We start from the raw sequence: 137,116 nt of genomic DNA, 5'->3' as shown, positions 1-137,116 counted from the left end.
TGGGCCCGGAGGGCAGCGACTGGCTCAGCGCGGCGATGGCCTCGGGCAGAGCCCCGGCCGCCCCGTCCACCCTGCGCCGCCGCCTCCCCATGCAGCCGGCAGCTTCGGATCTCCCGCCACGGCTGCCCCGGCTCAGCCACCGATCGCGGAGCTCCTGGCCAATGAGCGGCGGCCCGGATCTTCCGCGCGGCCTCTCCTGCTGGGCGCGGGGCGCTTCCGGCTCCGTGGCACCGCCGGCTCCTTCCAGCGGACGCTGGAGGCCCAATCGTCTCCCGCCCCGCCCGGATCCCGCCAATCAGCGCCTCACTCCCCGCCGCTTAGCAACCCTAGGGGAACGCCGCGACGTACGGCGGCGGAGCGTCAAGCCGGGGGCGCGCACGCACGGGGCGGAGCGCCAGGCCGGGGGCGCGCACGCACAGCGGCGGAGCGCCACGCCCGGGGAGCGCACGCACAGGGGCGGAGCGCCACGCCGGGAGCGCGCACGCACAGGGGCGGAGCGCCACGTCCGGGGAGCGCACGCACAGGGGCGGAGCGCCAGGCCAGGGGCGCGCACGCACGGCGGTGGAGCGCCACGCCCGGGCGCGCGCGCCCGTCGGCAGAGCGCCTCGCGCGGTGGGGAGGGTGGAGGGCGCAGGCAGGGGCGGAGCCTCTGGCGCCTGGTGCTTTCCGCGAAGCCTTCCAGGCCAGGCCACCAGGAGGCGCCGAGCCTGGCCGCGTCATCTTCCTGGTGGGGTCCCGGGGGGCTCTGCGGGCTCTGCCGCTCCTGAAGGTGAGCTTTTCGGAGCGGAGGCCCGGCCACTCCGCCCCGCTCCCGGCCGCGCGTCCAGGCCCGGGTCTCAGCCGCCTGCCTGCAGGAGACTTGAGGAAGCAGTGTCGGGGTGAAGCCGGGCGCCGGGCCCTCGCCGCAGGCCGCCTGGCACGGGCAGGGAGAGCGGACCGAGCCCGCTGCGGCGCGGGTCCGGCCGGGATCCACCCCCGGGGCGCATGGCCACCCCCGGGCGCACGCCCACCCCCGGGCTCATGGCCACCCCCGGGTTCACGCCCACCCCCAGGACGCACGGCCACCCCCGGGCTCACGCCCACCCCCGGGCTCACGGCCACCCCCAGGACGCACGGTCACCCCCAGGACGCACGCCCACCCCCGGGCTCACGGCCGCCCCCGGGCGCACCCCTCACTCCCCGCCGGGCGCACCGCGCCTGCCTGGGGCGGAAGGACAGGTGCAGCATGCCGGAGAGGGGAGGACGCGTTCCGAGCGAGGCGGGCGCGCTTCCTTCCCCTGCCAGGCCCACAGACACCCGGAACCAGGGCCCAGCCTTCGGCCATTTTTTCTTGGTGCTGGCTCTGGGTGTTGAACTCGGGGCCGGCTTCAAACCTCGACCCTCAGAGCTCAGCCAGAATGACAGGCAGGGCCCAGGCCTGGCTTGCCCTCCTTTTGCCCTCGCCTGCCCAGCCCTTCCTTCTGCCTGCCATCCGCCTCATCACCAGTGCCCTTCTGCCGCAGGCACGCTTCCTTCATGGCGCCCCTGCAGGGACTTCCCCGCGCCTCGCCCACAGCCTGCCGTGGCCTCCTCATACTCCAGGGCCAGGCCCAGCCTCCCTCCACTCCACTCCCCCCTCCTGTGCCGCCCGGCAGCGTGCCCTGGCCTGGCTCCCTTCCCTGCAGGACCAGGCCACCCTCACCCCACCCCACCCTAGTGCCTCGCCAGCTTCCTTGAGCCCTGGACACAGAGCGTGAATTCCCGACCAGTGTCCCAGGGCTCCCCCTAACCTCTCGGTGACTTTGCCTGGGAGCCTAGCTGACGCCTGCCCTTTCTGCAAATCTTAGCTTGCTGAGAGTTCACCCCAAGTCAGAGTCCCATCTTGGCTGTGAGCTGAGGGCACGTAGGAGTGGAGACGGGAAGGGGGGCTGTTGGAGAGACACGATCCTCTGGGACAAGGGCAAAGCAGGAGAGGAGCTGCAGGAAGGAAGCTACTGTTCCCCCCTGTGCACGCTTCACCACACCCTGCCTTGCCTGCCCAGTGCTGCAGAGCCTTAAAGCCTTGTGCGTTCTGGCTCAGCCCAGCAGCCCTCCCCAGGCAGCGCTCAAGCAGACCACCAGAAACCCAGCTCCGCATCCTCCACTCCCTGTGCTGCATCCAAGATAGCTAAAAGCCCTGTGGCCCCAACTCTACCTCTGGGAATTCCAGAATCGCCCATTCACAGACACTGCCCTAAAAACCACCTCAAGGATTTCCCCACAGCCTTCTGGCTGTCTGCAATCCAACCGCCCACTAAAGCCTTAAGGCAGACCTGGCTGGGAAAGGCCAGGACTGCGGGGTCTCTTTAGGCCTCTTAGAAGGCCTTATCCCTGGGGGTGTGAAGCTGCCAATGGCCCAGTGGAATGTCCTCCAGGGCTGACAGCCAGACCTCAAGTCCCAGAAGAGCAGCCCCTGGGTGGGCCTGGGCAGAGAACAGAAGTAGAGATACTGCCTGCGTGCTGCTGTAAGGTCCCCTGCAGAAATCTGAGGCGTGGGGACAGGGCGGGGTGACAGGCAGGAAAACCAGACCACACCACTCCCCTAAAGATTCTCAGAAAGGGAAGCTGCAACCAACCCCAGCAGACTCACTCTCTGACCCAGCCTCACCCACTCCCTGGCCTGTTCTGGCTGACCCCTTGGCCACGGCCTGTGCCAGGCCAGAACCACTGAGGAGGACTAGGGTACCTCTGTGGGCCTGGGAGTTGGAGAGGCGGCCTGGGCTCCCTTTGTGGCTTCACCTACAGGAAGACAGTGGCCAGCGGCATGTGGTGGCTGTGGCAGGAAAGGCTGAGCCCAGGGCCTCTGCTGCTGGGAACCCTCCCCCAGAGCAGGCTGGCATGAGTACACCAGCAGGTGCTCACCAGCACCTCTCTCTCTCTCTCTCTCTCTCTCTCTCTCTCTCTCTCTCTCTCTCTCTCTCTCACACACACACACACACACACACACACACACACACACACGAGGGTTTCAAGAGCACTCTGGCTTTATTGAGGGCACGGAAGGCTACCAGGAGCCTGGGTGTCCAGGGGTAAGGTCTGGCATCTGCCTTGGACAGGCTGTGGTCCAGTGGATGGCTGGGGACAGGATCTCCACAGCCTGCACAGAAAGAGACAAATGTGAGTGCCCTCCATAGCCCTGTGCTCCCAGTGTGGAGACCTAAGGAGCATCTTGGGGTGGTGGGGCTCTACCTGGAGCTACTTGAACGTGTGACTCTCGGCTCCACCCCGACCAAAGCCTGCAGAGGAGAGAGGAGGTGGCGGGCTGGGGCCTGGGGTCGGGCTGGGGCCTGGGGTGGGGCGGGCAGCACCTTCACCCCGGCACCTACCTTTAGGCCCAAACATGGCAGCGTAGCAGGGGTGGTTGCAGTAGGGCTTGCCTTCGTGCTGCAGAAAGAGGGGCGGTGAGGGGGGGTCGGGCCACCCGAGCCGCCCGCTGCCCCCGGGCGCCCCCTACCTCGGCGTGGCTGCCGGAGGTCAGCGTCTTCCCGCACTTCTCACACTTGAGGCAGGGCCGGTGCCAGTCCTTGCCCAACGAGGTGACCCGCTCAGCTGCGGAAGCCCAGCAAGGCCGGGGGGCTGCGGTCAGCCCCGGCCCACCTGCTCCCTCCGCCCGGGCCGGGGTGCGGCCAGGTACCACCCTGCTCCAGGGTCTGCTCCGGGGGGCCGGGACCCCCCACCCCTCCGGGAGCCCGGGACCCCCCTCCCCTCCGGGAGCCCGGGACGGCGCCCGGGGCGTCGGTCTCCGCGCTGCGGAAGCGTCAGCTTCCACTCGGCCGCCGAGAGAGGGCGGCCCCTCGGGTGCGGGCGCCCAGGGCGGCGGGCGGAGGCCGGCGGGGAGGCCGGCGGGGAGGCCGGCGGCGGCGCTCACCGAAGTACACCTCCTTGTCGCACTTGGGGCACTTGGGCATGGCGGCGGCGGCTGGAGCGGCTCCGCGGGACTGGGCGGCGCCCGTCGGGCCCGCGCCTTTCAGGGCCCGGGGGCCACGCCCGCCGCGGCCACGCCCCGACCGCGAGGGGCGCCCCGAGGGCGGGCCACGACCCCGGCCGGCCCGGCGGCGACGGGGCGGGGACGGGGAGAAGGGGGACGGGCCCGGCCTGGATGGCCACGGGGACGGAGACAAGGGACAGGGACAAGGGAGGGCGGCCGGGGCGGCGACAGGGACTGGGACGGGGGGTGGGGGGGTGGAGGGGACGGGGACGGGGGCGGTGCTGCAGGAAGGCCGGGAGGACGCCCTCCAGACTCCAGATGAAGCCCTCCAGACGACGCCCTCCAGACTCCAGATGAAGCCCTCCAGACGACAGCCCTCCAGACTCCAGATGAAGCCCTCCAGACGACAGCCCTCCAGACTCCAGATGAAGCCCTCCAGACGACGCCCTCCAGACTCCAGATGAAGCCCTCCAGACGACGCCCTCCAGACTCCAGATGAAGCCCTCCAGACGACAGCCCTCCAGACGACAGCCCTCCAGACGACAGCCCTCCAGACTCCAGATGAAGCCCTCCAGATGACGGCCTCCAGACTCCAGATGAAGCCCTCCAGACGACGGCCTCCAGACAAGGCCTCCAGAGGACAGTCCTCTAGATGGCTTGCCCCACGCCCTCCGACTCTGCCCCACCCAGGGCTGGACGGCCCCGGCCCCAGCTGCCCGCGAACCTTCATCCTCAGCTCCCCTGGACACCACACCAGCACCTGACACCACGACACCATGGGGCCTGTGCAGGCCCTGGGCCAGTGGGGAGGATACATGTTACACAGGCACACACACACACACAGGCATGCATGCATGTGCACACATGTACATATGAACATACATACATGTACGCATATGCACGCACACATGAACACACACATATGCGCACATGTGCACACATATACATATATGTACACATGTACACATATATGCATACACACGTATGCATGTATACATATATACATGCATGCACACATACACACATGCATGTACACACATATATGCATGTACACACATACTCACATAAACATACACATACACACACTCGGGAAGGCGGGACTCCAGGGCTTCGCCTGAAGCCCACCTGTCGTGGGCCCCTAGGCCTGGCACAGAGAGAGGGCTGGCAGGGCAGTCAGGGTTCGTGTCTTCAGATGCCCTGGCATCTGTGTGTCTGTACTGCCCCTCCTGGTTTTCTCTGTGTCTGGGCATTGTCCCTGAGCTCTTTAGCTCAAGGCTGGGCCCCAGCTGGGATTGTGGGGTACGTCGGGTACGAAGCCATGGGCTCAGGAATTCCACAGGTGCTACCCATGGTAGAATCCCCCCCCCCCACCCATGCCATCCATCCTGGGCCTTCCCCCAGGCCACAGCTCTGTTCTTCACAGGGCTCTGCAAGTGCTCGAGTCCATGGGTTTTCTGAAGCCTCTCACAGGCCCTTTCCATAGAGGGTGCACACAGGCCCTGCAAAGGTGAGCCCCTCAGCCTCCAGCCTCACCCTGAGGTCGGAGCCTGCCTGCTCTGCCTGCAAGGGCAGCCCCTGGGGACCCCCACCCATCCCTCAGGGTCTCCTGAGTCCTGACGGACCGGACCCACCTCCTACGCCCACAGTCTGGAGGCCAGTGGGACACGGCCTGGGTGAGGACAGCCTGTGAGTAGAGCTACAGAAGGGGGAAGCTCACAGCAAGGTCCCTAACAACATAGGGGAGGGAGTCAGGACCGTCTTGGGGTGCTGGGGTCTCTGCCAGTGCAGATCCCTGGAGCCTGGGCCACAGGCTGCATGCCACCTGGCCGTTCTTGCAAAAGGCCTGGAGCCTGCCTGGGTGTGCCCTGGGTGGGGGCAGGAGGCGCCTGCCAGGCTGTCCAGGTTCCCTCAGGATCACGTGCTGGGGTGCAGGGACGGGCTGTCTGGGCACAGGTGCGCTGAGCCTGCAGGCGTATCTGTGTGTGGGTGTGTATGTGGGTGTGCCCTGCAGTCTCGTGTGTGGTCTCGGTGCACACTGCTGGGCACGTTTTTCCCCCGTGCCACACCACCCTCGGGATACCGGTCAGAGCCTTCACAGCTCCGTTCTAAGGAACATTGTCCCAGGCCGCCAGGAGCAGGGACCCGGTGCGCGTCTCCCCTCTCCTACTACCCGACCAGAGATGACCCATCTCCCACACCTGACTCAGCGAGCCCTCCTGGAGACCTAGAAGAATGAGTCCTTCCGCCTTCCCTACCGCTGTTTCCTGTGGCCGTGCTGGTGGGGGAGGGGATCTGCAGTTCAACTCAGACTCAGCACAGTGACGATACACAGACACACACAAGCCCAGTGTCCACGTGCACACCTGCTGCCATAGGGGCAACGCAGGAAGATCATGAGTTCAAGGCCAGGCCCCATCTCAGAAAAGAGCAGGGGAGCCAGGTGCAGTGGCTCACGCTTAGAAACGTAGCTACTCAGAAGCCTGAGATCTGAGGATCACAGTTCAAAGCCAACCAGGCATGAAAGTCCACGAGACTCTTATTTCCAATTAACCACCAGAAAACTGAAAGTGGCTCTGTGGCTCCAGGGATAGGGAGGTAGCCTTGAGCTGAAGAGCTCAGGGACAGCGCCCAGGCCCAGAGTTCCAGGGATAGGGAGGTAGCCTTGAGCTGAAGAGCTCAGGGACAGTGCCCAGGCCCAGAGTTCCAGGGATAAGGAGGTAGCCTTGAGCTGAAGAGCTCAGGGACAGCGCCCAGGCCCAGAGTTCCAGCACCATGGCTGACAAAAAAAAAAAAAAAAAAAAAAAGACCGAGAGTGAGGGGGGGCATGGTACAGAAACACAGAATGACACATAGACACCACACACACATACACACACACACACACACACACACACACACACACAGAGGCACACGAACACGCCCATTACTGGAACCTTCCTCAAACCTCAGAAATAGGCTCATATGGTCAGACCCCAGCCTGGGGGAGGAGGGTACCCTCATCCTTTAGGGTGCCCCCTCAGACCATGTCTGGACATCACTGGCCTCATCCCCAGGCCTGGCAGAGGCTTAACCTGTGCCAGCGGCTGCCTCCCTCCTAGGGCTCCCGGTCCACCCAGGTCCAAGGGCCCACCTGGGAATGGACCACTGGCCAGATCAGCGGGGCCGACAGGACAGACATTGGGCCGGCTGGAGGCCCCACCAGCTGCACCCCACAGAGCAGGTGCCCAAGGAATGTGTGGCACAAGGCAGAGCAGTGAGCAGGGCTGTGCCCACAGCGACCCAGTGGAGGGGGCTGCTTCCGTGCCTTCCTTCTGGAACTCGCCACCCTGTCTGGGTCCTCCTCTGCCCACCCGGTCTTCTTTCTGCAGGCACCCCGTGCCCTCAGCCGGCCAGGGTACCGCCCCCGAGGCCAGCCAGAGAATGCAGCATGGCCCCGCAGGGCCCGCTGACCTCTGTGGAATCTCCACGCCCTCCCACCTCCACCAGGAAGGTTAGTTACTTCATAAAGAGCCTCCTCCCTCCTCAGCGTTTGGCAGGAGCTGTCCTCGGCCAGCCCCTCGCCTGGAGCCCCACCGCAGCTATGTACGAGTGACCTGCCCCCACAAAAATGGAGGGCCTGCTTCATACTGTCAGGCCTGCACTCGGGGCCATGAGTTTCCAGCACAAACGGCAGGAAAACAAGCTGGGCCCCGCCCGACAGCTCAGGCCTCCCCAGAGTCCATGGCTTTCCCAGCCCGGTGTTGGACACACAAGTTCCCAGGGTCTATTTTCAGCATCTGGTCTCCTGGGACCCCAGTCTGGCCTGGGCTCTGGGCTGGGTGGGCCTGCCTAGAGGCTCCAGGGGTGAGGAGGGGCTGGATACCGAGGCCTTGGGCCCTTCAGGCCCACGCACACTGCTGCTCTTTCTTCTCGATTCCTTAGCCATTGCTGGGATGGTATGGGAGCGTGGGGACCCCTCAGGCTGGCCCTTTAGATGTGGTTGGACCCCTTGTCTTGGGCTGTATCTGGCCATCCCTGTCCTCCCCCTTTCTTGAGGCCAGGCATGGTGCCCAGTCTCCGTTTCTTGGAGCCAAAACCCAGGCAGAACTGCCTGGAATTCCAGCCTCCCAACCCAGGGGCGTTGAGGCTTGTTGACGCCCCTGAGCCCGCTTCCCTGAAGCCAGCCAGCCTGGCCCTGTGGCAGGGAAAGAGCGCCTAGGCCTGGTCCCTGGCCAGCGTTGACGGTGTTTGCCCACGGCCACGGCTGGGCTACTAGCACATGTGCTGGAGACAGAGCCGGGGAGTCACACCTCTAGTGAACTCTGGAGACGCAGGAAGCTGGCCAGGACGAATGAGGTCCAGAGGCACCAGGAGCGGGGAAGACCCGGGAGGGGGACCCAGGTCTGATCTTGGGTCACCGGTCTGGGGGAGCTGGGCTGAACATGGAGGGCCAATCCCGAGCCCTGGGGTTTGTGGGGTGAGCTGGCCTCCAGCTCCTGACACCAACTAAGAGAGCCACCGCTAGAGGCGGGCTGGGTGGGGTGAGGTGCCTGGGGAGCAGGACAGGGAGGGAGGCTGGAGCTGGACAGGCTCTGTGGATGCTGCACGCATCTCGTGGGGGTCGTGAAGCAGGCTGAAGTGGTCAGGGAACCCCTTTCCCCAACCTTTCCGCCTTGAGGTGTGGAGGGGAAGAAAGCACTGACCGTGCAGGCCAGGTAGCTCTCCTCCGCACCAGCCCCGAGCCTCAGAGGGCATTCTGGAGCCCCTCCGTGGCTAGGTGTGCTCAAGGGAGGGGAGGTGGGCAGCCCCCCTCCTGAGGATGGATGTCCTCCCCCCTCCAGCCGGAGGCTGGTGCCCTGCAGGGACCAGGCCGTGCGGTGGACACCGCCTGGCAACAAGGCCCAGACAAACAGCAGCAGCACCACCAACGCCCGGTTTCCAGGACAACCCTTTGCAAACAAACAAGGCAGCGTCATCTTCCTCGGCAGGAAAAGGGCAGGTTCCGCCCGCCCGCCCGCCAGGACAGCTCACTGCTCTGGAGCTGGGCCCTGCCCAGTCCCAGGGCTCCCGCTCACCCTCTGGGGTCACCTCTCTGGGGTCACTGTTGAACAGGGAGACCACTGCCCAGCCAGGGCAGATGAGCTCGGGGACCAGCGACTGAGCTCCCTACACTTGGCCTTGGGGGGGAGACGAGGCCCTCGTCATGCCTCCAGGACCAGCCTGGTTCTTAGCCCCCACAGACCTTCCCTTTCCTCGGGGTGGACAGAGGCCACTGGCCCTGAGCAGTGGCCACAGTCCAGGCAGGAACAGGGGCACTGCCAGACATCAGAGGGACCCCAGCCCTGACACGCAGCCTTGCCACGTGGGCTGGGAGTCACGCATCTGGCTGGGGGCCCCTCTGGGGTCCGAGGCTGGGCCTAAGCAGGTCCTGTGATGCCCCAGAGCAGATCCAAGTGCACGGGCGCCCTCTGCTGGCCCCAGGGCCGCAGGTGGAAAGTGAACGGAGCCCCGCCCCAGGCATCCTGGTCAGAAGGCAGGGCCTGGAGTACCAGGGGAAGCGGAGGCAACTGTTTTCATTCCAGTTCACAGAGGCCCTGGGCAGACAAGGACGGAAGTGCAACGCCATGGCCGGGGCTGGCCTCGCCTTGTGATTGAAACCTGCCCGTGCCCCATGGCTTCAGTCTATGCTGGCTTCCCATGGCAGGCAGAGCTCCCTCTTCCCAGCTGTCCCTGCTCCCTGAGGTCCGGTCCGCAGCCTGCTCCCAAAGCTGGTCCCTCCCACACCTCCTGGCTCCAGGGCCCTGGCTCAGCTCCCTTGGCTTGACACTGTGTGTTCCTGACAAGGGAATCACTGAACCCCACCGGCCCCTTACCTCACCCCTGCCCAGGACTTCTGGCCCTCCAGATGCTTGCTGTCCACTCAGCACATGACTGCCCCCACTGTCCAGGCCTGGCTTCCCCACCCCCCCTCCAGAGGCAGCATCTGGAGACAAAAGGATGTTGTCACCAACTCAGCCATTTACCAGCACACAGACCAGGTCCTACAATCCTCAAACCCTTTATTGACAGCCAAGTCAGACACTGAATGTGAGCGGTGTGGAGGGTGTGGAGGGAGGGCAGTGCAGGGCAGGGTCTAGGCAGTGTCCTACTAAGAGTACCTCCACCCGGGGTGCCGTGAGAGTGGGGCCACCACTGGCAAGCAGGGCGTAATACTGGTGGGCTGGTACGGGCAGCAGGGAAGGAACAGGACAGCTGCTTTGGAGAGCCACCAAGGACGTGGGGACACACGAGGACAGAGACAGAAAGGGTAGGCACAGGGGGCCCCTTGGGGCACGGAGGCATGAACAAGGAGGTCACGGGACATAAGACGCTACGAGGGGTAGCACACCATCAAACGGCTGGGCCCCTGGAGACTGCCCACAAGAACTCCTCCTCCTCCAGGGACGCGGGCCCCGGCTCTCGGCAGCACTGGACAGTGGAAGCTTCCTCCCTAGAGCCAAGCAGGGGACTTTGGGGCAGGTCCAGCAGGAGATGGGTCCTGCAGGCCACAGCCTAAGGCTGGACTGCGCCTTCAGGGTCTCTGTCGTAGATGTAGCTGCCCACAGCCCCGGTGTTCACACCTGTGGAGAGAGATGTCTGGGGTGGACACGGCACAAGCAGGTGTCTGGAGAAAGAGAGGACTTCCCCGCCCCCCAGCCACAGCCTCCGTCTACCCCCACTTACCCTTGGGTCCAAACAGAATCCCATAGCAGGGCTTGTGGCAGTAGGGCTGGCCGTCGTGCTGTGGACACAGGGGGAATGCTGGGCACACAGACCCCTGGCTGCCCTCCCGAGAGGCTTCCCTGATGCAGTCCCTCCCCGAGAACCCGGGCCCATTTACCCTGGCAGGGTGGGTCAGGTGAAGGGGTACCCTCTGCAGCATGGTGAGAGGGTGCACTCTGGCCATCGGGGGCCAGTCTTCAGCCTGGGCTGGCCTGTGGGACGGCTCCCTTCCTTCCCTCTGCAGCCTGGACCCCATCGGCCCTGAATCTTTATCTACTTCTCATACCTGTAGTTCCCTCCAGGGCAGTCTAACCCCACCAGCTCACTCATGAGCCTCACCTCTGCACGCCCTCCTGGGGTTAGAGGTTTGGGGCCTCACCTCTGCATGCCCTCCTGGAGTCAGGGTCTTTGAGCAGCGCTCACAGCGAAGGCAGGGCCGGTGCCAATCTTTGCCCAGAGATGTCACCTTTTCAGCTGAAGGGAGGAGCCAGTGATGCCCCCTCAGAAAAGGGGAGGAGGGCCCAGCAGAGGGATCTGGAGGACACCCCACCCAGCAAAGGGGAGGAGCTGGCCATGCCCTGCCCAGCAGAGGGGAGGAGCCCGTGACGCCCCGCCCAGCAGAGGAGAGGAGCCTGTGATGCCCCACCAAACAGAGGGGAGGAGCTAGGGACACCCCGCCCAGCAGAGGGGAGGAGCCCGTGACACCCTGCCCAGCACAGAGAGGAGGAGGAGCCTGTGACACCCAGCTGAGCAAGGGGAGGAGCCTGTGATGCCCCGCCCAGCACAGAGAGGAGGAGCCTGTGACACCCCGCCCAGCAGAGGGGAGGAGCCCGGGACGTCCCGTCCAGCAGAGGGGAGGAGCCCGGGATGCCCCGCCCAACAGAGGGGAGGAGTCTGTGACACCCCGCCCAACAGAGGGGAGGAGCCTGTGATGCCCCACCCAGCAGAGGGGAAGGGCCCGGGACACCCTGCCCAGCACAGAGAGGAGGAGGAGGAGCCTGTGACACCCAGCTGAGCAAGGGGAGGAGCCTGTGATGCCCCGCCCAGCAGAGGGGAGGAGCCTGTGACACCCTGCCGAGCAGAGGGGAGGAGCCTGTGACACCCCGCCCAGCAGAGGAGAGGAGCCTGGAACACCCCGCCCAGCACAGAGAGGCGGAGGAGCCCCGGACGCCCTGCCCAGCACAGAGAGGAGGAGGAGCCTGTGACACCCCGCCCAGCAGAGGAGAGGAGCCCGTGACACCCCGCCCAGCACAGAGAGGAGGAGTCGCCCGTGACACCCCGCCCAGCAGAGGGGAGGAGCCCGGGACGCCCCGCCCAGCACGGATTCCCACGGCCAGGCGTCACTCACCGAAGTAGACCCTCTTGTTGCATCTGGGGCACATGGTGGGCTCTCCAGTGAAGGTGGTAACACTAGAGGCTGGGGGGGGCGGCTAGGTCAGAAGGGACCTTGGCCGCCTACCCCCAGTCCCATTCAAAGCTGCACCTACCTCGGCTGGGTCCTTTGGGGGGACCGCTGGCCTTGCGCTCCTCAGGTCGGGCCACTGGGGCCTCGATGGGGCCGGTGGCCTGCGGGCCCTCAGCCAAGGGTTTCTCATAGATGTAGGAGCCAGCACCCCCGATGTTCACGCCTGCGAGTGGAGAAGCCATTAAGCTGGTGGCCGGCCGCCTCCCCCCCACCCCCCACCCCCCTCCCCGGCCCCCCAGGAGCTCGCAGGAAGCTCTGCCAAAGACCACCCTGCCCATCCCTCCAAGGCTTGCGGGGACAAAAGTGTCCCCAAAAGCAAGCTCACCTTTGGGTCCAAACAGTGTGGCATAGCAGGGCTTGTGGCAGAAGGGCTTCCCGTCATGCTAGGCAGAGGAACAGCGGTGAGGGAGGGGCCACCGGCCCTCCAGTCACCCCCCCCCCCTCCCCGCTGCTGCTCACCTCCGCATGCCCACCCGGAGTCAGCGTCTTGTTGCAGCGTTCGCACTTCAGGCAGAACTTATGCCAGTCCTTGCCTAGAGAGCTCACCTTCTCCGCTGCGGGCAGAGGGAGGCAGGGATTCTCACCTGGCCCTGATGTGCCCCCACCCTCCCAGGGCCTTCCACAGAGCAGGGGCTGTCCACTGAGCCTGCGTCTTACCTAGGAATAGCCTCAGGCCAGGGGCCCAGCTTTCCCTGCGGGCCTCCCTCATCTGCACACAGCCCAGGCTCAGGTACCCGTTAACCCCTCCAAGTCTGCTGAGAGGGCACCTGCTTCTCTCCCAAGTCTTGCACACACTCGCCTCTGCCCCACCTACCTCCTCTCACACACACCCCTGACCCACTTCTCCCCCACGATGCAGTGGGGCTAGCCAGCACCCACTGAGGGGCCTATGGCTCCTCCATGAGAAACCAGGCCTCTCCCCGTGGGACCCCTGGACCCAGGCCTCTTCCCGTGGGACCCCTGGACCCAGGCCTCTCCCCGTGAGATCCCTGGACCCAGGGTCTTATTGACTTTCTCATCCCAGCCCGAGATCTTCCTAGCTGCCACTTGGGGGTCAGATGTTCAAGACCAGTTGCTGGGGTGCCCTGCTGTTCCCATCCCCAGTGCTGGGCAGGAGAGTGTCCTCTCAATGGACGGAAGCCCGGGTCTCCCAGGAGAGGAGGGCAGGAAAAGGGTGGAGGGTGGGGCAGGAAGAAGGGCTGGAATGCCAAGGGGGAAGGGCCAGTCTGGAGTCTGGCTGCTCACTAAGATACAGCCGCCCTGTTCTTCAGATGACAAATATGGTAGCATCTGCTGACAACCAGTGGACCCTCCCTCTGGCACCAGACCTCCCCTACCCAGCCCTAGCAATTGGCAGGAAGCAGGGCAGCTGACCCTGAGAGGCCAGGGGCACTGCTCCAGGTCAGTGGCCGAGGCACGGAGTAGGGTGCTGGCTCTTCATAGCCCTGGCAGAACCAGCCTGGCCTGGCCAGACCTGAAAGGTCCCTGGGGAGCTCTACCTACTGCCACGCTGGGCTCTACCACTTAGCTCCCTCTGAGGTGCCCAGGATCCTGCTGTCCAAGACAAGGCAGGCAACAGCTGGCTGGCCTGGAGGCAAGCTTGGCAGCATGGCAGCCTGGCACCCTTCTAGCACTGTGATAAGGAGTTTGTCGGGTGGGCACCGGGGACTGGCAGCTGCATCTCAGGGCTGCCAAAACCATACTGCGCTGGCCAGCTCTGGGATGTGGCCATGTGGGGGCAGAGGGCTGGCCTCCAGACCGGCTGACTGGGTCGCTGGCCGCATTACAGCCCCCGTTGGGAACACAGAATCGATTGGGTCTCACAGCTGGGAGGGAAACAAGCTCCCCTACCAGGTCTGCCTGCTGGGGAGCCGGGAATCATGCCGTCCCAGGTACCTCCGACTGTCCTGCCTGGATCTACCCAGGGGTAGGCCACTAGGGTTCAGTCTGCCTGGTGCAGGAGCAGGCCGGTCCCCCCACACCCCGGTCCCTGCACACCAAACCTCCCTTCCCAAACACACACGCAGGTGTGGGCCCCACAGAACCAAGACAGTGGAACTGAGAACTGAGCCACCTTTGCTTTGCTGGGCCGGAGCTGGTGCCCTCGCAGGCAACCACTTCTCCGAGTGGTGCACTGGCCCAGGCCCCCAGGACAACCCTGAGCTGGCCTGGCCTGGCAAGTCATGGGCAGACTGACGGCGGGAGCGTCGGCACGTCGCCTGGACTTGCCAGACGAGCGCGATTTGGGACGGGGACCAAGGCTGGGCAGGCTTCTGAGGAGGCGGCAGCAGGAAGTCCCTGGCTGCAGGCCACCCAGAAGCCGAATCCGGTCCCTCCCCACTGGGGAGAGCAAACAAGAGTGGCCTCCCCTGTCCTGAGAAGGGGGTTAGCGCAGCGGCGCCCCGACCGCACTGACGCGGGACGCGCAGAGCGGCCGTCCTGCCTGCCCCGCTCCTCCGCCAAGGCTCGGGCTGGAGGGACCGGGGCGGCCAGGTGATTCGCGGCCGCGCCAGGAGGCCGAGGTGGGGGACCCAGGGCTCCTCCTGCCCTTCAAGAGTCGGGGGCTGGGGCGCCGAGCGCACAGCAAAGCTGGGGACCCGCGCGGTGCCCCGCCCCGCCCCGCTGGGAGTGAGGCCGGGAGCGGATGGGACGCGCGGGAGCCCAGGTCGCCCCGCTCGCACGGAGTCCCGACGGAGCCCAGACCCGCCGGGGCGGCCGGGCGGAGGGGCGGCGGGCGGAGGCGGGGCGCACGGCCACGCCCGACCCCGCCCGGGAGGAGCCCGGCGGCGCAGCGCCCACGGGACCCGTCTGCCGCCCCGGCCCGGCCGCACCCGCGGGCGGCGTGGCCGGGGGCTTCGGGCCGTGCATCCCGGGCGCCGGGCGCAGCTCCGCGGCCGAGGCGGGCGCGGGGCGCGGGGCGCGGGGCGCGGGCACTCACCGAAGTACACCGTCTTGTCGCACTTGGGACACTTGGAGGCCATGGCCGGTGCGCGCGGTCGGTCCGCGCCCGCTGGGTCCGCGCCCTCCGCCCGCGCTCTCAGCCTCGCCGGCCGGCGCGGCCCCGCCCGGCCTCCGCCCGCCCCCCGCCTCCCATTGGCCCCGCGGCAGGGGTGGGGCCTCGAGAGCCGGCGCGGGCGCCGCCGCCCGGGTACGCCGAGGGGCGCCGGGGGCCGGGCGCACCTGCCGGAGCGGCGGACGCCACCCCTCGCCCCCGGGCGCGAGCCGGGCGGCGGCCCCCGGGCGGGCCGAGGGTTTCCGGGGCAGCGCGGCGGGGGACGCGGGGGCAGCGCAGCGGGGAGGGGAGCGCGGGCGCGGGGCCGCCCCCCGTTCCCCCCTTGGTCCCCCTGCGGGGCCGCCCCGGAAACCCCCGTCCCCCCCTCCCCGTCCCCCCGTCCCCCCTCCCCGTCCCCTCCGCGGCGCCGCCCCCCGTCCTCCCTCCCCGTCCCCGTCCCCGTCCCCCCTCCCCGTCCCCGCCCGCTCCGCGGCGCCGCCTCCCTTTGTTGCCCGGTTTCCACGGAAACGGCGCAGCGCGGGCGGCCGGGGCGCGGGTCCTGGCGGCGGGGCCTCCCCCGCGGTGTCCGCCCCTCCAAGCCCAGCTCGGGACACCGCCGGGCGGGCGGGGACGGCGGCGCCCTTCCGGGGTCCTCGGCGCGGCCTTGCGCCCGCCTCGCGGCCCTCGAGCCTCCCCGAGCCCCGGGGAGCCGGGCGCGGCGTCCCGGCCTGAGCTGGCTTTCCGGAGGGGCCGCAGCCCACACTGCGCGCCCCCAGCCGGACCGGCCAGCCCGACCGGCTCCCCGGCGCCCGGGAGGCTTGCCAGGCCAGGTGGACTGGCGGGGCGCCCACCGCCCCGCGCACGGCTTTGGGAGGCCCGGCCGGCCATGGGAAGTGGCAGGGCAGCCCGGCTGGCTGGGCACAGGTGTCTCCTGGGAGGAGACATCCTCAAGGGTGCGCGCCCGCCTGGGGACCTGGGGTGGGGACGCCCCGGGGGTGGCAGCAGCGGAATGGCATTGGTGCTGGCCTGGTTCCCAGCGCGGGACGGGAAGGCCCGGAGGGTCAGCGGCTGCTCCCGCCCTGCCCGCCTCTGCTGCAGGCCCTGTGCCCGGGAAAGGCCCCTGCTACTGCAGGAACATTTGGGCTTGGCCAGGAGCACGAAGGAAGGAAGCCGGAGAACCTTGAGCTCCATCTCTGAAGCTGGAGCAGACAGGGAAGGATTGGCAAGCATGGAAACGCACATGTCCCGGGCTGGGTGGAGGCTGGCAGGCCTCCCTGCGACGTCAGGCAGGACTTGGTCTGCTGTGGGCAAGCCTGGGCACAGGGGCTTTGGGCTGCAGCCTTTCCCCGCAGGGTGTGGTACCTCACCCCCCAATGACTCCTTCCCCTCCCCAGGCTCCAGATTACTTTCGCGGTCAGGAGGGCTTTTGGGATGGCAGAGCACAAGCCCTCGTCCCCTGTCCTCACACCAGCCAGAGCCCACTCCTTTTTGTTTTTTTGGGGGGCCAGTCCTGGGTCTTGAGCCTGGGTGCTGTCCCTGGCCTTTTATTTTCTTTTTGTTGGTCATGGGGCTTGATCTCTAGGCTGGGGCGCTGTCCTTCAGCTCTTCAGCTCAAGGCTACTGCCCTGCCCCTGAACCACAGCCCCACTTCTGGTTTTCTAGTGGTTAACTGGAGATCAGAGTCTCACAGTCTTTTGTGGTCTTCTGGGCCCAGGCTGGCTTTGAACCTTGATCCTCAGATCTCAGCCTCCTGAGTAGCTAGGATGACTGGCCCAACTTCCCATTAACCCCAAGACCCCCAGGCAACTGGAGGTGGACATGCAGCCCAAATTCTGCCTGGCCTAGGCAGTCCCAGTGTGCCCCTGCAGTGAGGCTGGGTGGGCAGGGCCCTCAGGCGCTTGGCCTGCTTCCTGAGTCTTTTTGCTCTTGAGACAGTTTTAAGCCAGGCCGCCCCCTTGCCTGCCCTTAAGGACAGCTGGTGGTGGCTATGGGGGCCCTGGGCCCAAATAGCAGGCGTACGTCTGAAAGTAGGGTCTTCATCTAGTGGGCTGGTCTGCAGCCCCTCCCCCCCCTGGGCCCCCGTCATTCCTCCAGAAGTCCAGGGTGGGGAAAGAAGGCCCTGAGGGAGTACGCAGCCCTGGGACACGGGAGGGGGTAGGAGGGTGGCGGGGGAAGAGACCCAGCGCCCTTGGGGAAGGGCATCTGCAGCCACACTCCCGACACCCAGGCCTGTCTTCCCCCTGGGCCTCAAATCAGCCCTCAGAAAAGCCAGAACACCCCCTTATCTGTCCCTGGGATGGGAGCAGAAGTGGTTTCTATTTTAATTTTCAGGCTGAGATTTCCACACGTCACAGGCGCCTGGGTGGGGGCGCAGACGGCAGAGTCTGAGGGGCACGGCCAGGGCTGCCAGGGAGGGGTTGGCCGGCCCTGCTCCTGGCCAGCTGGGCCGACACAGCCTGAGGAGTGGTCCTCAGAGGACGGACGGGCTCCTCCCTTGGTGGCCCGTCAGTCCCGCACCTGTCCCTCTGTCTGCGAGGGTGGTGAAGGGGACAGGCTGAGATAGGATTTCTGAGCAGGGACTGAATACTGAATCTGAGGGAATTCTTACTGTGGAAAAGCGCAGTGCTGGGGGCGGGCGGCGCAGCTCTGGGCAGAACCAGCCTGAGGTAGCTGCAGCGGGCCCTGCAGACACAGGGGCTGGCCCGGGAGGCCTCTGGTGGCAGGGAGGGGGGGTCACCGACGTCCAAGGCCTGTGCCGTTCCACAGGGCAGAGCGCGGGCACGACGCCACGGCTCTGAAAGCGCAGGTCCCCGGGTGCCTGGGTGCAGAGGCCTAAGTGGCGGTGGGACTACACGTGCCGCGTTCCTGCGGACTGCTTCTCTGGGCCCGGCTGCTCCGGAGCGGAGCCGGGGGCCCGGGGCCCAGGGCCGGCCGGGTAGCCACTGCTCCTACCCCAAACCTAGCTCCACAGGGCAGGCAGTGCGGGGAGCCCGAGTCCCCAGGCCAGGAGAGGGACCGGAATAAAGCACACGGACATTCTGGCTGGGTTTTTTTTCTTTTTATGAGATTTTTTTTCTCTTTTGTTTAATATGAAAATTACTTGAAAAGACAAGGGGCCAACCCCGCCAGGCAGCTAGGCTGCCCTCGGCTGCACTGACCCTAACATTCCAGGTGTGAGTTACAGAGCTCAATCAAGTTCATCTACAAAAAAAGTAGTAAAAATAAAATTTAAAATGGCACCTTCAACAGAACACAACCAAAGCTCAGGGCCACCGGGAGAGCCCCTCCCAGGGCGGGCGGCTCCTCCTCTCTGCTCCAGCCAAAAGTAAACACAAAGCTAAAACGATGACTCCTCCTCCTCCTCCTTCTCCTCCACACTGTCGTCCGCTGTCGTCCGCCCGCCAAGGAGGAGGAGGAGGAGGAGGAGGAGGAGGAGCGCATGTCTCTGCAGGGGGCGGTGGGGCACTACAGACGCGGAGGGAGGGCGGAGGGCGGGCAGCAGGCGGCCACCACCGTCTAGTCCTCGATGATAATGGGCTCATCGTTGACCGGCGCAGGGGCAGGCGGCCTCGAGGGCAGGGCCTGGCTCTGGCGCAGGGCGATGGGCTTGTAGGGCCGGCGGGCAGCGCGCTTGGCCTCTGAGGACGAGAGCAGCTTTCGGATCTTCCTGTGCACGGGAAAGGCGGTGGCGGGTGAGCCCGGAGCCCGGGGGCAGCAGCCCCGCCCCGCCCTCTCCGGGGACCCACCTGGTCTCCTCGGTGGCCATGTAGAACACGTCGTCCGGGGCGTCGATCCAGTTCATCCGGCGCCTCTTCACGGGAGGCAGGGAGCCCCCCCGGATGAGGCGCACCTTGGTGGGGTACGACTTCCCGTTCAGGAGGAGGTTCCGGCTGGGTCCCTGTGGAGGAGAGGGTGTGTGGGGGACGCCTCCGCGTCTCCCCAGGCCCTGCTCGCCGCCCACCAGCACAGCTTTCATGGCCGCCAGGCCCGCCCAGGGCAGGCGGGAGGCTCCCAGGGCAGCCGTGCCCACAGCAGTGTGCGCCACACCAGTGGTCCTCTTACCATGTGCCTGGTCTGTCCGTGGTTTGCCAGACCTGATGAGGAAAGAGTGCAGAGTGAGGCAGGAGAAGCAGAGCTGCTTCAGGCGGCCCACCCCGGGCCCCTGCTCAGCAAGGCCCAGCTGGGAGCAGGAGACATCAGGACAGGGCGCCCCCTTCTTGACCCGGGACTTTGTGACCCCACAGCTCGTCTGGCTCTGAGGGCTACCTGCGTCCTGGTCTTGATCTGACAGCTAGCTCAATTCCCTCCCCGACAGACAGGCCACCCACCCACCCACCGACACTGGGCCAAGACCAGTGACCAGAAGGCAGGGCCCATATGACTCAATACTGCAGCAGGCCAAGCTCCCTGGGGCACAGGCAAGTCCCCCGCCCCAGCCCTGGTCTACAGCACAGCTGAGCCAGACACCCTGGCATAGGCTGGGCTTCCTTGCCAGAGCCCCAGCCACCTTCTGCTGCAGGCCTGCCGTGAGCGTCAGCCACGGGTGAGAGTGGGTCCCTGGCCTGGGCGGCCCTGACCCTGGGCCTTCCCTCTCCACTCCTGCCCAGCCTGGACCCCCATCTGCACCTGCTGCCTCCCTCCCAAGGAGGAGGAGCCTGGCCAGCCCTCCCCGTGCAGCCTGATTCCCACCCTGGGGCGTTCCCTGAGCCACGGGGCCTGGCAGGCCCAGATCCAGGCTTCCCCGCCAGCCCGCCAGCCCCTGGAGGGCGTACAAACACCAAGGCAAGTACAACCTACTCTTTCATTGCAGGATCCAAGCCCCACGCCCGGGACAGCCACCAACCCAGCACTACTTACCCAAGTAAGTGCCTGCCAGAAAGATGGGGTGGCAGAGGAGAGAAGACACAGGCTAGTTAGAGTAAGTGGCATGCAGCACGGCAGCCCGCGGGCAGGGCAGAGCAACAGGCCACACGGTGCACAGTAGACCACCAGAGAGTTAAGGATGCCCTGCCACGGCCAGCCCCGCACGCCTCGGCCTCCTACATGCCCAGGCTGTGGGCTCTGCCACTTTTGGAAAATCCAGTGGGAATCAATGTACTTTATTTCCTATTTGTTTTTGCGGGTCCTGGGGCCTGAAATCAGGGCCTGAGCACTGTCTCTAAGCCTCTTTGTGCTCAAGGCTAAGTAGCACTCTACCACTTGAGCCACAGTGCCACTTGTGGCTTTTTCTGAGTACTTTATTGGAGATAAGGAGTCTCAAAGACTTTCCTGCCTGTGCAGCTTTGAACAGCAATACTCAGGTCTCAGCCAGCACCTGGCCTCAACACATGAGCAAAGAGGCAAGGAACAGGGGTTTTACCTGTTTCTCTAGTGCTTCAGGAGACCATTCCTGGACACCTTTGCCCTGAGGCGCGCCAACAGCAGGGGGCGGGGCAGGCAAGAGGCCTCAGATCCAGACCCCCGGGGCACAAGAGGCCTCACACCCAGACCCCCAGGGCACAAGAGGCCTCACACCCAGACCCCCGGGGCACAAGAGGCCTCAGATCCAGACCCCCGGGGCACAAGAGGCCTCACAACCAGACCCCCAGGGCACAAGAGGCCTCAGATCCAGACTCCTGGCACAGGAGGCCTCACACCCAGACCCCCAGGGCACAAGAGGCCTCAGATCCAGACCCCCGGGCACAAGATGCCTCACACCCAGACCCCCAGGGCACAAGAGGCCTCACACCCAGACCCCCGGGGCACAAGAGGCCTCACACCCAGACCCCCGGGGCACAAGAGGCCTCAGATTCAGACCCTTGGCACAGGAGGCCTCAGATCCAGACCCCCGGGGCACAAGAGGCCTCAGATTCAGACCCTTGGCACAGGAGGCCTCACACCCAGACCCCCGGGGCACAAGAGGCCTCATACCCAGACCCCCAGGGCACAAGAGGCCTCACACCTAGACCCCCAGGGCACAAGAAGCCTCATACCCAGACCCCCAGGGCACAAGAGGCCTCACACCCAGACCCCCAGGGCACAAGAGGCCTCAGATCCAGACCCCCGGGCACAAGAGGCCTCAGATCCAGACCCCCAGGGCACAAGAGGCCTCAGATCCAAACCCCCGGGGCACAAGAGGCCTCATACCCAGACCCCCGGGGCACAAGAGGCCTCATACCCAGACCCCCAGGGCACAAGAGGCCTCACACCCAGACCCCCAGGGCACAAGAGGCCTCAGATCCAGACCCCCGGGCACAAGAGGCCTCAGATCCAGACCCCCAGGGCACAAGAGGCCTCAGATCCAGACCCCCGGGGCACAAGAGGCCTCAGATCCAGACCCCCGGGGCACAAGAGGCCTCATACCCAGACCCCCGGGGCACAGGAGGCCTCACACCCAGACCACCAGGGCACAAGAGGCCTCAGATCCAGACCCCTGGGCACAAGAGGCCTCAGATCCAGACCCCCAGGGCACAAGAGGCCTCAGATCCAGACTCCTGGCACAGGAGGCCTCACACCCAGGCCCCCGGGGCACAAGAGGCCTCAGATCCAGACCCCTGGGGCACAAGAGGCCTCACACCCAGACCCCCGGGGCACAAGAGGTGGCAGAGGTATTCCCAAAGTGGGTCATCTAGGGAACAGCAGGAGAGTCACTGCCCTGCCCTGCCACTGGGAGCCCAGGCCTGATCACCACACTGGCTGGGCGTGCTCAGGTTCCTGTCCTGTCCAGGTCACACATGCCCCAGCTGGTGATGTCTGAAGGGCCTCCACAGGCTGAGGCAGCCAGCCCTCCCCCCTGTGCCCACCCCCGCATCTCTGTGGATGCCCCCGCCCCTCTCCTGCTGCCCCGCAGGCAGGGTTCACGGAGCATTGCAGGCAGCAGGCGCAGCCCCACAAGCAAGGCTGGGGGCATGCAGGAAGTCACAGCGCGGAGGCAGCGGGGGCGCCAGGCCACGTGTGCAAGGACAGTCCACCAAAAGGCACAGGCCAAGGAGGGCCGGGGCCAGGGCACCCGGGGGCCGCCCCGAGGGACAGGGGAGGGTGGCGGGGTGGGGCCTGTGTGGACTGCCCTGGACGTGCCCTGAGCCGCCCACGGCAGGAGCAGACGGACACACAGCATCACGACAGGGCTTGGCACAGCACCCCGCGGCCACCCCAGGCCTTACCCCTACTAGGCATCAAGAGGCGCTTCTTCATGTTGCCTGGTAGCGCCCAGAGACGGGGGAGAGAGGGAGAGAGAGCAGTGTCAGCAGGGCTGTAGGGTGCAGCCCCGGGACCGGCAGCCGCTCCACGCTGGCTCCCAGACTCACCATCCACCCCGTTGTGCTGCTCGTAGCTCCTCTTGCCCAGGATGGTGGGGGAGCCGTTGTTGATGACGGGGGCTGATTTGGCGGGCGTCAGGCTGCTGAGCACACTGGATGTAGTTGTCTTCACCGGGTCGGGCTTGGGGGGCCGTGGGTGGGTCTCTGTGGGGGCAGAGGTGCCCCTACTCAGCAGGCAGCCTCCCAGGCCCAGGGCCCCCGCGGCGGGGCAGGGCCCCTGCCAGGCCTAGCAGGGACAGCCAGGTGCCAGCAGCTTACAGGATCCACACTGAGGCCTCCACAGACGGCCTCCATGTCCAGGCCACCAGGGCCGATGGCAGAAGGCTGGCTGCTGGCCAGACCCTGGACGGACTTCCCGACTGAGGGTACCCTGCAGAGGGCTGGTCCTGGCACCAGCTGCCTCCTCCTGCAGGAAAGGGTGAGGCTCGCCCTGGGGCCCCAGGACCTGGGCAGACGGGGAGCAGTGCCAAAACCACTTGTGCTGCGTGAGCACACTTAGCTCACGGTTCCGGAATGTCCTGTCCAGAAGCACGGCAACTAACTAACCTCCATGCCATGCCGGGAGAGCTGACTCATGAGCCCACTTGGCGTCTCACCCTTCTGCCTGGGCTTCTCCCAGGAGCCTGCCTGGGGCCCCTCGCCTGGGGGCTCGGAGCCTGGTGTGAGGCCATGCGGCCAAATATTCCCCACAGTCGTCCAGCCCCCCCCCACCGCCCTCATGGCACTGCCCAGCTTACCGAGGTACCGGAGCACGGCCTGCAGGGGCTTCCGCACCGCGTGCCTCAGCACCAGTGGGCTCTGGGAGGCTTCAGGCAGCCGGGCTGTGCCTGGAGGAGGACAGGCAGGTGAAGGCTGAGGCCTTGCCCACCACCACCCTGGGCGCCCTCTGCCCTCTTGGCCTCCCTCTCCCCCTCCCCCCGGGACTGAGGAGGACACAGGTGGGGGCAGGAAGGGGGCAGCTCACACTCGGCTTTGATGGCGGCACTGTTGATGGGCATGTAGGGGTGGCGTGCAGCGTGCCACGGGCGCAGAATCTCCCGGCACAGGCGCCGGGCAATTCTCGTCAGCTTGGTGGTGTGCAGGTAGAAGGCCTGCCTCGTCTTCATGGCGAACTTGGGGCTCCCGCTGCTCCGGGCGGGGATTCCATGGGGACTCTGCGGAAGGGGGCACGTGGCCCCGACACAGCCCATGACTGGGGGCCAGCAAGCCAGAGCTGGCAGCCAACCAGTGGTGGCCGTGCCCGCTTACCAAGTTGGTGCGGTTGGGTCCTGGCCTCTCTCCATCTAACCGGGTTGGCATTTTCAAGCCACCGTATTTCTTCCAGTAGGTCCAACAAGAGGCGCAGAGGCGACACTGCATGTTAGGGGGACCCCAAGAATACCACTGGTAAGACTGTGTAGCTACGGACAACAAAGTTGGAAATAGACGGATTCTTAAGCAGAACCAACGATGCAGAGAGCATTCATTCCAGTGTCCCTGCCCACCACGCCCCCCGCCGCCCGCCCAGGGCACCCCGCGCCCCCCCTTCCCAGCCGCCACCCCCGGCTGGCCAGGGGCTCCCCATGCGCCCGCTGCCCTGGGCTGGGCAGGGCACTTACTGTAACAGCTCTCGCAGGCCCGGCCAGCCCCAGGGCTCTGGCCTGGTGTCCCGGTGCCGTTCACGACGCTGGCCTTGACGCTGTTGACGCTGATCTGGTTTGGATTTGGCTTGTTACTGGGAGGGTGAGAGGGAGCAGACACCGCAGCCTGAGGCGCCATGCCACGCCAGGCCCCTGGCGGACCACAGCCCCGGGACCGCAGCGGCAGCGGCGTCACGGGCATCAGTCCTCAGCACTCCATGAGAGGCCCGTCGGGCCCACTCCTCCTGCCGCCCTGCTGGCCCTCCACTGGCCCCAGGACCCAGAGTGGACTTACTAGTTGGGAATATAAACTTGTTTCAACTTGCTCTCTGCTTCCGCGGCCTTCAAGCGTTTCTTAAATAAAACAGAGGGTCAAAGGTCATGGGCTGGCTGGGCCACCGCTGGGGACCAGGGGAGAGGGAGAGAGAGGGGGCGGGTGGGGTAAGCCCGCCTACCTGCTGGACGTATCTGTCTGTGGTCTTCCACATGTAGTAGTACTCGATGATGCTCGTGAGTGACTTCCACGGCAGCTGGAATGAGAGGAGGCAGCTGTGCAGGCAGCTTCGGAGCAGGCGGGGGTGGGGGTCACACAGCAGCCCAAGGCCCAGGGGAGCACGAGGCTTGACTGCCCCAACCCAGTCCAAACCCAGATGTCCCCGTGAGTGTGTCCCGGGCCTGAGGGCCCCAGAGGCTGAGCCCAGCCCCCAGGACCAGGATAAACAAAACCCCATTATAGACTCGGGCAGCTTCTCCAGGATCCCCTCCTGCACGCTCTCCATTCCCCCTACAATTGTTTGGGGCTCAGACGAATGCGGTCTCTGCAGGGCACAGCAGTCTCACACTGTCTCACAGGTCTGCTACACTCTCAGCCTCCTTTGCCAAGAGCCTTCTAAGACAGAAGCGCTGGGGCTGGCCCTGCCCGGCAGCTTTGGCGGAGCCAGGGCTCCACTTCTGGCTTCTTGTAGTTAACTGATGATGAGCCTCTGACTTTCCTGTCTGGGCTGGCTTTGAACCATAATCCTCAGACCTCAGCTTCCTTGTAGCCAGGGTTACTGGGGTGAGCCATTGGCACCCAGCTGCCACACTTCTTGTTGGACAGCCGTCACCGGGGTGGGGCGGGGCCATGCTTTAGCAGGCTGGCCAGGTACGTTCTAAGGGAGCCCCAGGGGAGAGGTCTGGAAGGACGCCCCGGGCAGCCCCTGCCCACTCCCAGCCACATGACGGGCCATGGCGGCTGCACACCCCACAGCGGCCATGCCAGGCTACCCAGGACGGGCCCAGGGGGCTCCCCAGCCTCCAGCACCCCACACTAGCACTTACGAAGTCTTGCTGGATGTCTGTGAAGTCTTTCCCGTATTTCTCCAAGGCCTCCTCGAAAAGGCCGGCCTCCGAGGCCGACCACTCCTCCATCTCGTCCCTGCAGAGCACGGGGCCGCCCTGCGGCACCAGGGCAGAGATGGCCTTGGAGATGTCGTAGACGCTCTTGTGCAGTGTGTCCATGGCGTGGAACTGCAGAAGGGCAAGGGCCACGGGGGAGGTGTGGGGGGCCTGGCTGCCAGCCCCGTGGATCCCTCCCACCCCTTCGGCACGCACTGCCGGGCTGGGCAGCCCACTCACCAGGGTGATGTCTCGGGAGGCGGCTGCAGCACTCATATGCAGGCTGGGCTGTCTCACAGAGCTGCTGCAGTCCAGGGCCCGGGCAAAGGTGCCCACAGACCTGGGGAAGAGACCACGCCAGGCAGTCGGCATCTTGGGCATGGACACGGCGGTCCAGGGGCAGAGAAGATACAGGATGCATCTCAGGGCTGCACACGGGAGAGGGAAGGGAGCCTTCCGGGTCCCTGTCAGGGCTCACCTGGCTGCAGCGGCTCTGGGCGTGGGGGTCCTTAAGTCTAGGGGCGCCAGCTGTACCTCCTCCTCCCTCCTGGGGGCCAGGTCCTAGTCCCCACAGCCCACCCCACCTTGGTGTGGATGGCCCGGAGGCACAGGGTGAGGAAGCAGGCCCAGCCCCCTACCATACCAGCCAGTGATGGGTGTGTGGGGGGGTGGCCCCCGCTCGGTGCTCTCTGGGAGCCACCAGAGGTCTCAGCTAGAGAAAGCCTGGCCAGAGTGGAGACAGTGCAGGAGACAGAGCACCAGCAGGTGTCAAGCCGAGCTGGCCTGCAGTCTCACCCCAGGGCCATACAACACTGGCTACAGCACTCACCGTGCCACCACCAGAAACTGGTCGATCTGCTTGTCCACGAGTGGGTTCTGGGCCTCCCAGACCTTGGTCTCCAGTTTGGACTGGTCACGCCCATCCTCCTCTCCTACAGGGAAGAAAGCTTCGGTGAGACGCGCAGGCTGCAGACGAGGCCATGCCAGTCAAGGCCCTGTCTGCCCCCAGGCCTCGCTCCACGCCACCCATTTCCACCCCTGGAGACGGAGCACACCAGGGCTGCTCATGGCAGCCAGGGTGGCCAGGGCCCCCTGCCTGGGGTGAGCTCCGAGCCAGCATCCCTCTGGCAGAAACAGCCTCCTGAGGGTGGCTGGCCACACAGGGCGCATGGGGATAGGGCTAAACGCACACTCAGCTCCCAGGACCCTTGGTGTCTGAAGTACCCTCTGCCACCTTTTTCATCCAGGGCCACTTAGTCCTTCCTGTTCCAAGAGTTTGGGCCCTCAGGAGGCCAGGCCTACATCTGGGAGGCCTGGGGAAATCCCACAATCCCCTGCCCAAGTGTCACATCTGTAATTTAGTGAGAGTATCAGGCGTCATGTTACACAAGCGTTGAATCAGCTCCCCTTTGAACTTTGGCAGTGATGCCCCCCGAGACAGAGGACAGCCTGATCTTGGGGTCCTGTGGATACTGGGTCCTAGGTCATGGCACAGGGAAAGCTCTCTGGACATCTCTTAGAAAATGCACCTGACCTACGAAGAGGAGATAGCTTCTCAGCCTCTCCAGGCAGCGTCTGGAGACACAGAGGCCTCATGACCAGTCTCTAAGAACCAGGTCCCAGAGGCGCTCTGCGAGGTTAGAGGGCTCCAACCTCCAGCTCATGCTTGGAGGTCCCTGGTGGGGCTCTAGGGCACCAGGCTGGGCAAAAATCAGTGCAGTGGGTTTTCCCAGCGCTGTGAAGGGGAGTCCGCCCTGGTGTGCTCTCTGCTCTGAAGTCTGCCATGCAGAGACTCCTGATAATCTGGGGTCTCAGGCCTGCAAATGCCTGGAGAGCAAGCTGAGGAGCGGCACTGCTCTCAGGATGCCCTCCCAGCCACCTTTCCCCTGGAAACTTCCCGTGCATGGAAGGTGGGCGTGTGACTTCACGGCACTCCAAAGGCAGGTGAACAGACCTCACAGGGCGCAGCTAGAGCGCCCACAGGACCCTTCTGAGCCCATGGAGCTGCAGCCCCGGTGCCCATGGGTGACTTTTCACCAGTGTCCTGCTGACCTCCACTCCTGGGGCTCTGCTGGCACCATTCTGTAGTGAGCAGGGGGGCTGCTCAGGGCTGGCTGCCACAGAGCTCTGCAGCTCCGACTCAGAGCTCATTTCAGAAGGCTGTCCACACAGGGAACAGCCTCGAGAGAAAGGACTACAGGGAGGGCTTGCTCAGGAAGCCAAAGCCCCCCTGAGAAGGCGCCTGGAAGATGGAGGAGGGAGACATCAGACCCAATAACAGAGAGCACTGCTGGGCCAAGAGGGCCCTGAGAGGCCTGATCCTGTGCCTACACCAGAGCCGGGACCCGTGAGGAGGAGGGGCGGGCAGGCTGGGTACGTCATCGCCACTCACCGGGAAGCTAACTAGCCACCCAGGACACCAATGGAACCCAATGGGCAGGGCGTGGAGGAGAGGGGCGTGGGAGGCGGGAGGAGTGGACAGTAGCCCGTGCTCAGAAGGGCGCAGAGAGCCAGCCCTGGGATGGCAGCAGGTGGGGAGGGCTGTTGGACTCAGACCCCACAGAGCCATCCAGCTTATTAGGTGACTGGGGAAGTCTCACCACTCCAAATCCACCTCCATGTTGGTCTGAAGGTCTGATTTCAGATCTAAGACCCCCAGCCTCTCCAAGCACCTGAGCCCACGACATTCACTAACAACTGTGTGCCAGCCTGCAAGCCGTGTTGACAGACACGCTCAGAACACCGGGGCTCAGAAGCTGCAACCCACGCAAGGTCCCTCCCAGAATCCCAAGTTTCAGTGGGGTGACTGCATGGGACGTGTAAGCCCACCCTGGGACAGTACACAACGGTGCGTTGAGCTCAGGAGCCGCTGGAACTCAGCGGACGCAGGCCAGGGTCCTGAGGACAAATGCACCAACCCTACCTGCCAGGACCTGTGGGCATCAGGGAGCAGCAGATCAGGCTGCAGAGGCTTCTGCACCCAGCAGAGCCACCACAGAACCACACAGACAAAATGACGAAGACCCCAGTACCCTTCCTTTTCTATTTGAAACAAGAGGGCTTTAAAGGGGTAAGGAGGCGAGGTGCTGACGGCTCAGGCCCACGCTCCGAGCACCTCGGGAGGCTGAGGCTTGAGAACCACGGTTTACAGCCAGCCAAGGCAGTGTCTCCAAAGAGCCAGAAGGGGCACTGGGGCTCAAGTGGCGGAGTGCTAACCTTGATCATAAAAGCTCAGGGGCAGCGGCAGCCCCAGAGCGCTCAAGGCCAGGACTGATCAGACCCCAGTGGCCATACCTGTAACTCTAGGTCTGAGGACGGCGGTGCAGAGTTAGCCCAGGCGGGAGAGTTCACAAGACTCTCACCTCCAATAAACTATTCAAAAAAGCCAAAAATGGCACTGCTGCTCAAGTGGCAGAGTGTTAGCCTTGACCACAAAGAGGCTCAGAGACCCAGGCACTGAGTTCAAGTCCCAGTACTGACCTAAAATGAGCTGGGTGCCAGCTACGCAAGAGGCCAAGAGCTAAGGACTGCAGTTCAAAGCTGGCCCGGGCATGATGAGTCAAGGTGACTTATCTCCAATTAATCACCAAAAAGCTGACCGAAGAGAGTCAGATCTTAGTGAATCATGCCTGTAATCCTTGCTCCTAAGGAAGCTGAGATCTGAGGATCATGGTTTGAAGCCAGCCCAGAAAGACTGTGAGATTCTTCTCTCCAGTAAATTACCAAAAAAAAAAGCCCTAACTGGAGCTATGTCAAGTGGTAGAGTGTTAGCCTCGAGCAAAACAAGTTCAGGGACAGAGCCTAGGCCCTAAGTTCAAGCCCCAGGACCAGCATTAAAAAAAAAAAGGGAAGTGGCACTGTGGCTCAAGGGGTAAAGTGCTAGCCTTGAGCTAAAGAACTCAGGGACAGTGCCCAGAATTCAAGCCCTATGATAGACAAAAAAAAAAAAAAAAAACAACAACAACAAAAAAAACAAAGAAAAGAGAAGACAGACAAGTGAAATGAACACATATATAAACCAAGCAGGTGGAATGAGAGGACTGTAGCTCAAGGTAAGCCTGGGGAAAAAGTAAATAAGACATTATTTCAACCAATAAACCAGGCACAGTAAAGCTACCCAGTGAAAGGAACACCATCTGACACTGACTCCAGGCAAAACCTGCAAGAGCAGGCGGAGTGTATAGCTCAAGCAGGGAAGCACCTGCCTATCAAGTTCAAAATCCACACAGCAGTGATCACACCTAGAATCCCCCGCTGAAGCAGGAGGATAAGGGACGACAGGGTGTGACACAATGTCAAAGAGCAAACACAGCATGATGCCATCAGGCACAAATACACCAAGGAGAATGTACTGAGCAACAGCAGAGCCGCTAATCCCACGAGGTCAAGGCCAGCCAGGGTTGCACAGTGAGACTGTCGAAAAACTCAGGGGCTAGGGAGGAGACTCACTCTGAGTAGTGGCTCTGTGTTCAACCTCCAACACCACACAGGCTCGGCATCACACACACCCCCACACACCATCCACATACCACCCACCCACACCATCCACACACCACACACTCACACCCACACCCACACACCATCCACACACCACCCACCCACACTACACACGCCCACACCATCCACACATCACCCACCCACACTACACACGCCCACACCATCCACACACCACCCACCCACACTACACACGCCCACACCATCCACACACCACCCACACAGACTACACACGCCCACACCACCCACACACCACCCACCCACACTACACACGCCCACACCATCCACACACCACCCACCCACACTACACACGCCCACACCACCCACACACCACCCACCCACACTACACACGCCCACACCATCCACACACCACCCACACACACTACACACGCCCACACCATCCACACACCACCCACACACACTACACACGCCCACACCATCCACACACCACCCACACAGACTACACACGCCCACACCATCCACACACCACCCACACACACTACACACGCCCACACCATCCACACACCACCCACCCACACTACACACGCCCACACCACCCACACACACTACACACGCCCACACCATCCACACACACTACACATGCCCACACCATCCACACACCACCCACACTACACACGCCCACACCATCCACATACCACCCACACACACTACACACGCCCACACCATCCACATACCACCCACACACACTACACACGCCCACACCATCCACATACCACCCACACACTACACATGCCCACACCATCCACACACCACCCACACTACACACGCCCACACCATCCACACACCACACACACTACACACGCCCACACCATCCACATACCACACACACACTACACACGCCCACACCATCCACATACCACACACACACTACACACGCCCACACCATCCACATACCACACACTCACACCCCCACACCATCCACATACCACACACACACACTACACCCCATCCACATACCACACACACACACACACCCCATCCACACACCACACATATACCACACACACACCACACACCCCATCCACACACACACACACACACACACACACGCACACACCCTGAGTTCCATGAGAACCACCAGAGGGAAGGGAAAGCACCACCCCAGGGTCTGGAGCCTGCTCAAGACTGGCCGAACCCCCTTGCCTTCACGAGCCGTGGGCCCCCATTAGCACACAGCCAGCACCGGCGCCCGGCCTGCGTGTCACCAGGCCCCACGGCAGCGTGACCCACACCCACCTTCTTTGAGCAAGTCGGTGATGTCAGCCTGGTACCGGTTTCCCACTCGAATCTCCCCTTTGTCAGCCAGAAGGGTCTTCTGCTGTGGGTCGTAGACTAGAGAATAGAAGAAGAAATCCTGAAAAACACCACACACAAGACAGAGCTGTCAGACAAGCTCTCCACACCTGTGGGCTGTTCCATGCCACGGGGACAGGAAGTAGGAATGAGCCTGCTATGCCCCCCACGCCAGGGCGGAAGCTTCCACAGCCCCGCAGCACTGAAATGCAGGGAGAACCAGGAGGGCCTGACCAGGAGGGTCACAGGTATCTCAGCATGCCAGAGGTACAGAATATTCCAGAATCAATGCAGAGTGGGCCACCACAGCAGTGGTTGAAGCTTTTCCTGGTCTATCTGCCTCAGACCTCAGCCCTGGTTTCCTCAGGGCTGGGCATGACGCAGGCTTTCCACGATTTCCAATCCTCCATGTCCTAATTGTTTTTTATTTTTTGTTTTTGGCCAGTCCTGGGCTTGAGCTCAGGGCCTGTGCACTGTCCTTGGGCTTTCTCAAGGGCAGAGCTCTGCCACTTGAGCCACAGCACCACTTCTGGCTTTTTCCTATGTATGTGGTCCCGAGGAATCAAACCCGGGTCATCACGCATGCTAGGCAAGCACTCTACCACTAGGCCGCACGCCTGGTGCCATCCAGCACTAACTGTCTGAGCAGCCCGCCGCAGCCTGGTTCTTTCGCCAGTCCTCTTCTCACAGCAGCTGCATCCAGATGCTAGCTAACACCCAAAGTTGTCTAGGACTGCAATGTAAGCTGAGCCACAGGGCTCTGCCCGGCTCCCATGCCTCAAGAAACGAAGTGGTGTGCTCTGTCGTGTCCCTGCAGCCGCGGCTCCTGCTTCTCTGTGACGAGCGTGACTGATTCCTACTTCTCCTTGGGCCTCACCTTAAGGACTGAAGTCTAAGCAAGGCCTGATGGCCAAAGCTGCTGACCCTGGCGCTCCTTGTGGACTTGCCTGGATCGTGGTGGAAGAGTCCAGCAGGACTCTCAGCATGCAGACACCTGGGCCCCACTACCACAGCTAGTCACCAGAATACGGCTTCGGCCACTCCGAGCCCCTACACTGCCAGGCCAGTCGTCCCGTGAACCCTTTCCAGGGCTGTACCTCCACGAGGACCAGCAGGCAGGACCTTGCTTTCCAGGGGAAACATTTTCAGAGGCCTTGTAAAACCGGCCATCCTCTGGACTGCCAGCACAGCCCACGGCACGTGCCCCCGTGGCTGGTCAGACAGCGGGCCCTGGGGGTCCCCTGAAGCTCTCACTGGGCCGGCCAACAGGCCTGTGCCCACAGCCCATCTGGTTCTGGGCTCCGTGTAGCAGGAATCAGCCTGTGGCCAAGAGCAGCCGAGAGAACACGCTGACCTCTCGGGGACTGGTGCCCACACCAGGGTGACCTCTGACCCACTCGGCCATCCTGGCTCCCCGGGGCAAGGCTAATGGCCTCTTGCTAGGAACATGTGGAGAGCAGGCTCCTTCCAGGGAGTCTGGGTAACACAGCCCTGAAGGCCAGGTCCCAGCTAGGAAGGACTTGTCCTCACCTGACCTCAGGCTTCCCCTCCACCACAACCTTCTCCTCTCCCCTCCCAGAAACTATCATGCAGTGTCCTGGCCTTCCTGGCCGCCAACCCTGACTGTCACATCAGTGTGTTCACGGCATCCTTGCCCTGGGGATATTTGGGTACGTGGGGGTGGCATCTGGCAAGTGGTGTCAAATGACAAGTGGTCCTAAGTAAGAAACACCTGCCTAAATGCCACAGGGCCAAGGCTGGGCCACCCCAGGGCAGAGGTCAAGGTGGCCTAAGTGAGCTCTGTACACTCCACGTGACAAGGACTATAGAGAGGCCCTGCAGTCACCCTGACTGCCAACCTTCCATGGCTTTCCAGGAGTCACTTCCAGGAAGTGGCTATTCAGATGCCACCCTGCTGCCCCCAAATGCCAGCTTCAGGACACTGTGAGTCAGTGAGGCTCAAAAGAGCAGGGCCAGCAGGGCCACCAAACAACAGGGGAAGCCAGGCCTCACCTCACGCTCCAGGTAGGACTTGAGGGACTCAGTCTCATTCAGCAGGGTGACACTGCACTTGCCCCTGGAAGAGAGGATGGGCAGGTGGAGGTGGGGCAGGCAAGTGGAGCAGGGGCGGGGCCGTGGGAGCTACCTAACGTGCCTGGAGGGGTCAGCGGGTCTATGTGACGTGTGGGGGGGGAGGGGTCAGCGGGTCTATGTGACGTGCGCGGGGGGTCAGCGGGTCTACCTGACGTGCGCGGGGGGGGGGGGGGTCAGCGGGTCTGACATGCGCGGGGGTCAGCGGGTCTACGTGACGTGCGTGGGGGGTCAGCGGGTCTATGTGACGTGCGTGGGGGGTCAGCGGGCCTCCCTGACGTGCGCGGGGGGTCAGCGGGCCTCCCTGACGTGTGTGTGGGGGGTCAGCGGGTCTACCTGACGTGCGCGGGGGGGTCAGCGGGTCTACCTGACGTGCGCGGGGGGGTCAGCGGGTCTACGTGACGTGCGTGGGGGGTCAGCGGGCCTCCCTGACGTGTGTGGGGGGGTCAGCGGGTCTATGTGACGTGCGTGGGGGGGGTCAGCGGGTCTACGTGACGTGCGCGGGGGGGGGGGGGGTCAGCGGGTCTACCTGACGTGCGCGGGGGGGGGGGGGGGGGGTCAGCGGGTCTACCTGACGTGCGTGGGGGGTCAGCGGGTCTACCTGACGTGCGTGGGGGGTCAGCGGGCCTACGTGACCGTGCGCGGAGGGGTCAGCGGGCCTCCCTGACGTGCGTGGGGGGTCAGCGGGCCTACGTGACGTGCGCTGGGGGGGAGGGGTCAGCGGGTCTACCTGACGTGCGTGGGGGGTCAGCGGGCCTACGTGACGTGCGCGGAGGGGTCAGCGGGCCTCCCTGACGTGCGTGGGGGGTCAGCGGGCCTACCTGACGTGCGCTGGGGGGGAGGGGTCAGCGGGTCTACCTGACGTGCGCGGGGGGTCAGCGGGCCTACGTGACGTGCGCGGAGGGGTCAGCGGGCCTCCCTGACGTGCGTGGGGGGTCAGCGGGCCTACCTGATGTGCGTGGCGGGCAGTGACTCCAGCTGCCGGGAGAGGAACAGCTCCCGGTGCCGCAGCTGGTGCTTCAGCTTCTCTGGCAGGTCGACCATCTCCGGATTCTCCACCTCCTCCTCCACTTCCCCTGAAGGGCACAGAGACCCTGTCAGCATGGCCCACCAAGGCCCAGCTGCCAGCCCTCACCCGAGACTGGTCCCCCACGTGCAGGGCGCTGGACACGGGATGGCCGCCTCCTGGCCTGGCATGTCCCTTGGCCATCCACAGCAGTCAGGACACGGCATCCAGGGCCTGCTTTGGAAGCAGCAGGCCAGAGAGAGGAAGGAAAAGAAGGGCAGCCACTATGCGTCCAGGGCGGGAGGAGCAGGGGCAAGTGCCCTCGGCCTGGGGCCCGTCTTCCATTCCCCTAGGCCTCACAGCCCCTCACAGCCTAACACAGACTTTCCTGCCTGGACACCCTCAGGGCTGGGCCACGCCAGGCCGAGGGGAGCCCTCCTCAGCTGGCGAGCAGGGGAGGCGGGAGCGGGCATGCAGGTGGCCTGTGTGGTCACAGCCGGGGCCGCAGACGCCAGGACGCCCCCCTGCAGAGGTGGGCTCTTACCTTCCTCGCCGGTGTCCGCCCCCGGTCCGGCTCTATAGCAGACTGACAGGGCTACATAACAGACAGACAGCGCCGGATGGCCGGTCAGCGCCAGCGCCGAATGGCCAGTCAGCGCCAGTGCCGGTTGCTTGCTCCCTGCCCAGGGCCTGGACTGAGGACACACAGGGGCCACAGGCCTCCCCACGGGGACAAAATCCACCCACTAACGATCACCTGGGCTTCGCATTCCACCCAGCTGACCCGGGCCCACTTGAGGCCCAAGCCCCCGTCTTCCCCGGCAGGCAGGTACACTCCCCGCCAGCCCCTCCCGAGCACAAGGACAGGACAGCAGGATGCGTGAGGGTAGGGGGTGACGACGACGACGACGACGACGAGCTAGTGGCTGGGGTTTCCTCTCAATGGTGCTGCGCACGAGGCCTGGCTGGACAGTGCCCAGGAGGATCACAAGAGGGGTGGCTGTCAACAGGTCCCGCCCCCCCCCCCCCAGCCTGCCAGTCCTCCTGGCTACCTACTGACCCCCTGTGGCGACGTGGGGAAGCCCAGGCTCTTTTGGGCCAGGAGCTCTAATCTAAGCCCTGCGTTTATACAGAGGCGGAGGCCGGGCCTCAAGAGCCCGAGGACAGCACGGCTGCAGACCAGCCTGCTCGCCTCCTGTCCACTGAGCAGTGCCTGACCTGACCCCACAGCCCCGTGCTGCAGGCAGCTTCTGCCCACATCCACCCCATGCTGGTCAGCGTGCCTGGGGTGCAGGCCGACTGCACAGCCAGATGGGCCCTAGGAGAAGCCCACGGTGGCTCCAAGATGCCCTGCCGACCAGTGCAAGGACAGTACAACGACCGGATCAGACATGCACAGCAGCTCCACCCCCGCCACCTGCCTCAGCTCCCCTGCGAGCTCCTCCAAGGGGCAGATCTTCAACCAACCCCCTCCCTCGAGCCCTGAGAATGCCAGCAGGGGGACGGGGCCTCCTCTACGCTTGCTGAGCCCCAATCTTGCCTTCTGGATGGCTCTGGCAGGTACTAGGCCAAGCCCAGAGTCCCACCTCCATGAAGGCCCCTGACCACACGCCCTCCTCCAGGGTCCCGCGCTGCCGAAGGGTCCCGGAGTGAGCAGCAGAGCCTCGTGCCGGCAGCGCTGAGGCCACACTGAGTGCCCCAGAACACACATGCACCCTTCACACCCCAGATGCTACCTGCAAGCCAGAGCACAGGCCTGGGGTCTGCAGGAGCAAACCAGAGCGCCCCACGGTGCCTAGGCACCCAGCTCCAGCTCTGGCTCCCTCTGGCCTCAGGCCCAGGAAGCCCCCCCCTTCCATAGGTGGGTGCAGTGAGGGGCCTGGCACCCTGCCTCATACACAGCCCTGCTGGGAGCACGCGCAGCAGATGCCCGGGGCCTGCCACATGACCAACAGCCACCACAGGAGGTGCAGAGCCACGGGGCCACGGTGGAGGAGGGGCCCAGGGATGGTGGGCCCTGAAGGTTGTGCTGGGTGGCCAGACTAGGTGCCCGGTCGTCTGCCATGTTCCTCACAGCCCCGCAGCCCCGGACTGGCCGAGTGGGCCAGACCCCAGGTCACTCGGCCATACGTCAGAGCTGACCCCAGTGCAGACAACCTTGCTGGTCTGTGGGTGTCCATTTCAGGATGGGAAGCCAGACCGTGAGGCTGAGGGGAGGCGGGGCTTTCAGGTGCAGCGGCAGAGGCCAATGAGCCCTCATCAGGGCAAGTTTTGCACTCTGCGGCAGGAGGGAGGGTCACCGTCTGAGCACGACTGTGATTGCCCCATGATGTGGCCTGCCACGGCCGATGGCAATCAGGATAGGAGAAGCGGCCATCTGCTCCGAGCCCCAGAGGAACCGGCCAGGGGCTCTCAGGTGCCTCACCCACACCCAGCTGCACCCTGAGAAGACGGGACGGGACGGCCAATGGTGGCCCCGGGGAGCAGGCAGCCGAGGAGGCCCCCGGGAGAAAGGCAGAGACTCACTCGCATGCTTGTCAGCCAGAGCAATGAGGGTGCTGGAGATATCCCTCCTCCGGTAGAAGCACACGACCTTGGCCTCCACATTCCCGTTGGCAGTCTGAAACAGCAAGGAAGAGCATCTGAGCAGCAGCCACCTGGGACCACAGGCCACACGAGAAGCCCTGCTGGACAGGGTTCAGGCCCATGAGCAGACACATGGGACCAAGCCCCCCCCGAGCCTGGGCCCTTCCTGGGAGGAAAGGACACCAGAGTTAGGTGGGAGCTCAGGACCCCACCTACTGAGGAGGCTGGGAGGGGAACACAGCAGCACCCAAGAGGCTCGCGGACAGCTCTTAAGTTCTGAGTTTAAGCCCGAGGATGACACCACCACCAACAAAAAAGTTGGCTCAGTACAGGTATGGGCTGCGTGGTGGCTGGGTGAGGGCCTGGAGTGGGGTGTGTGACGGTGGGGCAGACGTGGATACCGCTAGATTACTGGTTGTGTGTCCACTGGGGACTCGGGAATCATGGACACTGCTTAGGTCAAAGGAGTTCTAAGATGCCTAACTCCATCCTGGTGGGGACAGCTGGATGTCACCCGTGATAGGGTGGACATGACACCGGAGATGGCCCTGAGCCAGCCATGCCACTGAGTGGGTCCAGAGAACTACCAGGCACTTGTGAGGCTCAGCCCATGGCCAGACTGTGCACCCCGTGTAGCATCCAGAGTCTGAGAGATGGCGCCAGGGGAGGGAGGGAGGCGTGTGGTGCTGGGTTCCACGGGGGCTGCCCCTGCCCCACCCCTGCCCCGCTGAGGGTGGTGGCAGAGCCCAGGTCAGAAATGGAGGGGCACACGTGTGCACACGCGTGTGCCGTCCTCACGCCACCCGAGGGGGGCCTGCGGGGTTACCCGTGTGCACACACCTGTGGCATATGCCACAGCCCAGCACCCTCAACACAACGCAGGTGACCTGACCGGAGCCCCCAAGCAGCACGCTCCCTGCCCTCCCCCTCCTTGCTCTGTCCAGGCTGCAGGTGGCTCATGTCTCCCCAGCCCCCCTCCCAATCACCCCACTCCCACCAGGCACAGAGCGGACCACGCAAGTCAGGGCGTCCCCAGGGCACAACCCTGTCTCCAGACCTGACTCCCAGGCCTGGGGAGCCAGGAAGTGACCTGGGAGGCAGCTAGCAGGGTCCCCGCCGGTCTCCAGTCATCCAACCTGGGAGAAACTCAGGTAGGACCTCGTCCTGACCACCCAGCCCCCGCCCCACACCCCCAGCTCCAGGTAGAGCGCTACCTTGTTGAGCTCCTCGATTCTTCGGATCAGGTACGGATTGCTGGAGGAGTTCTCGAAGTAGACATAGTCTGCAACAGACAGGGCGAGTGTCACCGGTGTCACCCTCCCTCCGAGTCTCACACAGACCCTCTCCCAACTCAGCCCCCCTGGGAAACAGGTGGAAAACTCCCCCTCCAAGCAGGCACTGGGGACGCCCACCTCAGCCTAGCCACCCAGGAGGCTGAGTCCATGCCCCGTGGTACTGGAGGGCGGGCACCCCAGTCCTCTCTTCTGGTTTTCATAGCACAGGTGTATCTAGGTGTGGTGACACAGGAAAGCACAAACGATGGCCTACTGTCATGCAACTGCAGTGTGCCAGGCACTGACCCATCATATGGCAAAGCATTATGTCACACTGTCCCCTGCTGGCCTCTCAGGGCTTCTGGAACTGGAGGGATGGTTTAAGCCATGAAAAGAACAACCTGAACATCGGGGGCCAAGTTCAACACACACACACACACACACACACACACACACACACACACAAATCGCGGCGCCCTCTGGAGGGCAAAGGTTATCTTCTGGGTGTGTGGCCTCTGGACCCTGCAGGGGCCATGGGACAGGCTGGCCCTCACCGGCTCGGCTCCAGTAGTGGTGCTCAGCTCACAGGTTAGCTCTGCTTCTCAGCAGCCAGGAGGTGACAGCACAGCCACAGTGCCACCAAAGCCACTGGAAAAGGCCTTTACTTTTTGGCAGCCTGTGGACTGAACTCAGGACCTTGACTTGTGAGGCAGGAGCTCGTCCACGGGAGATTGGCCTCCACTCTTTTCTGTTTTCATTATTTTTTCATTTTCTTTTTTTCTCCCCCTCTCCCTCCAGTCCTGGTGCTTGAACCCAAGGCCTGGGCACTGTCCCTGAGCTTCTGTTTCTCACCCCACCCCGGGACCGCCGCACCACCGTTCCGCCACAGCACCACTTCTGGCTTTTTCTGTGTGTGTGTGTGGTTCTAAGGGATTGAACCCAGGGCTCCGTGCATGCTCGGCCACGCTCGCAGTGCTCTCATCTCTTTTCTGATAGTCCTGCATGTTGCTTAGGCTGAGCTGCACACCTGAGAAGACAAGTGCAGATACACTGCACCCAACTGGTTGAGACAGAGACTTGGTTCAGGCTGTCCTCAAACCAACAGCCTTCCCTCAGCAGCTAGGATCACAGACACGAGCACTACACACCAGAGTCCTTACAAGTCAGATGCTGTACCTGGCTGAGTCCCCTGGTAAACAGAGCACAGGGCATGGGGTGAGAAGCCAGCAACCTGCAGCTTAGAAGCAAGCATGGACATCTGCATGGCATTTAAACAACCATGTTCCGATAGAAATTTTTACGGGCCTGCGAGTGTGGCCTAGTGGTGGAGTGTTTGTCTAGCATGCATGAAGCCCTGGGTTGGATTCCTCGGTACCACATACATAGAAAAAGCCAGAAATGGTGCTGGGGCTCAACTGGTAGAGCTCTAGCCTTGAGAAAAAGAAGCTCAGGGACAGTACCCAGGCCCTGAGTCAAGCCCCAGGACAGCAGAGAGGACAGGGAGCCTTTGACTGGGGCATGTGTGAACATGTATGTGTACAGAAATGACAACGAAACTCCACTGCATCACTAATATATGCTCCTAATAAAACTGAAAAATCAAAATAAATACATTTGCAATCCAATCTGGGCACTGTGGCTCAGGCCTGTAATCCTAAGTACTCAAGAAGCAGGGATTTGGAGTGTTGAAGTTCTCTACCTTTCATTAACTAGCAAAAACCCTGCACAGGAAGGAAGCATAGCTTGAGTGACAGAACTCCAGACATAAGTGAAAAAGCTAAGCAGGAAGCTTGGGTTCAAGCCCTGGGGTGGTAGGGAGGGGACTCAAAGCTAACTGTAGATAGCTACTTAGGAGAGAAGACTCCCTATAGGTCTGTGGTACCACTTCTGTGGGAGGCTTAACTAGGAGGATAGTGGTCCAAGCTGCTCCACATGAAAACAGGAGAGTCAAATTTTATGTTTATTTGAAATAGGGAAGGGGGACCGGGAGTGTGGCCTCGTGGCAGAGTGCTTGCTTGCCTAGCATGCACTAAGATCCTCAGCACCACATACACAGAACAAGCCGGAAGTGGTGCTGAGGCTCAAGTGGTAGAGCTCTAGCCGTGAGAAAGTCCAAGGACAGTGCTCAGGCCCTGAGTTCAAGCCCAGGACTGGCAAAAAAAAAAAAAAAAAGAAATAGGGAAGGGAAGAGGGAAAACAAGGTAACAAGATGACTGGGAGCGAGAGGGGAACAGCTATCAAGGTTTGAGAAATAATGCACCCACTACCTGATGAATGTAACTGTAACCCCTCTGTATATTACCCCCAAAATAAAACACAATAAAACAAAAAACAACAAACAGAAGACAATATCTGAATAAAAATATAAGCAAAAATAGCTGAAGGAGTCAGCTACTCAGAGGGCTGAGGTTTGAGAAGCACCATTCAAAGCCAGTCCGGGCATGCAAGTTCATGAGACGGTTATCCACACTCAACCATCGTAAGGCTCGTTAAAAAGATGTGGTGGCTAGCTACTCAGGAGGCTGAGATCTGAGGATGGAGGTTCAAAGCCAGCCCAGGCACTGCAGGAGAGACCACCTCCAATTAACCACTAGAAAACCAGAAGTGGGGCTGTGGCTCCAGCCTTGAGCTGAAGAGCTCAGGGACAGCTCGCACGTACAGAGTTCAAGTCCCACGACCAACCAAAGGGGAAAAAAAAAAGTAGTAGCCTTGAGTAAAAAAGCTCAGGGACAGCACTCAAGCTCTGAGTTCAAGCCCTGTGACTGAAAAGAAAGAAACCAAAGGCACGGCTCAAGATGAGTGTCAGCCTGGCCAGCACGAGCCGAGTTCAAACTACAGTACTGAAACATGTTGGTTTTGTTTTGTTTTGGGGTGGTTTTTTTTTTGTTGGTTTTTTTTTTTTTTTGCCAGTCCTGGCTTGAGCTCAGGGCCTGGGTACTGTCCTTGAGCTTTCTCAAGGTTAGAGCTCTACTGCCTGAGCCACAACCAACCTCACTTCCTGTGTCTAGTAGTTACTTGGAGACAAGAGTCTCATGGGCTTTAGTGCCCGGGATGGCTTTGAACCACAATCCTCAGATGTCAGTCTCTGATTACAGGCATGAGCCACTGGGCCCGGCCACTTCCACCTTTTTCTTTTTAAAATTTATGTAATTTGTTTTACTTATTTTATTTTTGGTGGGTCATGGGGCTTGAACTCTGGGCCTGGGCACTGTCCCTGAGCTCTTCAGCTCAAGGCTATTGCCCTACCCTTGAGCCAAGTCCTACTTCCCATTTTCTAGAGGTTAATTGTTGATAAAAGTCTCAGGTCCTTTTGTGCCCCAGCTGGCTTTGAACCTTGATCCTCAGATCTCAGCCTCCTGAGTATCTGGGATTACAGGTGTGAGCCTCAGAGCCTCTGCGTGCATGCTAGGCAAACACTCTACCACTAGCCAAACTCCCGCCCCCTCCCCGGCTTATTTTTTATTGTTGGGGTAAAGAGAGGTTATAGTTACATTCACCAGGTAGTAGGTGCACTACTTCTCACACATTGATACCCCTTCTTATGTTTTGTCCTCATTTCCCTGTCCCCACCCCCTCCCCAATCACCTTGTTTTCCCCTCTTCCCTTTCCTATTTTAAACAAACAAATAAACGTATATATAATATACTAGGTAACAAAGTCAGATACAGTAACAACATGAGAGTAACCAAAGGGCAAAAAAAAAAAAAAAAAAAAAAAAGAGAAGAGCAATAACATAGTACATTAAGAACAACAATCACGCGGGGGGTGGGGGCGGGGGGAGGGTAAGGGTATCAATGTATGTGAATTAATGCACCTTCTATTTAGCAAATATCATGTAACCCTTTTATTAATTACAATAAAAAATTAAAAAAAAAGAACAAAAATCACACAAGATAAAAAGCTCTTGTTTCCATATCCTGGAGATCCTTTCATTTAGTCTCTCCTATATGACCTTACGTACCTAAGTTTTGCGCTATTGTAATCCTCTACTAGGAGAGTCCTAGATGTGTACTAGTTATTACAAATGCGAGAAACCATTGAGCCTACGTTCCTTTGGGTCTGGCTTACTTCACCTAATATGATTTTTTCCAAGTCTTTCCATTTCCTGACAAATGGGTTGACATTATTCTTGAACCTCTCCAAAACAAATCTTCAAAGAAACAACCATCCCATTAAAAGGTGGGCTAAAGACTTAAAGAGTTCTATGAAGAGGAAATAAAAATGGCCTAAAGACACATGAAGAAATGCTCAACATCGCTGGCTAAAAAAGAAATGCAAACCAGGGCACAAAGTCTGGCCTAGTGGTAGAGTGCTAGCCTCCCATGCACAAAGACCCGGGGGGTTCAATTCCTCGGTACCATATACATAGAAAAAAACCCAGAAGTGGTGCTGAGGCTCAAGTGGTAGAGCTCTAGCCTTGAGAAAGCCCAAGGACAGTGCTCAGGCCCTGACCTCAAGCCCAGGACTGGCAAAAAAAAAGAAAAAGAAAAAGAAATGCAAATCAAAAACACCTTTGAGATTACATCTTATTCCAGTTAGATTGCCCATTATCAAGAGATCTAATAACAGCTTTTTCTATGTATGTGGTACCAGGGAATCAAATTCGGGTCCTAGTGCATGCTAAGCAAGCACTCTACCACTTGGCCAAACTCCCAGCTCAAAAAAACTTTAAAAAAAAATTCTATAATAAAGGATGGTTTTGCCAGGTGCTAATAGCTCAACCCTGTAACCCTACCTATGGGGCGGGGCGGCAGGGGGGGTTTAGATCTAAGGTGGTGGACAGGGTTAGTTCAAAGTCAACCCTGTAACCCTAGCTACTTGGGGGGGGGGGGCTTAGATGTAAGGTGGGGGCGGGGTTAGTTCAAAGTCAGCCCGAGGAAAGTCCATGGAACTCTAATCTCCAATAAATTAGCAAAAAAGCTGGAGGTAGAGCTGTGGCTCAAAGTGGTAGCGCACTAGCCTTAAATAAAAAAGGTGCAGGAGCAGCACGCAAGCCCAACATTTGACAACCATACTTTTTTTTTAAAGGATAAAGATTTTTTTTTGGCTAGTCCCAGGGTTTGAGCTCAGGGCCTGAGCACTGTCCTTGGGCTTTCTCAAGGCTATCGCTCTACCACTTGAGCCACAGCACCACTTCTGGCTTCTTTCCGTGTATGTGGCACTGAGGAATGGAACCCGGGTCTTCATGCATGCTAGGCAAGCCCTCTACCACTAGGCCATGCTCCTGGCCAAGGATCAAGTCTTGTGACCCTGGGTTAGGTATGTGGGTAGGCAATGGGGCTGAACTCAGGACCTTGGTGTTGTACCGCAGTTCTTGCAGCTTTTGGTGGTTAACTGGAGATTAATGTCTCAAGGACTTTCCCGTCTGCACTGCTTTGAGCCGCAATCCTCAGATCTCAGCCTCGTAGCTAGTCAAGCTCGGGTCACGGCTATGATCCACCAGGTGTCCTGTCAAGGCAGATTTCTTAGGTACACAAAATACGTGTTTCCAGCTGGGCCACAGTGGCTCTGAGGATCGAGCTTCAAAGCCAGCCCGGGAAGTCTGTGAGACTCTAACCACCAGAAAACAAAGTGGCGCTGAGGTTTGATGTGGTAGAGCTCTAACCTTGAGCTGAAGAGCTCAGGGACAACACACAGGTCAAGTTCAAGCACCACGACAGACCAAAAAAAAAAAAGTATTTTCAGGAGGAAACAAGGGAAGGGGTGACCTTATCCCAAAAGAAAAGCGTGCTGTCAGCCAGGAGCGTGCCTGGTGGTGGAGGGCTTGCCGAGCACTCGCGAAGACCTGGCTTCCGTTCCTCAGTGCCACATACACAGAAACGTCACGCAGTGGACAGTGGCTCCAGCCTTGAGGAAGCCCAAGGACGGTGCTCAGGCCCTGAGCTCAAGCTTCGAGCTCCACGACTGGCAACACAAAACACCAAAAACCCGCCCTGCACTCAAAGTCTCTACTGATGTGACAGTGACCATGTCCCTCCACTCCCAGGGGACACAGGTGAGGTCCCCTCCAGCCTGGACACAGCGTTTGAAGTTAGGGGGCTGCACTCCCCGGCAGGGAGCACAGGCAGGCTTGCGCCCAGGTCGCTGGACAGCACAAGTGCCCAGGGCACGGCACTGGACGAGCTGAGCCAGGGCCCCAAGTGTCTTAGGGGTACACTTTCTGCAGCTTGTTAGCAGGGCCACAGGCTCTGAGAGTGTCTCGAAAGGCCTGTGTGCCCGCGTGTGTGAAATTCAGCCCCCACAGCAACACCTGCAGATCCCGCCAGCCCAGCCCCCACCCCCCAGGCCTGCTCACCCACTACCCAGCATGCACTGTGAGCAGAGGCAGGGGCACCATCCCCGCCCACACAATCCAGACGCAGGGCTCCTGCCCAGGGTCCTGGGCCGCCACAGCCATCCGGACATTCTCCAAGCCCTAAGCACCGTCCAACATCACAGGGTAAAGTCGCCTGCCTCTGCTTGGGCACCCCACCAGGTCCCAGCTGAGCCTCTACCCCAACACTGCGATGGCCTTGGAGGCAGCCAGCCCCAGGGGAGTCACCCCAGGGTCCCTGCAAGAGTCCAGGAAGGACAGAGAGGAGAAGCAACCGGCGTCTTCAGAACCCTGTGCTTGTGTTTGTGAACTCAGGGCCTGGGTGCCATACCTGAGATTCTCTTGTGGAGGCTCGCATCCCACGACTTCAGCCACAGCCCCACGTCCAGCTCTTTGGTGGTTAACTGAACCTTCCTGCAGGGCTTGGCTTTGAACCATGGTCCTGAGGTCTCAGACTCCAGAGTAGCTAGGATCACTGTGAGGGGCCACAGGCGCCCAGCTGAGGACCCTGAGCTCAGGCAGCACGGCCTCCTCTCCAGCATGGGCCCCACCCTGGAGCCTGGAGGCCCCCAGGGGACCCAAGAGGGGCTCCACCAGGGTCCTTGGCTGACAGTGTGGTCCTGGAGAGGAGCAGCAGAGACGCCCAGGCCCTGTGCTACTGAGCAGTGGAAGCCAACAAGGAGGGTAGAGCCAGCACATTGGATTTGACAATCAGATCTCAGATGGATCATCTCCCAGCCCACTGTGCCCACCCTGGGGGGGGAGCAGGGCACAAGACCAGGCCTGCCCACGGGCGAGATGCCAACAGGGCTCCCAGCCTGTGGGTCTAGGTACCCGGACACTCACTGACACGCAGAACACAGTTGGCCAGTGCAGGGAGCAGAGTGTGTCCTGCTGGAGGTGAGGGAGGAGAGTGTGTTGAGAGATGAGAGGGGGAGAGTGTGACCTGTTGGAGGTGAGGAAGGAGAGTGTGTCCTGTTGGAGGTGAGGAAGGAGAGTGTGTCCTGTTGGAGGTGAGAGGGGGGAGAGTGTGTCCTGTTGGAGGTGAGAGGGGGGAGAGTGTGTCCCGTTGGAGGTGAGAGGGGGAGAGTGTGTCCTGTTGGAGGTGAGGAAGGAGAGTGTGTCCTGTTGGAGGTGAGAGGGGGGAGAGTGTGTCCTGTTGGAGGTGAGAGGGGGAGAGTGTGTCCTGTTGGAGGTGAGAGGGGGGAAGAGTGTGTCCTGTTGGAGGTGAGAGGGGGAGAGTGTGTCCTGTTGGAGGTGAGGAAGGAGAGTGTGTCCTGTTGGAGGTGAGAGGGGGAGAGTGTATCCTGTTGGAGGTGAGAGGGGGAGAGTGTGTCCTGTTGGAGGTGAGGAAGGAGAGTGTGTCCTGTTGGAGGTGAGGAAGGAGAGTGTATCCTGTTGGAGGTGATGGGGAGAGTGTGTCCTGTTGGAGGTGAGAGGGGGAGAGTGTGTCCTGTTGGAGGTGAGGAAGGAGAGTGTGTCCTGTTGGAGGTGAGGAAGGAGAGTGTATCCTGTTGGAGGTGAGGGGGAGAGTGTGTCCTGTTGGAGGTGAGAGGGGGAGAGTGTGTCCTGTTGGAGGTGAGGAAGGAGAGTGTATCCTGTTGGAGGTGAGGGGGAGAGTGTGTCCTGTTGGAGGTGAGAAGGGGAGAGTGTGTCCTGTTGGAGGTGAGAGGGGGAAGAGTGTGTCCTGTTGGAGGTGAGGGGGAGAGGGTGTCCTGTTGGAGGTGAGGGGGAGAGTGTGTCCTGTTGGAGGTGAGAGGGGGGAAGAGTGTGTCCTGTTGGAGGTGAGAGGGGGAGAGTGTGTCCTGTTGGAGGTGAGGAAGGAGAGTGTGTCCTGTTGGAGGTGAGAGGGGGGAGAGTGTGTCCTGTTGGAGGTGAGAGGGGGAGAGTGTGTCCTGTTGGAGGTGAGGAAGGAGAGTGTATCCTGTTGGAGGTGAGGGGGAGTGTGTCCTGTTGGAGGTGAGAGGGGGAGAGTGTGTCCTGTTGGAGGTGAGAGGGGGAGAGTGTGTCCTGTTGGAGGTGAGGAAGGAGAGTGTGTCCTGTTGGAGGTGAGGAAGGAGAGTGTATACTGTTGGAGGTGAGGGGGAGAGTGTGTCCTGTTGGAGGTGAGGAAGGAGAGTGTGTCCTGTTGGAGGTGAGGAAGGAGAGTGTGTCCTGTTGGAGGTGAGAGGGGGAGAGTGTGTCCTGTTGGAGGTGAGAGGGGGAGAGTGTGTCCTGTTGGAGGTGAGGAAGGAGTGTGTGTCCCGTTGGAGGTGAGAGGGGGAGTGTGTCCTGTTGGAGGTGAGGAAGGAGAGTGTGTCCTGTTGGAGGTGAGAGGGGGGAGAGTGTGTCCTGTTGGAGGTGAGAGGGGGGAAGAGTGTGTCCTGTTGGAGGTGAGAGGGGGAGAGTGTGTCCTGTTGGAGGTGAGAGGGGGAGAGTGTGTCCTGTTGGAGGTGAGAGGGGGAGAGTGTGTCCTGTTGGAGGTGAGGAAGGAGAGTGTGTCCTGTTGGAGGTGAGAGGGGGGAGAGTGTGTCCTGTTGGAGGTGAGAGGGGGAGAGTGTGTCCTGTTGGAGGTGAGAGGGGGAGAGTGTGTCCTGTTGGAGGTGAGGAAGGAGAGTGTATCCTGTTGGAGGTGAGGGGGAGAGTGTGTCCTGTTGGAGGTGAGAGGGGGAGAGTGTGTCCTGTTGGAGGTGAGGAAGGAGAGTGTGTCCTGTTGGAGGTGAGGAAGGAGAGTGTATCCTGTTGGAGGTGAGGGGGAGAGTGTGTCCTGTTGGAGGTGAGAAGGGGAGAGTGTGTCCTGTTGGAGGTGAGAGGGGGAGAGTGTGTCCTGGAGGTGAGGGGGAGAGGGTGTCCTGTTGGAGGTGAGGGGGAGAGTGTGTCCTGTTGGAGGTGAGAGGGGGGAAGAGTGTGTCCTGTTGGAGGTGAGAGGGGGGAGAGTGTGTCCTGTTGGAGGTGAGAGGGGGAGTGTGTCCTGTTGGAGGTGAGGGGGAGAGGGTGTCCTGTTGGAGGTGAGAGGGGGAGAGTGTGTCCTGTTGGAGGTGAGAGGAAGAGGGTGTCCTGTTGGAGGTGAGGGGGAGAGTGTGTCCTGTTGGAGGTGAGAGGGAGGAAGAGTGTGTCCTGTTGGAGGTGAGAGGGGGAGAGTGTGTCCTGTTGGAGGTGAGGAAGGAGAGTGTGTCCTGTTGGAGGTGAGAGGGGGGAGAGTGTGTCCTGTTGGAGGTGAGAGGGGGAGAGTGTGTCCTGTTGGAGGTGAGAGGGGGAGAGTGTGTCCTGTTGGAGGTGAGGAAGGAGAGTGTGTCCTGTTGGAGGTGAGGAAGGAGAGTGTATCCTGTTGGAGGTGAGGGGGAGAGTGTGTCCTGTTGGAGGTGAGAAGGGGAGAGTGTGTCCTGTTGGAGGTGAGAGGGGGAGAGTGTGTCCTGGAGGTGAGGGGGAGAGGGTGTCCTGTTGGAGGTGAGGGGGAGAGTGTGTCCTGTTGGAGGTGAGAGGGGGGAAGAGTGTGTCCTGTTGGAGGTGAGAGGGGGGAGAGTGTGTCCTGTTGGAGGTGAGAGGGGGAGAGTGTGTCCTGTTGGAGGTGAGGGGGAGAGGGTGTCCTGTTGGAGGTGAGGGGGAGAGTGTGTCCTGTTGGAGGTGAGAGGGGGAGAGTGTGTCCTGTTGGAGGTGAGGGGGAGAGGGTGTCCTGTTGGAGGTGAGGGGGAGAGTGTGTCCTGTTGGAGGTGAGAGGGAGGAAGAGTGTGTCCTGTTGGAGGTGAGAGGGGGAGAGTGTATCCTGTTGGAGGTGAGGAAGGAGAGTGTGTCCTGTTGGAGGTGAGGGGGAGAGTGTGTCCTGTTGGAGGTGAGAGGGGGAGAGTGTATCCTGTTGGAGGTGAGGAAGGAGAGTGTGTCCTGTTGGAGGTGAGGGGGAGAGTGTGTCCTGTTGGAGGTGAGAGGGGGAGAGTGTGTCCTGTTGGAGGTGAGGGGGAGAGGGTGTCCTGTTGGAGGTGAGAGGGGGTCCTGTTGGAGGTGAGGGAGCAGAGTGTGTCCTGTTGGAGGTGAGGGGGAGAGGGTGTCCTGTTGCAGGTGGGGGTGAAGGGGAAGCATCTCCTCATGGAATGGTGGCCGTCCCAGCGCCGTCTGGCATGGGGCCCACAAAGGCCCCATCCACTGGCACCAAGTATGTGAGGCGTCAGACGTGGGCAGCAGGGCTCCCAGCGGGCCTGGGGCCCACAGAGCTCTAGACAGGGATGCTGGAGCCTCGAGGCTTTGAGAGGGAGCAAGGTTTCAGGTAGGGCTACGGCGGGTCCAGGCAGGAGCACCCCAAGTTCTGCTAGGCAGATCCCTGGACAGAGAGGGGGATCCACATCTGTCCTCAAGCAGGGCACACCCTGGCATGCCAATGTCTTCCTATGGTGACGCTAAGTGACACCACCTCACCAGGCAGCCTGGCCAGGCTGGACCACCGGGGTCATCACAGAGCAGTGACAAGGCCCCGGTGGGAGCCCTACACACCCCTTCTTTAGAAGTATCAGCCTGAAGGTTTAGGCGAATGTTTCTAAACAGTATGCAAAACTGAAAGCAGGCGTGAAACCTACAGAAATCACACCTGGGGATCCCGGAAGCTGGCAGAGGCACCAGGGACAGGCCTGCCCACAGTGTGCTGCTACAACGCCTGCTGCAGGCCTCATGCTCAGACAGGGGAGAAAACTGGGCAGAGCCTGGCAGGGGCCCCTGCAGCAGACAGAGCATGCAGGGTCTCGGACACCAAGACACTGCCCATGCCCACCGCAGGCTCATGGCAAGGGCACCAACTTTACAAGGCTGCAGTCTTCACAGGAAAGGCGTGGAGCAAGTTCCAAGTAAAACATAATTCTGGGGCTGAAGCTGTCGCTCAGTGGTAAAGCATTTGCCTACCTCATTTGAGATGGTGGATTCAATTCCCAGCACCACACATATAAAAATAATGCATTAAAAACAGTAGCAACAAAAGAAAAGAAGAATACAGGGTGTCAAGACTGGTGTCCAGGGTGGGGAGAGGAGACGCCGCCCGAGGCTGCAGGCGACCGGTTCTTTTTGTCATCTCCCACGAGTACATTAAAACTCAAGAACAAAAGCAAAGCAGAAGGACGGGGTTAACTTCTTGCAATGAGAGAGAGAAAAAAAAGAAGAGTCCAGAGCAAACGCGATGACCACCACAGACCCCACAGACCTGGGCAGCCCAGCCCAGAGGTGAGGCGGCTTCCTTGGGCTTTGAAATGCTCCTCACAGTTCACACCAGCGCGTCTGCTTGCGGCTCGGGCCCGCAGCTGTCCCCACCACGCGTGGGCTCTCAGGAGGAGCCGCCTCCAGGCTCTCCCCGCAGCCGCCCTCACAGAGGCGGACAGGCCTGTCCCCGCCAGCCCACTTCCCAGGGGAGAAGCAGGCCAGGTTCTCTCCTGGAATGCCCAGTCTGCTGGCACCCACCAGGGCCACAGCACCTTCACCCTGCCCAGCTCAGCCGCCAGGGAGGGCGCACAACACCCTGGCACGACAGGGCAACCAGCCCCTGCTCCGGACCTGCTGAGGCCAGGCCTGGCTGTCCAGACCTGACTGGGCACCCTATCCATTCGGCTGTGTCCCTCAACACGGAGGTCCAAGAGGCCCCCAGGCCCTCCCCCAGGCCAGGGCAGGCCACCCAGACCCCAACCCCAAACCTCAGCAGCCTGCTCAGAAGGAACAGAGCAGCTCCCTCTCCATCTTGTGGAGACTTGCGCATCCAGCACGCAGCAGGAGGCCAGGAGGGCCAGCCGCCAAGACCTGGACCACCAGGACCTCAAGGCCCTACTGGGACACACAAGATGGCGCCAACGAGCTCATGTCCAGAAGGCAGGGATGGGCTAGGTTTTTTCCTGTAAGGGTCATCAGTCCCCCACCACGTGCAGCAGCCAGGCTGTCCACTGGACAGGGACTAGGACCTGGCCCCGAGGCGGGCCAGACCCGCAGGCACCTCCACCGGGCAGGGCAGCTGGGGGCCGAGCCCTGCTTCCACGGAACCCCGGGTCCGGCCGCCTGGTCAGCAGGCCCCTGGGAAGCAGCATGGTACACAGGGGCACAGAGATAAATGCCCATCTATCCACACCACACCAGGGGAAACCGAGGCACCGAAAGGCCAGTACCAACTTCCCAGGGACGCAGTTCTGAAAGCCAAGAAGAATAGCTCATACAGCACAGAACTGAGCTGGATGTCCACCTGGGGGGTCCACAGTGGGTCCCACTGGAGCCCTGGCACAGGAGGCCTGGGCAGGAGCTCGGGGCGCCCAGGCCGCACGTCCCCCAGCGGCACTCACTCCAGAGAAGCCGCAGCCTCTGCTCCCACACCACTCAGTCATTCAACACGCGCGCCACACGGACAGAGGCCAACCTCCAGTGCAAGGCAGGTACGGGAGGTAAAAGGCCAGGACAATGGGGGCCCTTCACAGAGAAGGAGAACGTTCCAGAAGGAGGGCGCGAGCGGGAGGGCCTGGGGAAGAAGCCACTACTGGGTCAGCAGGCGCCAGGGGGCCACACGCGAGGCAGGAGGGGGGACGGAGCTGCAGAACAGGGCATGGGGCGCAGCGCCCGGGGAGGGGGCAGAGCGACGGGGAGGGGGCAGAGCGACCGGGGAGGGGGCGCAGGGCCCGGGGAGGGGGCAGAGCGATGGGGAGGGGGCGCAGGGAGCGCAGGGCCCGGGGAGGGGGCGCAGGGCCCGGGGAGTGGGCGCAGGGGCCCAGCGGCCCGTCCCAGCCGGCCGGGACCGGACGAGGCAGGGCTCCCCGAGCGCGGCGCCCAGGCCACGCCAGGTGGGACGGGCCGCGGAGCAGCCCGGCTCCCCTCCGGGCTCCCCTCCCCTCCCCGCCGGGCCGCCGGGCGCAGGCTCGGCCCGGATGCCGGCTCCCGAGGAGCCCGCCTGGCTGCGGCCGGGCCTCCGAGCCCCGCGGGTGGGGTGCCCGGCGGGAGAGGCCCCGGGCCCGGTCCGCGGGGCCCTCGGCCTGCCCCGGGCGGGCGGCGGCAGAAAGTTGGGGGGACCCGGGCCGGGCCGGCCGGGCGGCGGGGCCCGCGGAGCCACGTGCGCCGCCGCGCCGGGCCGGGCCGGGCCGGGCCGGGGCCTCGGGATGCCGCGGGCCCGGGGTGCCCCCCGCGCGGCCCCAACAGGTGGGAGAAGCGCCGGGGCGGCGCCCCCCGCGCACGCGGCGCCCGGCGGGTCCCCGGGGCCATTTTGGGTGAGCGGGGGAGGGGGCGGGCGGGGGCGGCCGCGGTGGGGGAGGGGCGGGCGGGCGCCGGGCGCGGGCGGCGCCGCGGGGCGCGGGGCGCGGGGGTCCCGGCGGGGGCGCGGGCGGGCGGCGCGGGCCCGCGGCGCATAAAGGCCGTGGCGGGGCCTTACCTCCGACCCTGTACATGTTGGCGGCCATGTCCAGGCCGGCGGCGGGGCCGCGGGCGGGCGGGCGGGCGGGCGCGGGCCGGGCCGGGCCGGGGGCGGGCGCGGGGGCGCCGGCGGACGGTTTAAAGGGGCCGCGCTGCTCCGCCGCCGCCGCCGCCGCCGCCTCCGAGGCCGCCGAGGCCGCGCAGGGACGGGAGGGCCGCGGCGCGGGCGGGAGAGGAAGAGGAGGAGCGGCCGCGGGCGGCGGGGAGGGGCCTCGGGCGCCGCCGCCCACCGCGCGGGCCGTTACCCGACCCCGCGCCGCCCGCCCGCCGCGCGCCCCTGCCCGCCGGCCCTCCGCCTCGCCGGGCGGCCCTGTCCGCGAGCCCCGCCGCGTGGGCCTGCCCGCCCGACCCCGCGCCTGCCGGGCCTGCCCGCCCCCGGGCCTCCCCGCCCCGACCCCGGACCCCGCGCCTGCCGGGCCTGTCCGCCCCCGGGCCTCCCCGCCCGACCCCGGACCCCGCGCCTGCCGGGCCTCCCCACCCCTGGATCCCCCCCACCCCGACCCCGCGCCTGCCGGGCCTGCCCGCCCCCGGGCCTCCCTGCCCCGGCCCCGGACCCCGCGCCTGCCGGGCCTGCCTGCCCACCCCGACCCCCCCCCCCGGGCCTCCCCGCCCCGGCCCCGGACCCCGCGCCTGCCGGGCCTGCCTGCCCACCCCTGGACCCCCCCACCCCGACCCCGCGCCTGCCGGGCCTGCCCATCCCCACCCTGTCCCCGCTCCCCTCACTTCCCGGACCCCTCATGTCCCGCATCCCTCGTCCCATGGGCCTTCTCATCTCCCAGGCCTTGTCCTCCCTCACCCTCACCTCCTGGGCCTTCTGTCCATCCCAGGGGGGTCCTCCCTGCTCACCTCTGTCCAGCTGGGCCTCCCAACAGGCCCTGGTAGATTCTCACAGGGGTCTGGCCTCCTCCGTGGCTTGGCCTTCCTACACGCCTTCCCACGTGGACGCCAGCCCCCGCCTGCCCTGAAGGGAGCCGAATCCAGGCCCCAGTGTCTCCCTTCCCCATCACCTTTCCACTCAGAGAGCCTTGTGGTCATCCCCAGACCTTCCCTGCCAGTGTGGACCAGGTCCCTGAGCTGGCACGGCCTCCTGGAGCCAGGCCTGGAGAGAAGACCAGAGACGGAGCATCCCCTCCCCAGGTCCTGAGGACCTCAGGCTGCGGAGCTGGGCAGGCAGGGCCCTGAAGAGGGACGGGTCTCCTGAGACATGTTTGCTTTTGTGCGCATTTGAAGTTTGCAGAGAGCCAGGCGCTGGTGGCTCCCACCTGTAATGCTTGCTCTTCTGGAGGCTGAGACCTGAGAAGTTCAAAGCCAGCACACAAAAAAGTCCATGAGAGGAAGTGGAGCTGTGGCTGCAGGGGCAGGGCGGTGGCCTTGAGCCGAACAGCCCAGGGACAGCGTCCAGGCCCAGAGCTCAAGCCCCATGACCAAGAGAGAGAGAAAAAGACATTTTGGACAGGGGGTGCTGTCATTGCAGAGCAGGCCAGGAAGTGCCACCCTGAAGGCACTTAATTCACCAAACATGGTGGGAGGGCAGGCCCAGGGCAGGGCAAGAACCGAGAAGAAAAGACATTGTGGGAAGGCGGCCCAGAGGGCTTATGCTACTTGGGAGGCTAGGGTCTGAGGTTAGAGGTTCAAAGTCAGTCCAGGCAGGAAAGCCCGCAAAAAAGCAGGAAGTGAAGCTGTAGCTCCAGTGGTGGAGTGCCCAGGACCGAGCCCCAGGGCCAGCCCTAAACACACACACAGCACCAGGGGAGGGTGAAGAGGTGTAGGAAGTCAGAGAGAGTCAGAGAGACTGCGGGGTTCCTGAGGGAAAAAGGCCATTTCTGGGGAGGCCTTCATGCCACAGACCACAGTGGATGGGCACATTTACCACGCGACAGGAGACGTGAGCAGAAGTGGTGTCATGAGGTGCTTCGTGCCTTCCAGAAGCGAGAGGAAGGGAGCCGCTGCCATGCTGAGGGGCCGGGGGAGGCAGAGGAGGCTCCACTCGGCTGCCCGGCGGCCAGTTGGCAGACCCCTATCCCTGGGCAGGACTCCTCGGGGCTGCGTGAGAAGAGGGACGAGGTGAGGGAGTAGGGCTCTGGGGCAGAGGATCACAGAGTTCTCAGACAGGCTGCAACAGTGTCTCCAGAATGCCACCCGAACACGCGTGGGAGAGGGCCACAGCTCGTTCTAGAAAACCAGGCGGCGTGAGCCGCACCGAGACCTCTGTGTGCTAGTTACTGAACTTCAAAGGTGACAAACCCTTCAAAGCTCCCCAAGCCCTTTCCCCAGCCCCACTCTCACACCAGTGTGAAGGGCCTCCCAACAGCACCCAGTGCAGGCTAGAGAATGGGATGACGGGATCCTAGCAGCCAGCTCGCCTCCCAGCACCCGACAATAGAGGAGTACCAACGCCAACGCGTGGCAAATACGGGAGGTTTGCCTCATCTTGCCACTCCAGAGCCAGAGCTCCATCCAAGGCCGCCACTGAAGAACTAGTGGCACCATCCCCTCAGGCTTGCAAGTTCTAAGAAGGGTCTTATAGCTGGGCGCGGTGGCTCACGCCCGTCATCCTACCTGCCCGGGAGGCTGAGATCTGAGGATCAAGGTTCAAGGGCAGCCTGAGCACCAAATGACCTTAGACCCTTATCTCCAATTAATCACCAGGAAAGGAGTTAGGGCTGTAGCCTTGAGCTGAAGAGCTCAGGGACAGCGCCCAGGCCCCTGAGTTCAAGCCCCATCACTCACACACACACACACACACACACACACACACACACACTGATCTTAGGAGAACCTGTTTTTTTTTTTTTTTGCCAGTCCTGGGCTTGAGCTCAGGGCCTGAGCACTGTCCTTGGACTTTCTCAAGGCTAGAGCTCTACCACTTGAGCCTCAGCACCACTTCCAGCTTTTTTCTATGTATGTGGTACCGAGGAATCGAACCCGGGTCTTCATGCATGCTAGGCAAGCACTTTAACCACTAGGCCAAACTCCCAGCCCTGGTTTTCTGTTTTGCCAGTCCTGGGGCTTGATGAACTCAGGACCTGGGCACTGTCCCTGAGCTGCTTTTGCTCAAAGCTCACATTCTACTACTGGAGCCAAGGTGCCACTTCTGGCTTTTTGTGTGTATGTGGTACTGAGAAATGGAAGCCAAGGCTTTGTGCATGCTAGGCAAGCACTCTACCCCTAGGCCACACTCCTGGCTCCAGAGAAAGAACATATTTTTAATTGTGAGCAAGTGTTGTAAATCCAGTTGGTTTCTGTAATGGGTAATGTCAGGAACTACATCTCCCAGGTGCCCCCGCAGTCCTGCACGGCAGGGGCTGTCACCAGCGAAGGTGAATGCTGTGGACCTGGGGAGGCCCAGCCCGGCCTGGTACGTGACTGGTCAGGACACTTCAGCCCTGGAGCAGATAGCCAGGGCACCCAGCTGCAGGTCTGCAAGTTCTGCCCTGCCCCTGACCCCATCCCCGGTCACTGACAGGCCTGGGAGGAGCCAAGACAGCCTAGAAACATGTGCCCAGGCCATGGCCACCCAGAGGCCAGGGCCTGCCCTAACCGCTGCCCACCTCAGCTAGGGCTCCCTCCCTCTGTGGGTTCTCTGGCCCTGGACTGGCTTCAAGCCTCCACAGACTGTCCTCTCTATTCCTGGGTCTCCCAAGGGCACTACAGAGAAGGGTTAGGGGGGCCGGGAGTCTGGCCTAGTGGTAGAGGGCTTGCCTAGCATGCATGAAGACCCAGGTTCGATTCCTTGGTACCACATACACGGAAAAGCTGGAAGTTCTAGATAGCTCAGGTGGGAGAGCTCCAGCCTTGACAAAGTCCAAGGACAGTGCTCAGGCCCAGACTGGAAAACAATAATTTTTAATAAAAATATATGAAAAAAAGTTTTGCTTTTTTTTGTGGGTGTGGGACTTGAACTCTCCGCCTGGGCATTGTCTCTGAGCTCTTCAGCTCAAGGCTACCACCCTACCCCTTGAGCCACAGGGCCACTTAATTGGAGATAAGAGTTTCACGGATTTTTAGAGCACAGGCTGGCCTTGAACCTCAGATCTCAGCCTCCTGAGTAACTAGGATTACAGGCGTGAGCCACTGCACCTGGCTAACTTTCTTTAGTTATTATCATTATTTTATTTTTTTTGCTGGCAATCGTGGGCATTGAGCTCAGGGCCTGAGCACTGTCCTTGGACTTTCTCAAAGCTAGAACTCTACAACTTGAGCCTCAGCACCACTTCTGGCATTTTTCTATGTATGTGGTACTGAGGAATCAAACCCAGGGCTTTGTGCATGTTAGGCAAGCACTCTACCACTAGGCCAAAAGAAGAGGGGCCAGGAGTCTGGTCGTTACCACATACATAGAAAAAAACCACAAATGGTGCTGAGGCTCAAGTGGTAAAGCTCTAGCCCTGAAAAAACCTAAGGACAGTGCTCAGGCCCTGAGTTCAAGGCCCAGGACTGCTCTCCCCCCAAAAAAAGCAGCAGCTCAAGGACAGTACCCACGCACTGAGTTGAAGTCCTAGGACTGGCAATACACACACACACACACACACACACACACACACACAGTAACTTGTGGCAATTTGTGATGTCAACAGCAGGACACTAACAGCTTGTACAACACCCTAGCGCAGTAATCGCAGTCTCTAGGCTCCTGCTATATCCCAGTAGGGACAGAGGTGAGCTTGTCCTTCTGCTGAGCACTAGCAGATGGACCAGGGTCAGCGCAGTCTCAGCTCCGGCCCCTCAAGGCCTTGGCTTGTACTGCCATGATGAGAGGTTCCCATGGGTGGCGTGGGAAGAGGCCAGGCTGGCCCTCCGTCTTCTACTCTGGCTGTGGCTATAGGAGACACCCAGCCCAAAGCAGACCCGGTCCAAGTCAATCTCCCCTCCAGCCAGATTGCTAAGGCCACTGAGAAGAAAGAACACGTGACATGTGCCACTTGTGGGTGACCAGGGACTTGACTTCCCACCTATGACGAGTGACACATGCCTAGGATGGTGCCTGGCCCTGAGGACCCTACCCCCAGGTCACTGTCAGGGGCCTGAGGGACTGGCCACGCCCTCTGCTATTCCTGCCCTCCTCCTAGGTGTCCTGACCAACATTCAGGGGCCTCCAGAAAGCACCAGGAGGAGTGCCCAACTAGGTGATGGAGGAAGGCCTCTGGGGAGAGACTGGCTCCGATTTGGGCAGTTAAGGCTGGCAGGGCAGTGTGTGCAGTGTGTACTCTGGTTGGGTCTGTCTGTCTGCAGCCGGAGCTGGAAAGCAAATCAGTTCTAATGGCCTGGTGGCCATTTCTCCAGCCAACTCTTCCAGATAGATACCCATCACCCTCTCTGTCCAGTGCCTTTTCAGCCTATGTCCACTAACACGTTCACTCTCCATAACTACCGGCTTTAGGTTTCCCTCTGTCGGGACCTGGTGGAGCCCTTTGTCCACAGCAGAACTTCTGGGCCTCCTACCTCTTGGAAACAGGCTGGCGCTCTACTCCATAGCCCAGCCCCCTGGGGCCTGCAGAGGAGCAGGTTACAAAGGAGGGTCTTGGGCCTGGGAGTCTGGCCTAGTGGTAGAGTGCTTGCCTAGCATGCACAAAGACCTGGGTTCATTCCTGAGTACCACATACACAGAAAAAAGCCGGAAGTGGTGCTGTGGCTCAAGTGGTAGAGCTCTAGCCTTGAGAAAACCCAAGGACAGTGCTCAGGCCCTGAGTTCAAGCCCCAGGACTGAGGAATCTCTGTGGGAATCTGGTCCTAAGGCATCCCCCACCGGCCTGTTACCAGGATGGCCTGCATGTTGTGGATGGGCGCGAGATCCAAGTGCGGGCTTTCCCGGGAATGGAAAAGCTAAACTCTGCCCGCCCCTCACCTCCGCCAAGGAACGGGGCAGTCGAGGAGCCCCTGGGGGCTGTCACACCCCCCCGGGGACAGGACATTGGGAGACGGTTGCAAGGTCCTGATTTCTCTTCTCTTGGTGGGTCAAGGTCTGTGGATGGGACACAGCGGGTGGAGGTGCCCACTCCCCCCAACACGGCGCTGGAGGTCAGCTCTCAAGACTGGGGCGACTTCGAGGCCTTGTCGTCCATCGCTGCATTCTGCCACAAGGGCGCGCTCTTCGACAGGAGGTTAGGGACGGTGCTGGTGGAAGAGGCGGACTTCAGCGAATGGGGGAGGAGCACGTCCTTGTCCACGTCCTCAGTCACCAGCTCGGCCACGATCTGCGTGATGTCCTGCAGGGGACCACAGCATGGGGGCCGCGCCAGGAGGGGGCGGGGCCGCGCGAGGTGGGCGTGTCCCGCCCGGTGGGCGGGGCCCGGGCGGGGCGGGCAGGCCTCCAGGAGCTGATGGGCGGGGCCGTGGGTGGTATGGGCGTGTCCAGAGCTGAGCCGGGTGGGCGGGGTCCCGAGTGACTGGGCGTGTCCAGAGAGGGCTGGGCGGGGCCCCAGGCGGGGAGGGCAGGCCTCCAGGAGCGAATGGGCGGGGCCGTGGGTGGCATGGGCGTGTCTAGAGCGGGCTGGGCGGGGCGGGCAGGCCTCCAGGAGCTTATGGGCGGGGCCGTGGGTGGCATGGGCGTGTCCAGAGCTGGGCCGGGTGGGCGGGGTTCCGAGTCACTGGGCGTGTCCAGAGCGGTCTGGGGCGGGGCCGGGAGGCGGCCCAGGCCCGGCCGCGCACCTTGGGCGGGGCTGGGGCCCCCTCGATGGGATGTCTGTCCTGGCTGCCCATCGAGGCCAGCCTCCGGCGCTCCTCGATGCTGACGCTCCAGTGGCGGCTCGAGCGGCTCTGCTGCGGCTCCTCGCTCACCTGCGGGGACAGAGGGCGGCGCGGGCAGTGCTGGGTCCGCCGCCCCGACCCCGCCCTGACGAGAGCCCCTCCACCCCCCAGAGGTGGCCGTGGGGCGCCGGCCGCGCCGGTCCTCCAGGCTCCTCGGGAGGCTGAGATGGGCGGATCGCGGTTCAGAGCCAGCCCGGGCACAGAGTCCCTGGGACTGTTCTCCACGGAGCCCCAGCGCTCGGGGACAGCGCCCAGGCCCAGCGTCCCCAGGGCGCGCCTGCCTCGCAGGGCATCAGGACGCGGTTCCAGTCCTCCACACGGCAGACCAAGGAAAAAAGCCGCAAGTGGTGCCGAGGCTCGGGCGGTAGAGCTCCACCTTGAGAAAGTCCGGGGACAGTGCTCAGGCCCCGAGCTCAAGCCCAGGACTGGGGAGGAGAAAAGAAGAGGTGACGATGCCCGAGCCAAAACACGAAGCAAAAAGCAGCTAGGTGACTCCGTGGCCGGCGAGTCCCCTTCTGGAGAGCAGCCGAGCCGGCGCACCGCGACGCGGCAGCACGGACGCGGCAGGCTGCTCCGCAGACCCGGCTCCAGCCGGCCGGGCGTCAGCGGGCCGGCCCAGCTCAGGGGCGGAGAGCTGGCCCGGAGCGGGGGCAGCTCAGGGGCAGCAGCGCCAGGCTCTTCAGACAGCCAGCAGACGATGGAGGAAGGCCAGCTCGAGGGGGCCCGGGAACAGCGCGGAGCAGCGGGGCAGGGCCCAGAACGGCCCCGAGCTGGGGACGGTGACCGGGCGGAGCAGCGGGGCAGGGCCCAGAACGGACCGGAGCTGGGGACGGTGACCGGGCGGAGCAGCGGGGCAGGGCCCAGAACGGACCGGAGCTGGGGGACGGTGACCGGGCGGAGCAGCGGGGCAGGGCCCAGAACGGACCGGAGCTGGGGACGGTGACCGGGCGGAGCAGCGGGGCAGGGCCCAGAACGGACCGGGAGCTGGGGACGGTGACCGGGCGGCCGTCTCGGGAAGGCCCAGAACGGCCCCGAGCTGGGGACGGTGACCGGGCGAGCAGCGGGGCAGGGCCCAGAACGGCCCCGAGCTGGGGAAGGTGACCGGGCGGCCGTCTCGGGAGGGCTCAGAACGGCCCCGAGCTGGGGACGGGGACCGGGCGGCCGTCTCGGGAGGGCTCAGAACGGCCCCAAGCTGGGGACGGGGACCGGGCGGCCGTCTCGGGAGGGCCGCGGTGAGGCTGCTCCCACGCTGCCTCCTCCCCGCGTCCACTGGAGGCATCGCCGGGCCACAGCACGACTCCCGGCCTGAGAGCACCAGCAGGCGGTCCAGTCCCGGTCGGCACGCGGAGCCGGTGCCCGGTGCGGCCCCTGCGCTCTTCTGCTCGCCTCTACCACCTCGAGCGCCTTCGGGCTCTGGAGGCTGGTGGAAGATCAGCTCTCCAGTAGCTGGGGTTACGGGCATGACACTGGTGTCGGTCCGTCCATCCGCCAGTCCTAGGGCTCGAATTCCCTTCTGGCTTTCTGTGTATGTGATACTGGGGAATCAAACCCAGAGTTTCATGCATGTTGTGCAAGCACTCTACCACTAGACCATGCTCATGGCCCTGGTAGACATATTTTCTTTCTTTTTCCAGTCCTGGGCTTGAGCTCAGGGCCTGAGCACTGTCCTTGGACTTTCTCAAGGCTAGAGCTCTACCACTTGAGCCTCAGCACCACTTCCGGCCTTTTTCTATGGATGTGGTACCGAGGAATCAAACCCGGGTCTTTGTGCATGCTAGGCAAGCACTTTAATCACTAGGCCAAACTCCCAGCCTCAGACTTATTCTTAAGTGAAAGAAGCAACTGGCAGAAGTATCTGCGCTGGGTAAGGGTGTGGTGGTTTGGCCTACAATCCTAGCTTCTCGGGAGGCTGAGCTCTGAGGATCAAGGGTCAAAGAAGTGACTCGTCTCTAATCACGGAAAAGAGGAAGTGGGGCTGTAGCTCTAGGGTTAGGGTGGTAGCCTTGGGCTTAAGAGCTCAGAGACAGCACCCAGGCCCCAGAGTTCAAGCCCTGTGACCCAGAGAGAGAGAGAGAGAGAGAGAGAGAGAGAGAGAGAGAGAGAGAGAGAGAGAGAGAGAGAGAGAGAGAGAGAGAGAGAGAGAGAGAGAGAGAGAGAGGAGAGAGGAGAGGAGGAGAGAGGAGAGAGAGAGAGGAGAGAGAGAGAGAGAGAGAGAGAGACAGAGAGACAGAGACAGAGACAGAGAGACAGAGAGAGAGACAGAGAGAGACAGAGAAAGAGGGAGAGAATATCTATGCTGTGCAGCTGTCTACTCTGAGTTGAAAAGAAACCATGAAAGTTTCAAAAAGCAAGGCCTTACCTGCTCTAAGCTCTAGCAACTGAAACTATGTGGCCCTGGGAGAGAAGTCCAGGACAAATGGTCTAGATAACTGACCTTTTCATAAACCTGGAAGGTCTGATTTTGTGCTTAGCATGGAGTCTCAGGACAGTGAGGAATTGTGAGAGGTAGAAGCCTAAATGGATACTCTTACCTCTTATAAATGAATACTCAAGCGATTAGTGCTTAACTGAACAGTGGTCAGTAGCCATGGCACCAGTGGCCCACCCCTGCCATCCTAGCTACTCAGGAAGCTCAGAACTGAAGATCAGGGTTCAAAGCCAGCCCTAACAGGAAAGTCACTGAGATTCTTATCTCCAATTAACCATCAGAAAACTGGAAGTGGCTCAAAGTGGTAGAGTGCTAGCCTTCAGCAAAAGAGCTCAGGGGCAAGAAAGTCGGGGAGACTTATTTATAATAAACCACTCAGAAAAAGCTGGAAGTGGCTCTGTGGCTCAAGTGGTAGAGCACTAGCCTTGAACAAAGGAAGCTCAAAGGCAGTGTCCAGGCCCTGGGTTCAAGCCCCAGGACTGTGTGTGCACGTGTATTGGTGGAGGGGGGATATAGATCCAGCCAGGTGCAGGTGCTGGTGGCTCATATCTGTAATTTTAGCTATGCAGGAGGCTGAGATCTGAGGACTGTGATTCAAAGCCAGCTTGAGCAGGAAAGTCTATGCAATTCCATTTTTTTTGTTGGTCATGGGACTTGAACTCAGGATCTGGGCAATATATCCCTGAATCTTTTCATTCAAAGCTAGCACTCTGCCACTTTGAGCCACAGCACCACTCCTGGTTTTCTGGTGGTTAATTGGAGATAAGAGTCTCATAGAAAATGTTGGTAGTATAGCAAATTACAATGAATACCTTTAACTGTATGTTTAAAGTCATATATTCATAAGCTTAAATTTGGATATCAGAATTTAAGCATTTATTGAAATGTATGACTGTCTCCTTAATATGCTGATTACAAAGTAAAAAAAAAAAGTCTGAGACCTTCCTGCCTAGGCTGGCTTTGAACTCTGATCCTCAGATCTCTGCTCCTGAGTAGCTAGGATGACGGATCGGAGCCACTGGCACACAGCCTCTGTCCCTGAGCTTCTTTCCCTCAAGGTTAGCACTCTACCACTGAAACCACAGGACCACTTTCAGTTTTTCCTGTGTATGTGGTACTAAACCTAGGGCTCCATGCATGTTTGGCAAGCACTCTACCATTGAACCACATTCTCAATTCTCTGTGCAACTCTTATCTCCAAGAAACTACTCCGAAAAAGCTAGAAGTGGCACTGGAGCTCAAGTGGCTAGCCTTAAGCAAAGGAAGCTCAGTGTCCAGGCCCTGAACTCCAGCCCTAAGATTGGGGACAAAAAAAAAGAAACTTAGACTAGAGGCACAGGCCTGGGAGTTTGGCCTAGAGGTAGAGTGTTTGCCTAGCATGCACAAAGACCGGGGTTTGATTCCTCGGTACCACATACATAGAAAAAAGCTGTAAGTGGTACTGAGGCTCAAGTGGTAGAGCTCTCGCCTTGAGAAAATCCAAGGACAGTGTTCAGGACCTGAGCTTAAGCCCAGAACTGAGGGGGTAGGGAAGGACTAGAGACAGGTCTCAAGTGATACGAGAGTACTTGGCTAGCAAGCAGGACTTTTAGATGGTCCTGATTTAAAACCTTAACACACACGTCTGCCAGGCATATATGTGTAGTGTTATCTGTCCATCCAAATCCCAAAGTCAAAGGAAGTTTGCTGAGCTTGACAAAAATTCAACATGAGCTGATAGGAAGCTGCTTCCAGATCACCCTTGAGTGGAATGTTCTAGAGATGCACCCCCTTATTCACACACACACATTGTTGGCTTTGGTTTTCAATTCACTCTAATGATGTCTTTCTTTTAACTGGAACACTTAGTCCATTTTTACTTGCCAAATTAGAAGGCCTAACAGCAGTTGTATGTCAATCTGTGCTATTTGTCTTGCTTTCTCCTTATGTAGACTTTTTTTTTTTTTTGGCTAGTCCTGGGCTTGAGCTCAGGGCCTGAGCACTGTCCTTGGACTTTCTCAAGGCTAGAGCTCTACCACTTGAGCCTCAGAACCACTTCCGGATTTTTTCTATGCATATGGTACCGAGGAATAGAACCCGGGTCTTTGTGCATGCTAGGCAAGCACTCTACCACTAGGCCAAACTCCCAGCCCCTTATGTAGACTTTTTAAGGTAGGCTATACTGCTATGAATAGTGCTAATTTCACTTTGTCTACCTATCTGTATATATAATATATTAAAAATTAACATGAGGATTTGTGTTCAGTGTTTTGAGCCATGTCTGAAAGCTGTTGCTGCATTGATTAATTTTTGTGTGTGTGATACTGGAAATTGAATTCAGTGTCTCAGGCTTGCAAGGTAAGTATTCCACCACTTGAACCACAACTCCAATCCCCTTTTTGCTTTGGTTATTTATTATTATTACTATATATATATATTTTTTTTGCTGGTCCTGGAGCTTGAACTCAGGTCCTGGGCACTGTCCCTGGGAGCTTCTTTTGCTCAAGGCTAGCACTCTACTACTTGAGCCACAGCTCCACTTCTGGCTCTCTTGGTAGTTTGTTGAAGAGTTTTGTAGACTTTCCTGCCTTGGCTGGCTTTTAACTACAATCCTGAGATATCAGCCGCCTGCAGAGCTAGTGCCCGATGCCTTTGTTTTCTTAACTATGGAGATCCAAACTTTGTGATATGAATTCATCTGTCCAAAGATGTCAGGCTCTTTTGCTCATTTTCCTTGTGAACTTTAGCCAATTTGTATGTTTAATTAAAAAAATGTTTTTTTGCCAGTCCCGGACTTGAACTCAGGGCCTGAGCACTGTCCTTGGACACTTTGCTCAAGGCTAGTTCTCTGCCAGTTGAGCTACAGCGCCACTTCTAGCTTTTTCTGTGTATGTGGTACCAAGGAATTGAACCTGGGTCTTCATGAGTGCTAAGTGAGCACTCTACCACCAGGTTATGCTCCCGGCCCCCAATTTATACATCTAAAAGACAAGTTGCTGGGTACAGGTGGGTCACACCTGTAACCATAGCAAGTAGCTGAGATCTGAGGATTATGGTTCACCGCCAGCCTGGACAGGAAAGTCTGTGAATTTTTTTTGGGGGGGGGGTCATCGGGCTTGAACTCTGGGCCTGGGCTCTTCTACTTCCTGTTTCCTAGTGGTTAGCTGGAGATAAGAACCTCATGGTTCTTTAGTGCTGGAGCTGGCTTTGAACAGCGATCCTTAGATCTCAGCCTCCTGAGAAGCCAGGATTACAGGTGTGAGCCACCAGGCATGGATAAGCCTGTGAGATCCATATCTCCAATTGATATCGAGAAAATGGGAAGTGGTGTTACAGCTCAAGTGGTAGAGTGCTAGCCTTGAACAGAAGAGCTCAAGGACAATGCCCAGGGTCCCGAGTTCAAGCCCCTCAACTGACAAAAAACAAGACAAACAAGCACAAAGATGTGCTATACTGACCTGGGAAATCCTCTTTGGAGAACCTCCCTTCCCCAAAGCACAGCACTCTCCCCATTACTTGGATTTCTAGCATTCCTTGGGGGTGATTTACAGTTCTCTTCAAACAGACTTCGCACATCCCTAGTGTGGCAGATTTTTTCTAAGTCTATTCCTGTTATTGGATGTACACCAGTCTCCTGTTAATCCCTTCCAGCCTGCTGCTGTGTCTCTTCAGGGCTAGTGACTGAACCCTCTCACTCTTGGTGGATTCTATGGACTCTTCGGGACTTAGGATGATAGGATGAGAACCATCTCAGCGCCAGGCTAGCTTTTGCTGACTCCCTAGGTGTGGCTCAACCTATAGACACCTATGGACACCTGCAGGCTTCTGGCCTCTGATTTTTCCCATCAAGATTTATTGTTGCTTTTTTAAATTTTTGCCAGTCCTGGGCTTGCGCTAAGGGCCTGAGCATTGTTCTTGGACTTTCTCAAGGTTAGAGCTCTACCACCTGAGCCTCAGCACCACTTCTGGCTTTTTTCTGTGTATGTGGTACCGAGGAATGGAACCCAGGTCTTCATGCATGCTAGGCAAACACTTTTAACCACTAGGCCAAACTCCCGGCCCCCAGGCCATGCTTTCTTTTCTGCTTACCCTCCCTGTCATGAGATGACTCATGAAGGCGGAAGGGCCTGCTGGGCTGCTCAAGGCAGAGGTCCCAGTGCCTGGCACTCTTGTAGCTCCAGACCCTAGAGGGCTGAGCGGCTTTGCTCTAGGAGCCCTCTTCATTTGCCTTTTGTTGTTGTTGGGTGACCAGGCTGGCCCAGTGCTCTTTGTTCACACCCATGTCCTCGGCAAGCACCCAATTCAGACCCAGAACCGCCCTCCCACACAAGCACCCAATTCAGACCCAGACCCCCCCCCACATACACACGGAGGCAGGCAGGGCTCAAGGCTCCTGGCATGGCCTGCCTGCCTCTTCTCCTCACAGACTGATGCCCTCTGCGGGCCACACCTCCTCGGCCAGGCCTGCCCGGTGCCCGTCCCTGGAGCTGCACTGAACCACACACACCACTGTCCAGCAGTAGACGGAGGGGGTCACGGCAGGGTTGCCATGGGCACTGCCCGGTGCTCGTCCCTCGAGCTGCACTGAACCACACACACCACTGTCCAGGAGCTGCAGACGGAGGGGGCCACGGCAGGGCTGCTGATGGCGCAGTCCCTCTAGTCAGGGGTGGGGAGGGGCGGGGCCCTGGGGGCCTCCAGGCTGGTCCCCTGCTCACCCAGTCCTGGGTCTGCAGTCCCTGCAGGCTGCTCTGCGCGTCCAGCAGGCCCCGGGCCGGCGGCCCGTCCGGCGGGGACGCCAGGCTGGTGGGGCGACGCTGGGCGGTCTTCTCCTGGTCCGGGAGCGACGGCCTGTGGTCCATCACGGCTTCGGGGCTGTGGTCCGCGCGGGGCCCGGCTCTGACTCCACCCCGGGGCCACTGCACGCACAGGACCCCCTGTGACCTCACCCCGCCCGTCTCCAGGAAGCAGGGCAGGGGGCGTGGCCGGACTCGACGGGGCGGGGCCCCAGGCTCCCGGCCCCGCCCCCAGGCCCCGGCCCCGCCCCGCCGGGCCCAGGGGACCCCAGGAATGACAGCAGAGGGAGGCGGAGTGCCCTCAGTTTATTAGTGTCGCGTCAGCACCTTAAAATCGTCCACATGGTACACGGGGCAGACCAGCGCCTGCTCCAAAGAAGCTATGTACACGAACCAACAGAAACAACGCAGCATGGCATCGCACACATCCTAGAGACCAGGCAGTCAGGACGCCCTGGCTGGGCGTCCCCCTGCAGGGAGAGGGGCCCGTGAACCCAGGGGTCAGCGCCGGCCTCAGCAGGCCAGGCTGGATGGGAGAGCAGGCGACTCTGGGCCAGGAGGGTCAGGGCCTGGCTCCTGGCGGAGGTGGTGACACTCTCATGAGGACGGAGGCTAGGGGTGGCCGGGTCTTCCGTCCTGGAGGACAGTGGACACGGGAGGTGCCTGGGAGCCACTTGGCCAGCATGTGGGTGCAGGTTCCGGCCCAGGGCCCTGTCCTGCAGTGTGGGGATGGAGCCTGGAGGGAAGCAGGGCCCCATTTGGCAAGGCTGTGATGGAGTGCTCACACCCCAGCCGGCAGGCCCGGTCCATCAGGGCTGGGCCATGCCTACGGCTGGGTGGGGCGCTGGTGGCTTGGCCTTTCAGACAGGCTGAGGCCTGAGGGGCACACACACACCTCACACACTGCCCACGGTCCCCAGCTACGCTGGCCAGCAGATGGCTTTGGCTTCCAGTTGTCCTTTTAAGGGACAAAGTGCTTTTCTATGAATCCTCAGAACAGCTCCATGAGGTAGGCAGGGGAAATGTGACCATCCCTCTTTACAAACTGGGAAAGCTGAGGCACAGAGGGGTGACTGTAGCCCAGGTGTCTGTTGGCACCACCCCCTGGCACAGGGCATGCTGTGACAGTGGGTGCATGATGCTCAATGGCTAGGCTGTGCAGGCAAGCCTGGGGGCCAGCTGCTGGACAGAGGCTCTGCCGTGCTGCCCAGGCCCTCCTCGTGGGTGGGGGCAGAGCCGTGGAGGAGGGAAAGGGGCTGCTGGTTGCCAGGAACTGAGCTCCCTGCTGTCTTGATTCTGGATAGCCATCCACTCCCTTTTACCAAGGCCCAGCTTTTACAGCGGCCCAATCAATCCAACACCCCTGCCCCGCCCCTGTAGCTCAGCAGTGACCTCTGCCTGGCGTTCTGTTCTGGCCACCCTCAGGCCTGTACCTAGGGATCTAGAGCCAACCCAAGGATCCAGCACTAGCCCCAGGGGCCTTGCTCTGGAAAAACGAGACAAGTTTTCCTGGCCCCGCCAGGGGAAGCAGCTACTAGTGCAGGTAGACCACCTCTTGGCTGGCCCTGCATTTGGCAGTCTGAGTTTTGCCTTGTGCCCCTCACAGCGTCCCCCAATGGGTACCCCTGAGGGGATAGAAGCCAGGGAGACTGCAGGGCATGGGACTTGCTGGAAACAGGGCGAGAGGACCCTCTCTGGTCTGGATGTAGGTCAACATGCCTCTCTCCGGCAGAGGGCAGAGCTGCCAGCTGGAGGAAACGCAGGGCTGACAGGTGGCTCCCAGAAACCTAGCCTGGAGGAGTCTCAGTTCCATGCGTGCCTGGCCTCTGCACAGGCCTGTCTGCTCTAGCTCTCCTGGCCACCTTGCTGCTGTAGGCACCATGGAGGTAGGCATCTGGCTCTCTGCACCCCAGGTCATCACGGGCCAGCTCTGGATGCTCCTGTGTCTAGCAGGTGGGGCTGGGGTGGGAGGGCACAGCAGATGGACCTAGATAGACCCAGGCTTCATCACCTGCTTTCCAGTCCAGACTCGAGGACATTTGCAGGGACCACACAGGGCTGTGCAGAGGAGCAAGACGGGGTGGGCTCTGCCCAGCCTCCAGGGGCTTCACGAGAGCCACACGTATCTGAGAGCATTAGGAAAATGGTTGGAGGGAGCCAGGGTGAGAGGGAGGTGTCATCCCACGTGCCAGAGGGGCAGAGCATGCCACGACCCCCAGCCTCTGGCCCCCGAGCTCCACCTGTGCCTATCAAGGGCTCCCCAAGGAAACAGTGTCCTGGCTTCTGCAAAGTACTCAAAGGGAAGAGCCCTACTTTTGCAGGCTCCAGGGGCTCCTGAGAAGAGCATGCACCCCCTCAGCTCTCCAGCCCCCAACTCAGCCAGACTTGCTGGTTAATAAGCAGAGCAGTTACTGGGCACCCGTCGCAGAGCTACTTGTCCCTTCGCTTCCAGGATCTGAGCACATTCATACTTAAGACTATTTCGCTGTGTTTAAGGGTCTGTCTCTGTAGTAAACAAGTGTTAACAGAAATAGAGCTGCCCCTCCAGCAACGGCCACCAAGGGCAGGACATTTTTCCTCGCTGTCCTCTGCTGGCCCCTGCAGGGGGGGCTAGAAGGTGGCCTTGGAGTGTCCGAAGATGCAGATGGGGAAGTGCTTCACGTGCGAGGACCACTGGGCGGCCAGCTGGAAGAACTTGACGTCGCTGCACTCCACGCCGTCGATGAGGACTGCAGGAGAGGGCTGCCTGACCGCCCGCCCGCCCGCTGCTCCCCAGGACCCACCCAGGCACAGGCCTTTCTCCTGCCTGCCCTCCCAAGACCCAGGACCAAGGCTGGCCTGTCTCCCGGGGATGTGTGGGCCTGGCCTATCCCTCCGTCAGGTGCTGCTGTCCACACTCCTTCCTCCTTAGCTGGGAGACCGGGCAAACCCCATTTAAAACGTCTGCCCCTGGATGCCCAATGCCGATGGCTCTCACCTATCACCCTAGCTACCCAGCAGGCTGAGATCTGAGCATCTTGATTCACAGCCACCTGAGTAGGTGCATCGGTGAGACTCACCAAAAAAAGCTGGAAGTGGAGCTGCAGCTCAAGTGGCAGAGCAAAAGAGCTTAGGACAATGCCCTGAGTTCAAGCCCTAGGACCAACACTAAAACAACAATGAAAAATAGCTTTCACTTAGCTAGATGCACTGGCTCACACCTATAATCCTAGCTACTAAGGAGGCAGAGATCTGAGGATCGCAGTTCAAAGCCAGTCTGGGCACTAAAGTCCGTGAGACTCTGATCTCCAATTAACCACCAGAAACCAGAAGTGGGGCTGTGGCTCAAGGGGTAGGGTGGTAGCCTTGAGCTGAAGAGCTCAGGGACAGTGCCCAGGCCGAGTTCAAGTCCCACGACTGACATTTGGAAATCACCACGGTCATCAGGTGACCAAATCCTGCACTTAGGGACCTGATCTTACAAAGATAAAACCCTGAGCTCTGTACTCTGCACATTCCTCACTGGACATTTTGAAATGTGCTTATTAATTTTAAAATTCAAAGTAGAGACGGGGAGTGAGGCCTAATGGTAAAGTGCTCGCCTGCCACACATGAAGCCCTGGGTTTGATTCCCTGGAACCACAAAACAGAAAAAGCTGGAAGTGGCCCTGTGGCTCAAGTGGCAGAGCACTAGCCTTGAGCAACAAGTGTCCAAGGACAGTGCCCAGGCCCTGAGTTCAAGCACCCCCAGGATTGGCAAAAAAACAAAAACCAAAACAAAACAAAACCCTCAAAGGAGGGGCTGGGAGTGTGCCTAGTGGTGGAGTGCTTACCTAGCAAGCACAAAGTCCTGGGTTTGATTCCTTGGAACCACATATACAGAAAAAGCCAGAAGTGGTGCTGTGGGTCGAGTGGTAGAGCTCCAGCCTTGAGAAAGCCCAAGGACAGTGCCAGTACCCAGGTTCTGACTTCAAGCCCCAGGACTGGCAAAAACAAAACGAAACAAAACAACCCCCCCAACAAACAAACAACCTCAGAGGAGACTGAAGTATGTCTCCAGTGATAGAGGACCAGCTGCCCAAACAAGTCAGGCAAGGATTCCAAACCCCAGCACCAGCCAAAAATAAACAGAATAAATAAAGTTAGGAGGGAAAAGTAACTTGAACTTGAATTTGCACACAATTGCCTAACACAGGTGTTCTGCGTGTGAACTGCAGAGGATGCCCTGCACAGCAAGCGGCACTGAGGACTCTTCTGCATTTGAAGAGCCACCTCGGTCTGTCCCACCCCTGGTCCAGCCAGGACCGGGAGGCTCTGGTCACGGGCCAGCTCCCCGGCGCCCGCCCTTCCGTCCGCGCCCGGCACTGCTCACCCCTCAACATGTTCTGCTGGTGCTTGGCTGTGCAGATCAGGCGGCTGATGCCCTCGATGCACTGGCTTTTGGACTCCACGTCCCTGTCCTTCGTTTTCTTCGGCAGAAACATCACTGGGAGGAGAAGCGTCCTGCTATGGACCTGCTGCACCTTCAGGGCCAGGCCAGCTGGGGCCCTGGGGCAGGCAGAGGGCTCAGCTGGCTGGGCCCTCAGGCTCAGTGGGTGGCTGCCCTCCAGGCCCATCTCAGCAGCCCCTTTTCGAGGTCGCTTGCTGGGGGTGTGGCTGCCCCTCCCAACGTCCAGCCCAGCTCAGCCCTCCCCCCACCTCACCCTTCTTGTTCTTCTCCTTGGTGACCACGGTCATGGACATGGTGGGCGTGGCTGCAGCCTCACCACTGCTGGGCAGCCTGCTGACCTGGAGGGACCGGAAAGTGCACTTGAGTGTGTTTTTGGTGGTGGGCAGGTCCTTCTTCTCAGTGTCTCTCTTCCTGTCTGTGGGCTGTGCTGCTGTCCAGTAGTCCACCTGCAGCCCCATGAGCTCAGCGCCGACACCCTGGCTGTGAAAGGCAGAGGGAGAGCTTGCAGCCATGTGTGACCAAGTGTCACGCCCATCCTAGACTGAAGTGTGGAAGGTCGCTGCTCCCCCAACCTGGGGCAGGCCAAGTACAAGGTGCTCTCTGCACCATCTCCTGTGTGTATCAGCCCTGGTACAAGGGCTGCTTTCCAGGTGGTGTGAGCTGCTGGCAGACACCCTGGAGGAGGAGAAGGCCATGCCTGGGCCTTGTGGCCTGTATGGGCACGAAGGACAAATACCATCTGTGCAAATTTGCTGCTTGAGGAGCTCCTAAGAGCTGGATGACCTGCGGGGGACCCTGGCTGAAGAGAGCCTGTCTCCTATGCCTTCTCTCTCAGGTCTTCACCCTTCCTTTGTTCCCTGTGAAACTGGGGACTGAACTCAGGACCTTACACTTGCTAGACAGGCACCCTACACTTTTTCTTTTCTTTTCTTTTTTTTTTGTTGGTCATAGGGCTTGAACTCTGGGCCTGGGCCCTATCCCTGAGCGCTTCAGCTCAAGGCTGAGCCACACTTCCAGCCCTTTTAGGACTTGTGTTCAAAGTAGGGTCTTGCTTTATGCTTGGGCTGGCTGGGGCTCTAATTCTTTCAGCCACTCTGCTCTGTGTCACCATGCCTGGCTGGGAACCACCCATGGGCTGAGATGGATTTGTGCAAACTTCTATGTCCAGGCAGACCCCCCACATTACACTCCTGATTTATTTATATATTTCTTGCCAGTCCTGGGGCTTGAATTCAGGGCCTGAGCACTGTCCTTGGGCTTTCTCAAGGCTAGAGCTCTACCACTTGAGCCACAGCACCACTTCTAGCCTTTTCTGTGTGCATGGCACCGAGGAATCAAACCTAGGTCTTTGTGCATGTTAGGTGAGCCCTCTACCACTAGGTCACACTGCCGGCCACAACATTCCCTTATTTTGTACTGTCCAGGTCGCTAGGATTTCAGAACTAAGCCATGGTACGTGGCTTCGGCTCCTCCTTTGATAGCCTGCCCTGCGCAAAGCCACGTCAGGTTCAGTAAGAGTCCACATTCTTTCATGGGGTGGCTCCTGTCCTCAGGTGGCCTCAGTGGAGACCCAGGCCTACCCAACTCAACAGCGGCAGGACCAACCCTCAGTCCCCTACAGCCGCTCAGCCCGTGCCCATGCACCGGGCCTGTGTCCATAGTCGCCCTGCGCCCACCCACGGGGCCCCCAGCCTGCGCCCACCCACGGGGCCCTCGGCCCATGCCCACCCACAGGGCTCTGATAAGCTGGGCACATGGAGAATACAACTCCCAGAACAAGGCAAGAGCCGTGCTCCTTACCTGGGGGAGGACAAGCCTGTGCTCACTGAAGGGGAGGAAGGAGGAGTGGGCGAGGCTTCCTTGGCTGCAGGAGACGTGGATGTGGATGGTGGAGTGGAGGAGAGCAAGCTGGAGCCTGAGGGAGCTGCATCATCGGAGTCACCTTGGAGGAGGAGGAGGAGGAGGAGGAGGAGGAGGAGGATGAGGAGGCGGAGTCACAGGCAGCAGGAAGCCTAGCTCTTCCTCTGGCCTCTTGAAGGGTCTGCAGGGACCCTCCCTCTCCCCCTTCCTCCCTCTCCCCCTACCCCTGCAGGTAGGGAGATGTAGGCAGCTGGGCAGGTGGGGTGGTCCCTGAGGCTTCAGGAGGCAGTGGTCGCACACTGAGCAGAAGCAGCGGGGGCACAGAGGTAGGCTGGTCCCCCTGACCCATTCTCTAGAATCAGTGCATCCCCAGGCCCTCCCCCCACCCCCCAGGCCTCTGAAAGGGACCGGTACCTGATGTGGCTGAGGAGGGCTCCACAATTCCAACCTTCACAACCTGGAAAGGGATCAACACTGGCTGGAGGCAGCGGTGAGTGTGTGTGTGTGTGTGTGTGTGTGTCCCCTGCTGGCTGCCTTCTGGAGTCCCACCTAGGAGCTCTGGGTGGTGGGCGCCAGGGTCACCAGTGCCAGCCAGCCCCTGTCCCCATGACACATCAGCTTATGGCAGTACCAGGTCTGAGCCACTTCCATCCATGGGGCAGAGCCCAGCTCTAGGCAGCAGCAAACCCTGTGCCAGTGTGATTACTCAGGTCCAGTCAACTAGCAAGACTGGGATGCGGCTGCAGAAGTAGCAGCTGCGTGAGACCTGTGAACAATGCCTTAGGTTTGTGCTGTCCAACACAGCTCCAGTCTCCACAAGAAGCCGTGTTACGTTAGAATGCATTATGCTCAATCCAGGGACCTGAGTGCAGTGGTAAGTCTAGTGCCAAGTAGGCACTCTTGCCACTCTTGAACGACCTTGGCCTGGGGTACTCTCCAAGGCCTGCCCCTCCTAGGAAGACGGCTGTTATAGCGGGTGTGGCAGCCACTCTACACCTAAGTCTGCAGTAGACAAAACAGTGCTAGGAAGTAAGACTGCTGGGAGGGGGTCCTCAGTCCTGGGCAGAGTGGGCGATGCAAACCTCGGGACGACCACTGCAACCCAGCCTGAGCAGTGAGGTGAGGAGGAGACGCCCGTCTTCCAGCGGAGGAAAGGACACCTCTTTTCCTAGACACTGGGCCAGCAGTATCCACTGGAGGACTCAACACCCCTCTACCCCCTGCCCTCCCGGAAAGCAAGGACCTCGGCTGTCCTCAGCTGGCCACCACGGTGAAGGTGGCTCTGGACACTTGAGCTAGTGTGAAAGCAGTCTTGTAAAAGGCATCTTGGCGGGCCTGGGTTCTGTGGGGGAAGCTGGCATACTCACCCCAACAAAGGGAATGAATCTCTGGGATGACTCTTCATCAGGGCTGAGAGGAAGAAAACACAGTTACTCTCCCATAGGCCCAGCCTAGCTGTGTGCTGAGCTCGTCTGACATGCCGACATATAGAAGGGTAAGGGATTTCCGTGCCTGTGGCTGACCCAAGCTAGAGCAGTCTCCTCCTGACAGTCTGGTGACACGTAAGGATGCGCACTGAGCTGTGACACTGGAGGACACACTGGTTCTAGTGGTAACATCTACGAGTGTCTCAGGGAGCTCGTCAAGCTCAGAAGTGGAGACTACTATACTGAGTGGAGCTGGTCCTGGCCAGCCTCTCCTGGAAGTTCAGGCCACAGCCCGCCACAGCCCGCCACAGCCGAGATGCTGAGAGTTCAGGCCACAGCCCGCCACAGCCCTCCACAGCCCGCCACAGCCGAGATGCTGAGAGTTCAGGCCACAGCCCTCTACAGCCCGCCACAGCGGAGATGCTGAGAGTTCAGGCCACAGCCCTCCACAGCCCTCCACAGCCGAGATGCTGAGAGTTCGGGAAGGAACCAAGGAGATGAAATTCCCATTGGTCTTCTTTCTCCATGTGCCACGCTGCCAAGCTGGCTGTTTCTTCTCTGCAGAGGTTGCCTCAGATACTTGGGTATGCTTCAGTATAGAGCACAGGACTACATTAGCAGTCAGAGGGCTGGCCTTCTGCCTTGGACCTGTGCAGGGCCAGTCTCCTCCATTCCATCCCTGCCCATCTTGCCTCAGTGGCTCCTTGGTCTGCATTTGGAGTCCGGATGCCAGTTAAAGCAGTGTCATCTCCAGGCGCTTTATCTAACTCTTCTTCACATCTCTTTCCTCTGGTTGGACTCTGATGTCAGTGCAGCTGGCACATGTGGAGACAGTGCCCCTGGGGGCAAGTGGTGGAATGCTGGGAGAGTGGCAAGGGCAGAGCTGCCCCGCAGGGAACGCACCCTAAGGTGCAGTCCTGGGATGGCCCTTGCGGGGAGCAGGAGCTGGGAAGCATCCGGCCAGGTTCCCACTGGCTGTGGGTGTAGCTTCCAGGACTAGCACCTACTTTCCCAGATCCAGGGGGAGTAGCAGGACCTTGTGTTTAGAGCTGTCCACACAAATGTGCCTGGGGTAAGTACACCCAACAGAGGCTGATCATACAGCAGGAGGGCCTCTCCGCCTTTATACTTACCCACAGCAGGTCCTCCATCACCTAAAGAGGAAGGTGCTCTGGGAGGACAGACCTGCAACCTCCCGCTGCCCTGAAGATGACCAAGCTCCCAGCCTCCCTTCCCTTCCTAAGACAGTGTTTCAAGAGAAGAGAAGCCCCCCGCCCCCCCTGCAAAGAACAAACCCAACGCCTGGGCCTGGGCTGTCCTGGCTCTGGCTCTGGCACCCCGAGACCTCTTGGCCTTGTGAGTCACAGGTTCTGTGCATAGCCACGGGGTATGAGAGACCGAGGTGGCGTTCCACCTGTGTTCTTTGGTCAGATGTTTGGAAATGTCAGCAATACTGAGTTCTGAAGGGAGGAAGTCACAGAGGGAAGGTGGGTGGTGCTGCAGGTCCTCAGAGTTTGAGGCAGCTCCAACCTAAGAGGCCATTCACCGTCCAGGGGCCCCAGGACTAGGGCAGTGCGGTTTCTCTTCCACACTCCCTTAGGAAGAGCTTACAGGCAGAGCATGGTTGATAAGCCCACACGTGGCCAAGATGCCACAACACAGATAAGCTGCCAGAACTCAAAGCCAAGCTGCACCCTGGGCCATGCAAACAACATCAGCACAGGCATGACAGTGGGACACCAGCTTGCCACCAGACTCTCAGGCCTGCTGCGGAGGGCAGCCAGAGCCCACAGCAGGCAAGCACCTCTTCAGGAGACACAGCCATTCCCACAGGCTAGCCCTTTGCGAAGGGGAGACGGGAAGAAAGGAGCTACCTCGAGAGCTGGTCATCTCTCTGCAGAGCCCTCACAGAACTGGGCTAGAGAAGAGGCCACATGGCTCTGGGGCCTCACTGGCACCATGGAGGTGCCAGGTAACCCACCCAGTGCCAGTGTCATCACTGTACTGCAGGCAGGGCAGAAGGCACAGGAGCTAAAAGGGGCCTCAAGTCTTAGTTTGCTGACAGAGGTACACCTGCGGGGCAGCATGCTGTAGAGGAAGGCACGATGGCTGGGCTGGTCTTTCTACGACTTGGGGGCTTGTTTAGCAGACTGGTGCTGAGCCACTGTGTGTCCCAGTGGCCCACAGCTCCAGCAAGGAGGCCTCCTGGACCCACCAACTGTCCTGGGAGCCGGGGTGCCGCTTAAAGCCATGGATATCAGGGCAAGGAGGAAGAGAGGGCAGACCCCACACACCAAGGAAAACCAACAGCTCTGAGGTGCCTGAGACATCTCAGCCCGGCTAGTCCAAGCTTCAAGAGATGAAGCCCTCTCTGAGGCTAAAAGTACTTTCCATTTGGGGACCCTAAGTGTCTGGCCGCCTCCTGGGGCAATGAAAGACACTGAATGTCAGCTCAGGTGCAGGTCAAGCCCTGCCAGGTCCTGGGTGTCCCCTTCCACATCCCCACAGGCAGGACTGGCTGTGTGCAGGTAGCCAGGACGACCAGCGCTCAGTGTGTGGAGCAAAGCCCTGTAGGAGGCGTATGAGGTCACTGCTGACAGAGCAGCCCCTATACTACCTCCAGGTTAATCAGAGGTAGTGCTCTAGCCCAGAATCAGTCCCCCCCGCCCCCGCCCCCACGGGCAGTGGGGCCTCTCCAAAGCTCTCCCCCAGCTCCACGTGTAGCAGGGCTGAGGAAAGAACATCTGTTCTTTAGCACCCCCCCCTTCGCCCCAACAAGAGGCGCCTTTCCCACTCCTTGGGGACTTGGATGGTAATGCTGCTAAACAAGCCCTAAAGACCAGCCTGGGGACAGACAGGGGTGCAGGCCAGAGAGCTGTACCTCAGGGTAAAGTCAAAGTGAAAGTGCCTTTTCCTTTTTGCAAAGCCACCAAAAGAGAAAACAGACATGTTACGAGGCTCTAAGGAGCAGCATGAGCCCTCTGCACACTGGACAGAGCCCTGCACTCCTGGCTCCTGAGGGCCTCACCCTGGGGCGGCAGCTGAAGGTGAGCTGAGGACCCCCGAGGACACTGTGTGGGGACAGTGTTGAAATTCCCTGGAGGGCAGGGCTCTGGCTGTTCTTGCTAGCCTCTGTGTCCCTCACTGAGCTGTCTTTTGTCTGCTGCACAGATCCTCTTTGGCTGCAGGGTCTGCACCTCTCCCTTACACGTGGAGCCACGCCCACCCAGTGGCCCCAAGGAAGCCGCATGGCCTCTGCCTTTATCCACCCAACAGATGCACTGGTCTGGGCAGGGGAACGTGCAGTTCCCCAATATTGCCCCTGCTGTGCCAATGCCAGGGGTCTGGCCAAGGGCTGTTCAGCTCCTTAGGATGCAGGGTCCAGGCCCAGGCTGATATCGTGAGAGGCCTGAGCACTAAGCCAGCTGCCTCTCCCTGCATTAGGAGAACTTCCCAAAACCAAATCTGCTGTGCTGACAGGACTTGGAATTGGCAGACGCTTCTGCAGGCCAGAACTGCTGGCTGGGAAAACCTCCCCCCACCCCCCAGCCTCCACACAGGCCCACCCTCGCCCAGGGAGCCCGTGGCTTGCCTACACCCAGAGGGGGAGGCGGGGGAGGGGATCTAAGGTAGGGGTTGGTGCTCCGAGCCCCCTGGCCGGGGCCCACCTTGTTACCTCTTCTGCTTGTAGGTCAGCATGGCCTCAGCAATGGGCAGCTGGTGGGCACAGTTGGCGCCCGCGATGTACTGGGTGATGCGTGAGACGATGTCTGGCGTGTCCTGTACTGCACGAGGAAGTGACCTGGTGAGGTCTCGGCTTTGTCCTGGGCATTGCCCACAGGGTAAGGAGTGAGGCTTCTCCCTAAATCCCGAGGGCCTGCCTCTGGCTCCAGTGCCCGCCCTTACCAGGAGCACAGGGAAGTCTCCAGGGGAGGGGATGGTGGCCTGATGCACCCTTCCTCCCCACCACTGGCACCCGGCCGGGTCTCACCAGTGTTCTGGGCTTCCAGCTTGTTAAACAGGTCTCTCCAGGCCAGGTCCTGGAAGAAGTTGTTGTAGCGATAGTCCACCGAGCCCAGGTATCTGGCCACAGGGTGGGAACCTGTGGGTCAAGAGCACAGCTGTCACCACGCGCAGCTGGACCACCAGCCTCCAGACAACCCCACTGCCCTGGCCGAGCCCACAGAAACCAACACTGGCGTGAATCTGGGGCTGCCTGGGGACACCGGCAGTGCCTGCTTCAGGGCCCCAGCTTGTCTTCTCACCCAAACCACTTTCAGGTCGTTTTTTTCCCTCCCTCCCTCCCTCCTATTTTTATTTTGCCAGTCCTGGGGCTTGAACTCAGGGAGTGGGCACTGTCCCCGAGCCTCTTGATGCTCAAGGCCAGCGCTCGACCACTTGGGCCACAGTGCCACGTCTGGCCTTTCCTGGACATGGGAGGTAAGACGCATGGGCGTTCCTGCCTGGGCTGGCTTTCCAGGTCACAGCTTCCGAGGATTACAGGTGTGAGCCCCCAGCACCTGGCCTCCTCGGGTTTTTTTTTGCCAGTTGGTCATGGGGTTTAAACTCTGGGCCTGGGAGCTGTTTCTTGAGCTCTTCAGCTCAAAGCTCCCACCCTAGCCCTGGAGCTACAGCACTTCTTCCAGTTTTCTAGTGGTTAATTGGAGATAAGAGTCTCATGGACTTTAGTGCCCAGGCTGGCTTTGAACTATGATCCTCAGATCTCAGTCTCCTGAGTAGCTAGGATTATAGGTGTGATCCACTGGTGTCCAGCTGGCCTCTTTATTTACTTATATGTGTTTTCTTGAGGAGTATGCAGCCTAGGCTGGCCTTGAACTTGTGACCATTTTCTACCTCCTCCTCAGAGCTGGGATTACACACCAGTTTACATCATTTTACAGCTACGCAGTTAACAATGCACGATCCACACGCCACAAGCGACTAAAGCGGTCCAGTAACTGTGCTGAGTTGGCACCCCGCCCTCCCGTCCCTGGGGTCGTGCCCCCCTCTGGGGCCCTCCCCCAGTAACTGTGCTGAGTTGGCACCCCGCCCTCCCGTCCCTGGGGCCGTGCCCCCTCTGGGGCCCTCACCCAAGGGGATGATGAGGAAGCGCATGTAGCCAAGCCAGTCAGGCGTCTTGTGGGACAGCTGCTCCACGAAGAGCCGCAAGATGGCACTGAGGTAGTGCTGGGCTCCTGCCACGGCAATCTTCACTGGGGTGGGGGGCTGGGAATTGCAGTTGCAGCTGCAACCCCAGGTGGGGGATGAAGAGGGACAGACCTCAGGGGAGCTGACCCCAGCTCCAGGACCACCCAGCTGAGCCCCAGGGAAAGCGTGTCCTCTGACATACTGGTCCTATCTTACAGAGCTACCAAACACTGATGTGTTGCCCACACGAGCCCTAAGCGTCCATGGAGGGCTGCCTGGATGGGCCTGGACTGGGGAACAGGAGGGGCGGGCTCTGCAGATGGCTAGGTGGCTACTAAAGACTGCTTCTCCCCTTGTCGTGCTTCCCACGTGCCAGGATACACACTGGGAATGCGAGTAGGCCATGGTGCAGGTCTGGGGCCTGACAAGTCCAGCACCATCCATGATCTCCAGGACCAACATCCGAGGGCTCAGCACCGCCACGGACACAGGTGAGAAGGTGAGGAAGCGGGGCGGCAGACTCACTATCTCTGGATCCGAGAGACGATGGTGCTGAAGGCTGCCTGGACATCTGCAGGAGAGCAGGTGCACACCACGGGGAGCGTGTGCCTCTGCAGGACGTCTGACAGGAACTGCAAGGACAGGTGGACATGGACCTCAGCACGGCGCTGAGCCCTCCCCTCACGGACACATCCGAGAAAGCCATGGGTGTCCTGGCAAACCTGAGCACAGCAGCCCAGTCCACGGCTGTCTCTGAGGCAGGACCCTGCTCAGCCACACCCCTCTGGCCCTCACCCACCTAGCGGCGGGTCACGGAGCTGCCCTCCTACCTGCCCCTGCCAGTCCGAGGTGTTGATCAGGATGATGTTCTCGGGAAGCTGGTCGTCAGAGATGAGGACGTGGTTCAGCTGGTCATACACCGTCTTCCTGGGGATCTGGAGACAAGGGCAGTCCATATCCGGGAGATGCAGCACCGAACCCCTCCCGCCTGGCCTCCTTAGCCCCTCCTACCCCAGAGCTACAAGGCTGGAGTGCAGAACAACCATTTCCCACCACAGGCTCCCTGGGCTGAAGCAGCCACACATTTCGGCTGTTGTGGACCAACAACAAATGGCTAACAGGTGACCTGGTGACCTTCTGAGTAAAAGGACCCATGATTAGTGCCCTCCTCCACAGAGGGCACCTGGCCAGAGGCCCTCCAAGTCTGCCAAGTACTCTTTGTCTCTAGATTTATTTCAGCCTGCTCTGCATCCTCCCCATGACGAGTCCACAGCACAGCACAGCACAGCCGGCTCCTCACACCCTCCCTGCACTGTGTCCACAGCACAGCACAGCCGGCTCCTCACACCCTCCCTGCACTGTGCCCACACCTGCAGCTGGCTCCGTGTATCCGGGCATCGCTCGTTGTCCAGACTGTTTGCCCGCTCATTCTGAGGCCGAGCTGGCTGCCGCTCCTTCAGCGACGTACTTCGGCCCCGGCGGCCAGCTGGCTTTACCTCAGACCTGCTGGGAATCAAGGCAGGGTGCTGGGGCAGCGCAGGTGGAAGGCAAGGGAGGGCGACCTATAGGAGTAGCGCCTGCACCCAGGGAGCTCTGAGACAGGGGGGCTCAGTTCTAGTTCGTCATGGGTAGGGGAGAGGGAGTGACCCTGGCCCACGTGGGGTGCATGGAGTCACCCCCCCCTCGGGTGGGAGGGCATCCTGACACGTAGGCACTGTAGCCGCACGCCAGGAAGCGCCACAGCAGCCTTGCTCCCATCCACGGTGCCAGCCACCCAGGCTAGCCGGGGCCGTACCTGGTGGAGGGGATGACGAGAGACTCTGTCTTGGTGATCCTCCCGCTGGGCGGCAGCCTCTCGGTGAACACGTCCAGGGGGGAGGCCTCTGCCTCCGGGCTGTCCTCAGGCTGCACTGTGGGCTCTCGCGGATCTGACGCACTCTGGAGACAAGAGAAGGAAGCTGTGCGTGTCTGCCTGGTTAGAAACCCACGCGTGTGTGCGGTACGTGCACACACGTGCAGCCTCTGTATCTGTGGAGCTGCAGGCTTGCGGGGGGGGGGGGGGGGGAAGAGTCCCTGGTCCCGTAGGTGACATGCCCACATGTTACAGCTCCCAGCTAGCGAACTCAGGGTGGCTGCTGCCAGGAGACCAGAGACCTGACCTTGACATGCAGCCACCTTCTCCAAGAATACCAACACAAAGGCAGCAGACAGGGACGCCGGGAGACGGTAGCCAGAGGCTCCTGGGCTGCCTGGCACCCTGGCCATCTCCTGCCACGGGCCTAGGGCAGTGTGAACACAGGGAGCTCCCAGTGGAGCCCCGTACAGAGCGGCCTGCATGCACGCACAGCCAGCAAGGCCCCGGCAGGTGCTTACAAGGGTCACCGTGTCAGAGACGCTGTCACTTGGCTGCTGGCATCCCAGGGACCGTGTCTTCTCAGTGACATCAGCCTGGGGGGACAGGTGGAAATGAGGCTGTGCTGAAAACAGGTGCAGACATTGCCTCGCTTTGAGCAGGGATTTGAGGAGATAGTAGGCGTGAGCTCCTTAAACGAGGCTAAGGGTCATCCCAGAACGGCCACCTGCCACAGAGCGGGGCCTGGAGCCCAGAGCACAGCCCAGCTTCACCAAGGACACTCACCGGTGTTGGCCCTGCAGAGCTCCTGTCGCCGACTCATGGAACGAGGAAGGAGAACCACCACCCAAGGACCCAGGGCTGTACCGCACAGCCCCTACTCACGGGGCTTGGAGGCTCTCGATGGCTCCGGGCGCTGTGGACACTCCCAATTTCCGTCTGTGAGCTGGAATGAGACAGGCCTTCGAAGTACGGCCTGGTTCAGGGAGGGATTATTCTCCAGACTTCCCCCACACTGAAAGGGAGGCTCCCCCGACTGCACACCCACAGGCAGACGGGAAGAGCAGAGCCCAAAGGGCCCACAGGTGCTGGAGCTGGGGCAGAGCCTGGAGAAGCTGGCACGAGGAGGTCTGCACACCAGGTCGGACTGGCATGTCCACCTTCTGTGAGAGCAGCTGTGGCAACTGTCTACTCACGGCCTTCACCCAGGGCTGCCAGCAAAACACGGAGCATGAGTGCCAGCTCCACTGCCACAGTCCTGATGGGGGTGCCTGGGCTGTGAGCATGGAGAGTCTGCAACCAACGGTTCACAACCAAGGTACCACCAGAGGATCCAGGCAAGTCCAGGCTGACCGGTGGCGACCATTTTAGACCCATCTAGAGCAAAGGGGCTCTTCCGGAACAAAATGAGGCTATCCCAAACCACCCAGAGGTCGGGCAGGCCATCTCAGACCACACAAGGAACATGAGGAAATCAACTCGGCTAGCCCATGTCATTTTAGATCACGCAGACCAACCAAGCCACCCCAGGCCACAGCAACCAAATCAGACATGTCTATCTCTAGCATGAATACGGGGGGGAGGGGGAGAGGGAGGGAGGGGGAGAGGAAGGGATGAGGAGAGAGGGAGGGAGAGAGCTAGGGAGAAAGAGATGGGGGGAGACAATGAGAGAGGGGAAGGGGGAGGGAAAGAGAGAAACCCATTCAAGTTGGAAAGCTCTGCTGGCTAGCAGAGCTTGCGTGTGGTGGCTGGTGCACCCAGCTGGGTGAGAAGGTGGTAAGGGCGTGGAGAGCTGAGACACAGCAGTGACTCCCAAGGAGCCCACGCCTCACTCTACAACTATGGGCACTCGCTGGCCAAGGGCATACAGCCCACAGCGATGAGGTCCTGCGCCCTGCAGGTGACTGGACTTGGTTCCAGAGCACTACAAGCAGGGGACTCATTTAGGCAGAGAGGAGGGATGCGGCAGGAGAGAGAGGAAGACTGACCGAGGGGCCTGCGCCAAGATGCAGAAGCAGCTCCGCAGGGTGAGCAGGGCGCACTGACTCTGAACCATAGCTAAGTTGGGCCTCCGTTTGTAGCTTTAGGATTCTGAACTCCACACACTCCCTCAATGAGCCACAAGGTCTCCCAGCGTCCTGAGAGAGCTGGTGGTCAGCACCGTGACCTAAGCCCAGCAACACACAGGCAGAGAGGAGGGGGGGCCAGCTAAGGAGGAGAAGAGTAAGAGATGTTTTAAGTTGCCACAGAACAATGCCACATTATCAGTGGGCCATGGGGGGAAGAGCTGCACTGGGACCAGGGTTAGTAGTGGTCTTGCTTCTAACGAAGCCTGCCCGCCTGCCCGCCCGCCCGCCCTCCCTCCTTCCTTCTTCCCCCCCCTTTTTTTTGCTGGTCCTGGGACTTGAACTCAGGGCCTGAGCACTGTCCTTGGGCTTTCTCAAGCTAGCACTCTACCACTTGAGCCACAGCACCACTTTTGGCTTTTCTATATAAGGGGCTCGGAGAATTCAAACCTGGGTCTTCGTGCATGTTTATCAAGCATTCTACCACTAGGCCAAACTCCCGCCCCTCACCTTTCTCATCTGTATTCCTGTCTACTGTTTAGGTTACAATGCTTAGTAACAACAAAAGCCCTGGGGTTTGATTACTCAGTACCACATATACAGAAAAAGCTGGAAGTGGTGCTGTGGCTCAAGTGGTAGAGCTCTAGCCTTGAGAAAGCCCAAGGACAGTGCTCAGGCCCCCAGTTCAAGCCTAGGACTGACAAAAAAAGAAAGCTCATGGACAGTGCACAAGCCAGCACTGAAAACAAATTAATTTATCTTTTTTTTTTTTTTTTTTTGCCAGTCCTGGGCTTGAGCTCAGGGCCTGAGCACTGTCCTTGGGCTTTCCTCAAGGCTAGTATTCTACCCTGAGCCATAGCACCACTTCCAGCTTTTTTTTCTATGTATGTGGTACCGAGGAATTGAACCCGGGTCTTCGTGCATGCTAGGCAAGCACTCCACCACTAGGCCAAACTCCCAGCCCCCTGAAAACAAATTAATTTAAAAAAGAAAAAAAGTCACTTTGCCACACTCAAGGTAGGTCTGGATGCTGAATGGAGAGGAGCTTCCTCTGGGCCCTGTCTGCTGGGGCTCCCTGGCCCTGCAAATGTCCCTAGTAAGTGTGAGAGGAACTGTCTGTTTTTCTGGGGCAAACCAGGCTCAGCTGCCGTCTCCCCACTCCCATGAAGGAGGGGCCCCATCTGCAGCCCCGGTGTCACAGAGCTTTCTAAAAAGAGGGCCTTGGCACTCTTCAGCCATCCACAACCCCACACTGCCACCGGCTCTCTGGCTTCCCTAAGAACCTCCTAGCTGAGGTCCTCTTCCTGACTCTCCTTAGCTCCTGCTCTATGTGAGAACACGCATGGCCACATCATGCTTTTATCCCTTACCCTGAAAGCCACTCTGCCCCACAGAAGACTCCCGATCAGAGGATCAGGAGTCTCTTGTCCTCTATAAGCCCACATCATCTATTCCTCCTCACCACGCCCACAGTCAGGCCGGTGGGTACTCGTCCACTCCACAAGGCAGCACAGAAGCCCCTCTGCTAGGCTCATCAGAAATGAAGGCTGCAAGTCAGGCACGGATGGCTCACAGCTGTAATCCTAGCCTCTCAGGAGGCTGAGATCTGAGGACCAAGGTTCAAAGCCAGCCCAGACAGGAGAGTCTGTGCTACTCTTCTCTCCAGTTCATCATCAAAAAGCCAAAAGTGGAGGGTGTCCAAGTATTAGAGCACCAGCCACACACACACACACCCCCCAAACCAGCCAGGCTGCAGCCCAAAACAGCTCACCTGAGCTTGGGCTTGGGGGTGCTGAGCACACTGTCATCATCATCCATGTCAGGGCCACTGTCGCTGGGGTTGTCCACGTCCAGGGTGTCATAGAGAAGGTCCAGGTCCTCTTCTGCCTCAGGCACATGTTCTGCAGGGTCCTGCTCAGAATCCAGGACCTGAAACAATGCCAGACACAAGTCGGGAACCTGTAGAGGCCTGGCCATCCAGATTCTGTTGAGTCATCCAGAGCTAGTGCCAAAGGGTCTGCAAGAACAAGACGAGACGACGCCTGGGGGCCATGCAGACTCGGAGGCCGGCGGAGTCTACCTACTTACATTCCAACTGAGGAGTCGGATCTGGCGCCTTTCTACCTCACTGGGTCTGTCCAGGAAGAGCCTGCAAAGCCTCACAGGGCGTGTATGGTTAGACGCAAAGGAAGGTGACCTGGACTAACAGGTGGCCGTGGACTGCCATCCCTACCTCAGCTCACAAGTCCCCCACACCAGGACAGCCATCTTCTCTGCCTCCAGACGGCCCACCAGGGATGCTGTGCTTGTGAGCTGGCCTCCTCCAGACAACACAGGCATGGAGTCACATAGGAGGCAGTCTCTGGTGTCTGGCTAGACTACCAAGATGTGTCATGTAAGATCGACAGTCCCTCTCTCTGAACAGGATAACTGGCATACGGTCTGTTTTGGAAGTAGCCAGCTGACAAGTGTGGTTAGTGCAGATGAAGCTGATATGAACCCCCCTTTTGGTCAGACATGGTCTGGACATGCCCTCATCTCCACTGGGGCAGTCTGGGGTGGGACTGCAGCAGCATGTCTTCCGAGGCAGCCCTGCATACTCTAACCAGCAGTATGCGATCACAACTGCCCCCGCCCACCCATCACGGGGACCAGGTGTATCCCTGAGCTTCTGTGCTCTACCATTTTAAAAAGCCACAGTCAAACTTCGTTTTCTGGTGGTTAATTGGAGAAATATCTCACTGCTTTTCCTACCTGGGCTGTCTACAAACCACAATCCTCAGATCTCAACCTCCTGAGTAGCTAGGATTATAGGCATGAACCACCAGCACCCAGCTTTGTTTCTTAAGACAGTCTTGTTCAGTAACCCAGGCTCAATTTTCCTGTTAAGCCTCTCTAGTGCTGGGATTACAGGCTTGTGCCACCACAGCTCATTTCTTAAAACAAAGGCAATTTATTAAAATGTTTGACCAAGATGCCTACAGGGTGATGTTGTTTAATGTCAAGGCAGGCCTAGGCCCGGGAGGGCCGCAAGTTCCTAAGACACTTACACTTAGCCAAAAAGGACCCGGTGCCTTAGAATCTGGATCACTGAACACTTTTTTTATCTGATTCTCACAGGCTGGGCACAAAAGTGGCCTTGGGCATGAGATCTTCTACACCTCTGATCTGCTCTGTCTTAGATCCAGGCTGACCTCAGCCTCCAGCAGCAAGGGTTATGGCAAGCATGATCCTGCAGCTCTGGCTCGAGCTGTTTTGTCTGAGAGTCCCTTTCCTTCTACATCAATTTTAGTACCAGCTGCAGGACATCTACAAGACAGCTGGAAGCCAAACACTGGTGGCTCACATCTGTAATCGTAGCTATTCAGCAGGCTGAAAGCTGAGATCCCTGAAATGCCCATGAAACTTTAGTTTTTTTGGTTGGTCGTGGGACTTGAACTCTGGGCCTGGGCGCTGTCCCTGAGCTCTTCAGCTCAAGGCTACCACCCTACCACAGCACCATTGAGCCACAGCACCATTTCCAGTTTTCTGGAGGTTAATTGGAGGTGAGAGTCTCATGGTTTCATAGTTCCTGGGTTGGCTTTGAACCGCTAAACTCAGATCTCAGCCTCCTGAGTAGCTAGGATGACAGGCGTGAGCCACCACACCCAGTGCTTTTTCAATCTTCTAGTTTTTCTTCAATGTTTTCCAGCTTCACTGTATGTGTCTTGCCTATTCCAAGAGTCACAGTCTACTGTGGCTCATTTTGTGCATATAGTGCCACGGTCAAGTTCACTTTTCCACAGCAAAAATGATCTTTGTGGGGCTGGAAGTTTGGCCTAGTGGTAGAGTGCTTGCCTAGCATGAACAAAGACCGGGTTCGATTCCTCAGTACCACATATACAGAAAAAAGCCAGAAGTGGTGCTGTGGCTCAAGTGGTAGAGCTCTAGCCTTAAAAAAGCCCAAGGACAGTGCTCAGGCCCTGAGCTCAAGCCCAGGACTGGGGGGAAAAAAAAAAGGTAAATATATGAACTTCAAAAAAAAAATGTTTTCTAGCAGCTCTGCTAGAAATTAATTAACTGCATAGCTGTACTGCCTGCATGTGCATTTAAATGAAAACAACGGAGGCCACCATCCTGCACAGAGGAGGGGGCCCAGCTTGGTGCTCCAGGGAGGCAGTGGCCACGTCCTTCCTTCTACTACTCGAGGAAACCAGACTGTTCAGAAGGGCAGTCCTGTCCTTACTCCCACCTCTACAACCCTTGTCTTGTCCTTGCAGCCTCCAGGCTTGTTTCTGATTACCTACATTTTAAAGTGCTTAGCTATGACAGTCCTATAATAGTCTAAGACAAAAACTGATATAGAGAAGTAGAGCATTGCCACAAATTCCATTTTTGCCAGTCCTGGGGCTTGAACTCAAGGCCAGGGCTCTGTCCTTGGGCTTTCTCAAGGCTAATGCTCTACACTTGAGCCACAGCACCACTTCTAGATTTTTTTCTGCATATGTGGTAGTGAGGAATGGAACCCTGGTCTTTGTGCATGCAAGAACCAGCACTCTACCACGCTCCTGGCCCCACAAATTCTTAATGAGGAAGGAGCCTAGGAACTGAGAGATGACAGGGAGGCCAGAAGAGGTCTGAGACTCACTGCCACAGAAGGAGGTGTATACAAGGACAGCAAGGCACAGCTCCAGAGTGCCACCCAGAGTGCTGCCAAGAGCCCAACTGGAGCTCCCCAGGCGGTTATGACCAGGATGTGTGAAGAAAACAAAAGTGGTCTCAGACAGAATGAGGAGTGGGCCATTAGAAGAGGAAGAAAAGTGGCAAGAACTTGGCTGAACTTTGCTGCTCACACATGTGTGTGTGTTTTCTTGGTCGTGGGACTTGAACTCTGGGCCTGGGCACTGTCCCCGAGCTTTTCAGCTCAAGGCTACCTCTCTACCCCTTGAGCCACAGACCCACTTCTGGTTTTCTGGTGGTTAATTGGAGATAAGAGTTGGACCGACTTTTCCTGGGCTGGCTTTGAACAGAGATCCTCAGATCTCAGCCTCCTGAGTAGCTAGGATTGCAGGTGGTGAGCCATCACACCTGGCGCGTCCTTGTGTTTTATGGGAGTTCTTCCAAGTGACAAACTAGGGAACCTCACAAAAGAAGTTTCTAAGTCATGCTCTGAGGGGCTGCATAACCTTTATTGATTGCTTGCTGTGAAATCCAAAGAGAAAAATGAGTTCACGGTGAAATTTGTAACCAAAGGGCAATGCAGGTCAGGTGTTAGTGGCCATGCTGGAATCTTAGCACCTCGGGAGGATGAGTAGTTTGAAGCCAGCCTGGGCAGAAAAATCCATGAGATTTTTTTTTTTTTGGCCAGTCCTGGGCTTGAGCTCAGGGCCTGAGCACTGTCCTTGGACTTTCTCAAGGCTAGAGCTCTACCACTTGAGCCTCAGCACCACTTCGGGCTTTTTTCTATGTATGTGATAACGAGGAATCAAACCTGGGTCTTTGTGCATGCTAGGCAAGCACTCTACCACTAGGCCACACTCCCGGCCCCCCATGAGATTTTTTTAAATCTCCAATTACATGACAATAACCTGGGAGTGGAAAGGCGGACACCGTGGTGGCTCGCGCCCCTAATCCCAACTACTCAGGAGGCTGAGATCTGGGGATCAAGGTTCAAAGCCAGCTCGGGCACAAAAGGACCTGAAACTCTTATCTCCAATTAACCACTAGAATACTGGAAGTGGTGCTGTGGCTCAAGGAGTTGAGTTGAAGGGCACAGGGACAATGCCCAGACCCAGGGGTAGGATGGTAGCCTTGAGTTGAAGAGCTCTGGGACAGCGCTCAGGCCCAAAGTTTAAGCTCCACTTGACCAAAAACAAAACAAACCAGAACAAAACAAAAACAAACTGGAAGTGGATCTGTGGCTCAAATGGTAGTATGCTAGCCTTAAGCAAAATTGCTCAGGGTCAGTGCCCAGGCCCTGAGTTCAAGTATCCGTATTGGCATACACACACAAAAAAGAACCAACTCAAAGATGCGCAATAGTCTTGGCTGGGTCAGATTACAAAGAATGAGAAAACTGTGTTTGGGAGAATGCTAAAGCTATGCTGAGCGAGAGCAGGAAGCCAGGAGAAAGTCAGAGCTGGTCTGCAGGAGGACATTTCTGTCTTTCTGCTGCCCTGCCCATCATAAGCCAGGTGTAGGCCTCCAGGACACAGGCTTTCCAAGTCTGTTCCCATCCTCTGAGACACAGCTCCTGGGGTAACCAGCTGTGACTTCTTTTGATTGAGAAGGTTATGCAAGCTGCCTGGCAGGCTGTGTGAGGGAGAGTTAGGGCCAGCAAGGCAGGCTGTACTGCAGGAGGCAGGGGCCCATGGGAGCTGTCTCCATTTGTCTATACTGTCTACTTACAAACGAAGTGAGGGGAATTCGTTTCAAGTTGGCGTCAACAGACCATGAGGTGATCCTGGGCATTGTGATCTCACTGGCAAGTAGTGACTGGTGATGGTGATGACCTGGCTGATGGGCACACAGGGCTCCACCGCGAGGGCGGAGTCGGCTCAATGGCTGCAAGGAAAGGCAGAGGCCTGGCCACTCACCTCTTCAGACACTTTAAACCTCCGCAGCAGTGCCACAACCTTCTGCTTGAAATTCTGCTGCTGCAAGACAAGAAGAACAGAGCCAGAAATGACATGAGACCCAGCTCCACTGGTAGCACCGTCATGCCAGGCCCTGAGTGGTGGCCAGGCAGGAGGTACAACTTAACCACTGAAATTCTGATGACTGTGATAGAACTCTCTCAAGTTCAGTTTCCTCTCTCTTAACACTTGAAACCACGAGCTGAGGTCAGATTCAGAATCCCTGAGAGGAGCCAGCTGAGAAAGGCTGGCTCCATGGTTGTGCTGGCAGCCTCTACATCCAGGGGCCCCAGGCCTACTCTGAAGGAGAGAAGGACTTGCTGGGATGGCAACAACACAAGGCTCAGCAGGTGATCACAGTGCCAAGCCTGTCCAGGGAGGGTACTCAAGTCTGTCTCCCCGCAGAGGGGGGCTGGGCTCAGACGGGTACTGCCTGTGACAAGGGGGTGAGACTTCCACACACACTGTGGACACGGCAGCCCCACGGCTCCTCTCACACCTGCTAACGGGGGACAGTGCCACTCCTGGCCAACCACACAGGCTGGTTCTGCAGGACTGCAGGCCCAGCATGGGCTCCACAGGGGTTTGGTGCCTCGGTCAACATGACCCTGGCTGAGGGTAACCTGAGACCTGCCTCCAGCTTCCATTTTACAGAAAAGGTTTGACAGCTACCTCCCATGCCCACAGAACCGGAAACAAGGCCCCAAATAAAAAATATTTGTGCCAGGCATTGGTGGCTCATGCCTAGAATTCTATCTACTCAGGAGGCTCAGATATGAGGTCTGTGATTCAAAGCCAGCCCAGACAGGGAAAGTCCACGAAACTATCTCCACTAGAAGATCAGGAGGCTGTTGCTCAGAGTGGGCTGAGAGCGTGGCCTAGTGGTGGAGTGCTTGCCTAGCATGCACAAAGCCCTGGGTTTGATTCCTGGGTATCATATACACAGAAAAAGCCGGAAGTGGTGCTGTGGCTCAAGTGGTACAGCACTAGCCTTGAGAAAGCTCAAGGACAGTGCCCAGGCCCTGAGTTCAAGCCCCAGGACTGGTAAAAAGAAAAAAGAAAGCTCATGGACAGTGCACAAGCCAGCACTGATAACAAATTAATTTTTTTTAAAAAAAGTCACTTTGCCACACATAGGTGTGTCTGGATGCTGAACGGAGAGGAGCTTCCTCTGGGCCCTGCCTGCTGGGGGTGCAGGCAGCAGACTGGCCACACACTGTCAGGCGGACAATGGCCTCAGAACTGCAAGTCTTCTTCATCTGGGTCCATGGCGCCAGGGTTTCCAGAGACGCCATTGCCCCTCCTCCTTTCCGTCCCCCAAGGCGTGCCCCACCCTTCCCTAGTGTGAGTAAATCCAATTTCCACCAACCCTGGTCATGGACGTCGTTCTTACTATCGATCGCCGCTGCTTCTTGGGCTTTCCCACATCAAAGTCGTCCTCATCCAGATCCTGCAAGATACACCCATGGACGAGGGTACAGCGTGCCTGCCTCCCCCCCCGCCAACCCCTCCACCCCAGATGCCACACTCTCAGCGTGGGACCAGACATCAGCCCTCCACTACCGTGGACAACGAGGGCTAAAATGAGGCCACCAGGGTCCTGCCTGTTACCTGCCCTTGTACTGCGTCATCGCTGGCTTCCTGCTCAGAGGAAAAGCTCTCATACTCCTCCTCTGAGTAGTTATCTGAAGAATAAACAGATGGAAGGGAAGGCACCTTGAGATTCCGCCTGATGCTATGACAACAAGGTGATGATTAAACCGCAGGTGGCCCCCGGAAGCAGAGGAACCACAAGGAGATGGCCCCGCCACAAACAGGGGCCTCTGCTACGACGGCTGGCAGAGCTGACCACCCCATCTGTGACGGTGGCAGTGGCTGATGGCGGCTACATGCCCCCAGGACAGGGCCAGCATCTCGGTCACGAGGCCTCCAGACGCAGGCCGTCAGGACTTGGATCTCATGACCACCGGGTCACAGACCCACAACCCACAGCACTGCCTCCATGCTTCCAGGTGGGACAGCAACCGGTAAACGCTTTGCCTTCCACCTCAACTTCTCTAAGCCTTGTGGACCATCCATACGCATGGCCAGGGGAGAGGCACCCCGATTCACCTGTGGACTTGGTTTTGGGCCCGGCCTGCATGGAGCTGTCCTCATGGTCAATGGGCTGGCTGGACAGGGAGACGATCCAGATCTCAGCTACCTTGACGGAGGCCTCCTTAATGCTGCTGCAGAGGCTCAACACCTGGCCACCCTCAGAGGGGTGCTGCATCACCTGGGGACAAGGTTCTGAAGAGTTCTGCCGCCTCAGGCAGTCCTCATCCCTGGGCACAAGGAGTGTGCCTGACGGGAAAGACACAAGACTGCAGAGAGGATGCCAAGCAGGACACGGAAAGACCAGGGGCCCGGATGGAGATTCACAGGACGACACTGGACTGAGTGGAGATTCAGTGCCAGGCTAAGCAACGCCAGACTGAGGGCAGGTACAGAGGACTTTCTAACAGCCACCTGGCACCTGGTGTTCCTGATGAGACCACCCAAGCAGGCCCCAGCTACCAGCTTGAGTCTGCCTGCTCCCCAGCCCTAGCGCCTCAGCAACAGCCAAGCAGAGTGACAGTGGGGCTGAAGGTCAGTTGGTGGCGCCAGCACAGCCTCCTAACCCTTGAAACGTGCTGTCCCAGGACTGTGGTGGAGAGGCCGCCTGTGGCACGAGAAGCCTACGGGGCTGGCTCACAGGACTGACACGCTCCTGAGGCCAACTCTGTCAGAAAGAGTGCTCAGCAAACCACAGAGGGCAGTGAAGCAGCCTGGCACCGCACCAGACAGACCCAGCACTGCCCTGGCCCTGTGCTGTATTAGAAACATGCACAGGCAACTTTTAGACTCACCAATCGGGCCTTTGCAATTAGGAAGCTGCCTTTGGGGTCACCTAATCAGATCCAGATGGTAAGGATTTTGTTTACTTTTGTTTCAATTTGAGGCTTGATATGGGCTAAACTAAATCAGCAAATACATTTTAGGAAAGCTCACATGGCTGGCACTGGCAGCTCATTCCTGTAATTCTAGCTACTCAAGAGGCTGAGATCTGAGGATTGCAGTTCAAAGCCAGTCCAGGCAGAAAAGTCTTGAGACCCTTTTTTTTTTTTGGTAAGTCTTGAGACTCTTATCTCTAATTAACCACCAAAGACCTGGAACGGAGTTATGGTTCAAATGAGGCTCTGAGTTCAAGGCCCAGGATCAAGCAAGCACATGTGTGTGTGTGTGTGTGTGCGCACACACACACACACACACACACACACACACACACCCATACACGCTCCCATGGCTTTCATGACATGGCTTCCATGATTTCAGACACCAGGTCAGGAAGGTTGGCTGCTGGTCTATAGCAACACTGGGCCTCTCCTGGGCTTCTCTGTGCCTGTATGCCTGCCAGGGACACAATCCACAGTGCCCTGCAGGGCTACCTAACACTGCAGACACAGCTCCAAGCACTCAGCATCCATCCTCAGTGACCTCAGTCTGCCACACCAGGGTCTGTCTGCTCTGGCGGCTGAGTCTGTTACATCCTGGCAATGAGCTGCTGAAGTTGGGGTAGCCACCTGCTGACGGCATAGCTGCCCTGCCTGCTCAGAGCCAGCTCTGCAGGACGTCCGATGAGGCTGTGCTCCTCCCCTAGAAACGCTCATCTCTCAGAAACCAGCCTTCTGCCAACAGCTCCTCCCAGGACACCTAGCTCAGGTTCTTGGTACCCTGAAGTCCCTGAGCTGAGGACATGGTGGGTTTGGCCAGGAGGGAGGCACAATGAATGACCAGCACTGGAGACCCCTGGGCCACGTGGAAGGACAGCCCTGTCCACTTCCAGACAATGGCTGGGACCCGCCCCCGAGGACCTACCTTCCAGCCCAGCACCCGCCTGAAGTAACAACGCCAGCCTACAGATTCTCTCAACCCACAAGGTGGCTCACGCCTGTCATCCTAGCTACTCAGGAGGCTGAGATCTGAGGATGTGGTTCAAAGCCAGCCCGGGCACTGAAGACTACGAGACACTTATCTTCAATTAACCATTAGAAAACTGGAAGTGATGCTGTGGCTCAAGGGGTAGGGCGGTAGCCTTGAGTTAAAGAGCTCAGGGACAGCGCCCAGGCCCAGAGTCTAAGCTGATCCCACCCCCCCCCCCCACATACAAAAGATTCCCCGAACCCCTGGTCCATTGCTTACATAGCAGAGCCCTACTGCTGTTTCTGGACTGGAACAGAGAACAATGGGCTCAAGGCCCATAGGCACAGCATTGGAGCAATTCCCCACCACTCCTCAGCAAGGTCAGGGACCAGCTTCCATTCACGCTCACCAGCACCCACGGTGACACACAGGACAACGTGGCTACGGGACAGGCAGGGAAGTTGGCACAGCACCGCAGGACAAGGACAGGCGCCAGCACACCGGGTACAGGAGCACTGCCTTGGACCTCAGTGTACACAGACGGACTGAGCAGGGCCTGGGATGTGCACGTGGACTGATCTGGGCCTAGAGACGGAGGTCTTAATGGGTGGAGAAGCCAGCTCAGCACCGAGAAGGGTGTCCAGGGAGTGCAAAGGAGTGGACTCTGAGACCACAGGTACTGGAGAGGGAGAGCTGAGGGCAATGGGCCGTGGGAGACAGGCATCGTGGTCCAGTGTTCAGGCCTGTGGTTAGAGGAAAAGGATAGGCACTAAGCCCACAGGGGCCACAGTAGACTGAGCCTTTGGGGGGGGTTATGGGACGTGGAGGCAGTGCTACAGCTTGGAGAGCTGTGAAAAATTCTAATGGAGAGGACAGAGCCAGGTCTGGTCACTCAGCATGGAGCAGAGAGGAGGGGCACTGAGAAAGGTGGAGTACTGGGGCTACGTAGGGGTGGACAGCACAGGAACTCTGTGCAAAACAGGTGTGCGCGTGTGCGTGCGCGTGCTCGTGCGTGTGCGTGTGTGGGGGGGCACAGCCCAACCGATTGTCCCCTGCCTGCCCAGTGACTGCCAAGTTCTGAAGCCTAGAGACAAGCTGGCCGAGGTGAAGGAAGGCCTGTGAAGAAGTCTTGGCTCTACGACCTGGGGGCATCCTCTGTGCCCACAACCCCCATCATTTTATGTCCTCCCTCCCACCAGATACTGCAGGCTCCATTGTTTAGGGGTTGCCTTTCTCTTTGTTGTTGTTGTGGTTGCTGGTTCTAAGGCTTGAATTCAGGGCTCGAGCACTGTCCTTGAACTTTTGTGCTCAAGGCTGGCAGTCTACCACTTGAGCCACAACTCCACTTCTGCCTTTTTGGTAGAGAGAAGACTCTCGTAGATTTTCTTAGCTGGGTTGGCTCTGAACCATGACTCTCAGATCTCAGCCTGTCCGTCTGCTTGCTCATCCCCTTCCAGGATGTCCAGGAGGAGGACATCCACGGGGACCTTCCCAGGAAGGCCCTCTGGAGCAGGAGTAGCCACACTCAGCAGCTCGGGGGCCAGGGATCTAGGAAGAGGCTGGAGCTCAGCCCTGAGCTTCCTCTCACCACTCTGGGGACGACAGGCCATGTAAGAGAAGCTGCCTATGCAAATGCTCTGTGGAACTAAGGACAGACAGACAGACACACACACACCCCGTTCAGCAGCACGGCACTGGTCTGCTGCTTACCTCAGCCATGTTGATCGAGCCCACGGCCAGCGTCTTGTAGCCCAGAATTGTCCGGTTCTTGTACCGCTTTCTGCGCTGCAGCATGATCTGGAGCTTGTTGCCTTCTCTCTTCAGGAAGTGGGGGTACTGAGAGCATAAGCAAGCCTGCTTAGAGCCTCACACAGCACTGCACCCTAGGCCACAGACACCCATGGTCTGAGGAAGGCCTGCTGCCTTGCAGGGCCACCCTGGGGCCCGTGGCCCTGCCTCTACGCACCCCCCAAGGGCCAGTACATCAATGAGGGTGGGAGCTTCATTTCTGTATTAATGGCTGCTGACAGCTGCAGGCTGAGCCCACACACGTGTGTGCACATCTGGGAGGATGTGCCACTCCTCTCTGCAGACACCAGTCCCGCCCGGCCCCCTGGTACATTCCTCCACAACATGGAGGTAGGAGGGGGTTCACGCTGGTACACTGTGCACTCACCTACCCCACCCACCACACCCCTGCAGCTTCTCCCCCCCCCTTTTTTTTGGTGCCAGTCCTGGGCTTGAGCTCAGGGCCTGAGCACTGTCCTTGGGCTTTCCCAAGGCTAGAGCTCTACCACTTGAGCCATAGCACCACTTATGGTCTTTTCTATGTATATGGTACCAAGGTATGAAACCCAGGGCTTCCTGCATGCTAGGCAGGCACTCTACCACCAGGCCATGCTCCCGGCCCAGTACCTGCATCTTCTAACAGCAGCTCCCACCGCTGAGGCGTGCATGGAAGCAGACCCAGAGGTTCTCAGAGCTCACAAAAGAACTCAGTAGGAGAACGAGGGGACGGCTGCATGCCTACACACACTTTCTGGAAGCTACATGGCCCTGAAACAGGCAATCGGCATACAATCAATAAATCTGACTCTCATGAAAAGTACACAATCACAGACAGACCCATACAAAACTCAGAAGCTGTGCTGGAGGGGTCAGATCCCAGCTCTGTCCATCTGTGAAGCTAGGGTGGACAGAGCCAGGCACACTTGGTGGTGGGCCATGGGGAAGGGCAGAGGTCAGCATCGGCAGGGACTGGGTCACTTCCCTAAACCACAGCCCTGTGCGGTGTATCTCAACCTGATTTGAGGGGACTTACAGTGAACGGACTTGAGGACAGGATTAAACGAGGCTCATCTCTGAAGAGAGCTGGGGTTCCCTACTCCATACCGGGGCTGGGGAGTCTTCCATTAGCCCCATCTCATACAAGGTGAGGGCTACAGCTCAGATACTCGAAGGGCTTACAGCTTAGAATTCTCTATTTCCACACATTCCTGCCCACCTTCTCAAAACATCAGGGAAAAAAGCTTTTAACCGATTACCTTGCTATTTTGTCTTCATCATTGCATTTTAACCAAGAGAGGAGATGAAAATACAACAAAGGCAAGAAAGTTTTCTACTTGTTTAAGAAAAACCAGGATAAAGAGATGATGTAAATAAAAAGGTAGCACCCAGTATTCAGAGCGCCAACCCGGAAATGCCCACCAATGGCGTACTAGTCAGGCATGTCCAGCACCCAGGGGTCTGACCAGGGAATGCCCGTCACTGGGGTGTTAGCCAGGGAGTGCCCACCATCGGTGGTGAGGATAGGCAGTGTGCACCACCCAGGGTGCTGACGAGAGCGTTACTCACCTGGGACACCTAGGGCCCTGAGCTAGAAGTATCCCTGCTGCCAAGGTGGTACACTCACCTGCAGAGAGAAGGTCAGGGCCAGGTCAGTTTCCACTTGTCCACTTGGGGGCAGTACAATCTCATGAGAACGCAAGATCCGTTTGGAGCCCTTTGAGGAAACAGAAATCCAGAATAAGGGTGCCTTGACCTGCAGTTCCAGCTACTCAATCTGTGATCCCAGCTACTCAAGAGGCTGAGCTTGGGCTGGGAGCTTGGCCTAGTGGTAGAGTGCTTGCCTGGCATGCACAAAGACCTGGGTTTGATTCCTCAGTACCACATACATAGAAGAAAAGCCACAAGTGGTGCTGAGGCTCAAGTGGTAGAGCTCTAGCCTTGAGAAAAGTCCAAGGACAGTGCTCAGGACCTGAGCTCAAGCCCAGGACTGGCAAAAAAAAGAAGAAACAAAAAAAGAAAAAGCCAGACTGGAGGTATGGTAGAGTGCTAGCCAGCAAGAAAGCTGAGAGTGTGGGGCACATGTGCTTGCCGTCCCAACTAGGTAATTTATATAAACACAAGATCCAGTTTGAAAATCAACTACAGCAAAAGGCGTTACGGAGGCATGGCTCAAGTGTAGAGCACCTGTCTAGTAAGTACAACTCTTGAGTTCAAACCCCACTACCATGGAGAAAAGGAAGGAAGGAAGCCGGGAGGGAGAGGCAGAGGGCACGAGAGGGTGTGGGGGGGTGTCTGCCAAAGTTAATGCAGTTAACGAAACTCTTTGCACAGCAGGCTGCTAACTTGCAAGGCCAAAGTTCAGGCACCAGGATTCTTGAAAAGGCCAACTGAAGCCAAGTATGGTGGCACAGTCTGTAATTGAGCTACTCGGAGGATGGAGGCAGGAGGATTACGGGTAAAGCCAGTTCAGACAAGGTATGTTAAGCTAGGTGCTGAGGGCTCACACCTATAATCCTAGCTATTAAGGAGGCTGACAACTGAGGATTTCAATTAGACGCCAGTCCAAGCAGGAAAGTCCACGAGACTCCTATTTTCAAATAACCACCAGAAAACTGCCAGTGGAGCTGTGGAACTCTACCACTCAAAATAGTAGAGTGCTGGCCTTGAGCAACAAATCTAGGCTCTGAGTTCAAGTCCATGACCCACAATAAACTGTGGATACGACTCAAGTGGTAGAGCAATTGACAAGCAAACATGAAAGTCTGGGTTCAAGCCTCAGTACTAACAAATGAGGGGGACAAATAAAATACACAGGATCCAGAGCCACCGTTACAGGGTAAGACTAACAGACATCTAAGTACTGAGACACAAAGACACAGGATTTAAGGGAGCCACGGTCAGCAAGAGACAACCAGTAAGTGAACAATGCATTTATTGGTATGAAATACAACCTCCTACTTTACATCAAACTAAACCCATCTTTAACGGATTGAAGACATTCATCCAATTGTTCTTTACAAGGTTCTGCTGCAAGAATGAACTGCACATTGGGTGCTAGGTGAGAGAGGCTCCTGCATGAAGCAGGTAGAAACAAGGCAGCTGGCTGCCAGAGCACAAGGCTAGTCCTGTGAGCTGGGAGAACAGGAGTCAGTGTGGGGCCCAGGACCTCGTGGGCAAAAGCAGTGGGTCTCGGGCACAGGTGTAGAGCTGGTATGGCACCTGAGGTGAATGAGGCTCTGCCCAGACATTTCACTTCCCAGCTCTGGATCCACATAGCCTGTGCAAAGACTGTGGAGGCAATATGGGAAAGCTGCGGGACCCCTCCCCACCCACTGTTGAGTCCGTCACAGAGGACGTGAGCTGACCTGGGCATGGCAGGAACCAAGGACAAGCATGTGGGCACAGTCAGAGGGCCACTGCAGCAGGAGCCAGGCTGCATACCGGAATCTCCTCTGGGGGCAGAGAAGCAGGGCCTGGGCTAGGGAGGGGACCTGATAAGCAGAAGGCCAAGGACCCTCTGGGGCAGGGTGGGGTGAGACGAGCAATCAGTGATGATCTGCCTCCATATTTTTCCACCCCACTGGATTCAGGTGCAGAACAGAAGGGACACAGGGAAGCACCCAGGAACATCAGGAGAGAGGGTGGAGGTCTGTAGGACAGTCAGTCCATGGCAACATGTGGAAGGGACTAGGAAGATTTAGCAATGACAGGATCTGGAGAAGCGCCAGAGACAGGTGGCAGAAGCCAGAGGCCAAGGAACTGGTCAGCTGATGGGGTCAGCCCTCCATCTCCAGGCACATGTTCAAGGTGCCAGTTCAGATGCTACAACAGGTAGAGTGCTGCATGGCTGTAGACACCTGAAGACACCCCAACCGCTCTGCAGCCAAGGAGCTGGAGCACAGACAGCGTCTTGGTACAGGGTCCGAGGGCACCCTGAGTGACCTCCAATGGGTTTGTGCCTGGGCCACACCAGTGCTCTCCAGGACTACCCCAGCTCCGTGCAGAATGCTGCTCACCACCAGTCTGGAGCCACCTCAGGGCAAGGCCTTGCTGTCTAGGGTCCCTCTGACACAGTCCTACCTGGTGCACCTCTGGGGAAGGGCTCCAGAGCGCTCCTCTGGTGGTGAGAGGATGGCACACGGCCCACGGGGGCGGTCGTGGCGGGCTCTGCAAACCACTCCTGCTGCCCCGGACATGCCAGTCGCCACCAGAGGTGTGGAGGGGGCAGAGGTTGAACGTGAGCTCTCTGGGCAGAACACACGTCTGGGGAAGAGGTCAGGGTCAGCAGTGAGAGGTGCACACAAGGTCCCACATACCACACTCTGAGAGCGGTCCGCTGCAGGGGCAGCCAGGGCGGCCCGGGCAGCCAGGCCTGAGAGCTACACCTCACCCCGAGAGTGCATCCGGTCCTGGCGGGACCCCACTCAGTAAGGCAGCCCATAGGAATGGTGGGCCGCCTGGATGGAGCTGAGACTGCTCCTCCCCGAGAGAGTCCGTCACTTATCCTCCTGCAAGGGCCTTGGGTGGGCGGGGAGCTAAAGCAAGGCTGTCACAGGCTCCCTGAAGAAAACAATAAAAAGGCTCTGATTCAGAGCCCTTTTCTGCTCCTTATGGAGTCAAACCCCTTTCTTAACTAAAAATTGACCCCTGCCTGCCACCATGCATGAACATATAACTCAAAATGTATCAAAAACCTCAATATCAGACCTGAAACTACCACACGGCAGAGTAGAAAAGACACTGGAACTCATAGGCACAGGAAGAAACTTCCTGAACAGTCCCAGGTCATAACAGATTGGAGAGACTTGACAAATGAGACTACCTAAAAATAAAAAGATTCTGCACAGATAAAGACATGCTACTGAAATAGAAAGACAGCCAACCAACTGGGAAAAGGTATTTACCAACAACACATCAGACAAATGCTTAATATCCGATATCTACAGGGAACAAGAAACTAATCCCTCCAAACCCAACAAAAAAAATTGCTAAATGGGCAAGGGAACTAAAAAGAGGCTTATCAAAAGAAGTAAAAATGGCAAACATATGAGAAAATGCTCATCATCCATGGTCATAAAGGAAGTGCAAATAAACACAATGCTGACATACCATCTTACTCCAATTGGAATGGCCAAGATTCTGGAATTCAGACAAGATTAAATGCTGGCAGGGATGTGGAGAAAAAAGAACCCTACTGTATTGCTGGTGGGAATATAAACTAGAACAATCACTGTGGAAAGCAGTTTGGAGAGTCCTTCCCTACGACCTAGCCAAACCACTCTGGGCATCTACCCTGAGCATCATAACCCAGGATATGATAAGGACACCTGCTCAGCCATGTTCATCTCTGCACTATTCACAATAGCTAAGTGATGGAAACACCCAGACGCCCCACTACAGATGAATGGATAAAAGAAATGTGGTACATATATATATATATATATACACACAATGGAATTCTACATAGCCACCAGACAGGATAAAACAATGGCAATCACTGGGAAGTGGATGGAACTAGAGCAAATCCTGCTGAGTGAGATTAGCCAAGACCAAAGGAGTAAAAGATGTAATGTATATAATAGATGTAAAGATATAATAGGATATATATTCTATAGACATATTGATACATAGATGGATATGTATCTACGACATAAAAAGACTTTGCTTAATTTTAATTATGTTCTTAAATTTATGTGCCAATGATTGCACATAAAAAAACCAATGTTAAGCTGGGTACAGTGGCTCACGCCTGTAATCCTAGCTACTCAGGAGGCTGAGATCTGAGGATCACAGTTCAAAGCCAGCCCAGGCACTAAAGACTGTGAGACTCTTATCTCCAATTAATCACTAAAAAAGGAGAAGTAGTGCTGTGGCTCCAGGGGTAGGGTGGTAGCCTTGAGCTGAAGAGCTCAGGGACAGCACCAGGCCCAGAGTTCAAGAAGTGCCACGACCCACAAAAACAAACAAACAACCTCTCCCTTGTTAGGAGGGTTCTGAGTGGGAAGAGCTGAGAGCAGGGAGGGGAAGCCCGTGGGAACCACCGTCCAGCCTGGAGTGGGTGCATGATCACCTGCATCTTGACAGCAATCACCACCGACATGAGCTCCTTCTCCAGCTCCCGGAGCACGGCCAGCTTCTTCAGGGTCAGGCTGCACAACCTGTAAAGACGCAGAGTTTAGTCTAGGGAGGGTCTCAGGCGCCTTCCAACACGGCAGTTGTCACTGGGCAGCTGGTTAGGCCTGCTCTCTGGTCATTCTGGAACTTGGAGACAGGCAGGAGAGGCAGACCAGAGAGGAAATCTGAGCCTGGCACATGAGAGCAAACAGAGTCCCCAGAGCCCAGAGCGCTGGTACCAATCTGAACCCCACTCCCACACAGCCCCCTCCGGCCTGGCCTCCATCCCACAGCCTGACCCTCCCGGTAGGTGTGAATGCTCCTTTAACTCCAAGTTTACCTCCAGACCCTGTTCTGAGGCCTTAAGGTGGCTTGAAGATGCTTGTTGCCCTGCCTGGGGTGGGTGACACATGTAATGCCAGTGGCTTATCCCTAGAGTGGACACATGACTGCCCTGTCTGCATCTGCAGAGCCTGACCTGCCTGAGATCTGAAGATCACGGTTCAAAGCCAGCCCAGACAGGAAAAGTCTGTGAGACTCTTATTTCCAACAAACAACCAAAAAACTGGAAGTGGCATTGTGGCTCATATGGTAGAGCACTAGCCTTGAGCTGAAGAGCTTAGGGATAACATCCAGGCCTAGAGTTCAAGGCCCACAACCAACCAAAAAAAGGGGGGGGGCAGGCAGGAGTTCAGCCTCATGGAAAGTGCTTGCCTAAAAAAAAAGATGGTATATACAGCACAGGTAAACGTGCTGGGCCCACATGATGCAGGACCCAGCCACTGAGTTCTAGGTCGAGCAGGCTGTGCTTGTCTCTGTGGGTGATGCAGACTTCAGCATCCATCCTGAGCTGCTGCAGGATCCTCAACATGTGGGTCTAAAGCAGCAAGAAGGCAGCAAGCAGAGGCCAGCTGGGAAGCCTGCCCCTCTCCCCAGTGTGCACATCCCATGTCTCAGGCTCCATGCCGGGGATGTGGGATATGAGGTCTTTCACCACCCTTCCTACCCAGGCCTCAGGGGTACTGAGTCAGATGAACTTGGCTCGGGATCTTGGAGTGGCGTGGGCTCCATGAACATCCTCTACAAAACTGTAGACTCCCTATCACCGGAGTTAAAATGGGGTCCTGCCCCATTCTAGATGCTCTGGTGACAACAGGGAGGTTATGTGCACCCCCCACTGAGAGGTGGGAGAAGTGAAGGAAGATGGGAGCTTGTCCCAGCCGGATGGGCCACACAGCAGAGGCAGCCAACCTGAGCCAAAGGCAATTATCCCAGCCATCTCCACACAGAGCGCCATAGGAGCTAAGCAGGACAGAAAACCAAAGCCAAGGGATAGCAGGGCACTCGCACGGTGGCTCACACCTGTAATCCTAGCTACTCAGGAGGCTAAAATCTGAGGATCAAGGTTCAAAGCCAACCCAGGCACTAAAGACCAAGAGACTCTTATCTCCAGTTAATCACTAGAAAAGGAGAAGTAGTGCTGTAGCTCCAGGCGTAGGGTGGTAGCCTTGAGCTGAAGAGCTCAGGAACAGCACACAGGCCTAGAGTTCAAGCCCTACAACCAACCAACCAACAAATCAATCTTCAATTTGTAAATGAGCAAATGAATTGACCAGACAAGTCTTCAAAGTGCAAATGGCTAATGAATACATGAAGAAATGTTCCAACACCTAGCCCTAAAAGAAATGAAACTCAACACTACACTGAGATCGCCTATCATCCCAGTCAGATTGGTAATCATCAATATTCCAAGCAATGACAAGTACTGGTCCTCTCCAGGGTTCTGAAGAAGGGCCATGTATACACTGTTGGTGGGGCACAAACCGTGCAGCCACTAAGGACGTCAGTACAGAGGTTCATCACAGCAGTCACACTAGCACTAGCACATGGCCTTGCTGTCCACTCAGGCTCATGGTCAAAAGTAACGTAAGTCAACATCCAATGGACGTATCTGCACACGTGTGTGTACTGAAGCACCACTCACACCAGCCAGGCTGTGGAATCTGCCTGGGTGCCCACGAGAGATAAAGGAAATGTTAACACATACACAATGAAGGAAGAATGAAGCCAAACCAAGCATCTGTGGTTCCTATCTATACTGCTAGCTACTCAGGAGGCTGAGATGTGAGGATTGTGGTTCAAAGCCAGCCTGTGCAGGGAAGTCTAAGCCAAAATAAATCTTCCTTTATAGGTCGATTATCACTGATATTTGCTATAATGCCAGAAAGCTGATACAAAAAACTGGTTCCAAGAGTGAAACTATTGCTGTGACTATCCTGACCCATCAGAGAAGCTTTGGAATTAGTGTTTGGAAGGAGTTTGGAAATTCTGGAAGGGCAGGTTAGAGAAACACTAGAATGTGGAGAGTGGAGTCATTCATGACAAAACCACATCGAGAGTCAGGAAGGGACGGAAGGGACAGCTCCTTGTCTAAAGAGTTTGTGTAAGATGCCTGAAGTGACAACTTCAGCCACTCAGGGTATCCTAGCCAGAACAACAGGTGACGAAGGAACAGAAAAGGCATCAGGACAGGAAAAGGAAAAGCAAAAGGACCCTCATCTGCAGACTTTATGACTGCACATGTAGAGAATCCGAGGAATGCAGGAAATGTGAAGACCAGCTCTGAGAACCAGTGAGCTTTCTGAAACCATGGGATGCCAGGTCGCTGGTAAAAAGCCATCACATACCGCATGCCAGGCACAAACAACTAGAAGTCAGGGGCTGAACCTTCCGCCTACAACAGCACCAGGTAAAGATTCACATTCATAGCAAGTGTAGAGCTGCACACTACCAACTTTTAAATACTGACAGAGACCCAAACAGGCGGCGCCCGCCATGCTCACTGGTGTCTAGCAGCTCTCCCCAGACTGATCTGCAGGTAGCTCGTCATCCTGGTAAAATTCCAGTAAGATTTTTGTTGTTGCTGCTGTTAAAAAATCAATAAAATGCAGCTAAGCGCTGGTGGCTCACACCTGTCACCTTCGGGACTCAGGAGGCAGAGACCTGGGAATCAGAGTTCAAAGCCAGCCTGGGCACTAAGATCTGTGAGACTCTTTATAATTCATCACCAGAAAACCTGAAGTGGCACTGTGGCTCAAAGTAATGGAGTGCTAACCTTGGTTAAAAAAAAAAAAAAAAGCAGGCTGGGAGTTTGGCCTAGTGGTTAAAGTGCTTGTCTAGCATGCATGAAGATCCGGGTTGGATTCCTTGGTACCACATACATAGAAAAAAGCCGGAAGTGGTGCTGAGGCTCAAGTGGTAGAGTTCTAGCCTTGAGAAAGTCCAAGGACAGTGCTCAGGCCCTGAGCTCAAGCCCAGGACTGGCAAAAAAAAAAAAAAGAGATTAAAATGGCAGAAAAGGGCTGGGAGTTTCGCCTAGTGGTTAAAGTGCTTGCCTAGCATGCATGAAGACCCGGGTTCAATTCCTCGGTACCACATACATTGAAAAAAGCCAGTAGTGGTGCTGAGGCTCAAGTGGTAGAGTTCTAGCCTTGAGAAAGTCCAAGGACAGTGCTCAGGCCCTGAGCTCAAGCCCAGGACTGGCAAAAAAAAAAAATAAATAAATAAAATGGCAGAAAAGCATATGAGAAAATGCTCATCATCCTTGGTCATAAAGGAAATGCAAATAAAAACAACCCTAAGATATCACCTTACCCCAACAAGAATGGCCAAGATTTTGAACTCAGACAATGACAGTTGCTGGTGGGGTTGTGGAGAAAAAGGAGCCCTACTACACTGCTGGTGGGAATGCACACTAGTTCAGCCACTCTGGAAAGCAGTGTGGAGGTTTCTTAAAGAACTGAAAATAGACCTTCCCTACGATCCCGCCATACCACTCCTGGGCATCCATCCTGAACAGCATGACCCAAGATATGATAAGGACACCTGCTCAGCTATGTCCATCTCTGCACTATTCACAATAGCCAGGCGATGGAAACAATCCAGATGCCCTACTGCAGATGAATGGATACAGAAAATGTGGTATATATACACAATGGAATTCTACATAGCCAACAGACAAGATAAAATAATGGCATTCGCAGGGAAGAGGATGAATCTAGAGCAAATCATGTTGAGTGAGACGTCAAGACCAAAGGAACAAAAGGTGCATGGTATCCTTAATATGTGGCTATTAGATCCAAACAGTACAAGAGCGAGGACTCAATATTTGCATACCCAATGCTATGGACATAGTATGGGAAATATAAACACAACTATACAAACATAAAAATCTATGACTCTATAGACATAATGTTTTATTACGCTGATTAATATGTATCTATGATATACAAACCGTTGGCCTAATTTTGATTATGTTCTAAAAACTAAGTGCCAGTGATTATACAGAGATTCCCTTCTTGAATACTTGTTTGTTAAACACGCCATTTGAAATAAGATGTAAAAATCAATGTTAATAAATTCTTCAATAAAAAAAATTTTTTAAAAACATTAGAAAAGATGTTGAGAAATTCTGTGCCATTCGTTGAGATATTAAATGAGCAACTGTGGAAAATGATATTGCAATTCCTTAGATAATTAAACACAGAGTTACCATGTGATTAGCAATTCCATTCTGGATAAATACTCCAGAGTGAAACACAGGGACTCAAAGATATATTTTTGTACTAGTTTCATAATATTGTTCCTAATAGTCAAAAAATCTATGTGCCAATGATTGTATATAGAGATTCCTTCCTTGAAAACTTGTTTGTTAAACATGACATTTGAAATTTGATGTAAAAATCAAAATAAAAATCTTTAATAAAAAAATTAGAGCAACGCCCCCCACCACCCCCCGCCAAAAAAAGGAGAGCTCAGGAACAGTAAGTGCACAGGCCCAGAGTTCAAGCGTTGAAGCTCCCTGACTGACACCCCTCACCTCAAAAAATCAAGTGATTTAAAGTTTTATATGCAAAAGAGCTAGACCAGTCAAAACAAGTTGGAGAAAGGACTCACCCTGACCTACAATAACTGAGGCAATGCAGTTCTGACAGAGGGGTAGAAAAGAACAGAATAAAGATATGGATAAATTGTACCTCATCAAAGTTTAAGACTTGCAATATTACGAGAAAAGCTTTGAGTGTGAGAACATTTTTGCTAGCTACATATTTCACAAAAGATTTCAGCTAGGGTATAACAAGAACTCTCAAAACTCAAAAAATATGAAAGCAAAGAACCTAATGAGAAGTGAACAAAATACCTAAACATTCATCCAAAAAAAGATAACAAAGAAAAAAAAGAAAACATGCTCAATACCATTTAGTGATTAGGAAAGTATAAAGTAAAATCACAAGAGCCGGGCACCAGTGGTTCATGTGTGTAATATTAGCTACTCAGGAGGTTAAGATCTAAGGATCAGGATTCTAAGCCAGCCAATGCAGCAAAGTCTATGAGAATCTCATCTCCAATTAACCACCAGAAAACTGGAAGTGGCACTGTGGCTCAAGTGGTAAAGCACTAGCCTTGAGCTAAAGAGCCCAGGGACAGCATCCAGGCTCAGAGGTCAAGCCCATGTCTGACACCACCCCTCCAAAAAAGAAAACTGAAAAACAAAACACAAGTGCTGATGGCTCAGGCCTATAATTCCAGCTACTCAGGTGGCTGAGATCTGAGGATCATGGTTCAGAGCCAGCCCAGGTAGGAGAGTTCATGAGACTCTTATCTCCAATTACCACCACAAAGGTAGACATGGAAGTGGCACTGTGGCTCAAGGGGTAGGGCGGTAGCTTTGAGCTGAAGAACTCAGGGAGAGCACCAATGCCCAGACTTCAAGTCTAACGACTGACAAAAAATTAAACAAAAACTTTTTAAAGCCAGACATAGGGGGCTGGGAGTGTGGCCTAGAGGTAGAGTGCTTGCCTAGCATGCACGAAGACCAGGGTTCAATTCCTCCATACCACATACATAGAAAAAAGCTGGAAGTGGTGCTGAGGCTCAAGTGGTAGAGCTCTAGCCTTGAGAAAGTCTGAGGACAGTGCTCAGGCCCTGAGTTCAAGCCCAGGACAGGCAAAAAAAAAAAAAAAAAAAAGCCAGACGTAAATGTGTGGTTTAAGTGGTAGAGTGCTAGCCTTGACCAAAAGATCAGACCCAGGACCCAGATGGCAAGTTCAAGCTGGTGCTTGAATCAGCACCCAAAAAGAAACCCACAGTCTGACTAACAAGCAGAGCCGCCCGTTGGTTCAGAACATGTGAAGGGGCTCAGAGCACCCCCCACCCCATGCTGCTCACGGTGTCCTCTTAAAGATCGACAGAGACAACCCACAAAAGACGGTGTGCCCCCAGCATGAGACCCCTTGTCCTGAGAAGATGGTGTCTCCATGACTCGCCGCGGTTGCCAGCTGTCCCCCGGCAGGCCGCCCACGTGCCATGCGGGCTGGGTGGCAGCTTCCCCTTTGTGGACAGCTGGGGAAGACTGCTGAACAGGCACCACTGGTCTGGGGAAGCAGAGGTGACCGATGCCGCTTCCCAGGTGGCAACCCATTTGTTCCTTTCCCTGGCTTCAGTGACAGAGCCACCTTAGACCCAGCCACAGGGCTGGGGGGCCACCTGGACAGTGGCCATCAGTAAAGTGGCATATGGTTAGCCTTTCGTGTCTGGTTGCCTGTGCTCTAGCCTACCAGAGCCAGCCAGCGTCAGCGGAGGGCACACGCAGCACAGCACAATGTTTACCAGCAGTCCTCTGAAGACAGGTGCTCCTGCCGACTGTTGCTGAGTCCTTCGCCTATTTCCACCAGGTTGACTTTCTACAGATACCTAGGGATTCTGTGTTCTAGGTATCACTTCTGTAAGGTGAGGAATGAGTAAAATCCTCCTGGATAACGTCACCCTCTCTTCCATGCCGGGCAGTTTCTCCCTCTCGTCCCTGCACACAGTTGCATACTTCGTTTTATACATAGAGTACAATGAATACCATGGCATGTGTCACCCTTCCTCTCTCCACTTCAGTGCCCTTTTTTGATCTCCTTAAAAAGAAACAACATAGCAACAACAACAACAACAACAACAAAAAACCCCTGTTGCTGGGGCCGGGAGTTTGGCCTAGTGGTTAAAGTGCTTGTCTAGCATGCATGAAGACCCGGGTTCGATTCCTCGGTACCACATACATAGAAAAAAGCTGGAAGTGGTGCTGAGGCTCAAGTGGTAGAGCTCTAGCCTTGAGAAAGTCCAAGGACAGTGCTCAGGCCCTGAGCTCAAGCCCAGGACTGGCAAAAAAAAAAAAAAAACAAACCCCTGTTGCTTTAGCTTTTTTTCTTTTTGCCAGTCCTGGGACTTGAACTCAGGGCGTGGACTTGGACCATGGACCCTTTTGGCTCAAGGCTAGTGTTCTGCCACGTGAGCCACAGCACCATTCCTGGCCTTTTCTGTGTATGCAGTACCGAGGAATTGATCCCAGGGCTTCCTGCATGGGAAGTGAGCACTCCACCACTAGCCTTCGCTCCCGGCCCCAGCTCTACCTGTTTTTAGGAGTCTTACGTCTAACCTGGGCTTTGGTGCTAGGGTAACTGAGGTGACAGAGGGATGACTGCATGCCCAGCTACTGGCTGATGTAAGGTCTTGAAAATTTTTTGCTAGGCTTGGCCTTCGACCAGGGCCCCCGTCATCTGTCACCAGAGCTGGCCCATCTGGCAGATCTGAAGTTGCACCATTGAATACACTTCCCCTCCCTGGCCTGGGCACCACGTGCCTGCACCCTGTCACTGCGATTTCTGACTCCACTCCATGTGACAAACACATCAGTGCTTGTCAGACCTGGTGACTGAACTCAGCCTGAGCACTGTCCCTGAGCTTTTGTGGCTCAAGGCCTTCCACAGCACAGCTCCACTATTTTACATTCCCGCCAGCAGCGAGCATCAGATTGGGTTTGACTTGGATTGAGCCTTTTGTGAAGAAGAGTTCTTTTGCAGCAGCTTCCCACAAACTGGAGAGGAAAGCAAGACTCATCCACAAGCACAACTTCTCTCTGAACCACCCAGAGTACCAGTGAGAAGCGCCAAACCCCTGGGGCCAGAGGCCTGCAAGCACCGGGCAGAGCAACGGTAACGGCCAAAGGCAGCTCTTCTGAGCTCCTGACGCTGGCCTCACATCTCCTCTCCAATTGTCTGTGGATGAAGAAACTGGTCAAGCCCAAAGCAGGAGATAAAGGTACCAGCCAGATGCGCTCTGAACTCTGGGAGTCACCCGCCCTGCCTTCCTGGGCGTCCCTACTGGTGGTCCAGGAAAGCTAGCCTGCGGTCACTGCAGTGGCTCCTCAAGAGCCTGGTCCCAGGCCTGTGTCCTCCCTGCCCCTCTTCCTCCTCTTCCTTCTTCTTCTTTTGCCAGTCCTAGGCTTGCATTAGGGCCTGAGCACTGTCCCTGGACTTTCCTCAAGGCTAGAGCTCTACCACTTGAGCCACAGCACCACTTCTGGCTTTTTTTTCTATGTATATATGATACCAAGGAATCAAACCTGGGTCTTCGTGCATGCTAGGCAAGCACTCTACCACTAGACCACACTCCCAGCCCCCCTCTTCTCTTCGTAAGCTCTAGGACTCTGCCTTCCAGTCTCTTCCTAGGCTCCACAAGGAAGCCCAGGGACACATGCATGACGAGCCATCGTCTCTGCCCAATTTCTCTTGGCAGTTTCAGTCTCAAAGGAAAAGCTCCAGGCCTCTGCAGAGCCCACTCACTGGGCTGCCCACAGGCCCTCCTTGCCCCACTGACCCAACTCCAGTCCATCTCCTGGACAGCCATGCTACTCCACACTGTCCATCTGCCCCAAGAGGGCTCTGGGCTGTCACATTCCACCCTTTCTAGTGCTCACCTGCTCTCTCCAGCAGGTGCAGCCACAGATGATGGTGGACAGGTGTCTAGGGGAGGGGCCTAGGGCCTGTTGTAGAAACGCCTTGCTATGCTGGAAAGGAGAGTGAGTACAGAAGGCTCCCCAGGGGTGCCAGGAGCCCAACAGTGGCAAGCGCGTTTTGGGCAACACAAGCTGTGCCTCAGGCCACCCCCTGGTTCATGGCCCTGTGGACTGATGGAGATGGTCAAGGGCCTATCCATAACCCTCCAGAAAAACAGGCCAGCTGTGGGCTAGTTTGGCATGGAAGGCCTCCACAGCAAGGCGTCAGTGTACACAGCAAGCGAACCGCGAGTGGATCTCCAGAGCTGCCTTGGCAGGTGGTGTGTGAATGCCCTCAGTTTAGGGGAGTAAGGCTGCCCCGAGGGACCACTTAGCGTGAGGTAAGCTGCCTGCTCCGCCACTGTGGCTCCCATGTTCTAGCAACAGCCAAGCAGCCACTGCCAAGAGCTTGGGCTTGCAAACATCTGCTCACAGCAAGAAGTAAAAGATGGCAGCCAGTGGGGCAGAAGGAGTGCCATAGGGAACACCCACCACCCCAGAGCGCAGAGGCTTTCCAGGCCACCAGAGGCCAGGTACTCAGCGATGGCACGGAGGCACTGATCTGTAGGCAGCCTCTCAGCGGCCGCCCTGAGCACCATCTCCTGGCATCCTCCTGCCAGCCAGCCTCCCCCAGCCCTCGCTCCCTCCCATCCGGAGCCTCCACGTCCAGCACACTGTGAAAACAACACGTTGGCACCCTGTTTGGAACTCTGACAACACTGAGGTCCACCTCTTTCCTTCAAGCACATGGACAGCAAACAGTTAAGACCTCAACCTTGTGTGGCATTGTGTGTGGGCCCCGGACCCGCTGACCGGGAGTTTTGTTAGGAGAGCAAACTAAAGAGTCTTTTGTGTCCAGAAGCCGCTCTTATGGCACAGCCTTCAGGCAGGGGAATGCTCCAGGCTAGCACCCCAGAAGTGTCGCAGTGTCCTCAGGGCTGTCCACACCACTGGGCCAGGCCTCGAGAAGTCTCTTGTCAAAGGTCCCCGCCACATCAACCATGGGGAGGTAACTCCACATGGAGCAGGCTCCACGAGCGGCTGTGGCTCACTCCTCACACGGTACGCTCCATACCTTCACCTGCGGGGCGCTTGTCTCCTCAGGAGCCCGTGGTACACCAGGGTGGCCCTCACCAACTGAGCTTGGCTTTCTCCAGTGTTCAAGCCTTATCTGAACATAGCTGCTCCCTGCTGATGAGGAGCGGAGGTCAGCAGTCTAAATGGCCGGTGCTCAGGGCCAGGGTTCGGACCAGGACAGCCTGGCCACCTTTCTGCCACAGCTTAGACCAGTTGTGTCCAGGAATATCAGGGATGGGCAGAGGTGGTGCCACCAGTCTGGAGCTAGAGCCAGAGCACAGCACAGCTGGCACAGAGGGACCCGTGGCATGTGGCAGGAGGGCACGCACATGTCCGCATGGATTCCACGGTGCCACACAGGAGCCATCAGCCTTCACCTGTTCGTCACACTGCGGAGCATCCTGGCTTCAGCTTCACTGGACGGGCACCTGAGCCCGAGGATCCAGAGGGCCAGCAGCCATCCCTTCCTGCTCCACACCTGCTCCCAGTGTAGGGGCTCAAGACAAGAGCTACCACATCCGCTTGTGAACCGAGCTCAGGGCGGGACGATGGTACTGCCGGACTAGTCTAGAACTCTGACCTAACTATCACAGGTGGAATTACAGCACACCTGTAAGGAAAGAAAAGGGGCCGGGAGTGTAGCCTAGTGGTAGAGGCCCACCTAGCATGCACAGAGCCCCGGGTTTGATTCCTTGGTACTGCATACATAGAAAAAAGCCACAAGTGGTGCTGGGTCCCAAGTGATAGAGCACTAGCCTTGAGAAAGCCCAAGGACAGCGCTCAGGCCCTGAGTTGAAGCTCCAGGATGGGCAAAAAAAAAAAAAAAAAAAAAAATCCAATGACATAACTATACCTGTTAGGATGGCTACTAGGAAAACCATAGGTTATAAGCACCCACAAAGATGCCAAGAGATGTGTACCCTCTTACCACACTGATGACATGAAAAACGGCGTGGCTGCTTTGGAAAATAGCACCTGCATATGGAGTTGCTAGAGGACCTAGACATTCACCTCAGAATACAAACAAACGAGACGAGCTGTGTGGCACAGCGCTCAGAGCACCAACTACCCCAGCAAGAACCAGATGCCTGCCTGCACAAGCCAGCTTTCTTTGGGGGCTAAGGGGGATGCTGACCCTTGAAAGGCAAGTCTCGTGTTCCAAGAAATGGAAAAGAAAAGGGGTATCAATGTGTGAGAAGTAATGCACCCACTATCTGGCGAATATACCTTCTATACATTATGAGAAAAAAGAAAGAAATGAAAAAGAAGGCTGGGAGCATGGCCTAGTGGTAGTGTGCTTGCCTAGCACACACGAAGACCTGGGTTCAATTCACTGGTACCACATGCGCAGGAAAAAGCTGGAAGTGGTGCTGTGGCTCAAGTGGTAGAGCTCCATAGCCTTGAGACAGCCCAAGGACAGTGCTCAGGCCTTGAGTCCAAGCCCCAGGACTGGCATAGAGAGAGAGAGAGCAGAAGAGAGAGAGAGAGAGAGAGAGAGAGAGAGAGAGAGAGAGAGAGAGAGAGAGAGAGAGAGAAAGAGAGAGAGAGAGAGAGAGAGGAGGAAGGAAGGAAGGAAGGAAGGAAGGAAGGAAGGAAGGAAGGAAGGAAAGAAAAAGTCGAGCACTGGCGGCTCATGCCTATAATCCCATTAGCAACTCAGGAGGCTCAGATCTGAGGATCACAGTTCAAAGCCAGCCCAGGCACAAAAGTCCATAAGACTCATCTCCAAATAACCACCAGAAAATTGGAAATAGAGCTATGGCTCAAGTGCTAGAGCACTAGCCTTGAGCTGAAGAGCCTCAGGGGCAGTTCCCAGGCCCAGAGGTCAAGCTCCAAGTCCAACCAAAGCATAACAAACAAACAAACAAAAAAACAAAGAAGAAATGACCAGAAACCAAGTATCTTTGAGTAGGTAATAAAGAAAACTCAACCAATTTTCATCAAACTTAAAACTTAATCTTTAAGGAAAAAATGACAGAACACAGGAAGGAGAAAAAAAGTAAGGAGCACATAAAATGACACAAATCCCTGCAAATAATCATCATCAGAGATACACAGGCTAAATGTGCCTATTCACAAAGCTACCCAGGCATTTAACAGAGCCACTTCCAACCGTGAGGCCAGGGCTCAGAAAGGACAGTGTCCTTTAAGGGGAGGTTACCAGGCAGAAAGGACGTAGGACCATGCTCACAAGTTAGGAGGCAAGATGGGGGAAAGAAGGTCAGCCCTGCAGACCCCAGATCAGAGCAGAGGGGAGATGCAGAGGCGTGGGAGGGCCCGGCCAGGGGTCCAGGGCAGGTGAATGCACAGGTTGTCCCTCTGGTTCCCAGGTCCACAAGAGGCTGTGTTGCTGCTGGCCTCGAGGAGATGTGCAGCAGAGACCCTTCGCCTGATGACCTCAGCTAGGACAGGCCTCACTACAGCTTCCAGAACCCCACCCGCCCTCATGGCTTTCTGTCCTGGCTTCCCCCCAGAAACAGCCCTCCATCTCTTAAAGGCATCTGGCCAGCTCTCCCAGGTCTCTGCTGCTGTCACCTTCAGGGTGTGGTTCCATCCTCTGGTCTGGAAGCTCACCTCAGGAAAAGATGGAACCTGCCCCGCCTCACCACCCAGGTGGGGTAGGAGGCCTCTGCCTCTGTGAGGATGACAGTCCCAGCACGGGATCTGGATGGAACGGACAGGCCTAGCGTCTTTCCTAGAAGCGCTTGCTCTGTTGCAGACAGTGCTTCAGGACAGCACCTGCTATAGATCTGCACACTGAGATCTCTAAATATATATAATATATATATATATATATATTTTCACACTCATTACCTTTCACCGCCATGCAGTGTTTTCTTTCCCACTACTGTGCTAGGCATTGATCCCAAGTGGCAAGTGTTCTGCCACCGAGCCACAGCAGGGACGGGGTGCAGTACAGTGGCTGAGCTTGGCTGACAAGTCCCCTGGACCCTGTCTGGGGACAATGACCCAGGGGTGTGTCATGGCTATCTTCTACAACTGCTCTCACCAAGAGCTGGGCTCTCAAGAGAAGCCATCTGGATGGTTCCCATCCTGCAAAGGCCTCAGCCCTCAGCGCACAGCACAGCAATCCCCTGAGATGCCCAGGAACTCAGCAGCCAGCCTGACACCACGGTGTGTTGGGAGACTGAACTCCACCGACAGCCAGTCTGGTCCCAGGGGTGGGGCAGCGGGCAGGGGAGTGCAGGCCAGTCCTTGTTCCAAGGGCTCTCACTCAGGTAGGAAAGGCAACAATAGGCAGGGAGCAAATCTCCAAGGCCACAGAAGACACACTGGACCTGTGAGGCCAGAAGCCACCCCAGGTGAGTTCTAGCTGCACCCCGAGTCCCCACAGAACACAGCCTTGCTTCTCTGTTTAGCTCTCTTGCTCCCCTCATTTCGCAGCTGCGTCTAGCTGACAGTGGACCAGGTACCAGTCACAGGCACTGGAGCCCAGGGCCAACCTCCACCCGATCTGCTCCCTGTGCTCCAAGATGCAAGCAGAAGGGACCAACTGCAATTCCTTCACTGCAAACTCTCAACTGTGCAAGTCTGGAACCAACACACAAACACACCTCTATTCCCTCCCCACCCTTCCTTGTTGGTATTAGGCTTGGACCACAGGACCTTGTATTTGCGAGACAGACCTTCTGCCACGTTAGCTACACACATCTAGCACTTTTGGCTTTCGGCCTTCGTTGATTTTTGCTGCTCCTGGGGTTTGAACTTTGGGCTTGGGCACTGTCTCTGAGCCTTTCTGCTGAAGGTTAGCATGCTACCTCTTGAGCTACAGCTCCTCATCTCCAGGGGTTTTTTGGTGGTGATCTAGAGGTAAGAATCTCATGGCTTTTAACTCTATTCTCATGTCTCAACTCATGAGAAGCTAGGATTTCAGCCATGAACCACTGGGCCAGGCTCCCTCTTAAAAATTCTTAAAGGAACGGGAAGACACAAAAGAAGAAATGGGTCTCAACAGATCTCTTTCCTTCATTCTTGGGCAAACAGCTTCACTGGAAGATGCTCAGGGGCAAAGGACCCTGCAGCTCAGCAGACCATGAGAGTTGTGTCCCCACCAACCACGTCCTTACTGGAGCAGCTCCGCCACATCCCGGAGGAGGCCAGCCACAGCCCCCTGGGGAGGCAGCCCCACTCCTATTTTAAATGTAGCCATGTGTGGTTTGATGACCCCAGAGCAGAGTCGGAATTGCACATTTCCCCAACTGGTGGTGGCAGCTGTCCCCACGGGCCTGCCTGACCACAGCCGTGACTAGTCACATGACAGGCCCACTCGACCCAACACTGATGGCTGAAACATCTGTGCTGTCCTGAGGGGCAGTGCACACAGGGGGCGCGTGGAGCCCCAGGGCAGCCCCAGGGTTTCCAGGAGGTCATTACTGCTTTCTCAAGGGAACACTGCCGGCGCCAGCGAGCCCAGGTACTCAGGAGGCTCAGACCTGAGGTCACGGTTCAAACTCAGTTCAGGCAGACTCACCTCCAATCAACCACTCGAAATCCGGACGTGGTGCCGGGGCTCACGTGGTGCTAGTCTTGAGCACAAAGAAGCTCAGAGATAGTACTAAGGTACTGAGTTCAAGTCCCAGAAATGACCAAAAAAAAAATACAAACTCACAAAAACATGTGCGAAGACCACCTACTCCTGAGGCCGTCTCTCAGTTCCCAGGAAGAGTGGGCCCACCCTCCATGCCGCAGGCCTCTGACCTCGAGACTGCTGCAGGGCGGCCAGAGAGTCCCCTCACCTCCTCCCACAGGGAGCACCTCCACAGGAAGGCTTTCCCGTGGCCTCCAGACCCTGGCCAGAGCTCTAGTCTTGAGAAAGCCCAAGGGCAGTGCTCAGGCCCCGAGTTCAAATCCCAGAATTGGAGGGAAAAAAAAGACATCCCAGGCACAAAAGTCTATAACTCTTATTGCCAATTAATCACCACAAAAGCAAAAGTAGCACTATGGCCCAAGGGACGGAGTGCTAGCCTGGAGCTGAAGAACTCAAGGACAGCATCCAGGCACAGAGGCCTTCACCCAAGAAGAGAAAAAAAAATCAAGACAAACCACGGAAGTGGAGAGATGGCCAGGGAGCTCACTGCGGACGCTTAACACCACAGGACAAGGTCTGAGCAAGACCCCTGCTTCAGAAGGTAGTTTTCTCTGCCTGAGGTAAGAGGCGGGAGGTGGAAAGGTGGTGCAGAGGCGTCTGTTGGATCCAAGACCTCTCCCCACACAGTGCTCCTAGCAGGCCACAATGCCCTCGGCATGGATAAAGAAGACTGTTTATACCCACAATAGACAAGCCACCCTGAGGAGAGCCATCCTGAGCACAGTGCTCCAGTACTGACTGAACACAGAGCCATCCTGACCACAGTGCTCCAGTACTGAACACAGAACCATCCTGACCACAGTGCTCCAGTACTGAACACAGAGCCATCCTGACCACAGTGCTCCAGTACCGACACAACACAGAGCCATCCTGACCACAGTGCTCCAGTACTGACAGCACAGAGCCATCCTGACCACAGTGCTCCAGTACTGAACACAGAGCCATCCTGACCACAGTGCTCCAGTACTGAACACAGAGCCATCCTGACCACAGTGCTCCAGTACTGAACACAGAACCATCCTGACCACAGTGCTCCAGTACTGACTGAACACAGAGCCATCCTGACCACAGTGCTCCAGTACTGACTGAGCACAGAGCCATCCTGACCACAGTGCTCCAGTACTGAACACAGAGCCATCCTGACCACAGTGCTCCAGTACTGACTGAACACAGAGCCATCCTGACCACAGTGCTCCAGTACTGACTGAGCACAGAGCCATCCTGACCACAGTGCTCCAGTACTGACTGAGTACAGAGCCATCCTGACCACAGTGCTCCAGTACTGACTGAACACAGAGCCATCCTGACCACAGTGCTCCAGTACTGAACACAGAACCATCCCGACCACAGTGCTCCAGTACTGAACACAGAGCCATCCTGACCACAGTGCTCCAGTACTGACTGAACACAGAACCATCCTGACCACAGTGCTCCAGTACTGAACACAGAACCATCCTGACCACAGTGCTCCAGTACTGAACACAGAACCATCCTGACCACAGTGCTCCAGTACTGAACACAGAGCCATCCTGACCACAGTGCTCCAGTACTGACTGAACACAGAGCCATCCTGACCACAGTGCTCCAGTACTGACTGAGCACAGAGCCATCCTGACCACAGTGCTCCAGTACTGAACACAGAGCCATCCTGACCACAGTGCTCCAGTACTGACTGAACACAGAGCCATCCTGACCACAGTGCTCCAGTACTGACTGAACACAGAGCCATCCTGACCACAGTGCTCCAGTACTGAACACAGAGCCATCCTGACCACAGTGCTCCAGTACTGACTGAGCACAGAGCCATCCTGACCACAGTGCTCCAGTACTGACTGAGCACAGAGCCATCCTGACCACAGTGCTCCAGTACTGACTGAACACAGAGCCATCCTGACCACAGTGCTCCAGTACTGAACACAGAACCATCCTGACCACAGTGCTCCAGTACTGAACACAGAACCATCCCGACCACAGTGCTCCAGTACTGACTGAACACAGAGCCATCCTGACCACAGTGCTCCAGTACTGACTGAACACAGAACCATCCTGACCACAGTGCTCCAGTACTGAACACAGAACCATCCTGACCACAGTGCTCCAGTACTGAACACAGAACCATCCTGACCACAGTGCTCCAGTACTGAACACAGAACCATCCTGACCACAGTGCTCCAGTACTGAACACAGAGCCATCCTGACCACAGTGCTCCAGTACTGAACACAGAACCATCCTGACCACAGTGCTCCAGTACTGAACACAGAACCATCCCGACCACAGTGCTCCAGTACTGAACACAGAACCATCCTGACCACAGTGCTCCAGTACTGAACACAGAGCCATCCTGACCACAGTGCTCCAGTACTGACTGAACACAGAACCATCCTGACCACAGTGCTCCAGTACTGAACACAGAGCCATCCTGACCACAGTGCTCCAGTACTGAACACAGAGCCATCCTGACCACAGTGCTCCAGTACTGAACACAGAACCATCCTGACCACAGTGCTCCAGTACTGACTGAACACAGAACCATCCTGACCACAGTGCTCCAGTACTGAACACAGAACCATCCTGACCACAGTGCTCCAGTACTGACTGAACACAGAACCATCCTGACCACAGTGCTCCAGTACTGAACACAGAGCCATCCTGACCACAGTGCTCCAGTACTGAACACAGAACCATCCTGACCACAGTGCTCCAGTACTGACTGAGCACAGAGCCATCCTGACCACAGTGCTCCAGTACTGACTGAGCACAGAGCCATCCTGACCACAGTGCTCCAGTACTGAACACAGAGCCATCCTGACCACAGTGCTCCAGTACTGAACACAGAGCCATCCTGACCACAGTGCTCCAGTACTGAACACAGCCATCCTGACCACAGTGCTCCAGTACTGACTGAACACAGAACCATCCTGACCACAGTGCTCCAGTACTGAACACAGAGCCATCCTGACCACAGTGCTCCAGTACTGACTGAACACAGAGCCATCCTGACCACAGAACCATCCTGACCACAGTGCTCCAGTACTGACTGAACACAGAGCCATCCTGACCACAGTGCTCCAGTACTGAACACAGAGCCATCCTGACCACAGCGCTCCAGTACTGACTGAACACAGAGCCACCCTGACCACAGTGCTCCAGTACTGAGCACAGAGCCATCCTGACCACAGTGCTCCAGTACTGACTGAGCACAGAGCCATCCTGACCACAGTGCTCCAGTACTGACTGAGCACAGGACCCATCCTGACCACAGTGGCCTCGTGGTGACTGAGACCCTGTGCTGACAGCTGGCGCTGTCTGCACTGAGGCAGGCAATGCTGTGAGGATAGAAGCAAAGGCAGTTTGTGGAATGTGGATGTCCTTCCAGGCCCCACACTCAGGAGGCCTAGAAGACGAAGCTGTTTGCTGGCTTTTCTGGGACCCCACACCACCTCTTTCTGCTTCCCATGGCTGTGGAACTCTCTGTTTAGCAGACATTTGAACCCGAGGGCACCACTCCAGAGGCCTAGCCACAACTTCAGATTCTAGAGGGCCAAACAATGGCCCAGCACCAGCAGGGGCTCCTGGGCGTCTGTCCTTTCTTCTGTAAGGAGCAGATCTAAGAGTATCAGCTTCCTGCACGAGCTCAACCCCTTGGAAACATGCAGAAAGTTCTGATTTCTATAGATGGCTAGGACCTCCGTTCTGAGAGGCCGCCTGGTGAAGCCTGCCTTGGCTGAGAGCGCATAGCATGTCTGCTCTAATTCACCTGCACAGCAGAAGGAGCCTGGTTTCTAAATGCATTGCTCTCTATTTTCAGGCCAAGTTCTCTCAGTGCCACCTGAAGTGGTCCACATAGCCCACCAGATGGTCCTCAAGAGAAGCCAGGAGCTCAAGCACATATGGATGGAAAAGCTGCAAGGCGCTGCCTGTGCATGGCCCCCCATAATGAGCCACTGGCTGGGGTGGGTCTAGACTAAGCAAGCAGGTCCAGCCCATCACCCACGAGGCCTAGGGAAGGATGTACGGAGCTGCTGGAGCAAGAGGTAGGGAACGACAGGAGCCCAAGGCATCACCTTTCTTCCTATGTCTGAGCAGCCTCTGCTCCTGCCACCATCGCCACAGCACCTGCCTGGGCTGCCAGAAGGCCCCGGAGGCCCTAACAGCCTGACATCGCCCCGGTGCCTACACAGGCCTCACGGAGTAGACAAGCACCCTGCAGCAGCACGTGACCCCCGGGCATCCTCCAGAAGAGGCTCTCTGCTTCCCCCACCCTGGAATCGTAGGTGAAGAACAGACACGAGGTCAGGAGTAAGGGGCTGGGCTTGTGGAAGGCACCCGGCCCTCCTGCTCCTCGGGTGCTCCCCATCACCGCATTGTGCCTGGGGAAATGTGGGCTGCGGCTGCGGCAAATACGACATCAGGAAGGGAGGTCCAGAGAGAAAAGCTGCTTCTCCGGTGGCAGTGTCCCCACAAGCAGCCTAGGGCCCGCCTGGCGTATACCTGGGGTCATCACTGCCAGGGCAGGGAAGGACAGAACAGATGGAACAAAGCCTTGGGCTTCCTCCAGATCCCATGGCCCCTCAGCCCCACAGCCAGACCAGCCTCCTCAGAGTCCTCACGAAGCCCTCTTCCCTCACCTGCTGCACTCCTGCCTCAGTCTACCCAACCCCCTCAGCACCACCCTGCCTGCCTCCAGCTGAGCACACATCACGCAGACCAGCCCTCAAAACAGTCTCCAGGCTTTCCTGTTACGCAGAGCAACACCTCCGTTCCGTAGCAGCTCCTTGGCTCCACGGAGAGACATTCACCAAGCAGGTCCCCAAAGTGGAAGCAGAGCCTGCGGGGGTGTAGGGAGGGAGCCTTCCCACGGACGCACAGGTTACCCAAGGCCTGCTCATCCACACATGGAGTGAAAGAGAAGACCAGGCCACTCGGATGGAGAAGACGCAGTACTGAAGAGAAAGTGGCTGAGAACACCCAAGAACCATGGAAACCACTGAAGTCCAGAAGCCTGGGGCCACAGCCCAAGTCTGCTGCTGCAGAGGTGACCTTGGTGCTGAGATGCAAGAATGAAGAGCAAGGAAAGCACTGCTGCAGCAATGAGGACAGGTACGGGGAGCGGGGCAGCCTGTGCCTGGACACACACACAATCAGGCAGGCCACCACAATGGGAAGTGGCCACAAACCACCACTCAGACCTCCTTCCAGTGAGTCATGGCTGGCTCCTAGCAAGAGCAGGAGTGAAAGCTGAGGTACCTCCATCGTGGGCAGTTACCAGCCAGGGCCGCACACAGCCAGCATGAGGCCTCGTGGGCTAACGAAGACAGACATCTCAGACAAAAAGGCAGCTCACCGCCAACAGCTCAAAGGTACGTGGAAGGCTGGGCACAACAACGCCAGGTTATGAGACGCAAGAATGAAGAACAAAAGAAGAGGTGAGTTTAAAAGATGTGTGGCCTAGGGGCCGGGAGCTTGGCCTAGTGGTGGAGTGCTTGCCTAGCATGCATGAAGACCCGGGTTCGATTCCTTGGTACCACATACATAGAAAAAAGCTGGAAGTGGTGCTGAGGCTCAAGTGGTAGAACTCTAGCCTTGAGAAAGTCCAAGGACAGTGCTCAGGCCCTGAGTTCAAGGTGCAGGACTGGCAGAAAGACAGACAGACAGAAAGGAGAGGGAGAGGGAGAGAGGGAGAGAGGGAGACAGGGAGACAGGGAGACAGGGAGGGAGGGAGAGAGGGAGGGAGGAAGGAAGGAAGGAAGGAAGGAAGGAAGGAAGGAAGGAAGGAAGGAAAAGAAATACTAGCTGGCTCACACGTATAATCCTAGCTACTCAGGAGACTGACATCTGAGGATGTTGGTTCAGAGCCAGCCTGGGCACTAAAGACCTTGAGACTCTTATCTCTAATTAACCTCTAGAACACAGGAAGTGGTGCTGTGGCTCCAGGAGCAGGGTGGTAGCTTTGAGCAGAAGAGCTCAGGGACAGTGCCCAGGCCCAGAGTTTAAGCCCTACAACTGACCAAAAAAAAAAAAAAAAAGCTGGTAATGATACTGTGGCTCAAGTAGTAGAGCACTAGGCTTGAAAAAGTCCAAGGACAGGGCTCAGGCCCTGAGTTCATGCACCAGCATCAGGACTGGCCAAAAAAAAAGAAGAAAATTGTGGGCCGGGAGTTTGGCCTAGTGATTAGAGTGTTTGCCTAGCATGCATGAAGCCCTGGGCTTGATTCCTCGGTACCACATACATAGAAAAAAGTCAAAAGTGGTGCTGAGGCTCAAGTGGTAGAGTTCTAGCCTTGAGAAAGTCCAAGGACAGTGCTCAGACCCTGAGCTCAAGCCCAGGACTGGCAAAAAAAAAAAAAAGGACAAGAAGAAAATTGTGAGATAACTAAGGGTAAAGGTAAAAAAAAAGTTTGTATATTAAATTCAGAAAAACAACATAAGGAAAAAGCAAGAAAAAAAAATGTAGCCAGGCTCTGGTGGTTTATGACTGTAAATCCTAGCTATTAAAGAAGCTGAGCCAGCCAAGGAAGAAAAGTCTATGAGACTCTTATCTCCAGCAAATCACCAGAGAAGTGGAGTAGAGCTGTGGCTCTATGTGGTAGAGCAACAAGCCTTGAACAGAAGAGCTTTCAGGCCCAAGTTCAAACCCCAGGACAGGCCAAAAAGAAAAAAAATATACAACACATAAAAACTATAAGGGCTGGGAGCATGATCTAGTGGTAGAGTGCTTGCCTAGCATACACAAAACCCTGGGTTCAATTCCTCAGTACCACATACACAGAAGAAGCTAGAAATGGTACTGTGGCTCAAGTGGTAGAGCACCATGAAAAAGCCCAGACAGTGCCCAGGCCATGAGTTCAAGCCCCACGACTGGCAAAAAAAAAAAAAAAAAAAAAAAGGCTATGAAATGCAATTCAAGCATTAATAGAAAACATGCAGTTAGAAATGCTCGTACCAGGAGTTTGGCCTGGTGATAGAGTGCTTGCCTAGCATGTACAAAGACTCGGGTTTGATTCCTTGGTACCACATACATAGAAAAAGCCAGAAGTGCTCAAATGGTAGAGATCTAGGAAAACACTCATGAGTTCAAACCCCAGGACCGGATGAAAGAGAGAGAGAGAGAGAGAGAGAGAGAGAGAGAGGAAGGAAGGAAAAAAGAAAGAAAGAAAGAAAGAAAGAGAGAGAGAAAGAGAGAGAGAGAGAGAGAGAGAGAGAGAGAGAGAGAGAGAGAGAGAAGGAAAGGCTTATGTTAAGGAAAAGAAAGAAGAAATACAATTAGCTCTGTGTTTACCTTAAGGAATTAGAAATAAACAAAGGACTGGGGGCCAGGAGTGTGTCACCTGGTAGTAGAGGGCTTGCCTAGCATTCATGAAACCCTGGGTTCCTTTCCTCAGTACCACATACACAGAAAAAGTTGGAAATGGCACTGTAGTTCAAGTGGCAGAATGCTAGCCTTAAACAAGAGTGCTCAAGGACAGTACCCAGACTCTGAGTTTAAACCTCAGGACTGGCAAATAGGAGGAAGGAAGGAAAGAGAGAAAGAGAGAGTGAGTGAGAGAGAGGGGGGGAGAGAAGGAGAGAAAGAGAGAGAGAGAGAGAGAGAGAGAGAGAGAGAGAGAGACAGACAGACAGACAGACAGAGAGAGCGAGCAAGTGAGCAGGGTGTACAAGCTCATGGCTGTAATCCCAGCTACTCAGGAGGCTGAGATCTGAGGATCAAGGTTCAAAGCCAGCCTGGGCACAAAAGGACCTGAGACTCTTATCTCCAATGAACCTCTAGAAAAGAAGTGAGGCTTGGCTCAAGGATAGGGTGGTAGCCTTGAGCTGAAGAGCTGAGGAACAATGCCCAGGCCCTGGGGTAAGGTGGTGGCCTTTAGCTGAACTGCTCAGGGACAGTGTCCAGGCCCAGAGTTCAAGCCCCATGACCCACATAAAAAAGAAAGGAGGGACTGGGATTGTTGTGATTCAGTGATCTAACTCTAGTCGAGTATTCTGGTGGAAAAAATAGTATGACATATTTGAGGCCAGTTAGAACTACATAGCAAGACTCTGACCTAATATAAAACCAGGAATCAGTGGCTAGTAATCCTGAGATCTGAGAGATGATCAAGGTTTGAAGCTGGCCCAAGCAGACTTATCCATGAGATTCTCACCTCCAATTAACCTGCAAAAAGCTAGAGGTAGAGGTGTGGCTAGAGTGATGAGTGCTACCCTGAGGTAGCTCCAACACACACACACACACTGAAAAAACAAACCATGGACCCTTGGATGAGACAGAGCAGAAATGGATGTAAACATAAACAAGTATTCAATGAACAAATGAAAAGGAGATAGCACTACAAAGACTGCACATATGTGGGCTGAGAGTGGGTCCTCAAGATAGGGTGCTCACTTAGCATGCAGGAAGCCCTAGTATCACCTATCCAGACAAAGCTGAAGTTGCACTGTAGCTCAAGTGGTAGAGCACTAGCCTTAAGAAAGCTCAGGGACAGAACCTAGGCCCTGACTTCAAGCCTCAGGACTGGAAATGCATACACCCACCCACACATATACGTGCGTAATCACACAGCACGTGTATGAAAAAACATATTGTCAACTTCCTTATGCCAACAGGCCTAAAAACTTGAATTGGGGATCAAGGTTTGGAACCATATTTGAGAAAAGTCCTCAAACTTCTTATCTCAAATTTATCATTACAATCTAGTAGCAGAGGTATGGCTCAAGTGGTAGAGCCCCAGTTTTGTTTTGTTTTTAGCAATTTATTTCCTTTATTTTTGAGGCGAAGAGGACAGAGCTAATTGGATGCAAAACAGTAGGAAAAGCACAAAGTGATGCAATGTGAAAAAGTTTAGAACATTTAGAAAGATGTAGATGTAACAAAAATAATCAATTGAAGTTTGAATATTGTTTTATCCCCAAGTGGGTATGAAAAATCTTGTTTCTTTTGTTTAGAGGTTTGAGTGAAAAAGTTAAGCAAGAATATGAGTTTGAGTTCAATTTCCAGTACCAACAACAAAACAAACATGCAAATTTTTTCCCCTGAAAAAATAGGACTTTTCAAAACTCAAAGGAGTAAAAGTATTCTATAACAATTAAAAACATAAAACCAATACCTAAACTTTCTACAAAGAAAGCCAGAGGTGGCAGTGCACAACTGTTATCTAAACACTATAGAGGCTAAAAAAAGAAGATGGAGAGTTTGAGTTATTGTGTTATACAGTCATAATCTGTCTCAAAAAACAAACATGGTCAGGCGCCAGTGGCTCTCACCCATAATCCTAGCTTCTCAGAGGCTGAGGTCAGAGGACAGCAGTTCAAAGCCAGCCTGGGGCACAAAAGACTGAGAGACTCTTATCTCCAATTAACCAACAGAAAACCAGAATTGGTAATGTTGGGTGAGGTGGATAAGTGGACCCGAGACTCTTATCTCCAATTAACCTCAAGAAAATGGGAAGTGGGGCTCCCAACTCGACAGTAGGGCGGAAGCCTTGAGCTAAAGAGCTCAGGGACAGGCCAAGTTCCAGACCCATGACGACACCCCCCTGAAAAAAAAAAAGAAAACCAGAAGTGGGTGCTGTGACTCAAGTGGTAGAGCTCTAGCCTTGAGAAAGCCAAAGAACAGTGTTCAGGTCCTGAGTTCTAGTCCCAGGACTGGTAACAAAAAAATATAAAGGGTATGTGTGTTGCTTGGTAGCTCCTGCCTATAATCCTAGCTACTCAGGAGGCTGAGACTGGAGGATAGCAGTTCAAAGCCAGCCTAGGGCACAGAAATGGCTCTGTGGCTCAAGTGGTAGAATGACAGCCTTGAGCTCTTTGAAGAGCTCAGGGACAGCACCCAAGCCCCTGGACCAAAGGGGTGTGTTTGTGTATGGTTGCAGAGGTAGAGGTGGAACCTAGGGCCTCATTCACACCAAGCAATTGCTCTATCACTAAGCTATTATCCCAGCTCTGAATAATAACAGTTCTAAATCCAGCAACGAAGAAAAGGTACCACAATATGACCAAGCAAGGTTTTTTCCAAGAAAAAATTAGCTGGCCTGTAATCCTAGCTACTCTGGAGGCAGAGATCTGAGGATTGAGGTTGGAAGCCAACTGGGGCACAAAAGACCTTGAGACTCTTATCTCTAATGAATCACTAGAAAAGGGGAAATGGAGCTGTGGCTCAGGGTGGTATTAGCCTTTAGCTGAAGGGCTCAGGGACTGCCCAGGCCCAGAGTTCAAGCCCCATGACCCACCAAAAAAGAAAGAAAAAATTAGCTCAATGCTAGAAAAATCAACTTATATAATTTACCACGCTAGCAATTTAAAGGAAAAAACATAGAAGCATTGGGGTGGGTTTCAGTGGTAGAGTGCATGTTTAGCATTAAACCTGGAGTTCAGACAAGGGTTGGTGGCTCACACTTGTACTCAACTACTCAAGGTACTAAGATCTGAAGATAATGGTTCAAAGCCAGCCCAGGCAGGAAAATCTGTGAGACTTTTTATCTCCAATTAAGCACTGAGAAAGCTAGAAAAGAAACTGTAGCTCAAGTAGTAAAGTGCTACTCTTAAGTAATAAAGCTCAGGGACAGCACCCAAGTCCTAAGTTCAAGTCCCAGGACCAACACACACACACACACACACACACACACACACACACACACACACGCACACACACGCAGACACCCACCCTGGGGTTTGATTCCTAGCACCCAAAGTAAGGAAAAAGAAAAGACCTCAGGGCCTCACACTTATATGTAGTTGTCAGAGGATGGAAATGGCTCAAGGCTTAAAGAAGGCATTTCTTTACAGAGGCTCCGTAGGAAAAAAAAGGAAGAACTGGCAAGAGCGAAATCAGCAAGAATTTCACTGACAAGGAAGTTCAAATGACCCAGACTCATAATCAAAAAAATTCAAATTTAAAAACACACACACACACACACACACACACACACAAAATACCATTTTACTCCCACAAAACTGGCAAAAACTAAAAGTCAGATTTGCGTTGGCAAGAATATAGAACAACAGGGACTCTCACCCCCCACTCCTAGAGGTTGGAGTTGGCACAATCACTCTGGAAACCACCAGGTAATAATGCTAGTACACATACGCCCCACATCCTTAATTCCTGCCACAAGGCAATCAAGGCAAACCCACCATCCCCAGAGAAACCAAACCAAAGGAGACAGGAATGTGTACAGTGGCAGGTTGATAATTAGGCTAAAACTGAACATAGGCCAAAGGTCCCTTAACAGAAGCAAAGACAAAGCGAGATATTAAGCAGCTGAGAATCGTTGTACTCCAGAAGCTGAGGCAAAAGGACCACAAGTTTGAGGCCAATGCAAACTACATACACTGGACTCAAAGTAAACAAACAGCCCAACAAGAAAATAAAGGTCAGTTCTACACTGGGTGTGCTAACTCCTTCCAGCCCAGCCCCCCTCTCCATCCACACCCCCACACCCCCACCTCTGCCTTTGTCACACCTCCACCTCTCTAAGGTTAAAGTTTCCAATCCATCCTCGCCAAGTGCAATGCCATGTGTCCCTGGTTCCAGCCACTCCGGAGGATGAGACAGGAGGATCGTTTGAGCCAGGACTGGGCCGGTGCTAATCTAGCTACTCAAGGGGGTGAAATCTGAGGATCATGATTCAAAGCCAGCCCAAGCCTGAAAGGCCGTGAGTCTCTTATCTCCAAGTAACCACCAAAAAGCCAGAGTGGAGTTGTGACTCAAGTAGGAAGATTGCTATACTTGAGCTTGGGGGGGTGGGGGGAGAAAGACAGGGCCTAAGCTCTGAATTCAAGTCCCAATACTGGAGTGCAGGCACGCACGCACCGGTGTGCACATGCACAAGCACACACACACACACACACACACACACACACACACACACACACAGGGAGGGAAAAGGGAGGAGGCAGGAGACTTTTGCCCTCTTCAGGAGGCTACTGAAGAGGTACAGACAAGGCAAGCCATGCTTCCCAACCTTGCGGGGTACTCAGCAATGGAGGGGATGGAATCCAGGAGCGCTGACAGCCAGCCCAAGAGCCAGCGTGTGCATGATGGTGGTGCTGACAGAAAAGAGGAGCCAGACAGAGACCCTGGCTAGGAAGCCTGATGCTGGGGGTATGGCCGAGCCTGTGAGCCACTCCTAAGCTTGGCTTGGCGGCCAACACCGACCTCAGGTCTCCTCTGGACACGCTCCACCTGCATGGACGTCCTGCTTGGCTTCCACCGGATGCAGCCAAGACCCCGAAGTCCTGGTCCTTCAGTGGGGGAGGGCAAACCTTCCCCCAGCCCCTGTGTCCCTACCAAGCTGAAGTGAGGAGCACTGGTGAAGGCTACCTGCCTTGAGACCTGGCCTCTCTGCAGCACTCCACTGGCCCGTGGGGTCCCCTCAAAAGCACAAGGAGCGGCCAGGTGCCAATGTCCCCAGTGAGGGAGGTCCAGGCCCCAATGTCCCCAGTGAGGGAGGTCCAGGCCCCAATGTCCCCGGTGAGGGAGGTCCAGGCGCCAATGTCCCCGGTGAGGGAGGTCCAGGCCCCAATGTCCCCGGTGAGGGAGGTCCAGGCGCCAATGTCCCCGGTGAGGGAGGTCCAGGCCCCAATGTCCCCGGTGAGGGAGGTCCAGGCCCCAATGTCCCCGGTGAGGGAGGTCCAGGCCCCAATGTCCCCGGTGAGGGAGGTCCAGGCTCCAATGTCCCCAGTGAGGAGGTCCCCTCCCTCGACTCTCCCCAGGGACAGCCCCCTCCCCGCCTGGCTCTGTGTCGGAAGCGGAGCTCCTCTCCCTCCTCCGGGACAGGAGCCGCGCCAGAAGAAGCCACGCAAGTTTCGCGCGGAGCGGGGAGCGCGGGTGGGTCGAGTCCCCCGGCGGGAGGGCCCCAGCGCGACCCTGGGCGGGGGCCGCCCGGCGAGCGGAGGGCGGGCGGGCGCCGAGCCTTTCGCAATGTCAGAATTAACAGCTCCAGGCAGAGAGCGGAATCGACCGGGCGAGGTCTCCCGGGCGCAGGCTGGGGCCGAGGGGGTCAGGCGGGACCAAGCGCAGCCCGCAGGCCGGCGAGCGAGGCCCGGGCCTCCGGGGTTGGACAGTGCCTCGGGACACCCGCCGGGCGGGCCGGGCCGGCTGGCCGCAGGCCGGGGCGCCGGCAGGTGCGCGTGGACAAAGCGCGGCGGGCGCGGGGGGCGCGGGGGGCGCGGCGGGCGCGCGGGGGTTCCGGGGGCGCGGAGGGCGCGGGGGGCGCGGCGGGCCCGGGGGCGCGGCGGGGGCGCGGGGGGCGCGGCGGGCCCGGGGGCGCGGGGGCGCGCCGGGCGTACCTGGGCACGCAGCTCGGGCTGGAGCCGTCCACCTCCCAGGTGGCGAACAGGTTCATGGGCACCGGCGTGTTGAGCGCGCCGGGCGCGCCGGGGAGGCCGAGGCGGCCCCGCTCGGCCATGGCGCCGGCCCCGCCGTCCCTCGGCGGCCTGGGGCTGCGCCGGGCCGCGGGCGGGCGCGCGGCGGGCGGGCGGGCGGGCGGGCCGGGCGCGCGGAGGGCGGCGGCGCGGTCACATGGTGCCGGCGGCCCGGCGAGCGTCGAGCAGGCCCGCGGGCGGCGTCGCGGCGGCTCCCGCGCCCCGCCCCTCGCCGCCGATTGGCCGCGCCGGCTGGGCTCGCGCTCCTCGCCCAATCCCCGCCCGCCGGAAGTGAGGTGCCGCGCGCGCCCTCCGGGGCGGCCCGGCTGCCGGCCGCGGGGGCGCGCGCTGCGCTCCTGCGCTGGACCCCGCCCGGCGCGCGCCCCGTCCGGTCCCCCGGGACTCGCGCCCGGGACTCGCGTCCGGGACGTGCGGGCCCCGGGGCCGGCGCGCTCCGCAGCCCCGCGCCCGCGGCCTCGGCCCGCCCTTCGGTCCTCGGCCGTTCCTGTGCGGAGCCCAGCGGTGCGGCGGTCGCTCCCGGCCGCAGAGCCCGGCTGAGTTCCCGCGCGGGGGTCTCGGCCGCCCCGGTCCCCGCCTCCGGACCGAGCCCCGCCGCGCCCGTCCCGGTCCCGGCCGGCTCCCCCGCCCCGGGGCTCGTGCCGGGGAGGAAGCGCGGGGAACCGCGGGGCGCCCGCAGCGCCGTTCAGCCCACCGCCCTTTGCGGAGGAGGAAACTGAAGCCTGCGGGAGACTTGTCGGTGGGGGTGAGTATGTGATTTCCGAGTGAGCGACACCGCCGGCGCCATTCACACCTCCCCCGCCCCAAGTCCCCTCTGCAAGGTCCTGCTGGGTTTGTGACGGTGGCATTCCTTGTCCGGTGACTTATTTTCTTGGGGGGGTGGGCGGGTCGTGGAGCTTGAACTCGGCCTGGGCTGTCCCCGAGCTCTTCAGCTCAAGGCTACCACTCTACCCTTGAGCCAAGCCCCACTTCCCGGTTTCTAGAGGTTAACTGGAAATAAGAGTCTCAGGTCCTTTTGTGCCGGGCTGGCTTTGAACCTTGATCCTCACATCTCAGCCTTCGGAGTAGCTGGGATGACAGGACTGAGCCACTGTGCCCAGCCCGGTGATTTTTTCTTTAAAGACGGTCCTGTCTGCCAGGTGCTGGTGGCTCACGCCTGTAATCCTAGCAACTCAGGAGGGAGATCTGAGGATAGTGGCTCAAAGCCAGCCCGGGCTCAAAAGTGACTCTTATCTCCAACTAACCACCAGAAAATCGGAAGTGGCACTGTGACTCAAAGTGGGAGAGGGTTAGCTTTGAGCTGAAGTGCTCAGGGCCAGTGCCCAGGCCCAGCGTTTAAGCCTCATGAATAACAAGAGGAGGAGGGGGAGGAGGAGGGCCTGTCGGGACCGCTGGGCATGGTTGGGGAGGAGACATGCAGAGAAAGGCCTTCAGAACCCCAAGGTCCCCAAAAGACACCCTGGCAGCCCACAGTCGTGTTTGAGATGTTGATATTAAGAGCCCCAGACTTGCAAATTGTCAACAGAACTGGGGCCTGGAGAAGCCAAAGCCCCACCCCCTGCATGCTGAGATGAGGCAGATGCTCTGGCTCCTTTCCTGAAGGCCCCTGGCTGTCATTGGTCATCATCCTGTGGCAGGGCTCAGGCACTTCCGGCTGGCGTTCTGGACTGGGGGATCCTTGGAAACTGTCCAGCTGAGTAAAGGCAACACGCGTAGCGGAGACGAGACACAGTGCGGGGCAGGCACCTGTAAGAAGAGCTCCAGTCCAGGCCCGGGGACTTGAGCTGTCTGCACACGGTGACGACGTACCGCTAGCTTGCTGGTATGCATGTAGTCAGTGAAAGAGCATGGCCAGCTCTGCGCCTTGCCTGGAGGGCTCACACACGTCTCTGCACTGTTCCAGTAGTATATCAGTGTCCGGAACCCCACAGAGCACTCCCCATCTTACTTGGCTGCTCCAGTCCACAGCTCTGTGGTTCTGGTGTTAGACGCAGCCCTGTGTGGAACAAGCCCCTGACCAGCCCGGCTGTGGCAGAGATGGAGCTGTAGACACCTGGGTGAGTCAGGGACAGAAGCTTTGCACACAGAAGACACAGCAGTTCCTGGAGTGCCGGAGATGTGGCCTTCAAGAAAAGGAATGTGTCCAGGACCCAAAGTGCCTGCTGGTGGAGGGCAGGGGCATAGACAGAGGCCATGGACAGGAAGATGCTGCAGAGTCCCAGTCCCCAGGCCACTTCTGAGATAACCACAGAGCTGCAGATATGGTCCACGGGAACAAGAGCTGCCTATGGTTGGAGGACTGGCCTTGGGGCACCACCAAGAGACTAGAGGTTCATGGTGCCTGCTGTATCTCTCCCTTTGTCCCATCTATCCACTGCATCCTGTCAAGACCCTGAGATGGATGTCAAGAGGGTGTCTGGGGTCTTTATACAAGGCCCTGCTAGATGGAGCACACTCTAAACCAGTGATGCTCACTGCTCTCAAGTCAAAAGTCCTACAAGAACAGGAGCCATCTTTGGAAACACCTCCGTGACCTCACAGAGTTATAAACTTGTTCATTCATTCAGATTCAGTCATTCATTCACCCATTTAATAGATGATTATCAAGCTGTGCATAGTAGTGTATGCCTGTAATCCTAGCTACTCTGGAAGCAGAAGTAGGACTGTGGTCCGGCTGCCTTGGCAAGAGCTTAAGACCCTATCTGAAAAAGAAACTAAAAGAAGCAAAAGTAGCCAGACACCCGTGGCTCACACCTGGATTCCTAGCTACTTGGAAAGCTGAGGTCTAAGGATCTCAGCTCCAAGGCAGCCAGGGAAGGGAAGTCTCCTATTCCAATTAACCAACAGGAAACTGGAAGTGGCACCTTAGTCAACATGGGAGAACACTAGCCTTGAGCAAAAAAGCGCAGGGACAGGGCCTGGAGCATGGCCTACTGGTAGAGTGCTCGCGTAGCATGCACAAAGACCCTGGTTCAATTCTTTGGTACCACATACACAGAAAAAGCTGGAAGTGGTGCTGTGGCTCAAGTGGTAGAGTGATAGTCTTGAGAAAGCCCAAGGACAGAGCCCAGGCCCTGAGTTCAAGACCCAGGACTGGCAAAAAAAAAAAAAAAGCTCAGGGACAGCTCCCAGGTCCTGAGTTCAAGCCCCACATATAACAAAAAGAAAAGAAAGGCAAAAGTTCAGATAGATAGAGTGCTTGCCAAAGAGACCAGAGGCATTGATTACTGACGTAGTTTCAAATATCAGAAGGAACATATTTTCTTAGAACGAAGTCACAAATGGATCACACAGTGCAGAAACAGCGTTCTTTGAGATCTGCAGAGTGAGCAGGCAGACCTGCCGGGCAGCATGGGATTAGCCTCAGGAAAGCAGCACTACCCAGGGAAAAGTTTGTCTTTCTGGCCCATACTCTGGAAGAGCCTATGTCCCTCTTTTTTTTCTTTGGGGGGAGGGGCGGTTTTGGGACTTGAACTCTGGGCCTAGGCGCTGTCACTGAGCTCTTCAGCTCAAGGCTACCACCCTACTCCTGGGCCTGGGCACTGTCTCTTGAGTTCTTCAGCTCAAGGCTGCCACTCTTCCCCTGAAGCCAAGCCCCAGTTCCGGTTTTCTGGTGGTTGATTGGAGATAAGCATCTCACAGACTTTAGTGCCTGGGCTGGCTTTGAACTATGATCCTCAAATCCTCAGATCTCAGTCTCTGCAGTTTTTTTTGTTTTGTTTTGTTTTTTGTTTTTTTTTTTTACCAGTCCTGGGGCTTGAACTTAGGGCCTGAGCACTGTCCTTGGACTTTTCTCAAGGCTCTACCACTTGAGCCACAGCACCATTTCCAGCTTTTTTCTATGTATGTGGTACTGAGGAATCGAACTTGGGCCTTTATGCATGCTAGACAAGCACTCCACCACTAGACCAAACTCCCAGCCTGTTTTGTTTTTTTAATTTCAGTATTGGGGCTTGAACTCCAGGCCTGAGTGCTGTCCCTTAGCCTTTTCTGTTCAAGGGTAGTGCTCTACCAGTTGAGCCATAACTTCACTTTTGGCTTTTTAGTGGTTAATTGTAGAGAAATCTCATGGCTGTTCTTGTCTGGGCTGGCTGCAAACCACAGGCCTCAGATCTCAGCCTCCAGGTACCCAGGATTACAGGTGAGAGCTACTGGTACCCAGCCCTTTCGTTTTTACAAAATAACCTAGGCTGGTCTTGATCTCACATTCTGTGTGTCTGTGTTGGTGTTTCAAGTGTGGACCCACATTCTGGCTCCCATGGCCAGCCTGGGTGCTGTCCGTTCCTGAGCTCTTCAGCTCAAGGCTACCACCCCACCCTTGAGCCAAGCCCCACTTCCCATTTTCTAGAGGTTAGTTGGAGATAAGAGTCTCAGGTCCTTTTGTGCCCAGGCTGGCTTTGAACCCTGATCCTCAGATCTCAGCCTCCTGAAAAGCTAGGATTACAAACATGAGCCACCATGCCCTGGCTTCTTTCTTTCTTTCTCTCTCTCTTTCTTTTCTTTCTTTGCCAGTCCTGGGGCTTGAACTCAGGGCCTGAGCACTGTCCTTAGGCTTTCTCAAGGCTTCTACTTGAGCCACAGCACCACTTCTGACTTTTTCTAGGTATATGGTACTGAGGAATTGAACCTGGTCTTCGTGCATGCTAGGCAAGCACTATACCACTAGGCCAAACTCCGGCCCCATGGTAGTTTTTCTATGTGCATTTGAAGCCTGGAAAAATACCGTATTTGTCACTTACAAATGCCATGAGCATTTACCCAAATTCACCAGCTGACTCAGACCTCTGCTTCTGGGCATGTAGACCATGCACGCAGTAAAACATTAAATGGTCAGTGACAGCCAGGTGCCAGTGGCTCATGACTGTAATCCTAGTTACTCAGGAGGCTGAGATCTGAGATGTGGTTCAAAGCCAGCCTATGTTGGAAACTGAGACTCATCTCTAATAAACTACCAAAGGGCCAGAAATGGAGCTGTTGCTCAAGTGGTAGAACACTAACCTTGAACAAAAAAAGCTCAGAGACAGGAACCAGGAGTGTGGCCTAGTGGTAGAGTGCTTGCCTGGCATGCACAGATAAAAGCCGGAAATGGTGCTATGGCTCAAATGGTAGAATTGGTAGAACGCTAGCCTCAAGAAAGCTCAGGGACAGTGCCTAGTTCCTGAGTACAAGCCCCAGGACTGGTAAACAAAAAAAACCAAAACCCAAAACCAACTCAGAGGCAATATCCAGGCCCTGTGTTCAAGGCCAGGGACCAGCACTGAGCACATGGTCAGTAAGTCCTTAAAACCCCATAAGGGTTGTAAGCAAGCAATATTGTCATTATGAACAGAATGTGATAGTAGCCTAAGAAACACAAGTGTAAAACCTAGCAGAGTGCTGGAACTAATCTGTTAAGGACATCGAAGTTGCAGGTAGGTCCAGCGGCTCAAGCCTGTCACCCTAGCTGCTTGTGAGGCAGAGATCAGAGGAATCATCTGAAAATGAATAAGCTCATGAGACTCCACCCTGACCTGTGGGTAGGCCCAACGTGGAACCTCTCATCCCCAGGGATGTGCAAGGGAAGCTCACCGGCTCTGTACAGTGGTGCTCCCAGGGTCCCAGGCCAGCCCGGCCATCACACGAGACCCCATCTGAAAAATGCCATTGCCAGGAGGGGCTGTCAGCCTGGAAGGAAAGTCCAGGAGACTTATCTCCAATTAACAGCTTAAAAGCTAGACTTAGAGCTGTGCCCAAAGTGCATGCCAGCCTTGAGCACAAAGGGGCACAGAAACTGAGGAAGGTAAATAAATGCTTTCATGCTATTCAGTAAATACTGTGTGGAAAATGAACTATGTAACTTGTGGGCAGGGGTGAGAAGGGGGTCTGGGGGAAAGCAAAGAAAGAGGTGACATTGTAAAAAAAAAAATAGTAATGTACTCAGCTAGGCGCTGGGCTGAGATCTGAGATTGCTGTTCAAAGACAGCCCAGGCAGGAAAATCCATAACACATTTTTTTGTTTTTTTGGATTTTTTTCTTTGTTTTTGTTTTGTTTTGTTTTTTGCCAGTCCTGGGGCTTGGACTCAGGGCCTGAGCACTGCCTTTGGGCTTCTTCTTCAAGACTAGCATTCTACCCGTGAACAACAGCCCTACTTCTGGCTTTTTCTGTATATGGGGTACCAAGGAATCAAGCCCAGGGATTTGTGCATCTGAGGTGAGCACTCTACCATGCTCACAGCGCCTCCATGAGACTTTTATCTCCAATTAGCCGCCAGAAAAATCAGAAGTGGCTCTGTGGCTCCAAGTGGTAGAGCACCAGTTTTGAGCAAAAGAGCTCAGGGACAGTACCCAGGCTCCGAGTTCAAGCCCTAAGACTGACACAGAAAATGAATGGGTTAGCCAGGCATAGTGGCTCCTGCCTGTAATCCTACTTGGGAGGCTGAGACCTGAGGATCAAGGTTCAAAGTTAGCCCAGGCACTAAGGTCCGTGAGACTCTTATCTCCAGAAAACTGGAAGTGGCACTGTGGCTCAAGGGGTAGGGCAGTAGCCTTGAGCTGAAGAGCTCAAGGACAGTGTCCAGGCCCTCAGTTCAAGCCCTAGTACTAATACAGAAAAAGACTAGGTTGTCAGAATGGTAGAGTCCCTGCCTAGCAAGGGTAAAACCCTGAGTTCAAAGCCTTAGTGCTAGAAACAAAACTAAATAAAATAATATTCCAAGTTTTAAGATATAAAGGGAAGGATCCCACCTCCCAAAACTTGAGAAATCAAAATTAAGCTGGGTGCTGATGGCTCACGCCTGTCATCTTCAAGAAACAAGATCTGAGGCTGCACACCTGTGGCTCACACCTGTAACCCTAGCTGCACTGGTGGCTGAGATCTGAGGATCCCAGATTGGGCAGGAATGCCTTCTGTGAGACTTATTTCCAATGAACCAGGAAAAAAAAAAAAGTGGAGCTGTGGCTGAAACGGCTCAAGTGGTAGCGGGCTACCTTGAGCAAGGAAGCCAAGTGAGTGATTACTGGTGGCTCACCTCTAGCCTTGCTACCCAAGAGGCTGAGGTCTCAGGAGTGTGGTTCAAAGCCAAGTCAGGCAGAAATGAGAATTTTATATCCAATAAATTACCAAAAAATGGGAGTGGAGTTGTGATTCAAGTAGGAGAGTGCTTGCCTTCAGCCAAGAAGTGCAAGGCCAGCACCTAGGCCAGAGTTCAAGCACCAAGACTTGTGGGAAGAGAATGTAAGGCCTTACATGCCCCGGTATTGTATGCGTGTGCTCATGTGGACAACACACACACACACAGAGTCATGTGGGAGGGAAACTGCAACATGTCACAGGGTGGAGGTGGTTGCTGCGTGACCAAGACCCCTAATAAAGACAGACCATGCATGTTGCAGTGGGTCTCTGAGCACAGAAAGGATTCTGAGGCCCCGGGTGGCTGTTGTGCTCTCCATAGGCGTAACTGGACGTGTTATCTGAGTGTGGTGGGGATTCAGCTGACTTCCTTTCCCCCTTTTTGCTCATCTGCGTTTTATGGTTTGGTTTAGAATGAATGTATTAACTGTCGGGAAAACAATGCCTGTTTTGTGATGGATCCAAACCTTACCAGCACTGTGGCTGCATACCAGAGCTCTTTGGCGCCCTCTAGCTGGTTTTCTTGGAAGATGAAATGGGCAAAGGAAGTAGCTGCAAGCTAAGGACTTCGTAAGAAGAATGCTCACAAGAGTAACGTTCTCATTTTGTTTTTAATTTTTAGATTTTAGAAATTATAGCTGGTTCCTGGCTTACAGTGATATTCTTTCTTCTTTTCCAGTCTTAGGGTTTGAAAATACGCAGTCCCTGAGCTTTTCCCCCCCGCTGATTAGTGCTCTACCACTTTATCTACAGCTCCATTTCCAGCTTATTGGTGGTTGATTGGAGGTGTCTCATGTATTTTCCTACCAAGGCTAGCTTCAAACCACAGTCCTCGGATCTCAGCCTCCAGAGTAGCTAGGATTACAGGATGAGCCACCACTGGCTTTTGATTAGAGTGGAATTCTTAATATGGAAGGAAAACATACAATTCTGTAAGACAATTAAAAAGATGCCAGTAGACTGCAGAGCAG

The 137,116-nt window shown here is 57.3% G+C and overlaps 6 protein-coding genes across 14 annotated transcripts in view; all 6 read right to left on the bottom strand.

Annotated features, from left to right (window-relative positions):
- Positions 1–301, bottom strand: part of Tedc1 (tubulin epsilon and delta complex 1) — an 8,480-nt gene extending 8,179 nt beyond the window's left edge. Inside the window, exon 1 of the mRNA XM_090344963.1 lies at positions 1–301. This exon is cut by the window's left edge and continues 44 nt beyond it. Coding sequence (XP_090201089.1) covers positions 1–91 — 91 coding nt within the window. The 5' untranslated portion in view covers positions 92–301.
- A 2,683-nt stretch (positions 302–2,984) lies between these two features.
- Positions 2,985–3,984, bottom strand: Crip1 (cysteine rich protein 1). Its single transcript, XM_090344959.1, has 5 exons — positions 3,887–3,984; positions 3,473–3,567; positions 3,345–3,402; positions 3,208–3,254; positions 2,985–3,115 (listed from the first exon to the last, which is right to left on the bottom strand). The coding sequence occupies exons 1-4, from the start codon at positions 3,924–3,926 to the stop codon at positions 3,214–3,216; spliced, it is 234 nt and encodes a 77-aa protein (XP_090201085.1). The 5' UTR covers positions 3,927–3,984; the 3' UTR covers positions 2,985–3,115; positions 3,208–3,213.
- Positions 3,985–9,967: 5,983 nt separating this feature from the next.
- On the bottom strand, positions 9,968–15,242 carry Crip2 (cysteine rich protein 2). 2 transcript variants are annotated; one of them, XM_090344960.1, is made up of 8 exons: positions 15,091–15,242; positions 12,612–12,706; positions 12,478–12,535; positions 12,175–12,315; positions 12,036–12,104; positions 11,027–11,161; positions 10,649–10,706; positions 9,968–10,545 (listed from the first exon to the last, which is right to left on the bottom strand). In XM_090344960.1, exons 1-8 carry the CDS (start codon positions 15,131–15,133, stop codon positions 10,497–10,499), a joined length of 648 nt encoding a protein of 215 aa, XP_090201086.1. In that variant the 5' UTR covers positions 15,134–15,242; the 3' UTR covers positions 9,968–10,496. The 2 variants fall into 2 exon arrangements, with proteins under 2 accessions (XP_090201086.1, XP_090201087.1); XM_090344961.1 differs by having other exon boundaries at positions 11,067–11,161; positions 15,091–15,237.
- A 3,321-nt stretch (positions 15,243–18,563) lies between these two features.
- On the bottom strand, positions 18,564–51,924 carry Mta1 (metastasis associated 1). Of its 6 annotated transcripts, XM_090344953.1 has the most exons (22): positions 51,865–51,924; positions 38,144–38,211; positions 36,870–36,963; positions 34,888–34,938; positions 34,287–34,413; positions 33,260–33,323; positions 31,190–31,307; positions 26,268–26,370; positions 25,679–25,778; positions 25,382–25,570; positions 24,517–24,591; positions 24,357–24,415; positions 24,041–24,156; positions 23,691–23,842; positions 23,407–23,596; positions 23,180–23,269; positions 22,431–22,586; positions 22,287–22,322; positions 20,002–20,013; positions 19,207–19,238; positions 18,891–19,042; positions 18,564–18,811 (listed from the first exon to the last, which is right to left on the bottom strand). In XM_090344953.1, the coding sequence occupies exons 1-22, from the start codon at positions 51,890–51,892 to the stop codon at positions 18,661–18,663; spliced, it is 2,163 nt and encodes a 720-aa protein (XP_090201079.1). In that variant the 5' UTR covers positions 51,893–51,924; the 3' UTR covers positions 18,564–18,660. The 6 variants fall into 6 exon arrangements, with proteins under 6 accessions (XP_090201079.1, XP_090201080.1, XP_090201082.1 ...); XM_090344954.1 differs by lacking the exon at positions 20,002–20,013; XM_090344956.1 differs by lacking the exon at positions 34,888–34,938.
- Positions 51,925–57,827: 5,903 nt separating this feature from the next.
- Tex22 (testis expressed 22) lies at positions 57,828–66,118 on the bottom strand. The gene is made up of 3 exons (XM_090344949.1): positions 65,778–66,118; positions 58,554–58,682; positions 57,828–58,111 (listed from the first exon to the last, which is right to left on the bottom strand). Exons 1-3 carry the CDS (start codon positions 65,919–65,921, stop codon positions 57,932–57,934), a joined length of 453 nt encoding a protein of 150 aa, XP_090201075.1. The 5' UTR covers positions 65,922–66,118; the 3' UTR covers positions 57,828–57,931.
- Positions 66,119–68,341: 2,223 nt separating this feature from the next.
- On the bottom strand, positions 68,342–129,094 carry Pacs2 (phosphofurin acidic cluster sorting protein 2). Of its 3 annotated transcripts, none has more exons than XM_090344950.1 (25): positions 128,945–129,094; positions 101,052–101,139; positions 96,606–96,695; positions 94,904–95,029; positions 91,364–91,526; positions 90,863–90,936; positions 90,621–90,701; positions 89,213–89,272; positions 84,409–84,566; positions 81,457–81,547; positions 81,093–81,167; positions 80,515–80,657; positions 80,090–80,225; positions 79,550–79,654; positions 79,245–79,351; positions 78,662–78,816; positions 77,563–77,673; positions 77,248–77,356; positions 76,453–76,485; positions 73,512–73,554; positions 72,559–72,601; positions 72,085–72,226; positions 70,538–70,764; positions 70,207–70,320; positions 68,342–68,584 (listed from the first exon to the last, which is right to left on the bottom strand). In XM_090344950.1, exons 1-25 carry the CDS (start codon positions 129,061–129,063, stop codon positions 68,466–68,468), a joined length of 2,712 nt encoding a protein of 903 aa, XP_090201076.1. In that variant the 5' UTR covers positions 129,064–129,094; the 3' UTR covers positions 68,342–68,465. The 3 variants fall into 3 exon arrangements, with proteins under 3 accessions (XP_090201076.1, XP_090201078.1, XP_090201077.1); XM_090344952.1 differs by having other exon boundaries at positions 80,066–80,222; XM_090344951.1 differs by having other exon boundaries at positions 80,090–80,222.
- Between the last annotated feature and the right edge of the window lie 8,022 nt (positions 129,095–137,116).

The sequence above is a fragment of the Megascapheus bottae genome, chromosome 14 (assembly GCF_031878675.1).
Source record: "Megascapheus bottae isolate mThoBot1 chromosome 14, mThoBot2.hap1, whole genome shotgun sequence".
Classification (NCBI taxonomy): Eukaryota; Metazoa; Chordata; class Mammalia; order Rodentia; family Geomyidae; genus Megascapheus; species Megascapheus bottae.
The sequence above is the reverse complement of the archived record's forward strand: the minus strand, read 5'-3'. Positions and strand labels throughout refer to the sequence as shown.

What these genes read in the sequence shown, in the direction of transcription:
- Tex22 (XM_090344949.1), bottom strand. Translation starts at nt 65,921, where the DNA reads ATGGACCACAGGCCGTCGCTCCCGGACCAGGAGAAGACCGCCCAGCGT. An exon ending in GACTGCAGACCCAGGACTGG is followed by an intron (nt 58,683 to 65,777) that starts GTGAGCAGGGGA and finishes CTGTCCCCGCAG; the next exon opens with GTGAGCGAGGAGCCGCAGCA. An exon ending in GGGCCCCAGCCCCGCCCAAG is followed by an intron (nt 58,112 to 58,553) that starts GTGCGCGGCCGG and finishes GGTCCCCTGCAG; the next exon opens with GACATCACGCAGATCGTGGC.
- Mta1 (XM_090344953.1), bottom strand. Translation starts at nt 51,892, where the DNA reads ATGGCCGCCAACATGTACAGGGTCGGAG. An exon ending in GGCCTGCGAGAGCTGTTACA is followed by an intron (nt 23,843 to 24,040) that starts GTAAGTGCCCTG and finishes TGTTGTCCGTAG; the next exon opens with CTACACAGTCTTACCAGTGG. An exon ending in GACCCAACCGCACCAACTTG is followed by an intron (nt 23,597 to 23,690) that starts GTAAGCGGGCAC and finishes CCCCTTCCGCAG; the next exon opens with AGTCCCCATGGAATCCCCGC.
- Crip1 (XM_090344959.1), bottom strand. Translation starts at nt 3,926, where the DNA reads ATGCCCAAGTGCCCCAAGTGCGACAAGGAGGTGTACTTCG. An exon ending in CGACAAGGAGGTGTACTTCG is followed by an intron (nt 3,568 to 3,886) that starts GTGAGCGCCGCC and finishes GGGCTTCCGCAG; the next exon opens with CTGAGCGGGTCACCTCGTTG. An exon ending in TGCCATGTTTGGGCCTAAAG is followed by an intron (nt 3,255 to 3,344) that starts GTAGGTGCCGGG and finishes TCTCCTCTGCAG; the next exon opens with GCTTTGGTCGGGGTGGAGCC.
- Pacs2 (XM_090344952.1), bottom strand. Translation starts at nt 129,063, where the DNA reads ATGGCCGAGCGGGGCCGCCTCGGCCTCCCCGGCGCGCCCGGCGCGCTC. An exon ending in GCTCGATCAACATGGCTGAG is followed by an intron (nt 91,527 to 94,903) that starts GTAAGCAGCAGA and finishes CCTTGTCCCCAG; the next exon opens with GTGATGCAGCACCCCTCTGA. An exon ending in GCCCTCCTCAGCCACATCAG is followed by an intron (nt 72,227 to 72,558) that starts GTACCGGTCCCT and finishes TCCTCCTCCAAG; the next exon opens with GTGACTCCGATGATGCAGCT.
- Crip2 (XM_090344960.1), bottom strand. Translation starts at nt 15,133, where the DNA reads ATGGCCTCCAAGTGTCCCAAGTGCGACAAGACGGTGTACTTCG. An exon ending in CTCCGGGTGGGCATGCGGAG is followed by an intron (nt 12,536 to 12,611) that starts GTGAGCAGCAGC and finishes TCCTCTGCCTAG; the next exon opens with CATGACGGGAAGCCCTTCTG. An exon ending in CAACAAGAGGGTCTACTTCG is followed by an intron (nt 11,162 to 12,035) that starts GTGAGTGACGCC and finishes TCCTCCCTTCAG; the next exon opens with CTGAAAAGGTGACATCTCTG.